At 40.8% G+C, this 144179-nt stretch overlaps 8 protein-coding genes across 20 annotated transcripts in view; 1 reads left to right on the top strand and 7 right to left on the bottom strand.

Moving 5' to 3' along the window:
- arhgap17b (Rho GTPase activating protein 17b) overlaps positions 1-20791 on the bottom strand; it is a 24366-nt gene extending 3575 nt beyond the window's left edge. For 3 of the 6 annotated variants that reach the window (XM_031312461.2, XM_031312460.2, XM_031312462.2), the window contains exons 1-18: positions 20392-20790; positions 15343-15382; positions 8057-8161; positions 7338-7414; positions 7012-7123; positions 6674-6750; positions 6407-6509; positions 5973-6041; positions 5724-5805; positions 4725-4852; positions 4193-4304; positions 4027-4108; positions 3771-3851; positions 2583-2696; positions 2387-2478; positions 1922-2060; positions 827-1111; positions 74-195 (exon numbers count right to left, since the gene is read on the bottom strand). In XM_031312461.2, the coding sequence (XP_031168321.1) occupies positions 74-195; positions 827-1111; positions 1922-2060; positions 2387-2478; positions 2583-2696; positions 3771-3851; positions 4027-4108; positions 4193-4304; positions 4725-4852; positions 5724-5805; positions 5973-6041; positions 6407-6509; positions 6674-6750; positions 7012-7123; positions 7338-7414; positions 8057-8161; positions 15343-15382; positions 20392-20444 (1873 nt within the window). In that variant the 5' untranslated portion in view covers positions 20445-20790. Of the gene's footprint in view, positions 1-73; positions 196-826; positions 1112-1921; positions 2061-2386; positions 2479-2582; positions 2697-3770; positions 3852-4026; positions 4109-4192; positions 4305-4724; positions 4853-5723; positions 5806-5972; positions 6042-6406; positions 6510-6673; positions 6751-7011; positions 7124-7337; positions 7415-8056; positions 8162-15342; positions 15383-20391 lie in introns of all 6 variants that reach the window. The other 3 variants (XR_004107307.2, XR_004107308.2, XM_031312463.2) reach the window with 2 other exon arrangements.
- Positions 20792-23357: 2566 nt separating this feature from the next.
- aqp8b (aquaporin 8b) lies at positions 23358-24883 on the top strand. The gene is made up of 5 exons (XM_031312826.1): positions 23358-23617; positions 23810-23936; positions 24036-24250; positions 24603-24737; positions 24841-24883. The coding sequence occupies exons 1-5, from the start codon at positions 23358-23360 to the stop codon at positions 24881-24883; spliced, it is 780 nt and encodes a 259-aa protein (XP_031168686.1).
- A 2635-nt stretch (positions 24884-27518) lies between these two features.
- On the bottom strand, positions 27519-33666 carry LOC116059750 (meteorin-like protein). Its single transcript, XM_031313009.2, has 4 exons — positions 33425-33666; positions 32519-32925; positions 29450-29509; positions 27519-28461 (listed from the first exon to the last, which is right to left on the bottom strand). Exons 1-4 carry the CDS (start codon positions 33508-33510, stop codon positions 28124-28126), a joined length of 891 nt encoding a protein of 296 aa, XP_031168869.1. The 5' UTR covers positions 33511-33666; the 3' UTR covers positions 27519-28123.
- A 2557-nt stretch (positions 33667-36223) lies between these two features.
- cbx8a (chromobox homolog 8a (Pc class homolog, Drosophila)) lies at positions 36224-39075 on the bottom strand. Of its 2 annotated transcripts, XM_031312475.2 has the most exons (5): positions 38797-39074; positions 38622-38665; positions 38146-38211; positions 37673-37739; positions 36224-37221 (listed from the first exon to the last, which is right to left on the bottom strand). In XM_031312475.2, the coding sequence occupies exons 1-5, from the start codon at positions 38863-38865 to the stop codon at positions 36382-36384; spliced, it is 1086 nt and encodes a 361-aa protein (XP_031168335.1). In that variant the 5' UTR covers positions 38866-39074; the 3' UTR covers positions 36224-36381. The 2 variants fall into 2 exon arrangements, with proteins under 2 accessions (XP_031168335.1, XP_031168336.1); XM_031312476.2 differs by lacking the exon at positions 38146-38211 and having other exon boundaries at positions 38797-39075.
- A 5432-nt stretch (positions 39076-44507) lies between these two features.
- Positions 44508-52037, bottom strand: cbx4 (chromobox homolog 4 (Pc class homolog, Drosophila)). The gene is made up of 5 exons (XM_031312474.2): positions 51662-52037; positions 51521-51564; positions 50770-50835; positions 48567-48633; positions 44508-47496 (listed from the first exon to the last, which is right to left on the bottom strand). Exons 1-5 carry the CDS (start codon positions 51989-51991, stop codon positions 46093-46095), a joined length of 1911 nt encoding a protein of 636 aa, XP_031168334.1. The 5' UTR covers positions 51992-52037; the 3' UTR covers positions 44508-46092.
- A 31174-nt stretch (positions 52038-83211) lies between these two features.
- Positions 83212-108299, bottom strand: tbc1d16 (TBC1 domain family, member 16). Of its 4 annotated transcripts, none has more exons than XM_031312579.2 (13): positions 107992-108299; positions 103877-104089; positions 101859-102021; positions 101059-101367; positions 95243-95437; positions 94872-95019; positions 94564-94728; positions 93826-93974; positions 89667-89801; positions 88535-88721; positions 88085-88264; positions 86577-86723; positions 83212-85924 (listed from the first exon to the last, which is right to left on the bottom strand). In XM_031312579.2, exons 2-13 carry the CDS (start codon positions 104055-104057, stop codon positions 85631-85633), a joined length of 2253 nt encoding a protein of 750 aa, XP_031168439.1. In that variant the 5' UTR covers positions 104058-104089; positions 107992-108299; the 3' UTR covers positions 83212-85630. The 4 variants fall into 4 exon arrangements, with proteins under 4 accessions (XP_031168439.1, XP_035852871.1, XP_031168440.1 ...); XM_035996978.1 differs by lacking the exon at positions 107992-108299 and adding an exon at positions 104969-105088; XM_031312580.2 differs by lacking the exon at positions 107992-108299 and adding an exon at positions 104280-104407.
- Positions 108300-111396: 3097 nt separating this feature from the next.
- On the bottom strand, positions 111397-120319 carry gaa (glucosidase, alpha; acid (Pompe disease, glycogen storage disease type II)). Of its 2 annotated transcripts, XM_035996976.1 has the most exons (21): positions 119997-120318; positions 119265-119624; positions 118419-118570; positions 117378-117543; positions 116886-116982; positions 116660-116779; positions 116362-116480; positions 115966-116097; positions 115626-115736; positions 115423-115536; positions 115154-115238; positions 114811-114928; positions 114213-114346; positions 113835-113986; positions 113431-113579; positions 113193-113334; positions 112958-113056; positions 112447-112611; positions 112099-112251; positions 111759-111866; positions 111397-111727 (listed from the first exon to the last, which is right to left on the bottom strand). In XM_035996976.1, exons 2-20 carry the CDS (start codon positions 119544-119546, stop codon positions 111801-111803), a joined length of 2556 nt encoding a protein of 851 aa, XP_035852869.1. In that variant the 5' UTR covers positions 119547-119624; positions 119997-120318; the 3' UTR covers positions 111397-111727; positions 111759-111800. The 2 variants fall into 2 exon arrangements, with proteins under 2 accessions (XP_035852869.1, XP_035852868.1); XM_035996975.1 differs by having other exon boundaries at positions 119265-120319.
- A 7466-nt stretch (positions 120320-127785) lies between these two features.
- samd9l (sterile alpha motif domain containing 9 like) lies at positions 127786-141573 on the bottom strand. Of its 3 annotated transcripts, none has more exons than XM_031312584.2 (4): positions 141427-141573; positions 140813-140876; positions 132000-134195; positions 127786-128076 (listed from the first exon to the last, which is right to left on the bottom strand). In XM_031312584.2, exons 2-4 carry the CDS (start codon positions 140814-140816, stop codon positions 127805-127807), a joined length of 2472 nt encoding a protein of 823 aa, XP_031168444.1. In that variant the 5' UTR covers positions 140817-140876; positions 141427-141573; the 3' UTR covers positions 127786-127804. The 3 variants fall into 3 exon arrangements, with proteins under 3 accessions (XP_031168444.1, XP_031168443.1, XP_031168442.1); XM_031312583.2 differs by lacking the exon at positions 127786-128076 and adding an exon at positions 129293-129486 and having other exon boundaries at positions 129524-134195; positions 141427-141572; XM_031312582.2 differs by lacking the exon at positions 127786-128076 and having other exon boundaries at positions 129293-134195; positions 141427-141572.
- Between the last annotated feature and the right edge of the window lie 2606 nt (positions 141574-144179).

Below are 144179 nucleotides of genomic sequence, written 5' to 3'. Positions count from 1 at the left end.
AAAACATAATTACATGATATTACCAATATTGATGGTATTCAAATAATTATTAGAGGAATGTACATTCTCTCACCTCTGCGAACCATGTGTGGACTAGGCCCCCTGGATCCACCCTGAGAGTGGGGGGTTCCTACTGTAAGCTGGACTGAACCATTCCTCTGGGGAGGAGGGGTGGACATGAGCTCACGGGCTGGGCTGTGGGAATACAATGAATCCAAATGTTAATCCATCAATATGTCATCTGTACTTTAACATATTTTAACAAAGAAGTGTTGGAAGAACTCATGCAAGCAATATATAAAACATACTTCCATTCAAAAGCTAATTACATTAGATGAAGGTTATCACACGTGGAATAACTCACAAAACAATGTAAAGACAAGTGTAGAGAAGAGGATGCAAAATCATAAAATCAGTTTGTTCAAAAGCACAGTAATGTGTTACATGCAAAATCAGACATTGCCACAAAGACGTCAAACACTCCAACAGACACGCAGGCAAGAATGGACTGGTCAATCATCACAACAAGCAGGGAGGATAAAAAGTTGCCTGTAATCAAAACATCACATGATTTGTGTTGCATTGCGTTCTTAATTTGTAAAAATGAAGTCAAATTAAAAGCTGAGGACGTAATAGACATTTGTTATTCTAATGATTTAATAGTTTAGGCCTTTTGACACGGGAACTAAAAAAACTCAAAAGACCAATCAAACACACGACAAACATAAAGGGCAGGTGAGCACAGGATTTGCTGATTTGCTGATTTGCTGATTGGCTGCGAGCAGGCGGTGGAGTATTGTTGCTACCTCAGCTCGCTCTTCCTTACCTGCTCTCCTCTGCGCTGAGCTGGGTTACAACCTGAGGTTGCACTGTGGCTACCTGGACCCCACCACCCAGACCACCACCAACACCACTACTAGCACCCCTCAAGCCAGGCTGCTCAGCCTCTGTAGCCGGGGACGGGAGCTGGGGCAGGGGCTCAGGCTGGGCAGGACCCCCGGCTTCCAGAGGGGGCAATGGGGGTTGGAAGGTGGGTGAGGTTAGCTGTGGCTGCTTTCTATTTACAGTGTTGGTTCTACGTGGAGTGGGCTCCGGCTGTTTGTTAACAGTGCTAGGGAGGGGGGAGAGGGGAGAGAGTTCAGGAGGGCAAACTACACGCCATCAGACAGAATGAAAGAGAAAGAGACCGAGACAGACAGAAAGAGAGAGATGGTGCAGGAGACAGAAAAAGACGCCACTTCCTGAGTTCAATGAAACCAGTTCAGAAGGAAGAACCCAAAAAGGACATAAAACCACATGACAGTGACCTTTTAAATAGAACTTTGAATAGCGACATCTCTGCAGGGACAGAAGAGACAGATGTCACACTATACAAACAAAATGCAACAGAGGAAGCCCACACAAAACATAAAACCAGCAACCTACAGTGTGACCCAAGCTTTAATTGGGAAACAAAGGAGATAACACAAAAGTACACAAGAGTAACACATGAGAATTATAGCTCTAGACAAAATGGTATCCCACTGAGACTGAAAAATGATCAAAATGGTTTGTGTTTTTTTTTTTTTTTTTTTAAGAGCTTTTTCATCACGTTTGGTACCAATCTTGAGGAAAACATAACTGATTAACTTGTGCTGAAATCACCTCAACATAACAAATGTGGTGCAAAAATCACAAGAAAAACATCATTCCCTTCTTTTACTGATCAATAACTGGATTAATGGGAGCTACATTAGACTGTGACACAGCTTTGAAGTCTGGACTGGGCAGATCTTCCGTGGGTGTTTCTGTGACTGTGATGGACTCGTTGGCCACTACATAGAGAGCCGACACGACCGGGCCCCGCGACTCCTGCCTGCTCAGTGTCTTGGGACGGGACGAGAGGGTGAGGGGCAGGCTGAGGTTGGGGCGAGGCAGGTACCTGTCTTTACGGGGGGTGTGACTGTCCCCGTCCTGCCCCACTAGGCTGCCTGGGCGTTTCCTATCCAGGACGGGATCGGGGTCTGGCGTGGCTGAGTGGGTGGGCATGGCAAACATGCCCGACACATTGAAGTCCACCTCTGGAGTGAAGAAGGTTGGAACCAAATTGAGAGACGAAAATTACAATGATGGTAAAGATGATCTTCTAATGCTTGTAATAATTTACAGTAGAAAATATCAAGACTATGAGATGAACAATAATTTGATACAGACATTTACGTTCTTCTCAGGATGATTACAGTAGTTTTGGCAGTTATCATTAGGAATTAGTACACCAACAAACAACATTCAAGGGACATTTCACCCCCTTAATCTCTCGTGTTGTGTTATCTTTTCTGTTCTGTTCTCTTTTAGGTAAGAGAGAGAAGAAGTACTTTTGCAAAAACAACAAACCGAGATGTTTTACCTTCAGGGAAGAACCAATCAGCATGCTGGATAATGGGCTCAATGATGGCAACCACATGGACAGATGTGGCTGCTGCCATCTCTGCCAGCGTCCTGAACACAACCAAAGACAGACAAGTACAGGAGGAAGCTTTATCAACCTCAGCTTCATTTTGTACTCGGAAAGGTAACATGACATAACAATACACAGTTCTTACCCCTCAGTCTTTGCCCATAGCAGGTTGGGCCCAAGGACTATGGCGATGTTGCTGGGAGTCATCTTATTAACCTCACTGTTCTGAGCCAGTTTAGCCAGAAATTTCACCAGATACCTGAAACAGAGACTCCAATTGCTTTAAAAACCTCTAAGCTACTGAAACCGTTTCTTCATTGCAAGCTAGTTGGCCAACTGGTATTCTAAGCCCCAAAGCAAAAGGATGGCCTTGGTGTGGATAGGAGTTGTAGCAGCTCAACCAGAGTAGTTTTTTTCTTAAATTGTTTGGGGATTTTGGCTTTGAAGGAGGTCTGTGGTAAAAGTGACCAGTATTTTACAATATAAACTACAATTACCACCTTGCGGTTGTATGCCTCAGCCAACCAGTCAACTTGCAGTTTACATCCATGTCTTTCCAGACTCATATAATATATGTAGTGAAGACTTTAAAGCAATTTAATAAAAGGTATAAAGTGTATTTTATCTTCAACCGGGCATCACAGAAGATCTATACAATCACCACTGTTTCAAGGTGGACACCCAAGATTAGTGTAAATTTAGTATCTTCAGTACCGTTGACAATCAAAATCTCACAAAATATCACTTCATCCTTAAGTCCAAGTGGATTTTTGTGCCAAATTTGAAGAAATTCTCTCCAGGGGCTCCTGAGATATCACGTTCACAAGAATGGGAGGGACGGACAACCCAAAACATAATGCCTCCAGCCACGGCTGTCACCCGGGCAGAGGCATAAAATATATATATATATATATATATATATATATATATATATATATATATAACATAAATTAGAGAGAACTTAGAAATATAAGGATCATTTTGTGTCACAGGAATAAGTTTTATCTTTATTTTTCATAACCACTTTTTTTAAACATCTTCAACCCTTCAAAATTTATCTTGGGACCCTGGGTTGAGAACCATTGTTATAAGCAGAAGCGAGTGCTCTATTGAGACGTCTAATAAGGCATCAACATGACTTACTGAAAGCCCCCTTTCTGACTTACTGAACTAGGTAGAATCTACAGAAACACTTATGAAAGTGAAAAACGGAACAGAAATTAACTCCATACATTCAGTTCTGTTGATTTACTTTTTGAAACTAAGCAAAAATGCAACAACGCGTTGTGGTGCATCATCTGAACGGATACAGAATAGCTAAAGATGCTCTTACCTGAGGTTTGCTTTGTGAGTCTTTGGCAAATGGTCACATGTCACCCACAAGGCCTGAAGCCTCTTGTCAGGGTCAGACACACTGAAACCACACACACACACACACACACACACACATTAGCTTGTTACATAAGTACCAGAATATCTAAAGCAACCTGGGAGTACACTGCTTCAGGTGTATGTGTTTAATTCTTATTAGCACAGAGTGAGCTTGTTTTACAGGATATTAAAAGAGCCATATCTGTGTGTCTTCTTACTTGGAGGCCTGTGTCCACTCATCGTACAGGCCAAAAGTCATTAGAGGTTCAGGAAGTTCCCTGAGGTAGGATTTCAGGGCTCCTGTGTATGAAGAGAAAAGCTATGAGAAAATGATCTAGGCCAGATGGTTTCATTTTTTTTGCGGATTTGTAGAAGAGGTTGTACCGGCGACGGCGTGGGGATCAGAGTAGAACTCCTCAAGCTGCGAGGTGGAGCAGTCCAGCGCCGCTTTGAGCTTCTTCAGTTTGGAAGCTCCGGCAGCTATTCTGAAGAGTCCCTGCCAGGAAAATGTAGAGAAAATGACTGATTAGTGCTTTTTCCGAAAGGTACAGGTGACCAGTTTCATCCTAAAATTAAAGAAGTGAGTCTGGGTTGGTATCAGTAAAGGAGAAGTAAAGCACACAAAGTGTACCATCTACCAAATGACTGAGAAAGTCAAGTTGAATTGTTTTTGTTAGCAATAGAGATGTGGCTCTTTCGGGATGAGTAGCAGACAGATGTACAGCAAGAGTTTTGTTTACTTTAATAAAACTGCCCTCCTTGGGGAGTCCAGTGATACGGTTACATTTTTAAGAGTGCAATAGTGATCATGCTAATGCATAACAGATGCCTGCACACACACAGTGCTTGTTCCCTCAGCCTGTGGCCTGTCAGGCAAATTGACCACAAGTTAGCCACAAATGTTTCCAGACTGTACCTCCTCCTTCATGCCGGTCTCCAGCAGCATCATGACGCAGGCCTCCAAAGGCAGAGCGATCTCACGGTTACTCCTCTTCAGGTGCTCCTCCAGAGCCATGCCGAATGCCGGCTTCTCCATCCAGCAGTCTGGGAGAGAAGTCAGTGTCTTTACACTCAGTGTAGACTAGTGTTTGACAGCATTTCTGTTCTTTGTCTGTCAATTATTCTTCTATAGTTATTTTATAGTTGCCAGTGAAGATGTAATACTGCTAGGTGTAATGATCTCTCCTTTCATCCCACTGCCTTGCTGTCACAGTGAAACTTTCCCTGTATGAAGTCTTTATCATGCACATGCATACATGTTAAAAGCCTAGAAATCCTCTTTCTCCAGGAGAAATCAAGCCAAGTACATCAAGTTTCTTCAATCACCAATTAAAGAATTTCTCATTAACATACTGCAGGAAGCTGATTGTAACCTGGTTACTTAAGTGCATGTAAACGCACTATGGAAACACAACTTAGGAGAGAAACTGAGATTTGATTTCTGAAAAATGACTATGCTCCTCTTTATTACCAGTCTGCTGTATGTCCACCTCTAAGCTGTTAGTACTTCATTAAACAGAACCAGAGAAAAAGCAGAAGTGGCATTAGATAAGTCTGAGACAATAGAGCTCTGTAAGTACTAAAACTTGCGTGGCGATTATTGACTATTGATATTACTGTGATTGTGCTCAAAGTCGATAAAAAAATACAAACACGGAGAAAGAGAGAGAAATTCTTTGCTTCCGTTGAGCTGACTTTGTATTGATTTATTTTATTTGCACGATCAAGGACAGGTGCAACCTAACAAGCCAGGCAACATTTCTAGAGTATAGAGCAGCTTGTGTGCTGTAGAATGTATTAACGAATACCAGCTCTAAAACTACATTGGGGTTTAACGATGAATGCATGCAAATGTTATGCTCTATTATATTGTTTGCAGATTTAATGAATGCATGTTTGATGTCGTTCTGTTCACCTTGCTGTAATTGGATAGTCGGTATAGCTGCCTCCAGAGCTGCCAAAGACCTCCTGTGGTAGTCTGCCTGCGCCTCTAATAACTGGTAGACATACACAAACAAACAAACAAAATCACAGTTCATATAAACAAACCTTTGGCATACAGTGAAGCAGGAATTCAACAAATAATACAGTTATAGTGGAATGGAACATATTTGCATCACATTTCCATTTTAGTTCAAGGTCTTTTACACTGAGGTGCACCCACCATGACAAAATAGCGTGCATGATCTCCCTCTTTGGAACCAAAGTTGTACAAATCTGCAGCGAGCTGGTCCTGTAGGATTAAAAAATATATATATTTCCATACATGGCAAAGCATTATGGCAACCTTAAACCTTCTGCTTTACTTTGCACAGAAACCTTTCATTAAGACGCAGATGAACTCCAGATGACAAAGCAATGACCTTTAATTATGTGGTCCTAATAATGTGCATAGCATGTTTGTTCCTGTTACAAGGCTTCCTTTGTTCAGGCAGTTCATAAGATATGATCCTAACCTGATGAAGAGACCCTGGCTGGAATGTACAGCCATCAGATTAAAAGTGTCTTGATTAAATACTGTGTATACAGCATACCGAAGTGAGCAAGTAATAAATTAGAAAACTGTGAATTGCGAGAGAGATATAAAACAAGATCTACCTTGCATATTTCTACTTTGTTGAGAGCCTCGTCCATCTCGTCTTTGAGCGAATCAGTCTTAGCTGCCATAGCCTGGTTGTTGGACTTTGTTGCCTGGTACCACCTGCAGGCCAAAACATTATTTAGACACTTGGTCTACTGTTAGCATGAGCATATTTGATTTGAAAAAGTTGCCTTTCTATCTATGCAAACTTTTGTTCATTTGCAATTAAAGTTAACATTTAATAATAATATATATAATAATAATAAGACTAAGAGCCAGTGTACCTCGTCTTGGCCGAGTCATAGTCCAGAACCAGTTTGGCGAGTTGTTTTCGCTGTTTTAGTATATTGGGAATCTCGACCTGTGAGAGAAACAGTGAGGATCATGAGTACACACGCATGTCATAGTCAACACTGAGGATAACACCTTTCCCGTGAGAACATTTTAGCAATATGAATCATGCAGAATGGTGATGTAACACACAAGATGCCAAAGGCCATGTTGAATTTGGCACAATCCGAAGATTGTACAGATCCTGTACAGGCTTTTTTACAATTTAAATACAGATCCATGCAGGTCATAAGGGATCACTACAGTATGAAGAGAGTTGCAGTGTTTTCACCTCAGCCAGCTGGTTGAGAGGATCCATGATGTCTCTCTCAATCTGGACTTCATAGTGCATCAGTTCAGCCGCTAGTCTGCTTTCAGCCTCCCCACACACATCCATCATCTTGCTGCTCACACACAGGAATGTATACAAATATGACTGTTATCACTACTTTTCTCACAGTGAGAAAAATGTTAATGTAAAAAAAAAACACTCAGACACACAAGAGGCCCCTTGTTAGATCCTTCACATTCCTTCCACTCAATCAATCACTTTCAATGTTTTATTATGGTTAATTGAGATTAATGGAATTTTATTTTTGAGATAGACAGGCATCTCACCCAATCAGACTCTCATCTCCCAGCTGACTGCCTCCCTCCTGCATGGCCTGGGACAGCATCGTCAGGGGAAGCTTTTTCTGCAAGCAGATCAGCAAATAATGTTTAGCCTACTTTAAGTATGTGGGGAACAAAAAGCCAAAAGATAACCCAATAACAAGCGTCTATGATTTAGGTAATTACTGCAAATAATCTTTAATTTTCAGCCATACATATCAAAAGCTATTGGGAGTTTTCCTCATTTAATAATTCTATCCTAAAATATAAAAGTACGACAAAGTAACATAACACTGATTTTTTTCAGTTTTATTATGTATGTGTGTGTGTGTGTGTGTGTGTGTGTGTGTGTGTCTGAGGTAGGTCTGTTATTCAGTGATAGTGAAGCTGGCAGGAGGCCAGTGCTGAATATTTTCCTCTTGAGTGTCTCTCATATCAATGTGTTGCATTAAGAGGAGATCCTGTTTTATAGCACAAGATAGCAGGTCCTTGTTAATACTGACAATGGTGTCACAATGATTCACCCTTATTTAATTTCTGTATGAGCTACAGAGTGACTGACAGCAAAGTGGAAAACTTTACATAGAGATCCTGACTATGTAGGGTGTTGCTAACATGCTGAGATAATAAGATGAGGTTATGATACGCCTGTTCAAAGTTGCAAGTGTCTACAAAGTGCAACTGCTGAATGAAAAAACAGTAAAGAGAAACTGAGCGCCACTTACATGTCTCTTCTCTGTGTCTGTGCCCAGCTGACCCTGCAGACAGGACACCAGCCTCTTGTGTGTGTTGTGCGACACCAAACGCACCAACTCCAACCGCCTCTCGATCTGTATGTGCACACAAAATGTTATAAAATCCGCACAAACAAAACAGGCCAACTGTGACTGTAGAGGATACATACACACATATTTTTCCTGTTTAACCGAAACAATCCAGGTGAGAGTTACAAATTAAAAACACAAGAAGCTGCACCAGCGCACATCCATCTCTAAAATTTCCATCCTGCTCTTGTTATTGAAAGATGATGGAGGATGTCAATGCTGTTTGTCTAGCTGTATTCTGTAGTGTGCAGTGTTGCAACAGGCAGCTCTGACAGCCAGATGGAAGGAATCATGGCAGATAAGTAAGATACTGATGTATTGTGGTCTTTACTGCTAACAGGGAAAGCTTCTTTGGACTCCATGCAGAGATATCAGGAAGAACAGATGAATCATTCTGACTGCAGGCCTGATCTACTGGTAATAGTTCATGAGCAGTAAAGTATCATATGTAGTTTTGCATGTTTTTACCCCTTATCTACAAATAATGTATGCTTTACCTTACCTTATGTATTCAGATCACTTTTCTACCTTCCAGACCAGTGGTTTAAGTTAATTTCACTGCCAATATTGAATACCCATTCAATACATTTTTCCCCAAATCTATACTCTGTTTAATGGTTACTTCACCGCAGGAACTCATTAGAAAAAATAAGACAATGCACACAAGGGATTGCTTTGACCAAATTAATGTAACTTACAGCAGAAACAGTGACTTTTATAATGTAACTGACACAGAAAATGTATTCAATGTGAAATGGTCATATATGGCCGAAGGTCGATACCCAACCTACTTCATAAGGTCAGTATCAATGCTGATTTGGATGCAAAGCATCAGTACGTTTTGGTAAGATAGTTAATCCTTCACAGTTACCATTTATAAATTCATTTCATTTGTGGAAGTTATATTTTCTTCATACAGTAATACAGCTAAAACTTGTGCATTAAAGAACAATCCATTAGGAGTGGGCGAAATGTATAAAGTTATCTATAACACATTTTCTGGAAAATCAGTTGAGAATATGAGAGTCTGTTTTGGACAATCCAGCAATATAAAAATCAGATCAAGTTACTTCATCACGTTGAAAAAGTCAAAATTATATAAAAATCCAATATAGCCATAAACACGTCCTATTAATTGATTTGCAACATTGCCCACAATGGCCTAATATAAAAAGATGTATTACTGCGGAAAAACACAGTATCCAAGAGCTCAAAAATCAATCCTAAAATACAAAAAACGCTGATGTTCTAAACATAAAAACCTGAATTTTGTACCACTGAAAGAAGTTGCCATTTCGCATCCAACTCTGTGAGCTCAGATGTCAGAGTGTTCTTGAATGCACCACGTGAGAGTTTTCAGCATAGATATAGAACAAATTACATACAGTCATTTGAAAAAATTAGGACACCCATGCTAAAGTTGACTAAAAAGAGGAATAAAAAATCATCTTTTGGAAACTGATCTTAATGCCTTAATTAAAAACGATTGGCATGGGGTACTTTCCATAAAATCATCTCTCAATGCAAATCAAACCAGCTATTAGTCCAACTGAAATAAAACCATGCCAATCTCTAGGTATGGTGAAGGGTATGTGATAATGTGTGGCTATTTTAATTCCAAAGGCCAAGAGAACTTTATCAGGATGCATAGTATCCTGGATCCATGAAATAACTGGCCTTTAAAAATAAAAATCTGCCTGCCTCTATGGGAATTTAACATAAGGGTGTACTTACTTATGCCCCCTGTATTTTAAGGAAGAACATTTATTTATTTACGATACATTATTCATTCATAAAGAAAATTGGTGTCCTTAAAGATTGGATTTTTCCTCATTTTTTTTAATTAAGGCATTAAGATCAATTTCCTAAAGATGATTTTTTTATTCCTCTTCTTAGTCAACCATAGCATGGGTGTCCTAATTTGTTCACGACTGTATATTGTTTTATATCTATGGTTTTCAGTCTCTGCTTGCAACTTTATGACCATGTGACAATAACGTTACTCTACTCTGAAGTCTCAGGTCTCTGCTTGTTGATTTTCATATGTTACTGAAATGAACTGGAGCCAGTGGCAGAATGGTTTAAATAGTCTAATAAATTAATAACTAAAAATGCAAATGGGAAATGCAGTAATGTCAAGTATTATAGTTAACCTGCTAAAGCGTGCAAAACACTAGTATAGTTTTTAAAGCCAATTCATGTAATCTAATGTGTTGCTCGTTTCAATACCATTTAAGTATCCACTTCCTTTTCCTGTCTGAGTGTAAACATCTAGCTGTCTCACTACATCCCCTTGTTTGTTGTCTGATCCCCATCTTGCTCTCACTCTTCTTCCTTTAATTTTATTCTCGCTAATTCCACTGTTCTCTTTACATGTCGTGCTCTCACTCACACACACTTTTCCTCCTCCCTCTCCCATTACTCTCGCCTCCCTCTTTCCTGCAGCTGTTGCTCCATGCCAGACCACAGCTGGATTTGGCTTCCTCGCCTGGACCCAATTGATTCGCTCACCATTCAGCTGATCCCCAGTTCTGATTAATGCATGGAAGTCTAGCTCCATCTGGTGACAGACCGATTGGATCCAGACCTCCAACACTCGGTGCCAAGATGGAAAGAAAGAGGCCTGAGTGACTTCAGTGTGGGCGCAGACTGGATACAATGGGTGATTGCATTGTCTCTGCCGAGTTTTTCATGAGTGTACAGAATTGCAGTCTGTTTTGCACCATTTACATCTGAAATGTCTCAAAGTTGAACTATCCTTCTCTGTTACTTGTCTGCTTCTTTTTACCTATGGCGTTATGATGCCGCGATGAAGTATTGGAATAGATTCAATAATGAAAAATACTCCTATAACCTCCTTTTAACATAACCAATTAAAAAGCAGTCTGTTAATCTTAACATTCAATTAGCCAGCTTCACGTCTCAATATCAGCCGACTTTACTCTGCTCACAAAAAGAGTTCTGGCCTCAGGGAGAAACTAAATTATGGAAACAGACTATTGCGACACACACTCTCTCACTCACACACACACACACACAAAGTCATAGAGTTGAGGAGGAAAAAAAAACGCAGGAAAACTCCCGGATCACAAGCACACACAATCCCTTAGGCCTGCCTCTCCAGTTATGGAGCTGTACAAAGGTTTACAGGATAGTTACTGCCATCTTTTTTTCCAGGCAGCAATGAAAATAGTGAACAGAGCTAGCTGACGACCTCTGACCTGCCACAGCAAAAAAATGTGGAACGTCTAGTGAGTCACAGAGGAACCCGGGAGGGTGGATACAGTTTTGTTTTCTGGCTTGGAGCTGCTTTGGCAGACTGGACAGCTGGTGAACTGATGGCTGATCTTGTTGGCAGGATGGCTGGTTAGCTGATGACAGAGCAGAAACAGGATCTCCAAATAGTCATGTCTGCTTAAAGAAATAGTTTGACTCGCTTATTCTCTTTCTAGTCTAGAGTTAGATGAGAAAAATAAAATATTCACAATATTTTTGACTAAATACACCGATGTCCATATTGCGGCAAATATTAGATGAACTGGATATTATATTATATATGAATCAAATATTACAACAGCTAGTAAGTCTGGTAAGTTTAGAAAATTAAATCACTTTACTGTAATGCAGCCTTTAAAACCAGGAAAAGATAACACGTGTCATATCACGATAATTAAAAGGGGAACTATGCAGTTTTTTTAGCTTAATTTACCTTAACTGAACAGCTTCGGAGTCATTGGAATGGTTATATGACTTTTTTCGGGTTGAATGGTGGTCGTCTTGCTTCCCCCTAGCGCCTGCAAGTGGAAAAACCACCCTTGCAACTTTTGGCTGGCATGCCACCGGCCTCAGCGTCAGGAAGTATCACGTGATATCAGGTCTCGCGATGTAACGAATTGCTTTATGCACTGCACACATACACGCCCCCATCCAGGAACCGGCTAGCAAGAACAAGGTAGCAATGGAGTTTTTCACACTATCATCATGGCTGAGCTGGCAAAAAAGAAGCAGAAAGCTAGGAAAGCATTGTCGGAGGAACAGAGAAAGAGGAAACGGCAGACTGACTGAGCGAGTTTTTACAGTGTTGCCAAATATCTATTCCGAAACTGTGGGGGGAGCTCTATAGAAAAACCTGCGAACAAAAAGCAAACAGCGAAGAAATTGCCAAAACTGCATAGCGCCCCTTTAAGTTACCTTCGGACAAGGCTAATCTAGCTGTTTCCCTATGTTTCCAGTCTTTGTGTGAATCTAAGCTAACCAATTCCAACATATGAGAGCAATATGGATCTTCTCATCTAAAACTCAGCAAGAAAGCTAATAAGCATGTTCCCAAAATGACAAACTCTTCCTTTTACAGAACGAGCTGGTGTTCTGACAACGACAAGGAAAACTAACACTGTAGTTATCTGTTGAGCTCACTCGCTGGTTAGCTGACAGATACCTGCTTAACATACAGTATCAGATATGAATATGCTCCAGTATCCACAACAGCAGCCCATTGTGTATCCCAGTCAAATACTAAGCTATGGGACCAGTTACAGCCTGACTCTCTACTGTAGGCTATGTGAGAGCCTCCTCAACCCTCCCACTGAGGCAGGACGTGTCCAAACAAGACAAATGCCTTGGCCAAAGGACTATGGAAAAAATGGAAAAGAAAAGACTATTACTACGACACCATGGAAATCATAGTGTCAAATTTCAAGTTGGACAGTTCATGGAAGGGGTTGTGGGAGCGTGTTGGGGAGGGGGAAAGGAAAAACTATTCTTTCTCTGCTCATGTTTGGAAAGAGGGAAAAACTTTCCCAACTAGTGTGATTCAATTTAAATGCTGACACTGATTCACAGCTCTAAGAATCAGTAAACTGTGAGCTACACATTTATTTATCAACATGACTGTAATCAGGGTACAGATTCTGACTTGGAGCTCAAGTTGTTATGCTAAAAGAAATCCAAGCCACTTCAACTATGCTGACCGCTTGACAATCACATTCCTCACTGAGAGCTGGAGCTAAAGGAATGTCTAACACAGCACAAAGCTCCTGTCGTTCAGGTCGAGGACCAAAGACGAGAGAAGCATTCTCTGGAAGGGTTGGGTCGGTTTGTGCTCTGTGCTTTTGGGACAATGGTGTATAACTAAATTTAACTATTACTGCTGTTAAAGCAAAAAACAAGCCTTAACTGTCTTGAGTACAGCAAAACAACTACATGTATTTTTGCTTAAAAAAATAAATCTGTTTGCTCACCACCAAGTGTTTGTGTTGTGTGTTACTGTGTGTGCAAACCACATGGGGTTCATAGTTCACTGCCATATGTCATAAAACATTGACTGCTATGATTGAATGAGAGGCTTGACCTTCACTTTTTCTTTCACAAAAGCTACTGTAAGCATGCTCTGCTTTTCTCAGCCTCTCTTGTATTTCTTTACACTCTTTTCCTAGCAGTGATCTCATATAGTTTCAGTAGTCAGAGTACTCCCATCCCCCAACACACACACACACACACACACACACACAAAGAGAGAGAGAACATTGCCAGGGTTTGCCTTGAGTGGAAAACCATGGGGCATTTTTCCTACAGTGCCCAAACCCCTGGGCTGGTGAGGTGTTACTGAATGAAAACCTCCCCAGTAATGTTTTAATGCCAGCAGTTGTACTCCAAGACTGCAGAGAAACTTGGCATCAACAAGCTGCTCAAGCATGATGGCTTTAACAGAGCCTGTGAGGAGAACTTGTAAGCCTTTTGATAACTTCCGCATTTTACTCTTCCAGAAAACAACTTCTTAAGGAGCAGTTTTTACACTGAGATACAGTGGTGTGTATCGCAATATTTTCCGTGGCAATACTGTAACAATACACAAACGCCAAGTATTGATCTATTGTTATGTATGTGTTGGTCAGTTTGTCTGCTTGACAATCCTATTTTGCAGCAATAAAATTGAAGTGAGATGAACAAAACAGAGAAATCTATATTTTTAGATAAAACAGATGTTGACAAAGTTTCCTTTTGGGGAAATTATTTGAAATTGGGAAAAATTTGAAGTTGGGAAAAAGGTAATAAATTGCAATATATCGCAAAATATTGGAATATGTTTCAAATCGCAATAATATCGTATCGTGACATAAGTATCGTGATGATATGGACATGCTACCGGCCAGTAAGCTACGCTGTGTCCGTTTGTTTTTTCTTAAAGCGTAACTCTCACCAAAATGCAACCTAGGGTCTTTTTGTGAATGTACCCGAGTCAAACTTTCGTTTAAAAGCATATTTAGGACGGAATCGCCACTTTTAAGATTTACCGTATTTTTGTTTTTCGGTCAAATGGCCTTTTGAATGGGAGTGCTAGGGGCACTTCTATGCTAGCCTCAAAATAGCTATTTTTAAAACACTAAGAAGGCTCGACACAACATGAAACTTTGCTCGAAGTATCACCAGGGGTTCTACACCTTAACGAAAGCATTGACAACATTGTTTGTGTACACAGAGTTTACTAAAAAGAAAGGTTTTGAACAACTCACCGTAGGTCTTGTTGTTTCCGGCCGCTACCACCTCGGCAGTCAAAATGAGTCGATATCCGAATGCGAATGAACGGACTCCATATGAGGCTCCTTTTTCAACTACGAGGTCAATATTGTTTTTCAATAACGACAAAACAAGAAATAATCAGTGCATTTATATGGAACTAAGCTTTAGGAGCTTTCCATCTTTACTCTCTTCCCTGTTATGTTGCATTCGGAAATCGATTGTTTTTGACTGATAAAATGGCTGCAGCCGGAAACAACAAGAGCTACGGTGAGTTGTTCAAAACCTTTTTTAGTAAGTCGGGTACATTCACAAAAAGACCCTAGGTTGCATTTTGGCGAGAGTTACGCTTTAAGACGTGCGCAAGTGGGCAGGGGGAGAGAGAAAAAAATATTGGGGGAATCGCCAATCCTGCTTTTGATTTCGATAGTCAAAACCGAAAGCCCATTTTGCACGATTTTCAATTCTTTAATCGTGACACCCCTACCCCTGACAGTTGAGCTCGATGGTGTTTTAAGCCCCCAACATCGACTTCAAGGCACCTAACCATTGCCTAATCCTAGTGCCTTCCAGGCAGCGCTGCCTGGAAGACGATGTTGGGGGCTTAAAACACTAAACACCAACAGTTGATGTATATGAACAGTGACAGAGAAGAAGAATGTCATATTCACCTGTAGGAGGTCATCCTTTAGCACCTCAGTTTTCTCAGCCCTGTTGATGGAAACACAAATATGAAGCCAAAAGGTTAAATACTGACAATATATTTTGAAATACAAACACAGGCAGAAAAACACACCTTTGACATACAGAGATAAGACACAATACCATCAACACCCAAACAATATAATGCAATTTAGAGGATGTGAGTTAGGGGCACACCTGTCCTATGGTAAGGAATTTGAATTAAATGCGTATTAAATGAGTATTTTGAACTTGTCTCACACTCTAATGGATCACAAGTTATATTTCAACAAAACAAGACCTAACTTGCTGTTTAAACTCAGATAAACTGATGAGCACACAGCAAACAAGACCATCAAACTAAAACAGAAGCGCACTTCCAGCCCAATCTGTCTGCAGTTTGTGCCTGCAGCAAAGTTACACAGCCCATACTATGCTTAAATCCACAATAAAATGTTGTCAACACGATAGACCTGCTAGCAATGTGAAATATCATTTCTGCACACATGCACAAGCCCATCACCACTTGTGCCCGTGGCTTTTTTCCATGATGGACCTGTCGGATTCCTCCCCCCTGCCCAAACACAAACTTCCTCTTGTGTCATCTTCACCTTATTTGTTATGGCAACAAGGAGAGGTGTGTGTATTTGTGTAGGAGTTGCCAAGTGGCTTGTTGATGTCTGAAACACACTGAACTCACTGCACATTGTAGCAGAGTCTGCAGAAAACAGGACAGAATCACTCCAAATTGCTCGGAAATGTTGAGAAAATGCCAAAATCACCTCTGAAATAAGATACCCATTTACTTCTTTATGTGACCTCAAACTCTCAAAAGAGATTTCCACCCATTTTTGAATTTTGCTGAGCTTGTGAGACCAGCCAACGAGCTCATCGCTCACCCTGTCGATATCTAACAAATACACCAACCACACAGGTATTACGTCTACACACGCAAATCCCTGAAGACCTGTCTCCCTGCTCTACCAGAGCAGGCCCACACTATAGATTTCAATCTCACAGGGATCAATTAACCCTCTCCCACACAAGAGCTATTACCTAATACTGCTGTAAGCTACACCCTACAGATACAGGATTACCTCACTAATGCCTGAAATATCCTCTACCATTTTTTGAAAAACGCCTTTGGCTGCACTCTGCTGTCGCCTGCTCATACAATGAGTAGAAATATTTTAACTGGTCAAAGATTCTTATTTTTTATGATTCTACGGACAGTTTTTCATTATATGTGATCAGTAATTTGCTGTTTAGCACGCAGTATAAGTACTGGCAATCATACTGGTCAGACAAAACAAGGAAGTCACATTTAGGTCTTGGGATCTTTTGATTGACAATTCTGCTCTTTTCGGACATTCTTCGGACCAAGCAATTTAACAAGAAAATCTATAGCAATATAGAAAATAATTGTTAGCTGCAGCCTTAGTTGGCATCAAACATCTGGTCAGATTCATAATCTTGTTCACTTATTCTTTCATCAGACATTTCCAAATTTCAATCAGAATTTTGCCAATTTTAGACTTTTTTTGAATACATTTAACATTTGTGAAATGTTTCTTGAATTGATGTCTTGACTCTTGATATATAACTAAACTGCTTTTTTTTCTGCTAATTTCTTCAACGTACACAGCATCATGTCCTGAGCAACAGAGCTTTCCAGGCAAAGAGGAAACTCATAAAATGTGTTTAAAACAGATTGTATATATAAAATGGCTACAAATAAATTACTTTCATGTAACACTAATGCAGGCAGCAAATATAGGCAGCAAATATATACATTCATACAAGAAAGTCACCGCTTGTTACTTTACTTTAACAGTTAAACAAAGGTTGAGATGTACTCATATATATATATATATATATATATATATATATATATATATATATATATAAAATAACGCGTTAAAAAAAATAATGCAGATTAATCCATTCCATATTGATGTTTGACCCGGAGCCGTTCTAACCACCACTGGACTGTTAAATGAAGGAGGGAGACGAGAATGTGCTGCCTGGATCATTGATTGGAACATTTACTTGTAAAAATCTTCTTCCTGAATAGGGTTGGCTACCGAAATCTGGTGCCACTGATATGTCTGCGCTTCTCTCTGATGCTCTGAAACAGACGATACAGGCAACACAAACACCGCTGCACGTGATGCTAGTTAACACTATACTCGACAGCAGCTATCGTTAGCCTACCGCTAGCTAGTAGCATACTGTCTATGATTAAAAACGGTTAAAATGCTGACAGCTAACACTAAAGTTTGACTGTGTTTTACTGTAGAGGATTCCAACACATGTAACAATCTGCAACTGCTGTTGTCGGAAAAACAACACAGACTGGTAAACTACAGCCTCGTGGTGCATTCGAAGTTATTGTTAAATGTCCTTTTCCCATCTGGTGGTTGTTTTTGTCGTTCAACAGCAATTTATTAGTGAAATAAGTTATTGTTATTATTATACATTATTATTAAATCATTTCATTTTGACCGTATGGCCTAGCCTTCTTTAATGTCGCCGACTGTTGTTTAGTACCCTTCTTGTTTTGTCTTGTTTTTTTTTTTTACTTTCTTAAAAAGTATCGGTCCAGGCACTGTTAATTATGTATGCGATTAATTTCGATTAATTAATCACAGAGTATGTAATTAATTAGATTACATTTTTTAATTGATTGACAGCCCTAATATATATATATATATATATATACATACATACACTGTATATATATACACTGTATATGAGGGCATTAGATACGATCTGCAGCCAGAATACCTACACACTGATCCACATGATCACATTACACATATGGCTTTACTGGCTCCTGAAGGAAAAAGCTACATGAGAAATCTTTAGATTCCTATCAATATTGAATCAGCATTGATTTGACTGGAGTGCAGCTTGGCTCTGGCCAGCAACTATTGTTCTAAGAATAGACTCCCACAATGCTGGAGCCCAGACCCTCAAAGAAAACTTTGAGCAAAACAGCACAGAGAGGCAGAAAAAGACAGACAAAACAGTAACTGTTCGTTGTGTAAAAAATACCTTTTGATTACTAAGCCAGTGAGAAAATTCATCAACCACAGAGTACTAACAGTAAAATCCTGTTTATATTCATGTATTATATTAGTTTTGTTAAAAGTGCTCTGTGTAAGCTTATCTCTCCAAAGTGCTCCAGGAGGTATGCAGGGAATCATATACAAGCTTAAACTACACTGCAACAACCACATGTAAATTAAACTGCTTCCTCTTTTATAAAAACACCCCTCTGTGGCTGTGTGACATCCCCAACCCTCCGCTGTGTCCTCGTCAACAACCATGGAAATGCTTACTCCACAAAAACCCTCCGTGCCTGTCCCTTCCTATGCCAAACAGAGAACCACATCATCACAAACCGTCATGGGGGACACAAATTCACTGGTTTGTGAAATATAGAAAAGGTCATCCGAGCGCTATTGTGGTAATCAAAAGTCTATAGTCAATAATGCTTTTATATGTGGAAAAAAAGATTACTTTTTATAGTGCACGGTTAACAGTGTCCTAAGAGGTGGAGGGGATGTGGTGGAGAATAAATTATTGTCACTTGTTATTATAATAATATTCAGTCAAAAGAAGGAGCTTTATGATGATGTAAATGTATACTTTTTCTTTAAGCTTGTGTAATTAAACTGATGTAGAGCTGCAACGATTTGTAGATTAATCGATTAGGTGTTCAACAGAAAAATAATCTACTATTTTGAAAATCGATTAATCGTTTCGGTCATAAAAACAAAACTGGAGTAGCCTATTTACTGCTTCTCTTTGTCAAATTTCAGTAAACTAAATATCTTTGGGTTTGTGACTTTTGGTCAAATAACTCTGAGAAAACCAAGGCCAGCGGCTACAGGCTTGGAAAGTCATTTTGACGACACATTACGAGGATCATCTGCAGACACCATTAATGCAGTAATAACTGGAGTCTCAGTGGTGGCTGCTGATAGAGAACAGGGCTGGAAACCCCTGTAGGGAAGAAGATGAAGGGAGAGGAGAGGAGGAGATGGTATAGATATTTTGTGTGTGTGTGTGTGTGTGTGTGTGTGTGTGTGTGTGTGTGTGTGTGTTTAAACTCAATGCCAGTATCACCAAACATCAGGAAACATGTGTTTGTGTATACACCCTTGCCTACAACTGCAGAAATAACTATGATCTTATATAGACCTCTACTGAAGTGAAAGCTGGATACATTACAGGGGCCCAAAGTGGATCAGAGCCTGCAGGGCTAAACAGTATTTCTTCTGCAAGCTCAGAATTGCTACCTCCAGATATACTGAGAGATATAGGAAATTAAATGAATCTTATTAGAACTCAAACTATTAGTCAACTGACAACTAATTGGAAACTATAATTATCAATTAATTCCCTTTGCAATTCCATCAAGCAACAATTACAAATATTTCCTAGTTCTAGCATCCAAATCGAGGGAATTTGCAGCTTTTCTCAGTTGTATGTAATTCTTAAAATATATATATATTTGTGTATGTTCATCTTGGGCTCACAGAACGTATGATTTCGTTAGATTACATTTTTCTACTTTCTTTATATTTCATAAAATGATTAATCAATAATGAAAATAATTATCTACAGCCCTAAATCTAAAGAAGTCACTGACTTATTACTATCACAGACACACTATAAGCCCCCACATAAATAGGAGGAGAATAGTAAAGCCTAATACTTAATTAAACGACATCTGGAAAACCATTCACCTTTTCAAACTCCTTGTTTTGTCCTAAAAAAAATCAAAGTTCATGTGACATGTGGACAGGTGTAGTTTCTTTTTGACATTACTCAACTTCAAACGGATGCTTTACTTTACTCAAACTTAAACTATATTACGCACAAAACGTAACCTAGCCCAGCCCTTCCGCCAAGACAGATGATAACACTAAATATTGCCAAACCAGGAGAAGCAACAGTGTTTACCTGCCAGAATGTAACCTATATGATATCAACTTGCAATAATGCATGTTGTTAAAACAAACACTCACCTTCCAACTGTCTGGTTGGCAAGTTGCTTCATACGATTAAACTGTTTCTTCATGTTTTTTCCTCCTCTGTGTCTCCTGCAAGTGTGTAAAAGTTAGCGGCACCTCGGAGCGCTGTCGTTCATCCACCGTGGATCTAAAAGTTGCGCTACGTCGCAGCCATTGTGGCTGAAAGGGCTGCGCTCCGACCACTTTTACGCACTACAACTGGATGGTTTTACTGATTGAACTCGGTAACATTTGGCTGTAGGAAGAAACGCAAAGAAGTTAGTTGAAACAACTCATGACAAGCTGCTGGATCTCCATTGACACGAGTATCCGACTTCCTATTAAACTGGTTTGGGCGCAACCAGTGTGGTTGGTAGGAAGGAGGAAGTGCCTTTACTTCCCTACTGTATGCTGCATGGCCCAATGGTGACATGTGATACCTTTGCAAGAAAAAAAAGAAAAAGGCATTGACTCAGCTATTGGTCTGTCGCGAAGTCAAGTTTTCAATAGAAAACATATTAAAGTGTTAAATTAGGCTGATTATTAAAAATAAATTGCTGAACTAATGGGACAAATTGGAGAAACCTTTTTTAAACTTTTTAACTTTTAAAATTAAACCGGCTACAATTTACCAAACAAAAAAGAAAAAAGTAGTTAATTAGTTAATTAATTAGTTGCATTTACTCCACTGGTCCAGTGGCAGTCTGGGTCACTTCAGACAATGGCGAAATACATCCGTGTAGTGTGTTTCTCCCTCCGGACTGATTGGAGATCAGTTAAATTCGATCATTAAACACCGCATCAGCACTCTGGTGTTCAGAGTCATCTGCTGCCACCTTGTGGCTGCTGCTCTGCCATGACAGACGCCTCTAAAATCTATTTCTTTTTTTCTTTTATCATATTATTATTTTACTTCTTTATTTGAACAGAATTACACTATAATGCATTTTATTATCAGAATAAAACGCCCAAAAGATATTTTGTCTGTTATTACTACTAGTATCTGAGATTTTGTGCCGTCACCCAAATAAAATCAGAATCAGAAAAGGTTTTATTGCCACAATAAGTACACTTATGTGGAATTCGCCTTGGTGAAAGGTGCATACATAAACAAACAAACAAACATATTAAACATGAATATGAAATGGAGGTGAATTGGATTTTTCTCATGATGCTCCAATTAGTCTTTCTGCATTACAGTAATGGTTAATTCCCTCTGTGGACCTTGTTATGGGGTTTATTACATTCAGGCTTATATAGCTCAAAAGCATGCCTTTTCAGACAAAGGGCACACCTTATCTGCTTAACATAGCCTATATTACGAGGGTCAATATTATATGGGACCTATGAACTGTTTGTCATGGGACTGATGGTGACTTTATGATCCCAATAAATGGAGGGAAACGTATGGTGTGTGTTCATAGAGTGGAGCAGTCTTAACTTTGCTGAAGGTACTATAACTCCTTTGTTGATGTTAAAGAACAACTAGTGGCAAAGTTTCACATTTCTCAAATCAAGTGAGAACTCAGAGCCACACAACACAGCTTTGAGAGAGAATATACATACATACATATGTACATATACATATATTGTCTCATGCTTATACATCCCTTAGTACATTCATGTGGATTTTTTATTTTATTTCATTTAGTATTTAGTATCTTTTATTTTATTGTCCATGCTATTCATGCGGATTTGCTTTTTTATCATCCTGTTTGTGATGTATGTGTATGTTGTGTGTGATGTCTTAAGCTACTGGGACCTTGATTTTCCCCTTGGGGATCAATAAAGTATCTATCTATCTATCTATCTATCTATCTATCTATACTCTCTTCTCTAGTGATTGAATTAGGCTTGATTAGTCCCTGTTTTCCTGGGTATATTGGGTATCCTGGTTAATAAACGTATCTGTCACATTGTACTTAGTACTAGTAGTAGTAGTTTGAATCCAGGTTTGTCAAGAAAAAGAAAAACAACACCTATAGCCATAATCAACTGTTATATAGCCTTCTCATTGACAGAGAAAGTAGGAGAGGCTCTTTAAATGAAAAAATAATCAATTTACTCCATGTGCACAGGTGATGCTGATGTGGTCCATTGACAAAATGTTCACTTTTTGTCACATTCTTTTCACATTGTGCCATATTTGCACATAAATTATTCTTGCATCTTCAGAACCTCTTTTACTTTTCCTGTCAGTGTGCAGGCAATATTTCTATGAGACATCCACAAGCTTGTATTCTCACAAGCTCCTGTGGGTTTAATTAGGTATATATAAACTTCATCAACCCAAAAGATCTTCCATGACCCTGAGGATTATTTTGTTTGATATCTCCGCCTACTGGTAGATCTCAACCACTGTGAAAAACTATAATTTTGTGGCCATAAGCAATTCTTCAGTTCTTTTTATTACTATAATTCCTATAAATATAAACACAAATCCAATAACAACAGCAAACAATTCAAAATTACAGTTTACTTTTGTGTTTCCTGCAAGTGATCTACCAAATAAAGATGTCTGGATGGCCATGGGAACTCTGCACCATTTCCTCCTTGATATATATAAATTATACAATTTGACTTAACTAATCTTTTTCCCAATTAAAAACAAGTCACAGACTTTGCTCTCTGGTAAACATTCAGCAATTGGTCTACAACTTATCTAATAAGAAGTCTTTGCATGCCATAGACACTGCTGTGTTGTGCTTGACCCTGCCATGGAAAAGCAGCATCCGAAAACATGTTTGTGTAACTTCACAGTAAATTACAGCTTCCAGTCACTGACATAAACTAGCTGATTTTTAAACAGTTCACAAACTTGTCAGCAAGTCATGGCAGGTCAGTGGAGCCACTCTACCCAAACTCTCTCTGTAGCACCAAAGTCCGTGTGATTAGCAGGCATAGAGATATTTGTATGCACACCTCAGCACACGCTCAGTGTTACATCCTCAGCTCGTACAACCAGACCTCCCTGAAGACTCATGGCTGATGAAAAGGTGGAGATGGGTGAAGTCGGGGCGTCTCTTATGTCTTCAGAGTCCAAACCACCACCAGCCAGGCCTCCTAACAAATTTGAGTGGTTATTTCAGACCTGTCTGGGCGAGCTGGTGGGAACTACTTTCTTTGTGTTTATTGGGTGTGTGTCGTTCATAGAGAATGTGGAGTCTGCAGTGAGGCTTCTGCCAGCTCTGGTGCACGGTCTGGCTGTAGCCGTCATGGTGGTCTGCATGGCTGAGATCAGGTGAGGATCACCTTCAATATTTTATGCAGTTTATTGTGCCATGAATAAAGAGTCTTATAGTTTTCTTAGTCATCATATAATTCTCTCCTGTTTAATGTATGGACAATAATTAATGACATACAAAACTTTCTTTTCTTTAGAAACAGGATTTTTAAAAGTTTTAATTTTTTCCTGGTGACATTTACTCCCATTTGGATCCCATTTCAACTCTCCATTCACCCTGGCCATCTATCTGTGTTGGGGGATGGAGATGATCATGGTGGCCCCACATCTCACATGTCAGTTGGTCGGAGGGGTGTTTGGAGCTGTTATGGTGAAAGTGAACATGTCTCATTTTTGTGTCATTAAAACATTCGTCTTTCCCTCTCTTCTATGTACATAAAATAGACCTGAGTTATGGCTGAATTGATGTCAACAGGCAATGACCTTGAGAGAAAACTTCGACAAAGCCCACGGGGCTGCGTTTGCTCTGCTGCAGTCAGACGGTGACATAGGAGGAGCTGTGTTTGGAGAGGTCACCATGACCTGCCTGGTCACCATGGTGTTGCTGCTGGGGGCCGTCAACGCCAAGATCAGAAGCCCCCTGGTGCCATTCATGGTGGGCTGCACTGTTATCATCAACATCTTGGCTGGGTGAGTAAAAATGAGAGGGGAGAAAAAGAATTGTGAATCTACAGATCATTTCTAATAAAGTGGAGTATGAGGGACAATTTGCAGTAAATGTGTATGACTTAATATCATGTAGAGATGCACTTGTGATATTTTACTGGTCTGTCGAAGTGAAATATCAAATATCACATCCAATTTGCATTTTTATAGCTAAATATCACATAGGACCCTAGTGTGTCATGTTAATGCTGCAGCAGTGATGGAACTAGGGCAGACATATACAATAAAGGTGGATTAACTCTACATAAATATGATTGTTTTCTACATAAATAATGGGAAACTCATCTGAATAGCTCATACCTGTTTGTGTTATCAGTGGAGATGTATCTGGCACCTGTCTGAACCCAACCAGAGCCTTTGGTCCAGCCATAGTGAGCAACTACTGGGTTAATCACTGGATCTACTGGGTGGGACCCATCGCAGGAGGTCTAATAGCAGCTGCACTGGTTCGGTATGGTACGGGCATTTAAAGGATCCTAACGTTACTGTATTTTGATTAAAGATTGATCACTGACTGAATAAATGACAAACTAACTGTTTTCCTGCATTTGCAGACTCCTCCTTGGAGACAGGAAGATTCGACTCATTCTGAAATGAACTTAAGTGACATAAATCACAAGATTGCTTTATCATCTACAGTTACAATATAATCCCCTTATGTTGTTCCACTAAGATGCTTGTGTATGATTATGCTTTCTTTGCTATGCAATAAAATTGGACTTTTTCACTTAATTATAGGTCATTATGATTGTTTTTTGGCCATGTTAAGTGTGTAACTTGACTCTTAATTCTCTAATAACAAGTGCTGAAGTTTGATGGTTATGAAACAAAGCTTGTACAGAATATTATGCTTAGCTTACAGGTTGATTTAATATGATAGTGGTTTCGCCACACTACTATGGGTAAAGTTAAAGTTAAACACAGTTGTAGATGATTAGTAAGCTTAGTAAACGTATCTCTCTAGTGCAGATAATTACATTTTGGTTTTGTCATTGTAGTGCCTTGACTGTGTGTTTTATTTAAGGACAACAAGGACATTAGGAAAATCTAGTTTTCAACCAGGTGCAGTGACTACAATTACAATGTGGACTTTAGAAAAACTGTCGAACTTATTACATTTTCAATTGAGAAGAACATTTAAAAAAAGCTTGAGCTAAAATTCAATTACTTCAGATTTTCAACCACAAATGCTGCCCACCATTAAAAGGAGACCAAATGGCAACCTTTTCAAAGCCAAAAGACATCCCTGCTTCAGCTTTGTGTCTCCGGTACCCTGTCCCTGGTCTCTATAGCCGGAGCAGTGAATGCCTGTTCGACACTGGAGGGTATCATGCTGTTTCCATATTGTACCCCTGGGCCTCCCCACAGCAGTGGCCCACATGGGAAAGCAGGCCAGGCGGTGGGATAAACCAATTACCACCAAAGTCTGGGTGGACTCCTGCCGGTGCACCACGCAGCAACTCTGGGCCGAGCCCTCCTGGGCTGGTTCCCCATGAGAGCCTGCTGGAATTCCCAGAGATGAGAATTGTGTGGTCTCAAAAGCCTGCACAGAGGTTATATTTTGCTTGGAAATTTGACATGGTGACCCCCCTGGGACAATACCCAGGGAGGAGACTTCAAACTGGGATTCAGCAGGATGAAAATAACGTTTGTGGAGAGCTTGAGTTTTGGGCAATATTTATTAAAATAAGATGTTTTGTCTTAAAGATACTTAAATATGTAAAAACACAGAAAACGTTTTTTTTTTCATATTGCCAGTGATTTCTTTTATCTAAAACTGTTTGTGCAAGAAATGTCATTTGTCTAATTTATGATGTGTAATAAAGCTATAAATTGCCTAAAAACACTCCCAGAAGTACATTTGAATGTTTAGTTAGTGGTTGAGATCTTAAACATATATGAAGCTTGTCTAAAATCAAGTTCTAACTGAAACTGAAAGACAAGACATACATACAAAAAGGAGCAATAGAGAGAAATATGAAAGAGCATATTAAGTCAAAATGTGGATGGAGTGAGAGTAAAAGGAACGGATCACCCCTTGTCTAGCTTCTTGGATTCACAAGCCCTGATGGTTTCTAGATGACAGCAGCCGTGACAATGGTCATTATGTCTGCCGGAGGCCTTGTCACTGAAGAGCCATTGTGTGGGCCCCATTCACCACACAGTCATTTACACTTTCATTGGCAGCTATTTAGTCCTCATAAAAAGTTCAACACACCAATTTGTGAGCCCTGCTCAGCCAAGGAGAAGTGTGGAATAGGCAAAGAAAGCAGTTGCTTTAAAAGTCAATTAATTGTTCCCCTCTTCTGGGAGGGGCCGAGGGGGAGGATCCCCAGGCTTTTGGGCCTCACATCTGTCCATTGGTCTTCTCAGGCCGTGATGCAGGGGCCACATGACTCAATAGAAAAGTCCAATTCAGTCTGCTCAGAGCTTTTCGCCATCTAAGGAGATTTTGGTATTTAATTTTATGGTAGGGCTATCCTATTATCATAAGAATCTGATTACAGGGGAAAAGATGGGATGCAGAAGGAAAAGGGTCAAAATAAGCTTGTACGATACTTCAGCTCTAAATCCCATTCTCCTCAGAAAAACAGAGATTATAAAGCATATGATGGGAAATGGGGGTGTTTGTTCATTTAAGCCTTTACCCAGGGGCTGGAGGGCTTCATGAAATTTAGATTTCTATGCACTGATCATGAGCTCTGTTCACTTTTAAACACTTCATCAGACACACAGCTATATGAATGAGAACCAGATTCTCTGTTAAAGGTAAAAAAGAAATCTGCAAATTACTGTGTTGGAAATTTTATTTTGTATTAATTGTGCTGCTAAAACAAACACAATATGACATGTATATTTTTATCTGATGATAAAAACCTTCTAGAAATGTTCTCTTTTGTATAGTTAATTAAAACAGTGTATGCTAAACTTGCTAAATCAAAATGGGGAAATGTTTGATTTGATGTTAATTTTGTCTTGCCAGCATGTGACAATTAAAATATTAAAATATCGAGTCTTACTGACAAAAAAACAGAGACTTGCAGACCTTTTCTGATTTATCATGTCCAGTCAAAGCTGAGCTTTTACCAAAAGTCTCAATTACTAAAAGATCTTAATTAGTCTCTGAGTTAAATTTGTAAAATATTACTACTGACACATCGAATGCCAGTATGGTAAGTGAACAGATCTAAGGGGAAATCAACAATGTAGCAAATGATCCTTTGAATAAATGCAAACAAATATGATTACTTATACAGTGGAGGATTTATTTTGCATTATAAACACAATAATCCTGAATTAGATGCAAAGATATTTAATTCAAAGAGTACAATAGACAAAACAAAGAGGATTTGAAACTTAAGATGAATCAGTATAAAAATAACTTCACAATCATATATGTAAAAGCCTATTCACTATGACAAACTGCCGATTATGAATGGCTGTGCTTTAGTCTTCCCTCCCACCTCAGTTAAGGGGGCAATTGTCACACAGAGCCAGCAAAGTGAACAACGGTTGATATAGGGAGAAGCACAAAGAGAGAGCAGCAACCCAACCCCTTCTCGGTCTCCCAGGACTGAGGGCAGTGATGGGAGGGAGACAAAGGCCGGTCCTCTCTGGGCCTCAGGGCAGGAGGCCCTGCTGTTTGCCTCTGCTCTGCTCCTCCAAATGTGTATTTTACCAGCAATTCAATAGCTTCGTCCATGCTGTTGATGCTGGATGCCACCTTGCTGTCACATGACAACATCACAGGGATCCCACAGTGCCAGTACAGGGGTGTGGATGCCTGTGGATAAAGACTGGCCGGCTTCAGTAGTAGGGCTAAAACAACACACTTCCTCAGACTAAAGGGAAGTCACAGGAATTCCGCCGTGCTGCCCAGGCAGTCTGGTAGACAAACAGGAAGTCTTTGTATCGTGGGGCACACCCTAACCAAGCTTCCCCAAAGTGTTCTGACCCTGTGAAGAGAAACTCTCCATCCCCAGGCTTCACGTGGCACTGCAGGAGTGTGTGGATGTGTCCACGCCAAGACGGGACGGACCGAGGTGACCCAGAGGCAGCTGCTTGTTGCTCAAACACTCCACTGCGCTGCCAGTACACCCTTGCTGCTGACACCTCCACCAGCGACGTCTGACGTTCAGAGTCATGGGAGACTTTCTTGATGAGGCCGCGGACCACTGAAAGAACAAAGAGGAAGACCATGTTTATACACTCCATGCACTGAGGAAATAAAGTGAAACATTTGTGAAAAACCAGTGTGCTTTGGATGTAGAAATCTTAGTAGTTTCCTACATGTTATTTTTTCTTTTCTGTCTTTGTTTTTCTCCATTTACACCTTAGCTGCTCAACTATCCCTTATCTTTAAACGAGCATGGCAGGTTTGTGAGATTGAGGCACGTAAATGAAGCCCAGTGGACAGATTACTTCTGCTCTAAAGCACAGGTCTCTCCTTTTCTGCAGCTCCTCCTGACATCTGTTTGACCTCCTCTGCACTGTCAGTTGAGCTGCTGCTTTTTGAGCACACACCAGACCATAAGAACAGCTTTTAAAAGTGTGTATAAAGTATAAAAGTGTGTGTCCATTCAACATTAACATGTAAGCAACATTTTAGTGTTGTAGCAACTTGTGGAGCTAATTTGATGTACTTTATATTGTATTGGTATTGCTATATTGTATGACACTAAATCATATTTTATAAAGTGATCTCAGGTTTTTTTTACATAAAATCTGTGGATAAACTAGTGAGTGTAAAACGTACAATATTTTGATACTACCTAAATAAATGTAGAGGAGTAGAAGTATAAAGTTGCATAAACATGTTGCATAAAGTGGTACATGCAAGTAAGTACATGCATGTTTATACTATGTACAATAATTGAATGAGTGTGTTAAATTACATTCAACAAATGAGATTTAATGTTCAGTTTTTCAGACTTCACTCTCATTTATGCCAATATACTTTATGCCATGCATCCGCCATTATATCACGCAAATCACATTCATATTCTTCAGGGGAGGGGGGTTACACTTTGGCTACTATACCTTACATTGTTTATATCTCCAATATATCTTAGTATGACTTTAATGGGGCTCTGTCAGTGTGTCTGTATAGTACAGTAAGTAACAGATCTTGGGTTTGTACAATAAGAAATATTATGTACCCACCAAAGTCACTGTTGCAGATAGCCATGAGGAGTTCTGTGTCATTGCAGGGTCGGCATGAAGCTGTGAGTAGAGAAAATCAGAACAGAAAATGACAGTTAAGATGATGAAAACCTGCATCAAATCTGTCAACCTTCTCCCAAACCATGCATAACTCAGCATAGCTCTATGACTGACTATGATTGATAGCTGGGTGTCAATTCTCCTCCCTTTCACTCCCCGGCATAAAATCTGACACACATACCGGCTTCATTCATCTCCCTCCTCACATCAAAGATTAAAGAAACCAGGGGTTCGATGAAGGAATGCGGCTCCTGTGTTTCTGCTCTGCCCACCACGCCGCCTCTCAATCAAAAAAACTCACAAGTCCTGACCCCGTGTTTGACTCCTATTGTGTCCACCTAATTGAATGACCCTGTGCCAATGCAGGAGACTGCAGGAGTTAAACACTTCTGCAAGACTGGCAATGCAGAAAAGATAAACCAGTAGCTGTCTATTATGGACAAAATGACATCACCACATTGGGACAGGCCCGCACACATGGATAAATGCTAATAAAGAGACAATAAAAAGGCATTTCTGGAATCTGCAAAGTATTTACGGTCTCGATTCATGCCCCTTGGCCTGGTGCCCTTCAGCTGCTCTGTGGTCTGCTCTGTCCTCGCTGCTTTGTCCCGCCGATGGAAACCAGACAAAACACACACTGACCAGCAGCTGCATGCTCCAGTCAGCAGGATTGGGGTCTATAATTAAATAACCACTATTTCTCCAAGGAATTAGGACTGGCCAGTCTATCACACTCCACAACAGTTAATGCAATAGAAGGCTTTAAGATTTTATTTGAATTTTTGGTGCCAATTTCTAACTAGAAAATGCATTTCCTGCAGAAAATGTTTGTGAATGCTGAAAAGCTAAATTGCTAAATCTAAACTGGATTGCTGGCATAATTGCGTAAGAAGAAGGTGAAGTAGTGAGAAAAGTTGGAAAAGTGGGAATGGTTTTAATTAGTATGAATTTAATTGAAATGTTGAATAATACCATCAATTTATTAAAAAAGGGGAATAGATTTTTTTTTAAAGAAAAGTCATAGTATAGCATGTCCAAAAGTCATATTATAGGTATGTCAAAAAAAGTGGTAAAAAGTAATGTTATAGTTTATCGAAAAAAAGGGTATAAAAGTCATAGTATATGTCTAAAACAAAGTAATTGTATGGTATGTCGAAAAAAGTCATTAAAGTAATAAAAAGTCTTTAAAGTAACAAAAAGTCATAGTATAGTATATAATAAAAAGTCATAGTTTAATATGTCGAAAAAAATCATAGTGTAGTATGTCGAAAAAATGTGATAAAAAGTAATAGTATAGTATGTCAGAAAAAGTTATAAAAAGTCATAGTATAGTATGTCGATAAAAGTCATAAAAAGTCATTGTATGGTTTGTCAAAGAAAGTCTGGAAAAACATAAACTCCACACAAAAATGCCAAGTCCTGACTGGGAATTGATCCAAGGGTCAACATCTACAGTGCCTACTTGCTGGTGCTATTTGCAGCATTGCTGACCACTGAGCCACCATGACAATGAATAAAGAAAAAGTTATAAAAAGTCATAGTATAGTAAGTCGAAAAAAGTGATAAAAAGTCATAGTATAGTATGTCGAAAAAGTGATTAAAAAAAAGTAATTGTATGGTTTGCCAAAGAAAGTCTGGAAAAACATGCAAACTCCACACAAAAAGGTCAAGTCCTGACTGGGAATCGATCCAAGGGTCAACATCTACAGTGCCTACTTGCTTGTGCAATTCGCAGCATTGCTGACCACTGAGCCATCATGACAATGAATTAAGAAAAAGCTATAAAAAGTCGAAAAAAGTGATAAAAAATCATAGGATAGTCTGAGAAAAATAGTCATGGTTTAGTATGTCAAAAAAAAGTGATGAAAGGTCATTGAATAGTATGTCGAAAAAAAGTAATAAATAAGTCATAGTATAGTATGTAGATAAAAGTCATAAAAAAATAATTGTATAGTATATGAAGAGAGTGATAAAAAAGTCATAGTATAGTATGTTGAAAAAAGTCATAAAAAGTCATTGTATAGTATATCAAAAAAATCATAGTATAGTGTGGCAAAAATAGTCATAGTATAGTACGTCGAAAAAAGTGATAAAAAGTCATAGTATAGTCTGAGAGAAATAGTCATACTGTAGTTTGTCAAATAAAGTGATAAAAAAGTCATATTAAAGTATGTCAAAAAAAGTCATAGTATAGTATGTCAAAAAAACGTGATATAAAAGTCATGGTATAGTATGTCAAAAATAGTCATAGTAGATAGTATGTTGAAATAAGTCATTAAAAAGTAATTGTATAGTATGTTTAAAAAAAAAGTCATAAAAAGTCAATTATAGTATGTCGACAAAAGTGATAAAAAATAGTCATAGTATAGTATGTCAAAAAATGTGAAATAAAACATAGTATAGTATATTGAAAAAAAGTCATACTATAGTATGTCGAATAAAGTGACGAACATGCAAACTCCACACAAAAAGTCTAAGCCCTGACTGGAAATCGATCCAAGGGTTAAAGTGTGGAGTGCCTACTTGTTGGTGCTAGTAGCAACACTGCTAACCACTGAGCCACCGTTACACTGAATAGTAGAAAAAGTGATTAAAAAAGTCAATATAGTATGTAGAAAAAAAATGATAAAAGAAAGTCATAGTATAGTATGTCATATTGTGTGAATCAGCATTCACACAATAGGTACCATTTATAAAGGGTTTATTAATTGTAACTAATGGCTTAATTGCATGTGCTAATGCTTAATAAAACAGTTATAAACCACTAATAAGAGCATATTATGGGTTAATAGGTTGTGAAAAAATTCTTTTTTACAACCTGGCAACCCAGGGGTTGGCCTCATTAAATGGTTTATAACTGACCTATGAAGCTTTAGTTAATGATTTATTAAATTAATAATGCCATTTGTTACACATTCTACAAAACCTTTTATAAGGGTCCAAATGTATAAATGCATATTTTTCAGATTGATCATCATAATGCAAAATTAGAGAGGGTTTACTCACCCTGAAGCCCGCTGTGGCCCACGTTGGGTGCAGCAGTCCTGTTGCCCAGCAGCTCATATCTGAAGCCCATCGTGCGTCTGCTCCAGGGTCCATCACTCTGCGGTCTGGACTGGAGGTAGATTGCGGGCCTGTGCGGACCATCTGCCCGGAAACAGAACACCTGCTGCTCGGGCCGCCCGTCCTCTGTCACCAGCAGCTCCAGCTCCCCGGCTCGTTCAATGAACACGCTGGCTCCATGGAAAGAGGGAGACGGTTTGATGCAGACAGTGGTGCTCTGGGAGGAGGACAGATTGGGCTCCAGGACCACCCGGAGAGCCTGGCCAGGGTATATCCACCTCACCGAGCCCTCTGTACAGCGCAACTGCACCTGGAGGACAATCCTGGAGTCCACACCAGCTGCAAAACCGCTGGATGAGCGGGAAAAAAAACGAGAAATTCACATAGGCCTAATTCAACAATGTGCTTTATAGATCAGTTATAAAGCCACTATAAAACGAACAAAACATCCAATTGGCGTTATCCTTATTGAGTTTATCCTCTCTTGATAATAATGCAACTTTAAATGCTAATATTTCATAAATAAATACTTATATGTTTATTACTATCTAATAAGCATCCACTCTGCAGTTATAGGCTAGATGTTAATAAGTCAATTACACAAGTTTTTTTATCATCAAGTCTGCAGTTAATGTTCAGATTGTATGCAGATACTTTCTGGACGTTTTCACAACACCGAGTAAGCCAAAAGTTGTTCTTGTTATTAATGGCTTTTAACAGATCTATAAAGCATAAGTTAACAAATTAGCGTTGTCTTTCAAAAGGCCAGTTTGGCCTTCAATATGTTATGTCCCTCTTTTTCCCTCTTCAAAATACAATAATATTGCAGAATTGAGAGAATTTGCTTACCTTCCAGTCCAGTTGCACAGATCAGCCGCACAGTGCTGTAACTGAAGACCCAGGATGCTCATCAAAATAATCACATTTGGCAACATCTCATCCACATGAAGATACAAATTCAGACTGAAGTGGACGGCAGTGCATGGCTAGAAAGTCTGTTAGTTATCGAGAGTAGGCTACTACACGCTCTGCTGCGACGCACACTGTGACTAGCTTCACGGGATTCTCTCTCTCTCTCTCTCTCTCTCTCTCTCTCTCTCTCTCTCTCTCTCTCTCTCTCTCTCTCTCTCTCTCTCTCTCTCTTTCTCTCTCTCCCTAATTAGGACTGATCCAGTTGTTGGGGAGACTGCTGGAGTCTGCAGGTCTTTGTCTTTGCTCTCTAAAGAGACACTCAGTTTGAAAACCTTCAGCCATCTGTTAACATCAGTGCGCCTTCATGCACAATAATTCATCCACTTCTAAGAAGCTGTCAGCGGTTTATTGTTTTATTTTTACTCAAGGGCTCAGTATACTTCGCATTTTATAGTCTACATTTATACAGGAAAATAGCAAAACTGAAATACAACAATTAAGTAAAAAATATCAAATTGAGTCTAATTTGACCGACCTTTATCCAAAAATAAACAAATCACGAGTTTTTATTACTGACTGTGCTACACCAGCAGCTAATCTTATTTCTGTGTTCGAGCTGCATCTAGTGGCGGGATGATGCAACACACAATGACCTCACACAACGAGGAGGAGGCTGTAACTCAACAGCCGCTAATATTGTAGATGAGTACCAGCTTTCACCAATAATCAATCCACTATGGATGAGTGATTTCACTTCATTTTAACTTTCAGGGTCTTTGTGCGAAAATAGTTTGGGACCGTTTCACGGTCTTGCTGGTGGCGACATCTTGTGGAAGTAAAGACTTTGGAGCGAAGAAGCGCCTCTCTCTAGGTTTGCATAAAGCTTGTATATAGGCTATATTTAGGCCCGCAGGCAGCATCAGATCAAAGGGTTGAGGTTCTTGATGGGTATGTTGTTGAGTAAATTACACTCATATGGAGATGTTGGCCAGATGTTGTCACAGCTGCAGAAAAAGCCTTTGCTGCTTGTGTCCCAAAACCTTGAAGTTTGGATATTGAACCTGTCACAACTTTGAAAATACACACATATTCACAAAACCTTGCGGACGAATGCAGAATATAACAGATTAGGCTATAATACACAGCAAAGTTGCCAATGTTGCAGTGTATTGTTTATTATTTTGCGTCAAAAAGCATTTCTAGAAAACTGCGCTTCGCCACTAAATTCAATTAAATCACATCACGAAATTATGATAATAGCCTAACAGCTTAGACAGTGATCATTGGCGAGCCAGAAACCAGACGGAGTTTACTCACAGGAGTAGGCCTACCGGATGGTCAGATTGGGTCATGTGTCCCAGAGACACAAAGCAAAGTCAAATGAATGGAGGCTTTGTGCCTAAAAGAAGTGGCCTCTTATTGGCGCAGTGCAGCCTGGATCCTTCACATAGGCTACTGTAAAGGTCTGATGGACCAAGGTGCTGAAAATTGGGTGCTGTCAGAAAACACAGTCAATGATGGAGAAAATCACGGCCCCTTAAAAAAATGACAGTTTAACGCATTAAAAAAAACTTCGCTCACTCAACTCGACACAGGGTCACAGTTTGGGACTTCCTGTGATTTTCTATGTTGTTGTGCATAAAGCAATCAAATGTCTCACAGATGTCAATAAGTAATCCTATTCAAAATTATGTACAGTGTTTTTAAAATTAAAACTGTTAAAACCAACTTACAGCTAGACTGTAAACTTTAAGGCCTAACTTGCCCTTGTAAATCTTCCCGTCTGTAATCTGACCACGTGCAATAAAAGACAGTGCTGATGATGAGTAAGAAGATAATGGTGCTGATAATGAAACAAGAAGAATATGCTTGTGCGTTGTATTTAGTAATCAGGTCCACCAAAGCTCCAGAGTTATGTGATATACAGTATTTTCATTCTCGCGAGATATGATTCATAGCTTTTTAACTGCTGCTAAAAAAAAAAGAAGGAGAAATTCAAGTAAACATCAAAACAGATTAATTGCAGGATTTCTTGAATTTAAGATCAGGCCCTCGTTGATTGAAGTGAACCGGTGGGGTCACAGGAACATATGTGACCAGAAACTCCTCACACAAAATTACAACAGCAAAACAACCTATTTTTAATAAATCCAAAAGAACACGTTATCTCTTGGATGTGCTAGAATAATTCGTAGTACAGAAGTAAAGCCTTTACAAAAATACTTTATTCCGCCGTCTAATCATTTTTAGATTAGGGGTTAGGGCCGCATGGGTAATTTATTTAGGTCTTCAATCGTTTAATTGTCCTGCAATCAAATATAACTAATTCTAAGTGAGATTGAGTATTTCGATTATGTGACTTGATCCTGCTGCCTACTAACATTATTAGTTTGGAAAAGGAAAAAAGTAGGCTGTATATTATAGCCTTCATTTCACAACCTTGTTAGACTCATGTGGCCTTACAGGGTGAAAGACGGGATTGGAGTGGGATTGGGATTATTTTCTTCCAGACTCACTTTGAAGCTAGGATGAAACTTTGTAACTTTGAATCATAATAGTCATAATCAATAGCTGGATGCGTTTTAGAAAATTCATGTTGTGGGATTATTCCACAAAGTAGCCTCTATGATAAGGTTGTTTATGATGACATGTTTGAACAGTTTCTAAAAAAACAAGACAAAAACAGATGACATGACATGAGATAATATTGAGTGTAAAAAACAGAAACTCACCATGTCACTTTCATTTTTTTTATTTTCAGCATATTAAATATCTGTATGCACACGTTTGGAAGTATAGAAAAAAATATAGTATTACAGTAGGCTTGTTAGTTAACTTCTTAAACAATTATGTACGCATATTATAGCCTCTTTTGACCTATATCCGAAGCATACTCATCTTTTCTCTCTGAAAAAGCCTTTCTCCGTTCTGCTCTCTCTCACGGTTACTGTCAAGAAGTTCATGGTGACATCTGTCACGGTCACAGTGTCCAGGTTGGTGTAACTGGGGGTCCAGGACGAGATTGGTCGCGTGGACTGATCATGGATGGACTCGGACTGTGTGGAGCTGACAGCCGGTTGTTCCCGGGGCAGACAGCACTCTTTCACCTGATGTCTGCGGTGTTCTGCAGAGCTGCTGGGCCGAGGAATAGACATCCTGCTCAAACATTTAGTCCTGTCTCCCCCCTGATCACTTTTCAGCACATCTGGACTGAATGCGCAGCTGTAAGACAACCCTGCGTGTCTCTGCTCGCTGCTGTGTTTGGGTGTTATCGTGGTCTTCTCCTGAAACCTCCTAGTCAGCTGGATGAGGCTGTGATCTGACGTCTCTCCGTGATGAAACAAGCGTCGGGACATGTTGGACAAACCGTGTGACACCGGCTCCTCCAGTGACCTGCTCCGTTTGGTGTCCGGCTCTGCTGAGCTGCCTTCATTATGTTTCTCATAATTTAACTGCAGCTTGGGTTTGCGCCCTCTCTTTTTGGGGAACCGGACGGCTTCTTGGACTGTCAGAGAAGCTGTTGGAGTCGGTCTGGGCCTCCTCTCTGGCTCTGGTGGTCGGACGTGGACACTTTCCCCTCTGTTGACCGCGCTCGGTGGGAAGATTGTGGGAACCACGGTGCGTAAACCCTCCCGGGCCCTCGGTGTTATGACAGGCTCCGGGATTGGATAGGAAACCTGGATCCCCCTGGGAGCCTCTCTTCTAAATTCATACGCCTTTTCTTTGGCTTTGGCCTGAGGACAGAGCAAATAACGTGTATGAGAGGAGGCTTTCCGGAGATGAAAATTTGAAGTCTCCTGAGGAAATGTAAAAGGTTTAAGTGAAGCAGCTGCAGATCTGTTTGGTTACACTGAGTGTCCACGGCCTCGTCCTAAAACTGCTTCGCTTTTTAAGGAATGCATGTCAGCTTCATAAAACTATATAATAGCCATATACACAGGATGTTTAAGCACTGTAGGCTATTCAACTTAACCTCATGAAAAGCACAGAGTGGGTAACTAAATGAAGGCTTATCTTTTGGGTTGCAATTGTCATTCCACCAGTTTGTGAATCACAGTCCAACAGTTTCAGAATGAATATGGATGTAGTTGTCATATGATGGAAATTACTCATCATCTGTATCGCCTCAGAAAGGTGAGAAGATGAAATGAAAACCATGAAATGCGCATCAAAAGATGCACCCACCTTTAAGAGAAATGTCTCAGGTTTGGGACCTCTCTTTTTCGGCCCGAACAGCTCCCTTTCGCGCTCCCTAATGAATAAAAATCATTAAAATATTCATCACAACAATTAACAAATATATTTAATTTAGTCTATTTTTGAAACGGAAAAATCTAATTTTCCAAGTGAGGGTAAAACTCTGCCAATGTAGTGAGGTGTTCCCAGTTTTTAAGACAGTTTTTTTTATTAGAAATAAGTTAAATAAAAATAAATCAGAATAAAGCAAATACGCTGTTTGTGATAAGAAAATCGGATCGCACATTTGCAACTATCTGAACTGCAAACAGAATCATCCCGGAATCACTTCCTTTCAAAACATATTTAAAGATTCAAAGGTAGACTAAATGTCTTATTTGATTGAGCATGTTTGTGGTACAGAAAACGCGGTGCCGTCTTGTTTCTGAGAGAGGCCTACTGCTGCGCTGTCAAACCCTCACCTCTCCTCGAAGGCAGCGAAGAGACGTGCATCCAGAATGTTTTCCTCCGGCTCCCAAGTGCTGTACCTGTGTCCCAACAACAAGGAGGAGAGGTGTTTGTTACCGCGAATCACCTATCAACACAAACACACACACACACGCGCGCGGTGTAATACTTTAATCAAAGCGATCGCGCTGCAATTCCAGACTAGCGGACAGTGACGCATGGTGAACCCAGCCATTGCTAAAGCTAGTGTGGACTTTAATGCATCCCAGCGGGCTGAAGCTCAGACATTTACAACCTCATGACTTGTGCACAATAGCCACCAGGCATACAGTGACCTGACACTGACCTACTGCACACAGAGCATGCAGATAAAATGATTAAAAAAAAAAAAACATCCACAAGCTGAATTACGACAGAGTCTGAGGTGGTGCAGTTGTACGAGCGGCCAGGATGTAGCGCTGTCCTTCGCAGCCTCGGTTACAATACTCACTTCTGAGACCAGCCCTTCCATTTCACGAGATATTCCCAGCGACCCTGCAAAACAGATCCGTAATAGATTCAGGTTATCAGAGGATTGCCTGTAGGCTCCGCACAAACAAATGGTTGCGTAATAGGTGTGGAGACACAGCCTGTGGGTAAAAAAAAGAAGAAGAAGAAGCGAATACCCGTCTGATCCGCCGTTTAATGATAGACTCGGCTGCGAAGACGCTCTCACCAACAGCCGAGAGCTCCATGATTCACCATGCACCTCGCTTATTTCTGTCTCTTTTATTATTTTTTGGCTTCCCCGTGTCCTCTTCGGGTTGTTTAATTCCGCACATCCCATAATACGCAATCTGGAGAGGACGTCATCACGTCTTTTTCTGTTGCCAGGCACCGCAGTCGGTAGGACGGATCGTGGTGGAGCACATTGGCTCGGTTGTTGCTACGTGCTCCGGGTTTCTGAGTGAAGGGGCGGAGTCCCGCTGCTCTGGCTGCTGTACAGGAATGTCTGGCACAGTGGGACAATCAAAGTCAGAGCGGTCCACGGACCCCCCTGAGATCCCCGAGGGGGTACATGAAGAAGAAAAAAATATTTTAATTTCACTTGTATTAAAAAATATATATATATATTTGAAATTAAATCAATGAGAGAGGAAATTGCCCGGTTTAATAAAATGTTTCCTCCTCACACGTGTACAACACATTTACAAAACATATTTGTAAATATTAGTCAATAGCCTACATGTAAAAGCAGGAATAATTCAATAATAACATTCAAATCAACGTCCTCATTGATATAAATGCCTACATAAAATTGTACCAAAAGGGAACATAAACGGTCAGATATGTCCCATATATGGTAAAAACTTTACAGTAACCACCAGACACACTTTGATTTGGATAAGTTAATGATTGCTTATTTAAAATAATGTGTTTAATACAATCTACACACAACAGTTTCGTTTACAATTTCAGCTTTTTTCAGGTGCTAAATAGCAACAGAAATTAGCCCACAAATCACAATTTAATGCCACACGATGCGTAATTGGACTTTTGCACATGAATATTTTACGCACGCTGTGTCTGTCCGTGAAGCAGCAAACAATCGTTCACCTTCTGCGCACATAATTCAGTTTGTAGCCCACAAACATTGCGTTTATAACACAATGGATTACCAAAAAAATAATAATAATAATAATAATAATGAAAGGGTCGTCGGTTTTTAATGATCCAGGGGCTATTTATTTTTGTTTAATCTATTGCACGTAAAAAGTAAAGGGACGTCAGTTGATTTAGAATCATTAGATTTTTATTAAACAAACCAAATTACATAATATGCAAATATGGTCCAAAACGAGCGTATTAATGTCGATTTCTTCACTCAAAAAATAAACGGAATATTCACAGCCTTTATAGTCAGCAGTTTTTATTCTAAAGGGCTAACTTTCATTATTATACTTTCTGAATGAGTTTTGAATCTCGTTAAGGTGTAACTGTATTTGGTAAACTGTTTGGTTGGAGTTAGTGTTAGTGAAGTTACGTTTTGGCTAAATTTATATTATTAAACCAGCTGAACTGTTTCTGGTTTATGTAAACAAAATATTGAGCGCCAACTTTATTTCTGTAATCAATGGAAGAATGTTTTGTGTATTCATAGACAACAAAGACGTCTTATATTATTCAATGTTCTTCATTCCTTCTTGTAGAAATATGGCCATGAGGGCCTGATGTTTCTATGATTTCGGTTAATCCTCAGTGACGGCAGTAAGGTTATTACTTTGGCAACATCATTGTAATAATACTAATAATTATTATTATTGTTAACATTATTTTTATTGTGTTTTTTTTATTTATTAGCTGTTTACTTCACAAATAAAACGAAGCACTTATAATGTATTTAAACATAAAATGTTTGTATTTCTGCAGTCAGTAGCAAATTATAATGTTATTATTATTAGGCTAGTATTATTATTATTATGGAGAAAAAAAGCCCAACAGCCAGCCTTTCTGGAATATATTGAACAACTAATATGGTGGTGATTTAAACATTCACTCGGATTAGTAATCACACAAATTAACCACAAATGCGAGTAAAGTGCGGAGCTTTAGCTTCATTTTCTGCAGACCTCATGTGCAATTCCCTACATTCATCAGCTACATTTTTTAAATGTAAAAATAGAATAAAAATAAATAAATGAGACATTTGGCTCAAATCTTAAATTTGGCAAAGAGAAACGTCAGCGTAACCTTGCAGTCCTTCTACCTGCCAAAGCCTCCAGGTCATCATTACCCTTTCAACTGAGCTGAAAGGTCAAATAGGTTACAATTTGAAAAACTAATTCAAATGAATTAAAATGCTCTGAATACAATAGACCATGGACACAATACTGGATTATTTTAATTTTCAGAATTTTTACTCCGTTTTTCTTTCTCTTCTCCAGTCTGTCTATTCAAAACGAATACGTGTGCAGTCAGGCTGTGAAACATGTGCAGGCCTGTGAGAGAGTATGTTCATTGAATGAATAAAGCAGGTCTAAAGTCCCCGCATCACGCATCTAACACCAAAGCCTTTTTGTTGATGCTGTGGGCCAGAAACTTCCGCTGACCGACAACAAATTATTTGGCCACTGAGGCCATATTAAAAGACGTCGCAGCTTTCACAGGCGGATGCAGATAAAAGGAGACATAATAACAGAAACCCTCACAGCTAATTGACACGAATTTACCAAAAATTCATAGTATAATTGAAAAGTATTGCCTACAAATGGATTTCTCTCCATTTCTTCTTGATCAGCGCTCTTTATTATAGGCTATGTTGTGAAATCCTGACTTAATAGTTACATTAAATGACGCGCATGAAAGTAAATAGGCATGGCTTTAATTAATTGTAATTATTTGTGAGGTTAATTAGATTTTGGATCATTTACTGCAGATGTGGGAAATGAAATCGCAACATAAGCAGGGAGGCGGTCTGTCGTCTGTCCGTCTTCATTCTCTAACAAGATACTGAATGATATATTTGCTGCTATCTGTTTAAATTCTCCCCGCTGTGGAACAGACAAAGGCGGGCGCGCCGCGGACAAAAGATGCGTTGTGGCTGCCGTTGAAATATGAACCACCATTTTGATAGTCATAGACCGACATTTCCTGTCGGTACTATAATGGCTAGAGCCTGCGCGGTTTGTGTTCAGAGAGAAAGGTGGCTGGTGCGTGCAGAGAGCAGGCATGCTTCACACAGACTGCTGCGGTTCTCCATATTTGGCTGTGAGTCGATGAAAAGTGAGTCTGCGGGAGCCGCAATGGCGACAGCCGTACATGAATAAACAGTGCTGGCTCTGTGAGAACATTATTGGCTCTCTGGTTTCTGGGCAACTGCTGCACACAGCTCGCTGTTCACTGTCCTACTTTACCGGGCGACATTTTCTGCTGAAGGTGCATGGCTCACACAACCACAAGCGAGAAACCTGCAGCTTTGCCATATTTCAGCGCATGCTTTGAATGAGAAAGCATCCTTTACAGCAGGCTGACAACACCACCTCTCTTTTCTCACACTATAACTATTTTAGGTTTTTAGGTTACAGCTATTTGTGTTTAACAGCTCTTTGTAGATAAAATGAAAGATCCACTCAGGAAACCTCAATTTTTTGTGTATTTGAAAAGAGAATACAGGTAATTCCGTAATTAATGGAAGCCCCTTTTATTTTTTTTTACTTTAAAATATTACCTCTTTATTTAGATCTATTGATGTTCTGTGAAACAGGCCTCCTCCAGGTCACACTGGGCTTTAAATTATCCAAACAATCCTGCTGCTAACATGATCATGTGAGGCTTCACTGTGCGGGGATGAAACCGACACTGTGCAGGCTGCTGGTGGGTAAGATGATAAAGGGGGAATGTGAAACATCACACTTGGTCTATAAATATGTTCCCCTGCTCAACGATGTTTCAGTTTCCTGATGCATGACTGACTCACATAGTTGGTTCAAAGCCATGAAGGACATATAGAGATAGCCTTGAGAGAGAGAGAGAGAGAGAGAGAGAGAGAGAGAGAGAGAGAGAGAGAGAGAGAGAGAGAGAGAGAGAAGCTGTGTGTGTTCATGACTTTTGAAATTCCGCTCATATCAACTGATATCGACTGAGTTTCGCAACTGAGAAAATGTGCTGTCATGCGTGTCTTTGGCAGATAGTTTTAGACAGTCCCCCGTGGGCCTGTTTGGAGTAATCGATTGTTTTTTTTTCACATTTTTGCTTTAAATAGACTTCAGGAGCTCACACAGCGCAAACAACAACGGAAATGTGTTCTTTATTTGTTAATTAATAGCTTTATTTGGATGTATAAAGTGGCCACTGACAGCGATGTTTGAACTTGAAGTTAATCAGGCCTAACTCTTAATGTGCACTTCGGCTGGTTTTAATAGGCCACTTCCAACGCGAGATCCCAGAGAGGGAGAGGAGATGAAATGTCTGTTTTTATGAGTGAAAATGGGTTTAGGATAAATGTACAGTTAACGTAAAGGTAATTCTTGTGAAATGGTAGCCCTATACTAACTGATAAACCGCCCGATACAGATCTATACAGATGACAGACACGTAAAGGTGTCAGGTAGCCTATGTGTCACCTTTAGTGTTTCACCCCATTTGAAAATAATTTTCTTTGGCTTCATGTGGATTTTATGCACTTGTAAGCTTCTTCTGTGAGAAATAAGGAGGATCAGAGAGAAAGTGTATTCATTTAAAAAAGAAATAGGTGGAAATGATGGAAAACTGGCATCCTTCGAGCATTTCGACATTTGTGTCACATTCGAAACACAACAAACACACAACACACACACACACACACACACACACACACACACACACACACACACACATTCCTGGGCCTTTCTATCATTCAAAACATTCAAGAGTTATTCTCTTTACAAGCTTGAGATTCCAGTATATAGCAACAACAATGTAATATAATTTTAGATCAGGCCTTTTAATGATCCTAAGTCAAGTCAATTTTGTTTATACAGCCCAATATCACAAATCACAAATGTTTCTCAATGGTCTTTACAATCTATACACCCACACCCTCTGTTCTTATACCTTCACTTTGGATAAGGAAACCTAACTCTCTCCCTGGACGGACAGATGTACAATAGATGTGTGTACATAATGACCAATATAAGACAATACTGACAAGACAAGACTGGGAGAGGCCTACACATTTGGCAATGTCATGAAAGGCCAGCTGAGATTTGTACAAATGTGTATCAGAAGCTTTGCATATCTGTGTATTTTTAGGTCCGAACTTGCCTCTATATTTTACTGTACATAGGTATGTATGTAATATAGGGAGAATTGGTGTCATAGTGAAACTGGCCCTTTACGAGACAACACAGCCCTTCATAACAACTTAGACCAATGATCTGGAAATGCCATGAAGCCTACTGTAGATACATTATTTTTAAATGTCATACTGACGGCCTTTTTGTGCTGGAAGAAACAGCCTTTCTTTTTGATAGAATCTAAGAATTAGACAACAGCCATTCCCTCCAGTAATGTTGTGATGTTTACATTCCTGCTTGGGGTCGAGCTGCAGTAGAAAAATAATGCATGGGTAAAGTTTTAATAATACAAGTGGCCGGTGCAGTTATGCAATACAGAGGCCCCTTTGTGCAGGATCATTTGTGATTATGCAACATGATCTGTTTTTCTATTCATGGTTCACAACCAAGTTAGTGTTTCTAGTGTTTATTGTTCCATTCTTTCTCTGTATGAGCAGAAAGGCTCCATAACAACTGCAGGGCATGAACAATGATAAAAAAAAAAAAATCCCTAGAAAAAATAATGAAGTTTGCCAATAGTATGCTCAATATAACAACCCACCAAATATCAGTGCAACAACATATCAGAGGTCATTTCTTTCTTTATTGTGAAACATACCATCCAGTAAGCTGTATCGACAGCATTAAGTCAACTCACTCTTGGTAGAACATACCATATCAATCATTTTGATTTTAAACCAAGTGCCAGAAAGAAACAAAGCAAAAGATCGAGGATAAAAATGAGCAAACAGACTCAAAATATGTTTTTAACTGTTCAAGTCGAGTCACCTGCAGCTTCTGATGCAGAGAGCATCTTTGTAACTGTTTTTGAACAACAAATTAAATGTCAATAAATATGCTTCATTTTTTATCATAGTATTTTAGCATTCTTACTGGTTTTGCATTAAATGAGCGTAGAAGGCAATTTAGACTCAAATGCAGGTTACATCCAACAGCTTTGACATTTGAATTTTCAGCAGCATAATCAAAACAGCTTGCACTCATTGGATCACATGTTACAGTATACAAAGGCAGCCTCCCGACACATTCAATCTGTGTAACATACTCATAACAGAAGCTTTTTCTAAAGCAAATAGAAGTCAACGTGTTTTTCAGATCATATACTGAGCTTCAAAAGCAAAATGAGATGAACATTGCTAACCTGTGTGACATTAGGGGACTCCTAATGAGACTAGCATATGTATTTTTAAAGTAACTCCAGCCATATCTGAGGTCAACAATAATAAATCCCGACCTAATTATGGTAAGAATCGATACGTCGTCTTAACGGGAAGTCACACATAAATGACACAATTTTCTTAATGATAACAAACCTTTGAGATGTCACATTTTCTTCCACAAATGTTTGCTAAAGCTGAAATGTGCAACATAGCAATAGATTGGGTTGCAAGGGCATATCCATTGACGGCTTTGTTGCTTCTCAATAGCAAGACAAAAACCTGACAAAAGAAGAAAAGACCAGGACATTTCTTTAAAGTTGTTGACACAGCCGAGCGCGTCCCACACTGTGTTTAGACTGTATTCAGACACGCCTGCTTTTAACATTTGCAAGTCATCATGGCTAATCATTTCTCAAACAAGCCACATACAAAACTTGTAACTAAATATGCCAATTCAGTCTGAGGGTACTTGTCTGGAGTAAAAAGTGAAATAAGACTTAAAGAGAACAGCTGTTTCTCCACTCGTAATGACACAAACCAACATATGAAAATGTTATTAAGTGCTTTCAATTTGATCTTTGATCACCATTACTCAACAACACCCTCTCTACTTTCTATCAGGACCAAAATAAGTGATATTATTCATACAAAATATGTATAAACCTTCATACATCTCAGGTTATAAGTTTGGTACAGATATGAAACAACAGCAAAAGTATCCCATTAAGCTCCATATGACAAATAAACATTTTTTTTTTTAAAGTGGAACACATCCACCTGAACGCATTCGCTCAAATCCTCGAGGGCACTTTCTTGGCTACGACGTCACAGAGGAGTTACGGTATAAAACAGTATAAGAAACATATTGAATTTGAATGATAAATTATAAATTTCCACATATACAAAATTCTGATGTTTTTACATTATGTACATATTAACAGGGTTTCATCCAATTGGTCACTGGTAGTCCCATTTTACAAACGGTTTATTAAAAAGAAACATATTCCTTGAAGGTGACAGTGAGACTGTTTGTTGTGATGTCAGTGATTATGATATTTCCCATAAAAGGGGAGTTTTTTTCAACAGGTGTTTCTTTAGATTTCTCTGTGGATTTCTGTGTGTCTTCTGTCACAGGAGGTGTGTTTGTGACAACAAGCTCAGGCTCCGGCTGTATTTCCAGCTCCACCTGCTTCTTAGTCTTTGGGCAGCTTAGGTCCATCGGCTCCTCTTGGCTGCCAGAGTCCACTACCTCATATGTACATGTACTGCTGCGGCGTGAGCCGCTACAGTGGAGGTCCATAGGTTTGTCCTGAGGTGGCATGACTACAGTGCTGGGGACACTGAAGCTTCTGGAAGTCAGGTAGGTTTCGGAGACACTCCTGTCTTCAACATGATCTGATAGCTTTCGCTTGCGGTCGTTGGGGAAAGAAGGGATCCTGATCTGGTCGACGGATGTAGGGGTCGCGATGTTGGTGTCAACAGCCCAGGACGTCAGGGGCGAGCTAGCGGTCAACTGAAGGGGTAGATCATCTGGTAAATCAGCCTGACCGCGAGCCACTTCGGTGTTGTATTCCTCTGCTGTGCTTGGCGAAGGTTTGGAGAAATGTCTGTCCTTTGGGGAACACTTTAAAGGATGCTCTGCGGCAGGCAGGGAGCTGCCGTTACAGAGCTCTTTGGGGATACCGTTCTCCGGGTGCTCCATCATTTTGGTTGTGTGTGCTGGATTGTTCTCTAGAGGTTTGGTGTTTTGGTGTTTCATTTCGCTTGATGATTCCCCGTGTTTACCCTTTGCTCCATGAACCTTGTTGCCATCCATATATTTGCTCATGACAATAACAATACGTCCATTCTTGTTTTTGTTCTTGATTATCTTCATTTTGCTGCTAATAGCGCTAGGCAAGGTTGCCTGCTTAGGATTGGGTTTAAGGGCTTGTTCACTGTTAGCGTCTTTAACAGCTGGTTTCCTCACCTCCACTGCCAACTCTTTGACTTTGCTCAAGCAGCCTGTGTCTTTGTCTCGAACCCATTTCTGCTGCAAGGCCAGCGGTAAGTTCCAGCCAGGATTTGCCGGTTTACTGTCCAGTTCCTGAACTTTGACCACTTCTTTGAGCCTGGAAGCCTGAGCATCATACATGTTCGGGTCCGGCTCATAGTGGTGGTGCTTCTTACTGTTGAGCTGGTAGATGAACTTCTTCTTGCCATTGGTTGGCTGGTCAGCGGGGACCTCCTGGCTGCTGGGCTGGTACTGATGGTGCTTCTTGCTGTTGAGCTGGTACTGTTGAGGCTGAGGACGCTGGACCGGGACGGGATCGGACTTGATGCTAACTTCTGCATCCTGAGATGATTCCTCAAAACCTGCAGGGATACAGGATCTTCTGGCAAATGAGGGTACCTTGAAGAAAGAGACAAGAGACCAAGTTGAACATTTCAACTGTTTTCATAAAAATCTTACTGTCAAGTCAGGAATATAACAGTCTGACTCCCCAATGTAGACTGTTGGTATAAAGCCTGCCATTGGCCGTGTTTTTCAGCCTGCATCCCAGAATAGATAAGCACTGCAGCTACATTTTAGGCCAATTTAGTATTGCACTTGTTGGGGGCTCAGATATCCTGATTTTTAGACCTTGAAGCTCACACGCAGGCCAAAATTCAGAGAAAATGAATCGGAAATTGAAATAAACTATCCAATCAGGTCTCAGGTTAAAACGACATCCCTCCCACCATCTTGTCCCCTCCCCCTCCTCCTGTACAGGCTGACCCTTCAGGCCGTCAGAGGGCCACTGCAGCGGAACACTCAAGACGCTTTGGCTGTGACCTCAGGTCAGAGAAGTGCCACCAGACATGTCACGCTTTATCCCTGATTGCTGGCCACGTGTGACTCTGGCAGAGTGGTATGCCTCTTAAGGAGTGACACTGCATAGCAATCAGCTCAGAGTCTCTCAAAATATATAATCACATTTGGCTCAGAATAAGGTCCTGTAAAGGCCTGAGCTAAGACAGTCATGGCATGACACAAGTGCTACTTTCAGACATTTATTTTTGTCTTTTGCAAACAGGGACATGAAAAAAATTCTCCTGATACAGATTGACTTTGTGCAAAAATACACTACAATAACACGCTCTCTTTAAAACTTGTGTTTTGCATATAAAGCTATTTAGCATAGAGAAATAATGAACATGAGTGCACTCAAGCAACGCTTGCATAACCTCAGGCAACAACCCGTTTCATGATGAGTGTGCAGACAAGTCCAGCTATAGAACCCCATCCTCTCTTTGCCTTTTATTCCATCTCTTTAAAATAAATCTATTAATAACCACGATCATAATGACTGCACCTGACAGGCCCTTTCCTCCTTTTTGGTTTCTCAGAGTCAAACTAACTGGAAGGCTTAAAAAAGCAGGACATTTCCACAGATACTATCATGTCTGCGATGACCTGTAGATGATGAAGAAGAAAATTACCTGGAGTAAAAGATGTTTTGGTTTTGGCCCCCGTTTACGATATCCCATCAGCTGCTCCTGACTCTCTCTGTGAAAACAAAAGATAATTACATTTCCTTCCACCATATTTACCTTCTATACACAACATCTCATTTGACTGACAGTGTTTTACCTTTCTGCATTAAACATCTAATTAGATCACATAGAAAATTACAGGTTTGACATTTGGAGTATTCGTTAATTCTTTTCTACCTATTCAAGGTCAAAAGAGGAATTTAGATTTGGAGGACTAATGAATGCCCACATGTGACCTGCTGCAAAGCATTATGGTCCTTATTTGCATTGCTCTCCATGGTAATCGGCTATTCCATATTCTCATTATCCCGGAGAAATTCAATTAAGGCTACAGCAGGGAAAATCTCTCCTTGTCTTTCAAACATCCTCCCTCCTCCAGCACGCCCTTCCTTCTACATTCAATCTCTAATTAGGGTCATGAGGTAGGGATGAAATTGGATAAATACAACATTGTGGAGTACTTCTGGGATACATGCTGCTGTTGAAAACATGCAAACCACCATGCCTTGTGCAACACAACGCCTACAATCTGACTAATAACAAACATGGAACTGTTTTTATAGAGGGAGGAGTGAGGAAAACGTGTTATTGTTGTAGTGATTAGACCAAGCACTTGGGTTGTCTATGAAATATTGCTCCCTGATATAAACCTTGACTCATCATTGGCTCATAAATAACCAGTGGTGGGTGAAGGCCGGCTGCACACAGGCTTCACCAGGCATGCGTAAACCCAGCCCATTGTTGGCCTCTTGCTACAGATGTTCAAACTATCAGAGCTGCCAGAAAATTGCCACAATAAACAGGCTACATTTTAATGCTATAATGTGTGCGATTTCAAACAGCGTCCAACGGGGTGACCCCTATTCACAGAAGATTTGGCAATTACAGCCTCCCTCGTCGGATCCCCTCCCCCATCCTCTGGGAGCAGAGAGGAATCCACACACACGGCGCAGAGGCAGCCCTCCATGACCATCAGCCCAGAGCCAGACACACACACACACACACACACACACACACACACACACAGACATAGCCAGCCAGGCAGGCAGGCTGCGGGGGAATATGAGAGCGGTACACTGGAAACGTTGGAGAGCACTGCGTGTCAATTAGCCTTTTCAGAAATGTGAATTCCTTTCCCCAGCCATCGTGTCTTTACGCCAATCCCACGAGCGACCTGGTGGCCTACAGAGAGAGTATATCTCACAGGCCTCATGGATCCAGCAAGCATGTTGTGCACGCGCCACAGGGCTAAAATGACAGCAGCATTTGTATTCATTAACATCTTAACCTCCGAGATTGACATTGATGTGTGTCTGATTATCTTACAGGCCTCTATTAAGACTCTTGACCCAAGATAGAAAGCAGGTTGACCATTTATGCATCCAAGGTGAGATATTCTGTGTCCACAACATTATATATCAAAATAAAGGTGGCAGTTGCATGAGATGTGTCAAAACTAGTGTTGTTGAACGGTTTTCTCTTCGGTGGAAAGGGCTGTACGAAATTTAGCCTGCAGAAGTAAAGCACAGCTCAGCCTGTTAGCAGATCTCAGACTAGTATGGTGATGAGGCAGCAGCTTGGCCTCCTCACATTAAACCTCAACAAACTGCTGTGCTTGTGCCCTGCACCCTAAATAAAAACAGTCAGGCTCTGGAGTGCAGCTGCTAATTTAGCACCTGTCCTGCTAAAGCGTTCCAGTTGCAAACTACTAAAAATACGATTATAAACAAATATATGTCGTTTGATCCACGCAGGGATTGCTTTTCCAATTTCATTGGTCCATCATGCACCTTCTGGCAAAAAAGGCACCTTATTCAGTTTTCTTTATGAAATTGGGTCATGGCATGCGTTGAGCCTTCAAATTCCTGACGCAAAATCACATAACAAGATGATAATTTGTTAGAATTTACATCTACATCCACGCATATTTCTGCGTGTCCGATCTTCCCATTAGTATGATTTAGGAATTCTCACTACCACATCCCCAGCCTTTTCCCCAGGAGACAGTCCTGTGGGGAGGAGGAGGAGGAGGAGGAGCAGGGGGGGTTCAGTGATAGAGTTACTAGAGCGCCCCTCCTCCCATGCCCATTTATGGTCATGGCTGAACTGGAGGCTGCGCGACCTCGTCCGAAGTCCACATCTCTCTCACCTGTGTTGAAACGCGACGAGGAGACGCGGGTCAAGGATGTTTTCCTCTGGTTCCCATGTGTTGTATCTGCAGAGAGGAGAGAGCAACTGTCAGAGAGCTGTCACGTTCAATCTTCCTTTTTCGAACTTACACACGTGCAGGTCTCAACCTCTGTCCGTCACCCACAAATACACATTCCCACATCTTCACTGTACAGTCAGTGTAGAGTGGACAGGTAAGGCAGGCCGCCAGTTTAACATCAGATTTGTTTTGTGTGCAACAACTGTGGCTATCAGTCACATTCCCGCTAAAGCAAATCCACCATGAGGACGCATGCATCTGCAGAGCCAAAATGTCAAACACAAATAAGTATGTGCTCTCCAAAGGGTCCTCCAGCACCAGCATACAGTCGGCCATTTTAGCACCACTGTCTCGTAAATTCGCTGGCGGAGCAGAAATAATTAAAACGGGATTACATGGCTGTGCCTACCCCCTTCCCTCGCATAAATTAGTGAAGGCATCCGCGGATACACTGAAACACATACCGACCGCGCTCTCCCAGCTTTCTCTTTCACTCACACACACACACACACACACACACACACACACACACACACACACACACACAACAACAACAACACACACTGTGCGCGCACGCCCTTGATGAATGGCATTTTTAAGTAACAACACTTGATTTTGTTGCAAAATAATAAAAAAAAAAAATGTCATTGCACATGTTAATTATTGGAGAAAATGTTGCATTAAGACTTACTTAGGAGACCAGCCTCGCCACTTGACCAGGTACTCGATCTTGCCCTGTGATGGTGGAGAAGGAACATTTGGTGAGGCTCATGTCAAACCCAATATTTCAACATCCTGAGCGCGTATGCAAACATGCTCCCTCTCACGTTACCTTGCGGATGCGCTTCTTTTCGATGCCCTCCACCGCAAAGACGTGCTCTCCGGCGGCAGGGAGCTCCATTCTCGCCTGAATCCGATCGCAGGGGACGGGGGGTAGGTAATGTTGGCTACGCACAGTCGATGTGCCTTCCGCTCGGTACGTGCAGTGCGCGCTTGGTAGTTTTCCAGTTGTATCCAAACTGTATTCCCTCCACCTCTCCTCCTCGCTCTCTCTCTCTCTCTCTCTCTCTCTCTCTCTCTCTCTCTCTCTCTCTCTCTCTCTCTCTCTCTCTCTCTCTCTCTCTCCCTCCTTTGCACACCACACAGTCCTGTCTATGAGCATACAGATATTCACAGTGCGGCTGCGAGCAGCTCTTTTCGTGCAATAGCTTCAGCTCGGTGCATGACGTCAGGAGGGGGGGTGGAGACCTTGCACAGAGGTTGGGGTTTGTCCCATGCGTACTTGACTGCGGGGGGATATCTGGAAATCCAAATCAATCACTACGTTACTGTTACAGCACAAAATCCACTTGTGCAGTTGTATTTTTTCTTTCGATAGCAAGGTCGTGGGAATACCTCCTCCAACAGCTGAGGTAGCCTATTCACATGAGAAAATACTTTAAGTTGAGAGTAAGAGTTTTATTCAAAAGTACATAACATGTGTGGATGTATATATGCATTTACAATAGATATGCCTACATATACGTCTATTAACATTCACATAACTGTTCTTTTATAACTGCATCAGACATTTTTTATGCAGCAACACTGCACCTGAGGGAGCTGAACTTGCCAGTTTTGTCAACCATCTCTACCTGCACCAGTAAAAGCAGTTTCATCATGACACTTGTATAATAATAGGCTAACACATATAGTCCTCTGTAGGTGACAGCACTGTGTCACTCAAAGCTTGTTTATCACTCGAATTGAGGCACTGATGTTCAGCAATGAAGTTCCCCTTTTTATTTCCGATCCCCTTAAAGCAGTACAGATGTGCAGACGGAGGCTTCGATCTGCTGACAGCGACCTGCAATTATAGGTCACACACACTCTGATCGTCAAACCAGTGCCATGTCCTTTGGGCTCAACTGCCATTAATTTGACACACAGCAGAGGGTTGCTGTGCAGCCTTCAGCCTACCTGTGGCAATTTTCTAATGGTACCAGAACGCTCAGCTTGTTTCCCCTAAAATCAGCATGACAGCCTGTTCTTGGTTGTAGGCTACTATTGGTTGTCCATCTGCATCTTGACAATTTAAATCCAGAAGCATAAACCACATCACCAGTGGGTATGTACGTTGTGCTGTAAATGTCATCCGCAGTAACTCACTGGATTTATGGGAACTTAATTGAAAACATGAGAGAAAACGCGCGTCCGTGCATTAAACGCATGTTTTTTTGTGCGTAAATTGCGATTTGTGCACATGGTTGTCATCAAAAAGGCGCAATTCGTTTGAGTATGTGGCACTGATTGCGTAAAAAGAGAAGGAAACAAGCTAAGACCCGATGCTTTTCTTGCTCCAAAAATAATTCAGCACCACAAGGGTTAAAATGAAGCCTCTAAGCAGAGCGGCAGCGGCCAGCCTATTAAATACAGGCACGATATATCTCTGCCCTGCCATATAAGGCAATGGAGAAAAAGCGCCGGAATATGGCATTTTACACTCATTAATTCCCGAGTTTCTGTCTTGAAATGTGTGCAGGAGGGGGTTAAGACTCAAACATCCCAAACTGCTCGATTAAAACTCAGTATTTTCGCCTTATTCCAGTTTTTTTTACTGTGCCCTTCAGCCGCGACTAGGGAGCGCATACGCCCTGCTTCCCTAGCAACAGCATGAAAGGAGAGAGAGACTGAAAAAAACAGACCGAGAGAGATACAGACAGAAACAGAATTTAAGTTTGTGACAAACAATCGAGCTCTTGATAAAATGGCACCGAAGAGCGACATGTCGTTTCCTTAAACATTATATTGTCTTTGAATAGATTTCATCGAATCGAAATGCATATTCAAAAGCACAGAGGTCTGAGAGCATTATAGAGCAAATTTGGGAGTTGGGAGGTATTCACCGTGAGCTCTTGTTTACTCACCAGGTACCCAAAATACAAATTATGTATCATTTTGTGTTTGCACTGACGGGAATGACGCCTGGAGTCTGCGTCAAGAGATAATCATTTAGGAAATCCTCTGACTCAGCCTGTCGGAGTCTGTGACCTCATTACAGCTCGATATAATATAAATATACTTGGTAATACTTCCAAAAAAAATCAATAGACTTTTATCAGAATGGGCTTCAGTCACCTGGCAGTAGCCTACTGTAAAGTTAAACAGCGTCAACATGCAAAATGACTTCTTAATTTACAGCGCTCAGGTTGCACATCGATTATGAAGGTTTGAGGAATTTGAAACCATTCGTTCTTTTATATATATATATATATATATATATATATATATATATATATATATATATATATATATATATATATATATATTTCGTCTATGTTAATGAGTTTGCGTGTGTTTTTTCTCTGTGACCGAGAGATCCATAAAGCTCGAAGCACCTTGCTGATAACTGATCATCTTGGGAAGTTACCATGACCAGACCAAATCCTTTGAACTTCGATATGTGTTGACCACAATCTTATCTTCTTCTTTATGAATGTGAATATTTATGCGTCGTTGATCCCCACGTCTGTACGCCCTCTCAGGAATGCGATCAGGTGATCCCGTGTCCCTTTTGCACGCGTTCACCTGTGACTCTGACATTCAAGATGTTGATAAAAGCCGCTGACTGGAAATTAACCAGAGTTTCGATTGCAGCTGAAAGCAAAATCCGCAGAATGACACAGAATGAAACTCGTATTTAACAGGGCCAAAATCAACCTGGTGCCGATTAGGTGATTTATTTAAGCACTGGTTGTGAAAACTCCTCAATCCCAAATTCAACAGCGCAGAGACGCTTCTGATGTTTCTCTCCATTTGTGTTCTCGGTGTGAACATTTCCCTAAATGAACGACAAACACAGATATTCAGATGACTTTGTGAATGTTCGTATCAAAGCTGTCCTTGTTGTGTTACCCTTTCTGGAATTTGTAGACTTGTTTTTTTAAATGCTCCATGAGTGCTTTTGTAAAAAAAAAAAAAAAAAAATCTTTTAACATTTTATTTTGTCCTTGCCTCGAGGTCAGATGAGCTGTTATCTAAAACTATGGATAAACTCAGGGTCAGTCGGTCTGTTTTTTATCTCTTGTTTGAAGGGACTCTTTTGAAACTACCGTATGGTGTCCTTGTATTTCAGTTTGTGTTCATGCTTTATATCATTACAGATTGGATGGATATTTTGTTTGAGACATGTAGAAGCAGGAAATATAGTTTAACATTACAACTTTTAACTTGTTCTGAGTTTAAAGGAGGTTGTCTGGTAGACATGAGAGTGGGAATTCTACAGAGGAAAAGTAGTGAAAACCTTGTGCATGTAATGTTTGTGGAGTGTATTTATGTGTGTATAAATGTGCCTGCAGGAGGGCCAGAGTCAGGTTAAGTCCTGATCTCTGTGCCAGTCTCAGCAGGAACCACGGGGAGCTCAGCCTTGTTTTTCCAATTTCTTTCGTCATTCTCCCTCTTTCTGTCTTTCACACACACTTTGCATGCACACAGCTGGCTCGCTAGAGAAGCAATCCACAAAATGGTGGGACATTGAGAAGCCAGGAGGCCTCCCCTCCTTGGCACCCAACCACCCACAATGCCAGGAGTGCCAACTGAGGGAATGGAGAAAGGAGGAGGAGGAGGAGGGAAAGGAAGGGGTGAAGCTGGGAAAGTGTGATTGATGCAGAGGGCAAGGAGAAGAAAAAGGTGTGGTGGGAAGAGGAAAAGAGGGACAAAAAGGAGACAGGAGAAAGAAAAGAAAGAAAGACCTCTGTGTCAGCCATAGCCAAGCATCCGCTTCATTCGTCCACAGCGACGAGGAAGAAAAGAGTTGATTGGTTTAAGGGACAGAATGCAAGGACAGGGTTTAGAGGAGGCAATGGAGGGGGGTATTACAAAAATGTTAAGAGGGCCCTACAGCCATTCTCACGGCGCTCAGCGGGCGGTCATTAAGCTCCACTATCAGACAGGCTGATGTAGCAAGGACATACAGATGAAACATGCACAGAAATGGCAAGAAGACAGAAGAATCAAGGTTCACTACTGTTGCTAAAAACAGAAGATGAAAACTCACTGACTGAATTACTGAAATAGAAGCTTTTTAATGTAAATATGCTGTATGATTACAATACACATTCAAGCTAATTATGCTGTAACAATAGCATTCCCTTTCCAGTACCTGCATCCCCTTCTGCTTCAGGTGCTAACACAGAAATCTCCGTTCCCTTTGTCTGCCCGTGACATATGTTTAATTATGATAATTGTAACAAATGAAAGCAATTAGGAAGCCATTCATCTTGGATTTTCAGATTTTAATGCACTATGAAGATGGGGTGGGGAAGTGTGTGTGTGTGTGTGTGTGTGTGTGTGTGCGTGCGTGTGTGTGTGTGCGTGCGTGTGTGTGTGTGTGTGTGTGTGGGGGGGGGGCTGAGGAAATTCCTCCTCCAGTGTCATTGTCACGGCCATTGTTGCACCGAGGCGACAGGTCTGCAGAGAGGGGTGCTCCTCTGCCAGGGTGGGCGCTCCTCCCTCCCTCCTCTTCCACTCTGTGCCCTACCGCCTGCTTGCCTGCAAGGCTGCCATCGTGTGGGGTTCACCCCCACCACCACCTCCTCCTCCACCACCACAACCAACAACATAAGCTCCCCCCATTGATCCCCCTCTACCCAGGAGCTCGAGCAGGGGGTGGGGGGGTGCATGGAGCCTGGGAGAGAGAGAAAAGAGGAAGGGGGGGGGGGGGGGGGGGAAGGGGTGAGGGCCGAGATCAGGGGCGGATGAAGGAGGTGGTGCAGTGGAATTCTGGCAGAATGCAGCTGAATACACGACTTGTCGATACGGTATTGAGCTGCAGCGAGGGGGATAGCGTGGATGTTTGACTGCTGAGAAAGTGTACAGCTGCCTCATTCTGTTCATACATGCAGCACAGTGCTACTGAATGTTGAACTGATTTATTCACTGCCATCAATGATGGATACTCCATGGTTTTGTGCAGGAAATCACAAATGTAAGCTTGTAGCACAAAGCACAATAGTAAGCACACAATAGGACGCCTCAGAGAACAATAGCTGAATAATTGTGTGGATTTTTCTCTGATCTAAGGCAGAAGTGATTCCCTCTGCACAGAATGGAGACCTCACAGATGCAGATGCAGCTCCTCCAAATGTGCCTGTGACCCAGTGTTCAGATTTAGCTCCCTTCAGTCTAATGCCATACTAATGTTGAGTGACGCAGGCCCTTATCCTGAGAACCCTTTCCTTGCTTTCCTCCCCTTCCTTCTCCCCTCCCCATCTCCCGGGAGGAGAATTAAAAACAGGCAAATAAGCCTGTTTTTAATTGCGTTTTAATTTACATGTAAGCCTGGAAGCACCATGATGAAGGAGCTGCTGCCTTTCTGTTTTTCCCCCCTCCTTCTTCTTCTTCGTTCCCCTTTTTTCCTTGCCACTAAGGAACCATGAACTGTAGCTTTTACAGGAGGAAGAAAATGCTAGATTGAGCAATAAGAACCTCAAGTGAACACAACAAACCGTGGCAGAAAAAAAAAAAAAAACAGGCACAGGTTCCTCTTTATGGGGTCAACACGGATTCAGAAACAATCAAGTGTCTGGGGTAGATAGGAACATGACACAGAGCGAGGGTTGGGAGGGGGAAAGGGGGTTTGCAAGTTGATAATGTAGATGAAGCGACCATCTCCCTGTCAAAATGTAATAAGAGGAAGGGTGGACAGTGAGCTCGCCGACAGACAACTTTAATGTGCTCGTCTATCTATATGGAAATTCAGCCACGCAGTCGTTCACCCCTCTGCTTCTTCTTCTTTTATCATAATTCACTTTTGGGTTTTGATTGGCTGCGTGGAGAGCAAAGAGAAGGAGCTTCAGAGGAGGAGCTGAGAGATAAAGCAAGCTTTCTTTACTTGAGCAAAGAGCACAACAGGGATTTAAGATTTGTATTAAATTTAGAGAGATAATCGAGCACAGTGTCTGACATTTTCTGCAAAAAGGTGACAATCATTCAGAAACTGCCATCCACAGCAGTTTTAAATCACAAAATAAACAAAGACTTTGCGGCTTAATATTATCTATTGTTTTCTAGCTCATGTTCTTATTCCTTCTTTGTCATTTTTTCTCTCTCAGGCATTCAAAAAAAGGAATCTACTGTCTCACTAACTCAGGCTGTTTACCCATCTTCTGTGCATTCAAAGATATCCTACATTATAGAAAACTTTTCAGACAATAAGCCTTAATACCCACATGGCTTTATCTTCACCTCTCACACTGATGGCCTATGGCAAGCCTGTCAGGACTCATTATAGAGGCAGAGCTGGCAGTGTGTGTGTGTGTGTGTGTGTGTGTGTGTGTGTGTGTGTGTGTGTGTGTGTATGTGTGTGTATGTGTGTGTCACTCATCGCCCTGCCACGTGCACCAGACATCATACACTCCACACAGGAACTCAGTGTGTGTCACAGGTACTGCAGCTCGCCACATCAGAGCGAAACAGGCCTCTTCCTGAACACAAAAGCACAAACAGCCCTTTGTCTGCTGCATGTCCTGTATTGTCCCCTTCTGCTCTCACTGCACTGTGTGTCAGTCATGTGATAGATAATGGTCTTACACTAATAACACAATTTTTTACATTAAATACATAGAGTTAGAGAGAATATTCTTACTCCCAATGATGGAAACATGTGAATCATCATATATAAGCTCACACATACACAAATATACAGTATGTTGTATCTGTCAGGGGAAAACAGGTGAAAAGTGCCACTGAAGAATTTAAAGACCCTGTTTTCTCAATCAGCCTCTTACTATGAGTTATGGTGTCATACATGATTAAAAAACACCCACACAGTGCTGATGAAGGTAACAAAAATTACAGTGACTAATAACTCTTTCAATGCACATATATAGGCATATCAGTATTGTTTTAAGACAGACTGGGAACCTTTCCTTTAACTATATTTCAGTGTGAAGCAGGTCCTAACCACACACTATTGAAACAACAGTTGTATGTAACCTGGACGTGTAAGAAATTTTCACTTTTGTAATTTCTATCTAAATTTAGCCAGCCAGCGTGATTACAACTCCATCTGAAAAAGATAGCCAGCACACTTTGTGTTAAGAATCTTTTTGTCAAACTACTATTTCCAAGGTCAAGAATGAACTTCAGCGCTTGAATTTAGCCCAGTTTGAAAGCAGACCACACGTCTCCATGCTTACTGGGTGATATGAATACATGTAGATTTATTGGAGGAGCCTCCATGTGAGGAGGAATCCCTCCCAACAACAACACACAAGATCAGGGTCTCTAGAAAAGCCTGATTCAGCAAAGCTTAACATAATTCACCAGCTTCATCTTTGTCAGACATAAGACACACAGAGAAGATTGCTTCGCTTACACCGGGCGTCCGTGCTCCAATTCGATATGGTTTCTCCATGATATATCTCTCTTGTCTTCATGTGATGGTTATTTAAAGGGAGAGCCATGGATTTTCTCCCACATACAACATAATGGCAAATCAATAACACAGGCCATACGGGGAGAGTCGGCATTTCATACAGCGGCCTAAACGATGGGAGGCCAAATTGAACTGGATTTCTGGCAAAAGGAATAGATAGATTTTCAAAATGCATTATATAAATAAATGTTTGATTGTTCTTGCCATTTATGGAGTTGAATGCAAAATTTCTCATAATCATTATGTCACACATCTCACTGCACACAGTGAGATTTGCCTTCTGAAATCAAGGTATAAATTCATTTCTTTGGTATATGTGTGTGTGCATATAGTGTGTGCTCGCACACACATGGACCATGAGGACATGTATGCTGATGTGCCTGAAGGGTCCCTTGTGTATGAGCACACACACACTTAAACACACTTATGCATGTTTTTCCCATGGCAAGACCTGTCAGCCAGCAGACGTCTGACATCATGCTCTGAGCGAGGAGGAGGTTTTCCACCGCTAGTGTCTGTGTGTGTGTGTGTGTGTGTGTGTGTGTGTGTGTGTGTGTGTGTGTGTGTGTGTGTGTGTGTGTGTGGGTAGGAGGAAGGAGGAAGACGGTTGTTATCATGACTTATGGATTGGACAGCAGTTTCCTACTGGGCAGAGAAGACAGGAATGGTTACACAGAGGAATGCTGTTTTTTTCAGAGCGGAGGGGTTTGCAGGAAGGAATGAGAGGATGACAAGAAAAAAGAACATGGAAATAAATCTCCACCAACCACAAGCAAAGGCAAAAACACAGGGAGAGAAGAGACAGATGTCAAGAGACAAGAAGCCTGGAGGTCCTCTGTGTTTACACTTTCCATTCTGTCAGTCAGTGCCTCCTCCGTCGTCTTTATCTCTGACACGGTTGGCAATCCCTCAATGACTCACCATTCTCTGAAGTGCTGCGAACTTCACTTTGCTGGAGGGGAGGGTTGAGAATCGACAGCAAATCTGCTTAATCATTCCCGCCACCGCCACAACCAATAGCCTTTAGGTATGAAAGGATGTGGATGCTGTGGGTGGGAAATAAGGGAGAGTAACACTTCAGATCCAGATATGGTGACAGCTGAAGTAACAGTTTGTGACTGTTCAGCTTTACCCACGCTCCCACACTGACAAAGAGAAGGTTGTCTTCCTTGTGTCCCAAGTTGGAAAGCCGTCATCAAGGCGAAGCTCTCGCCAAACTCCTTGGGTCGAGGCTTGTTTTTAAAGAGCTTCTTTTGTGTTCATGCAGCCTGAGAAGAGCGGATGATTAACAAGTTGTTAGTGTGATCCAGTTTTCTCAGTGTGAACACTGTCAGATCAAACCTTAGTGCCTCTTCTTCATGTTTTCATTGATCTCTGTGACTGGAAATGGATAAAAACAAAGCATTTTTGCACACGGACAATAAGCTGGAAATAAACCTCACCCTACTACAGTCATATGCACAAACAAACAACCATACTACCCAGATGAACCCCATTCAGTTGTTCACACAAACACACCACACACAGTGTAATTTTATAGGCAGCATTGTGTCACTTTTCACACCTTTGCAGAAACTGCACACATGCACCGTGTGTGTGTGTGTGTGTGTGTGTGTGTGTGTGTGTGTGTGTGTGTGTGTGTGTGTGTGTGTGAGTGAGTGTACACAGACTGACACACACACACACACACACACACACACACACACACGCTCAGTGGTGCTGTGGCTGAACGTGAATTATGGAAGACATCATCATAGGTTTTTCGTTTTTCCACAGTGCACACACACACACACACACACACACACACACACACACACACACACACACACACACACACATTACCCAGGTTGAGTCTATCAGAGCAGTGAATGAGCGGGGCCTGGAGGAGGGCTGGGATGTGTGATGTTAATCTAACACTTTTGAGTTTGAGAGTGAGCACAGTAGCTGAGCTCACTCTCACACATTTCTATCTTCCACTGAATCTGACTTATCACATACAGTATACAGGCACATACAGGCACAAAGTCATGCCCATAGAGGGTGGCTCGTAGTGTTTTTGTCGCTCTGGGTGTCATTAAAGGGATACTTCACCGATTTAGCATTAAGCTTTGAATCAGTAGAAACACGGTAGTATTTTCGATTTGACCGTGCTTCCCTCCCTCATGTCCCCCTGAGACGAGAGATCTCTGTTTTGTGGGTCTGGAAAAAACCTTCCGATGACGGAAAACGGCGATTTTTGCGTCATCGGAGGCATTTTTGCCCAGAGTCTGTGGACTACAGCAAGCTAGTTCCGCATGTTTTCAACCCGCCCATAGGGGGTTGGACTGTCTTTACATGAAGCTTGCCGAAGTAAACCGAGTGTCAGCCATCTTGAAGCTTCGCTAAACAGTCTTTTCAGCAGCAAACTTTTACAACAATTATGTGCATTCAAACTACCACATGTGTACCACCGGGATACACTGGTGCAGATCGGAGAATATGCAGGAAACTTTATTACAGACGGAATACTCGACACACTACGCGAGCTTCGCCTGCTACGGAGACCAGCACCTCAGCCTGCGGTGTCGCCCGATGCCGCTAGCTGGGGAAAGGGACAGCAGTGTGCAGGAGTTAGAGCTAAGTGGAAAGCTAACGCTAGCCAGCCACCTGTTTCATCCATCCTGCTTGCAAGTGTCCGCTCATTAGACAACAAACTGGACTACATCCAACTTCAACGAAACACCCAACGAGAGTTCAGAGACTGCTGTGTTTTTGTTGTTGTGGAAACATGGCTGAACAACAGTGTACCGGACTATCCAGCTACCAGGCCTGCTGCTCTGTCGCTGGGTAACACTAGTGGAGGTGGGCTGTGTTAACACAGACTGGTGCAGAAATGTATCCAACTAACTGCTAACTGCTGGTGGAGTTTGTGACTGTTGAATGCTGACCATTCTACATTCCACGCAAATTTAGCCCACCAAGCGCTAATCCTAGTATGCGTTAGCTGAACTTTACGGAGCTTATAATGTGTGTGCACTAAATGTAGCCTGTTTCGTATGTCGTTTTTATATATTTTAAATGTGTAACACCACTTGAGCCACGGTGAAAAGTTGTTTTGTGTATATGATTGAAATGACAATAAAACACACTTGAGTTGAATGCCTCACTGTCAGTCTGTAAACGATAGGCGTGGCTTGGGAGTGGAATCTAAAGCAGCGAAGCAAGTGCATTCTGGGATTTGGTGTCTTTCATCCACATGAGCCAAAAACACATTTTCTGGCTTTTCTCGGCCTAGAAAGCACCAATTTCTAAAACAAAAATCACATTTCTACTATATAAGTGACCCAATTTAAAGATATATTCATCTTTCCAATGGAGAAATATCCCTTTAATCACAAAGAATTGAAGCTACAGACAGTAGAAATGTCCATCCATCCATCCATGTTCATCCGCTTATCTGGATTCGGGTTGCAGAGGCAGCAGCTCCAGTAGGGGACCCTATACTTCTTTTTCCCGAGCCACATTAACCAGCTCTGACTGAGGGATCCCGAGGCGTTTCCAGGTCAGTGTGGAGATATAATCACTCCAACTAGTCCTGGGTCTTTCCTGAGGCCTCTTCCCAGCTGGACGTACCTGGAACCCCTCTCTAGGGAGGCGCCCCGGGGGCATCCTTCCCAGATGCCCAAACCACCTCAGCTGTCAACTTTCGACGCAATGAGCAGTGGACAACTGAGCTTCTCACCCTATCGCTAAGGGAGACACCAGCCACTCTCCTGAAAAAAAAAACATTTTGGCCGCTTGTACCCACAATCTAGTTCGGTCATGACCCAGCCTTTATGACCATAGGTGAGGGTAGGAACGAAAATTGACAGGTAGATCGAGAGCTTTCCCTTCTGGCTCAGCTCTCGTTTCGTCACAACAGTGTGGTAAAGCGAATGCAATACCGCCCCCGCTGCTCTGATTTTCCGGCCAATCTCCCTCTCCATTGTCCCCTCACTGGCGAACAAGACCCAGAGGTAGGCTACTTGAATACATTCACTTGGGTAAAGGACTCATTCCTTACCCGGAGTAGGCACTCCATCAGTTTCCTGCTCAGAACCATGGCCTCAGATTTAGAGGCGCTAATCCTCATCCCAGCTGCTTTACACTCGCTGCGAACCGATCCAGTGAGTGCTGAAAGTCATGGGCCGATGATGCCATCAGGACCACATCATCTGCAAAAAGCAGCGATGAGATCAATGTCAGTGAGGCAAAACATTCAATAGCTGGTTGAGACAAAAATATATAAAGTCCAATTTATGCAAAGAACGAGACAAGCTTCTTGTTGTATGTGGATGCAGCTAACTTTTGGATAGAGAGGTGTCTTGTTGTAAAAGAGGACAAAAACAACACTCATGGTCCAGGCAAAATCACACTGAACTACTTACACATCCTGCTGGACGGTGGATGCAGCTATCGAGACACAACCAAGCAGGCTATGTAATAAAAAGGCTTCATGCATGGAGTCCCCCACAAAACTGGTTGGGCCCCTAGGTGGGCCCTAGATCACTTATCCCACGAGCCAGCCCTGCAAACACACTACAGACACTAAACAATATTTCTGGGTGTCATGCATACAAGTGCAAACACAGACACTTGCTCTCACTAAACACACACACACTATCCTCTTCTATCATACTTGTCATCTGCTCTCTCATATTTCTGCAGAACTGCCAGATCGTGTTGTTTATACCAGCTCAGCTCAGCACACACACACCATGAGCTATGAGCTCATGTTTGAAGCTGAAAAGAGGAACAAGGCATACATAAAGTAAGTGTGCTCATTTTTTACAGTCGTCTATGAAAAGTCAAAGGCTTACAATCACCAAACCAATAGATGCTTCACACAGTTGCAAGGAAACAAAATGCTTTTGCACCCATTATAACTATTTCCACACCCTCTCTAGCCAAGTGTCAACATCTCAATGAAACAGCCTCCTCAAGACAACACCACACTGTAGATGTTTGAAGTCCCTTAAGGTTTTTCTACAGAAGAGCTACTTCAGAAAAATGATACTGTTAAGAGCATAAGAGGAAAAGTGCGCTTCTGGGCATGAAATTAGAAAAAGTAGAAAACTAACTGGGACGGAAGGATGGAAAATACAGCATGAGGAACTTAAAAATACACTGAAATGCAAAATTTTTGTGTAGAGTGTTAGTAGAGAATTAGTTTATTATATGAAACCAGGCCAATCAGTCCTCAAAAATCTTAAGTCAAATGCTCATTTGCTGAACCCATGAGAGTAGAAGACAGATGATTTGTCTTAAAATTGATATTCAAATCATCTTTAACTTAAAACGTAAAGCTCTGAAGAAAGCCTGTTGTTGTCAAAGTCGGTTCCTGCTTTTTATTTAACGCTATAGTGCGCGGAAGATTAAAAAAGCATGATGGACTCTTCAGAAAAGGTAATTATCTTCACTTGAGCTTCTGTGCGGGAAAGTCGCCAGACGACACAATTGTCTGAACATAGCCATATTGAGAAATACAGAGAGAGTTGTGTGGAGCTGATAGTCTTAATTAGCTTTGTAGCAACTCATTTGACAATGGCTTGAATGTAACCGACGTTCAATAATATCAAAAAGGTACGTACTAAAGCTTTAAGTTGTTCTACTAACATGTTTTCTGCTATCTTTAACTAAGTAAAACAGCTTTTCATTCATGCAAAATCGGAAGACTTTCACCCTTTTTCCAAAGCTACTAATGTTTGTGAAACACTCTTAGACAGAAAGTGCAGTCGCTACATAAAAACTAATGAATGGCCCATTTAACCAACAGATTGATATTAAATGGCTGCTGTTAAACTCCAGATAGTAAAATGAACGCATTAACAATGCCATAAACGGATGCAAAGCCCTTAGTGTTTGACTGCAGTTCCCTTGAAGGTATTGATTGAAATGGCAACATGAATGATTGCATCAGTTGGATTATTGATGGACACGTGGAGAAAGAATGTAATTAAACAGTCCCCCGTGTGTGCTCAGGTCACCCTGATGGCTTTCAGCAATAAACACAAGACGGACGGAGAGGGGACAGAGATCTATGTCTGAGTCTCAGATTTCAAAATGGGAAATCATGGCATGTGACATGTGTGTTCATGGAGAGTAAAGGTCTATTCTGGCACTTTTTTGTGTTAACTTGAATTCTGGGACGTTAATCCTAAAGCCTACAAATACTGTGCAACATTATCAAACGTGGCCAATTGTTTCTTCATGAAAACACATTTTCAGTCATGTTTTTTCATGTCACACATATGTCCAAATCTTTTTCCCTCCAGGCCTGTATGCAGTGACCTCTTCCATCATCTGCAGGGGAGAATGACTTTGATTCCTATTTCAGCACCTCATCTCATCCATCTCTCGCAGCTCTCCATTGTCTGAGGCTGCATTTAAATGACAGTGATACATAAGTCACATTACAAAGACAAAAAGGTCGACAAGGCCCTGTTTTTACACACATTAAAAACTGTGACAAAACCACGCCAAGGCCATGCATAAAAAATTCACAGGAGCTGGGAATTTATCGCCCCCGTCTTTACGGCAGCATCCAGAGACTTAGCCAGGCTGAGGTGTGTGCGAGGATCCCATTAAAATGCACTACAGAAAATGAGATTTGGGGGAACCCTGTGAAAAACCATGCATGTAATCATCTCTCTTACCCTCTTAGTTTATCTGCGAAGGATTTGGAAGAGGCTTTGGTTCCCCACCCTCTCTGACCCCCCCTCCCCATACCACACATTAATATTCATAGAGAAGATTCTCTCCTTGCTGTCTGTTGCTGCCTGTAGCCCACAGACTCAGCTTATTAGGGATCTAAAATAAGGCGAGCAAACTCTCATCTGCGAGAGGCTATTGTGATTTTCATAGACTGCCTGTGTGGTCTGATAATGTGAAGGCTACACATAGCATGAATCATGTTATGAATCCACCAGACTATCCGTGTTTGCAAATCTTTAGATTTAGTACAAATATATTTTTTGGCTAATTGGTCCATTGTGAATATGTTGCCTTGTGCTAAGCAATAGATGCATGGTTCAGTGCTGCAGCATGAGTTCACATACTGACTGGTTGATCTTGTGGCTTGTTTTGGTCAAAGCCACCGTGGTGGAGTGAGTCAATGTGAAACAGAGTGCTCCACTTTGCCTTTCCTGCTTTGGTTCATGATGAAGAAGAAGGTGACTCATGCCTCCCATGAACAAACTCAGTAATTACATGCTCAAAGTCATTAAGTCCACCTTGCAAATCTCTGAACAACAAGTGCTACAATGACTACATATGACAGCATTTCCTTTCCTCTCAGGGTCACCGCAATTTAGTTTTTTTCCCAACACACTAATTGTAAAATATAACTAATTTCCAAGTTTGATCTCTTTCCTCATTTCTCGTTCTCTCTTAGAGGATCAGGTGTGACAGGATGCCAGATGTTGGCCTACATGCAGTATGCAAAGCATCCACCTGTCCAACACTGACACGCACACACACGCACAGACACACACAGACACACAGACACACACACACACACACACACACACACACACAAATATTAATATCAAGAAGATCTAGAACTTTAAATATAAAGCAAATGGTTTATGTCCTTGTATATTCCCGTGAATGCAATTAATATTAATATAATATTTTTAATAGCCCTTATTTGACTCTGTCTTTGAAATAGACAGGAAACATGGCAAGAGAGCAGGATAATTCACATTCACATTTTACGCACACTATGGCTAGAGGATAGTAAAATTTATTTAATTGCATTAAAAGTCAAAAGTAAAACAGTAACTAGTGCATAAGCTGACAAGAGGTTTAATGTGATATACTGCTAACAAGTCAATAACACATACAGATATATGTAGATGGTCAAAATGTTGGTCAAAGCTTCTGCAAACATTTGCCTGCGCCTTATCTGACCCTCTTCCCCAAAATACACTGGAGTGAGTTGAGTGCAGAAGAGTGTAGTCTCTCGCTCTCTCTCTCTAACCACTCTCTCCTCTTTCACATGTAAATTAGTCTTTAATCTCTGCTGCTCTAATAGACAACCATGGCAACGGCGGCAGGCCTAATGAGGCAGAGGCGCAGGTTAAAATCTGCCTGCGTGCTACCACCATTCGCACAATCAACAGTTTAAATACTCACACACTCACTCACTTGTCCGTACATATTCCCACATGCACACACACATATGTATACATGGCACACATGCATATATGCACTCTTGCATCATAGCCCTGCACAAGAGAATTCCTGTTTAACATTTGTTAATGTTGTAGCTTGTGAATTGAGAAATAAAAGAGCAATGTAAACAAACAAGTTCAAATTTAAGGCTGGAGCCCTTACAAGCTATTTTTTTATGAAGCAGTTGTCTCAATAATCCATAAGCATAACTGACCCCCCCCCCACACACACACACACACACACACACACACCACTGATAAAGCCTTGAAAATAGTGTTAAAAGGCACTCAAGTAGTGCTCATTTCCATGTAAGTGGTACTGATGCTCCGGCACTCTGTTGACTGTAATTTACAACCATATTAAATCCATTAGACCAACATGTGTTTTCAGAATAGTTCTACCCACAGACAAGCTTTTCAGCGAGTTGCAGTCTCAAACCTCAAACACACAGACAGTCAATGAGTAAAAGAAGAACGTGGAGGGATGTGTGTGTGTGTGTGTGTGTGTGTGTGTGTTGCAGAAGAGCGACACTACAGCAGTGCGTTGAAAATATTTCATGAGAAGATCTGTATTGTTTTTACATTTTAAATCCTGTTTTATTGGTGAGACATTTTGCTTCTCAAAATTCCTGACTGTCACAAACTGCCTGCCTCCCTCCCTCTCACACACGCACGCACGCACACACGCACACACGCGCACACATATACACACACACACACACACACACACGTTTACAATACATTCTCTGGAATGAGAAACAATATGTTCTGTATGTGACAATGTCTCATTGTGCTGCAGCAACATGAGATATACTGATAGCGAAACTCACACTTGGTGTTTTCATCGCTTTCCATTTGTTTTTTTAACTCAAAATGTATTACTGACGTGTGTACACAAATGCGGTCATGGGTTTTTGCCAAACATTGCATTAGTTCAGTGATTCCTCCCACAAAAAAGTTCATTTACATTTCATTGGTTCACCATGACCTTTAAAGACCTGAAATTAAAAAACAAATGTGTAGTGCAGTTTACATTCAAATATACCGGTAGTCATTGTACAAGCTTCTATGTAAAGGAAGGAAAACTGTTTATATATAACAAGGTTGAAACAATGAAACATTCTCTCAGTTCTTGCTCTAAAATCTGTATATCAAGTTTGATAACCTTTGAAATATTTGCACAAATACCACTGTGCCAATAAGTACAACCTATCACATTTGTGAAGGCTCCTCTCCGTTTCTTTTCTTACAGCCACACAGGGAGCAGATGTTGACACACTCCTACAACACCTTCTTTTGTAATTATTCTGTGTACACCGACACAGTGCTATCACCTCACACAGGGGTCTGTTGCTAAACCGGCCTAATTAGCAATTAACAGTCAGATATAATCATGAAAACACTGTCTACTGGGATTCACTGGAGGACATAGGCTGTAAAGGAGAAAAGAAAGACAACTTGAACAAAAGAACAGTATAAATATTGTTTACATAATGTACATAATGAGTGAATCTTTTTATAATAATAAAGGAGATACAGTGTGTTTTATATTTGCGACATGATTGTGTCCTTTTGTCTTGATAGAGGGGCGTAGGCTGCTAAAAAACAGAACACTCTGTCCCTCTGTCTTTGGTGCAATGTTATTTTCGCCCTGAGGCCCAACACAATTAACACCCACTGCCAACTGGTAGGTTTTGTGTTTGTTTGTTTGTGTGTGTGTGTGTGTGTGTGTGTGTGTGTGTTGTGTTGTGCATGCCTGTGTGTTTACAAGCTTTAATGTGTCTGCTCCAGATACATAAACTGGTTTAATTTGTTTATTCATTTAGGCAAAAATTACAGTTATTTCCAACAAAATGTGTGTTTTGCCATAATTAGGAATGCATGTGCATGTCTTCAGATGCATCATGGGGGAAATTTCAGTTTGATTGATATAGATTTTCATCATTTCCGGCTTCTAATTAATTGCTCTTCAGAAGTTAATTTCTCAGTAAATGTAAAATAAACACGCAATAAAGCTGTGTTTAATTTGGCTCACAAAGAGGAAAATTACAGCAACACACACACACACACACACACACACACACACACAAACATGCTCCACTTGTCATACAGCATCTGTTAGTGCAAAAAAACCCACAAATCTCCCCAGATTGATCACTCAAAATCAAATCAATGGCATTTGGACATTTTGAAAAGTAACCTTAAATCAATTCAACCCCCTGCAACAAGAAACAATAAACCTTTCTTCAGAGGTAATAAAAGAGTACACCCCATTCCATTAATTTATTGCCTCCCCTGTGTGTGTGTGTGTGTGTGTGTGTGTGTGTGTGTGTGTGTGTGTGTGTGTGTGTGTGTGTGTGTGTGTGTGTGTGTGTGTGAAATATGAGTGGATAATCACAGGCCAGGAATTCTTCCAGCGGTCCGGCAGGCAGGTCGGTATGCGGAACCTGGAAAGTCAAAACAATGTTCGGTAATGGAATAAGGGGAAAAAATGACGAAGGGTGTGAGGAGGGTCCAGAAGGATAGGAGCGAGGGAGAGGAAAAAAGGAGTGGCCAAGAAGTGGGAGAGGAGAAGGAAAAGGAGGAATGAAGTGGGGAGGTTTTTTCATCAGGCTGGAATGAAAATATTCCCAACCTTTTTGTGGCATCCAAATCTGTCAAAGCAGTGGGAGAACTGAGTCCAGATCTAAGGCATAGCTTGAATTTAAAGACAAAAAAAATCCACCAGTGGATGTGCTTTTCAGTAACCAAAGAAGCACTCTGTTTAGGTGTTCTGTTTATTATGAAGCTCCAAAATCCCTCCATAAAGGGGGTTTACCACAATAATCACTCATATTCTCCACCTTCTCCCTGCCTCAAACCTCATTTATAGCCTCCCATGCCCCATCCAGAATCACTCTAAATCTGTGTAAATAAGGAAATGCTCCCATTTCGATGCACGCAGCAGTAGAAAAGATGCATGAAAAGATGCGTGAGCCCCGTAACACAATACAATTCAGAGGTGTGGAAATCTTCCCTCCTTAATCCAGAAATCAGTGCTGGGGAAAGAAGGATTTGGGGCTGTCACTGCTAAGCTCCTTGTCCCTGGTGTATTATTGGAGCTGTGGCATAGAGGAGAACATACTGGAAGGATGATGCCACAACTATTTGCATTGTAAACAGGTTTCAGTGTTTGAGAAATAAGCATCTTGCCACAACCAAATTTCCAGGAGCAACGTAGGAAGAATGGTGGCATTGACAGCAGCGGACGCTTATCTCTGCGCTGCATCTGCGTACATATGCAGGTCTGACTGCTGAGCTGCAATCTTTAGATGATTTACAAATTGGTGTCTGATGCAGGAAAGGGGTGAGTAAATGTGTGCAGAATGCAAATGAGTCTAACAATTTATTAGCAGTTTTGCATGTTTTATCATCTTTTTCAGCTCAAGAGAAGCAGACAGATGAAGCACCTGAGACACCCACATTCAGACAAGATGAACTGTCTGCTGTTAATGAACTCAGGGATGTGTTCACATTATTTGAGAACTGTGGTATATATAAATCTCTACAATATTCATATAATATTCACTAGGTGTTGTAGCAGAACTACAGCCGGGTAACTGTAGAAATCGGGCTTGAGGGATTCTGCATTCAGGAGCAATGCATAAGACATGAGCTATGGTAGGGGGGTGAGTGGGCCGCAGCTCCAACCATGTGCTATTCATAGACCCTGCCGATAACAGGTTGACTTCTTTGGGAAAGCATCAGGCAGGGAGAGGGGGGAGGGGAGGGTGGTAGGCGACAGACAAAGGAGGGAGGGTGCAGGAGAATTAACCTGTGGAAAGAAACTATCAGAGCTGAGAAAGAGAAGAGGATGTTTTGGGGCTGAAACCGAAAGGATCAAACGAAGGATAATGAGGAAGAGGAAACATCCTTCCATCCCACACATATGCAGTACCTGCAAGAAAAGACTGAAAAGGGGAAATTGGGAGAGTTTCCACACAAACAAACATCCACGTGTCAGTTGCATTTCAGTGTGGAGGAGGATCTTCCCTGCTCCATCTATCCTTAATGTATGACATTACACTTATGAGATGACGGCGAGGCAGACTCAGGACAATCACACCTCATTCTGCAGTGGCAGCAGTCATGTGGCCCCAGTGGGACTAACTACAGTCATGTCATCCCTGTGACTACACCCTGTGTGTCACTCTGCACAGGCAATTTCGCGCACATTCTCACACTCCAATTCTAGAGCTGAAGAAGTGGAAGAGAAAATAAAAAGACTAAAACTACAGAATAATATCTTTCCATCCTCACAAGCTACATCCCGGTCTTTTCTGCATCTACAATCCAAGCTGTCTTCCTTCCTGTTGGTCGGTTTCTGACAATACTTATGTACTACTTAATGTCTAACGATTTTGGCGTTAAGCTCTTACTGACAGAAGTTCCCGAATTTTATTGTCTTTCCAATTGGAGATTTTCATTGATGTAAATAACCCTTCTTCTTCTCCCTAAGATGTTTGTATTCTTCAGGTTTTGCGCCAACCGCATGATAGAAACGTGATCAACACACCTACTTGCTCGCTGTGAATTCTCCAGACAATGAGCTGCTCTATTTACACATGCAAACTTACTCTAGGGAGCTGTCAGGGTAAAGTCTATTTAATGTCCGGTCGAACTGAGATAGGTAAGTTCAAGGTTGTAGTACATGTGTGAAAGGGACTTTACTTTAGTAAATGATATGAGTGCTTCTTCCACCACTGGTCCATGTGTGCATCATCATTTATACCATTTCACCTGTAGTCAGGAAGTCTGGAAACCCATGTTGGAGAATAGGACTTTAACCAAATGTCTGCTGATTTTGCCCAATGTTTTGTTTTGGCTCCTTGACCTGTTTTACTCCATATCACAGTGTCAACGTTCTCCCCAATCCAGGAGCTCTGCCAATGTAGCCAAGCCCTCATGCCAATGGAAATGTGTGCCTCTAATTTAGCTGAACCGGCTGCATTCCTCGCCTAAAACAAAGCCATTGCTGTTCACCATATTAAGGCGATCTTGCAACAGATACCAGCTCCATGTTGAAACAGACTCTAATCCCTCTTTTCACGCTGGCCTCTTGGTCCTCATGCAGTTGTACTAGAATTGATGACTAAACTCCCTCGGGCATACGCACTTTAAATTTTTTGGGCCTTAATAATAATAGTGATAATAATGCATTTTATAAATAACACATGTTTCATTAAATGCAAATCTCAAAGGGGAAATAGGAGGATAGAGCCACACTGTAATTAAAAGCAGGTAAAACAACAGGGAAACAGCAAAATCTAAAGCAGTGGGATAGGAATTAGTGGTTGGCTTTTTAGTAACTTAGAAATACTGTGATAATTTAGTAAGAAACGTTAAAGGAATTCTTTAAATGAGTCCAGTGTCTGATGTGCCTTCAGGTGGTCGGGAAGTGTGTTCAACGAACAAAGCAGCTCTTCCGAAAGTCGAAACCCCCCTGTGGTTTATGTTAGACCCTGAGGTCTGGAGGATTAGACTGGACGCTAAACCTGATGGAGCAAAATGGAGGTTTTAGAAGTTGTTTTCTTCATGTTTACAGATCTGTCTAACTTCACTCTAATTTCTCTTATTTACACTCCTCATTTCCTTTCTCTCTATTTGCTCTCCCTCTTTCTCTCTTCCTCTCAGCCTCTCTCACACTCTCTCTGCCTGAGCCTGCCCTGACCCAGACGTCTGTTCCCTGTCTGAGCTCTTGCCAGATTCCTGCAAGGGGAGGAATGCAAGAGAGGGCCTCGCCGAGCCACAATTAACATTTCGTCGGTGCTACGCCCACACCTATGCAGGGTGCTTAATGATGGCATATTCATGAAAAGCAAATATTTGCACAGAAAAGCTGTCTCCCAGCAACTGGCGAGAAAAAAGGGAAGATAATTGAAAGGACCTTGCGGCACTTAAAAAAAAAAGCAAGAATGGGAGATAAAAAAGAAAGCTGAGATAAATGAAGGGCTGGGCTTTAAAGAGGCTGTTGTTAGCGAGAGGATACCCTGTGAGGAGTGTGTAGTGACAGGAGAAAACCCTCTCTGTTGGGGGCAGTGGCACATGCTGAGAGGGCACCAGCAACAGTAAAAAAATCCTGGTAAATCAGACGGAGAGAAGAGGGGAAAGCAGGGAAGGGAGACAGAGAGAGGGGGGAGGAGAGGGTGACAGGTAGAGTGAACTACTTTTTTTGCAGAAAAATTACATACAGTAAAACAGAGATATGTTTAAAAAACAAAAAAAAGAAATTCACTGTTGACAAAGGATAGAGAGAAGGAGAAATCCTACACAGTAGACGATAGACGGTTTTCCAAGAGGAGCAGACTGCATACCGTCCTCCATTTCCCCAAAGAACATCCCTCCCTATTGCTGCCCCCAGCTGGGAGGCACACACACACATACATACACACACACACACACACACACACACACACACACACACACACACACAGCCAGGCTGTCTGGTTGGGGGAGGGGAACACCGAAATGCAGGGAAACGGCGAGGGATAGTGATGGAGAAGGGAAAGAGAAGAGCAACACAGAGGGATGCAACAAGAAAAGGAGGAAGGGAAAGAAAGACTAAATTGGAGGACGTGGTGGAATGCAAGCAGAAAAACAAAATAAGAAGAAAAACATGATGTTACACATGGTGTGTCTGTGTGTGTGCACCTCCACCTGCACTGCAATGCTTACACTGTATAAATCACCCACCTGACTCAGCATCCCACTCTGTCAACACACACACACACACACACCTTTATTCATCATTCATGTTGTCCTGCCTGTGGCCACATACACACAAACTTTCAACAAAATCCCCCTGCAGAGAAGTAATTCAGGAGTCAGTCAATAATACAATATACATGCATCCTTGGAAAACACACACATACATGCACCATCCCCCCTTCAAACAAACACACACACACACACACACACACACACACACACACACACACATATATACACACACACACACACACATGTAGTCCTAAACGAGACAGCTGGAGCTATCAAACCAAAGCCTATGAGAGCCAGCTTTCTTCAGATGGATTTGAGATGTGGGCTTTACCGTATCATCTGCCAGCACGCTGCTGGGAATGAGACGTCACATTCATAACAGCCTACTGCCTTATAAGGCAGTTATCGCTCTCTCTCTCTCTCTCTCTCTCTCTCTCTCTCTCTCTCTCTCTCGCCTCTCTTTCTACCCTTCAGTGGGGGGAGGGATGAGTGGTTTCAATTATGTGCAACAAAGACCAAATTAGGCACCTGGCAATTTCAATATGGCCTCTTTCTCTGCATTAAGTTGATAGGATGTGGTTTTGATGGGGAGGTAATCTGGTTGCGTGCATCTCAGTCTCATGGATGAACACATGCATTTGTTTGCACGGTGATAAAAAAAAAATTGCTTTTGAATTTGTGGATAACAGGGAAAAAGATTACATTTCCTAACCTTGCAGAAAAATGTAATGTAACAATGGACACACATTTAAAAAAGAAAATGTTCTTTTGTTCTTTGTCAAGGAAAGCAAACACTGTACATTGCTGTGCACATTCCATTATGCCGGTCACACAAAGGCTCAGCAGCAGGCCCTGATTGATCCGTTCGCGGCAGCTTTGAGGGCACATTGAGACTATACTCTCATTGACTACTTTACAATCAATACTAGCTAATAACTGGCTGTAGAAACTAGCTGGGGGTATCTGACACTGCTCTGCTGCTGCAATCATGCACTTGGTTTCACACTCTGACCACAAAGAACACAAGATATATAAATGCAACCAGTTGCTGCTTTCAAATATTCTTTCTCTCTCCCCAACACAAACAAAAAACACACTGCACAATGCACAAGCGCACACCCACACAGACTGTAATGTCGATAATCTCTCTAATGAGGGAAGACAGGTAGCAGCTGTATGGGGATTTCATCTGTCGGACAGTACGGCCTGCACACGGGGCTGTGAGATATGGATTTCACTGCAGAAATAACTACAAATGTGTGAATGTGGTTTTTATTTAAATTTCTTTTTTCTATTTAGTGTAGCACCATCCACCCATAAAGCCCACCATTATCTCCTGACACCATATTTGAACACCCCAAGTCAAGAATGGAAAAATCAACTCTTCATCGTGTATGAGTGTGCACTCAACCATCCCCTTTTTTCCATCTCCATGTATGGTGCTGCAGAGTAGCTGCGAGGGGACCTTCCTCTCTGTCTCTGCACCTCGGCGGCTGCAGGGCTCTAATCCACTGAGCTGCTAAGGAAAGAGTGCTGACGGTGCCCTTTTCCACTGACTATCTCTTAATCCAGCTGGCTGCGGGTCTGGGAGAATAATCCTGGATTAGGGACTCTTCCCCATGGAGCAACGATAGGGTCCCTCGTGGGGGCCCCGTCACAGTCAGCTGTGCCTGAGGCGCCGTGCCTTTCACATTGTGAGAGAACATAACAGCCAATCCAAAAACAGGCAAACAGTGTCTGATTAGGATTGAATTGCATCAATCCTCGCCTTGTCGCCCTGAGGGAAGCTGCAGCGCTTATTGGAGAAGAATAATAGTAAAGAGGGATAATGGTGGATAGACACTTGATGTTACAAGTGCTTTTCATTTAAGGTGACAACGATTTGGAAGAATAGGAGGAATTGAGCCCCCAACGAAGCACTTTGTTAGCACAGGATACACTCTAATTGGTGTATTGTTGGAAATGACAGCTATTGTCTTAATGAGAACCCTGACATGTGTGTGTGTGTGTGTGTGTGTGTGTGTGTGTGTGTGTTTTCCCACTTTAACCTTCCTTAACACAAGGGTTATCAACAGTAAAGAAGACACAAGCAAGGAAAGAATGTGAAAAGCTACAAAGGTTCCATTGACTCTAAATGGCTTAAAAGCATCTGAAAGAACTCAGCTTATTTACACACATTTCAGTCATTGACATATTTCAGCCCTGAGTCAAATAACAAAATAGCTATTTCACAAACAAACAAGGTATAAAAACACATACAGCTGAGTTGTTTGTTCAAAACTGTTCACAGTTTGGGGTGACTACAAAGCGACCAAACTGTCTGCTGAGAAGCCACAAAGATTCTTCAGACATGAATAAGAGAATAAACACAATAGAGGTATCGGGATCTTCTGTCCAAGGTTAGATGTGTCAGAGCCACAGACTCATTTGGTGGCGTGAAGTAACAATAAGTCATCAAAAACACAGGCAGAGAGTAGAGATGTTGTTACACATTAAATAACAGGAGAGTTTCAATTTCTTAAAATTGATCAGTAATTACGGTGAAAGATTATTTTTATCATCTCCTATATTGAAATCAATGATGAGCATGGATGCAATTAAATAAAAGTAAATGATCCTGCTCGGAGGAGAATTTCCCAGCAGGTCAATACAGAATTTGTATTTTAGTCAACGTATTAAAGATTGATCCAGAGCTCATCTTGAGGCTGAGAGGCAGGACATGGAGCATTATTAGTGTGGCTAGACGATCGTAATCAACAGGCTTTTTCATCTGTGCACGTGATGTCCTCCCTCAGCACACAATCACCAGTTTATTTACCTGCATGGCTGCCCAAGAGAGACTGGAGCTTGCGTCAGTGCACATATCCCTCGGCCCCAGTGAAGCACAACGGGGGACAGCAGAGAGGTTTAATGCACCGAAGGTGTGTGGACACATCATAGCAACATCCGGTTGTCAAGATGACTTTTAGCTCCAGACTTTGAATTTCATCATCAATGGTTGATTGTAATTACAGGGGGAAGTTATTTGTCTTATTTCTTGTTATAATGCATATTGTAAAGCTTACATCAAATGGTAATTTTGTTTTTGATGAGTTCTGAGAAAAAGGACCAGACTGGTGTTATTCAATGCTGTTTCTTTTTGAAAAGATGAGACCAACAACATTTTAGTCCACCTCTCAATATTTTCTGAATTCCCAATGTTGTCTTCTTTACAGACACAAACCATAAAATGGCTCATAAATATATAGTTTCATTCTTTTAAAAAAAGGCCCATTTTCTAAAATAGCTGGGTGCTGTAGGTTTTAACAGACCTTACTTAAATAGGAGTAAATTCTGCATTTTTTTGGGCCGAAGCTTAAGAAGCAACAAGCAGAATTATTGCACATATTTCTCTTCACATTATGTTGAACAGCTCTACTTGTCTTTCTATTAGAGGACAAGACTGACATTCAATATTCTTGTTAATCAGCAGAGCTCATAAAAAGATCCAACCCATGTCCATCTCTCAATACTTTTGACATTTCTACCCTGTCTGTAACACTCAGCCACAAGCCAAATGGTTCTTAAAACAGCTGGGCACTGTAGTTTTTTTCTGCCAGTGCAGTGTGGCTAATTGATGGGGTTTAAATCATTTGAGTTCAATGAGTTCTATGGCACAGAGGCTTTGGACAAACAGGAAGTATTTGTTAGTGGATCGGTTAATTGTTGGTTTTGATCTTATCAAGCAATTTGTTGATAATTACAAAAATATAGAACATTGTCAGACTTGCCCTTTAACAACTCTGAACAAAAGCCTTAAAAGTATAAATACAGTATAATTTAAAAGCATGGGGTATTATTACAATATTTGATTGAAGCACTGTGTCGACCGCATTTGATTTCTTACTGTTAAAATATGCTTACAAATGATAAGTCACTGTTGGGGATAATGTTTTTTTGGCAGCAATTTAAAAGGCCATGTACATAAAAATAAAATATATTTCACAAGCTGAGTTTATATTTGCAAAAACACACACACACACACACACACACACACACACACACATTACCCAGGTTGAGTCTATCAGAGCAGTGGATGAGCGGGGCCTGGAGGAGGGCTGGGATGTGTGATGTTAATCTAACCTATCAAGTAGGAAGACCAATGGGACGAGGGAGTGGATCTGAAATATAGGCTACAAACAATAACACACACAGAAGTGTGTTTGCATTAACAAGCACACACACCTGCACCCTCTGTAAACCAATTGCAAAGTTAATGCGGCACATACCACGCTTTCCAATCCATCATAACACCTGTGGCATATCTCAGAAGCATTCAGCATGGCAAAGACTCAAAACAACACGTGAGCTCTAAAATACACAGAAAGTCAGAACATATATCTTCACCCCTGTCACCCATAATCCTCCAACTACCAGCCCCCCTCCCCCACCCCCCCATTTCTGCCTGCAGCTATTCTGAGAAATACCTCATTTTCATTTCAATCTTCTGTATGATATAGAGCATGGATGCCATAAGCTGACTCCTTCACCTAAACGCTGCTAACAGTTGAATAGAGCACAGACGAGACAGGCTTGAAAGAGTGACTATTGTCATGATAAGAGGCCAAGTCAATCTATTTGCATTCAAGGGTGAAAAGACAGATCTATTTTTGTTTTCTTACATGAACAGAAAGAGGAGAGTGGGAGATAAAAATGGCTGCGGCAGTGCATGTCATACTTCATCACTTAGTGTGTATAAAGATATCAGCACCTACAAAAAAATGACATGCTACAGTCGTTCAATGCTGCAGCATATTTGAATATATTGCACTTAATATTGCAAGGTCTGAAGCTTCAGCAGAGCGATGAGGCAATAATTCAGAAAGCATATTCCTTCTTGATTCCGTTACAAATCCTGGCAGTGGAGGGACATGGTTCTTATATTTGTTTAATGGGTCTTTCAGGGTAAATTCAATAGGTGATGACCCCACATTTCTCATCAGTAAACCTGCTCTGCACATCTTGAATTCACAGTAAATACAGTTAGAAGAAAAACAAAAAGACAGTACATATCCAAAGGCTTTTCGTTTCCTTAACTTCTAAAACAACATTTATATTTTCATCCATCTATACTGTGATGGTATGTGCACAGGGGTATACAACATGTTGGGTTTATGGTGCAGATAGCCTACCTATGGGAACCATTATTTATTTATTCAACCATTTTATAGATGCTTTTTAATTCGGTTTTTGGTGGTTGAATATGGTGATTTCATGTTTTTACCACTTGTTTTATGTCTACAGTGCTTTTTTGTCTTATGTGAGGTCACCAACACAATTCCCATCAGCTATAATGAAATGGCCATTAAGCACCAGACATGTTTTATCTTTTAGTCCCTAATATGGGTCAAGCTCCAAAAACACATCCATGTCTCCAGTTTGTAACACATGCTTTGTCTATAACAATTTGTACAATTTGACTCCGAGCCTAAGCTGAGATATTCATCGCTTCAGTGACTTTTCTGGACCTTACAAAGCACTTTGAGAGCCGCAGAAAACATTTTTATTGCAATCTGTTTCAGTAACATTACCAAATATCTCTGAATGATCACTTGAAATTCATGTCAGAGAGAAATGGAACATAAAATCTGTATATATAATGACAAATAATGACACAAATCAAAACTAGAAATAGGCATTGAAATCCCAACAGCAGTGCAGCATGTTATTAGACACTCTGATGGATCAGCCTGCTGACTGTACCCCTGAAAGGCCCATTAACACCTCCAGAGGGTAGAGCCCAGCCCCCTCCATAAACAGCCCAGCCAGAGGTCCATCCTATAATGGGCTAAACTCATTCCCAGCCTGGCCTGTTCCAGGTGTGGAAGCAGAGCCCTGTAATTGATAATTAGGGGGCAATAACCCACCGTTCAATGCAGGCCTCACGACAGGAGAGTGGCCAGGCCCCGCACTGTCAGTCAGGGGAAAACAAGAGAATTGAGGAGGAGGGCTGCAATTCAACAAGGGGAGTTATTGGAGGGTGGGGGGATTAAGGAAAGTAAGCGGTGGTTTCTTGGATAACACATGTACATCTAGGCAGGTTTTAATTTATAATGCACTTGTAACTGATTGATAGAGCAAAGAAGGAGTATTTAATTCAACACAAAGAGCCTCCACAGAGCTTGAGTTCTTTGCGTAGGTTACTGATAGTGTCTGTGGTGCTCATGTAGCATGAGGTTGAAGCACACCAGGTCGGGCAATTCATTCCACACACACATTTTTGTCTTACTGTTAAACCACAGATCTTATCAATCATAATGACATACAAAACATTCTCTAATCTAACGCCGTGTAGAAATAAGCAAAGTGCCTCCAACGAGCAGTAGACTTTACAACAGGGTACTGTAGTTTTTATGGTGTTCACTGGATCCACGTGTTGCTACATCATCCACATGTACGGTCATCGGTCATTTAGTTTTTTCTGTGGATAAAAACTGCATTAGTCACTCAAATGACGCACAGAGGCCAAATATTTGAGTAATGAGAAGTGGCATTTTATTCATTTATATATTTATTGTCATTTTCCTTTTATCTTGTTTTCTTCTAAAGCAATGCATTAGCTCTCAGTGAAGCTATCAATCAGGCACTAATGGGTTGTAATTGCAGGCAGGCAGGCAGGCAGGCAGGCCTCCACATCAGAGGCAGCGGGGTCTCTGGATAGCAGAATAATCACACGTACAGTAGAGAATTGCTTACAATGGATTAGGTCCCTGGGTGATCTCGGGGTACAGGTTAACATCATTTCCAACTAATTTTCCCATTGAAACCCACAATACTCATCCCAGCAATGTCTTGCATTAATAAACAAGGTTAATATAGTGAGGAGTTAAAACAAAGAGAAAAAAATTAAAGGGAATTTTAGATCAGTCACAATCAATACAGCCAATTGTTTAGTCACTGGATTCCAAAGAAATCCATTCATAACATGTTTGGGTCTAGCCAGAGAAAAATGGTTCAATTTTATTTTCCTGGAACTAATCATAGTGACTAAACCAGAATACCTGCGCTGCCAGAGCCATTCCCCAAAGACGACTGTCAGCCCAGAGTCTTCCTTTTGCTTTCCATGAACCAGGCACCTGATGACAGTGTCTGATGCTATCTCCACAGCTGTCCGTGACAGTCAGTTAATTGCTGTCAAATGCCTGAGCCATCACACACACGTGCGCATACACACACACACACACACACACACACTGTCAAACAGCCACAACAAACTGCAGAGGCTGATAAGCCTGTGGGTTAAACTCTGGGAAACACTCATCTGCTTTGCTGCTTTTTCTCATGGGAGGCCTTATATTGTTTGTCTGAAAACTGGAATGGAAATCCCCTGTGAGGAGCATGTACACCTTGTCTTTTTCATCTTTCAAAGATGAAGAGTCAAAGTAAGGCAGACTACAAACAACATCTTATTTTCTACTTCCTGCTTAGGGGAACTAAGTGTGTCAGTGCCTTGAATTTGAGGTAGCAGGCTGGTCAGGTGTTGTGTAGATGTCTGAAATTTGAGAAGTATCACATGTCACTACAACTAAAGTAAATCATAGGTAGGTAAAGGTATCTTACCTTTTAAAGCTACAAACAGATTATCTCTGTTTTCACACATGCAGCAGCTGAGAGCCCAAAATCTAAAAATGGCTAGCAAATTAGCCACTTAGCGGGTGAAACCAGATTATTTCCACAAACTGAGGTAACTGCTGCAGTAGATAGAAAATGCCATTGATGACAATGTGACATTTAAAAAAACATTTTTTATCAGTATTATAGCTGCTTTTAAGATGAGTCACAACTTCCTGCAGGAGAATTTGTAAAAAACAAATTGAGCTATGGGTACATTTTGTATCTGTTGCATGGTACCAGATTATTTCCACAAGCTAAGGTAACTGCCACGGTAGATAGAAAATGCCTTTGATGAAAATGTGACATTTAAAAAAAAATTTTTTTTATCAGCGTTACAGACGTTTTTAAGATGAGTCACAACTTCCTGCAGAGGAGAATTTGTAAAAAACAATTGAGCTATAGGTACATTTTGTATCTGTTGCATGGCAACAGTGGTTTTCTGCCGTAAAACCAAGTAAACAATTTTAGGAAGTTGGAAGTTTATCAGTGTTTTTTGCCCCCAACGGCTAGGATTAGGCACTGGTTATGGTTAGGGTTAGGGTTAAGGTTAAGGTTAAGGTTAGGGTTAGGTGCCTTGGAGGCAGCGGTCGCAGCGCTGCCTGGAAGGAGCCGTTGGGGCCAAAAAACACCATCGAGCAAGTTGGAAACTCTTGCAGCTTCTTTCCATACCTTCTAGTAAAACTGGTCTGCAGAGCAGGCAGTCAAATCGTATGTTGTTGTTGTCGCCGCCTTAATTTAAAGGGAAATTTCACCCTGCAATTGAATTGACATGTTACAGGATGGATGGATGGATGGATAGATACTTTATTCATCCTGAGGTAAGTCTCTTTATATGATGTCAGCAGCATACAAAACAAATCCTGCAGCTGCCCTATAACTTCCTGGTCTGAGATGTTTGAGATACTGACATGGAATATTTTTAATAGAAATTCTGGACCAGCTTTGAAAAGTGCTACCTAATAAGATCATCAAGTCTTTTTTTCTTTTTTTTTTAAAAATGGATGCACCCAGTAAACTGATGTCTCCAAAAACTGGAGAAAAACTGTGGAGATTATAACAGTATCTTTGTCCACAAAGCAGGGTAGAGCAAACTGATTGTCAAAGTATTAGTATTATTATTATTATTTGTTGCAAAAAAGGTATCAATACTATAAATACCTCTATCTTATATGTGCATATTCTTTTCATCATTTACAATACAATCGACCTAACCATTTGACACAATTTTATCATGATAGAGTCATCAATATTTCTTGGTATATAATGAATGCATTTCATTTAAATTACATAAATTACTTGGATTACTTTCTATATTAATCCTGATATCCATGTGTTTACTTCATAAATTACAAAACAAAACGCAGACTTTATGCTTTTATTCGAGCAGTGTTTAATGATAAAAAAACATTAGTGGTGGTTCTGTAAATCCCAGCAGTTTTACTTGGTATCCGATCACAATCACAAGTCATTTATTGTCAGAAAAGCATTTATAAATTGTATGCTTGGTACATTTTGTTCAGTAAAACATTTTTTAGAGATGTTTCTTGAAAGTATGCCTGTGTTTTTTTATTAATACCTAGAATAAGAATAGCCTCTTTTTTTCTCTGAGATGTGTACAGTAATACAGCAACATGTCATAGAGATCAACAGCAACATTGTACATTCAGTGATGACTGGTTAAAACCCCTTTGAATAGGAGTAGTCATTAATTAGGCTCGTGACTTACAGTGCCTGTGCAGACAATGTGATTTTAATGCACACACACACACACACACACACACACACACACACACACAGATTACTTTCCCATCGTGCATCTCTGACTTTGCTCATTTCAACGCAGCCACCCAATCTTCAAAACTCTGCAGGCTTTTCCAGCAAGCAGCTGCACATGATAACTAATGGGGAAAAGGAGCAGTTATGAATGTCATTTGCAGAGACTGCTTGCTGAGTGAGAGAGAGCGCGAGACCACAAGAGACAGAGCGAGAGAGGGGGGTGGGGGGTTGATTGAAGGTCTTAATGTTACATTTTAGCAGCAATTTGAAGATGTTTTCAGCCCCAGGAGTGTCACTCAAAAGCTCTCAGGGAAAAGCCTCAGAGCGGACACCACCTTACATCTGGGACTTGCAAATCACAGAGGCAAGATGCAGATCACTATATATCCCTGTGTGATGCTTAAATCGTCACTTTTCTCTCCATCTCTCCCATTTATTTTTTTTTCTCTGAGGAGACCAAACCGCCAGCTTTAGTTTTTTTTTTTTTTTTTTTTTTCGCTTTTTCTCCCTATGATGACTGCTATAATTAAAGAGACTGGTCAGGGGGGGAGGCCCTCCACGGCTGTTCTCCAACTCATTACCAGATGTTTAGAGGTCACTCCAGTTTACACACACACACACACACACACACACACACACACACACACACACACACACACACACTTAAAAAACAAACAGATACATTCATGTGGACTGATTCTTAGTGTTGATAGTGTGTTGTCATTAATTTTTAGGTGAAAGTGGAGAGAACGCTGGAGGTAAGAAAAAAAAAAAAAAACATTGTGCTGACGATATTTCACAACCCTGTCTAAAAACATGGTTCAACACAGATGACAAAATGTAAGAGAAAACACGAGGCTGTCAATTTTTTTGTCAGGATAAAAACATGATCTATGCTTTCTTTGGCAGCCAGCGCTGTCATATCCATCCCACACCTCAAACAGGAAATAATATCTTATGATGTTTAAATGATTATGCTCCTGTTGCTCGACAGGTACAATTTTTTGTTTGTGTCTGACTTTTATCAGAAGGAAACATATGCCTAGCTTTATCCTGCCTGTCGGGAAACAACATTATAACAGAGAAAAATTATGAGAATGTTTCTTTTCACAATCTGATGAGGAAATATGCAGAGCCCCATCATGTGATGATGTATTTGTACTCTGTGTGTTTGTCATGTAAACACATCCTTACCTCTGTTTTGGGCTTGAGTGTTTTCTAACAAACAAGTTGTGCCATCTATATGTCAAGAATCGCTCATGCAAGGATATAATATTGCTAAATATTTGTAACTGCTATTTTAAAACGCAAACATTCACTTGTTTGAAAATTAAATTAAAAAAGAAAAAAAATACCAGTAATTCGTTACAATCCTATTTGTAGGTTAATTGTTCTTTGTTAACACAGAGGGTTTGGATTTCATGTTAAAAACGTCCTGCTCAGACTTGAGATATGCACATGTAATTTGATATTCACACAAATATTCCATTGTGAGAACACTGCAACATTTTTAAAAGTTCAAGTTCAAGTCCTGTGAATGAATCTCCAGTTTCATTTGACCCTCGGTCAGAGTCTGCACGATTTCATGCCGGTTGCTTCAGACCCTGATGTGACCCCTGCCCACAAAGCCCATGAAAGTATGCCAAGCCAGCAGCAGACTCAAACCTGAAGTAGCTCCAGACCAACATAGCGCCTGGTGATTGTCTATTCTGCTCCAAGATGAAAGCAGCCTCTTGACTTCCGGCCCATTCAGTGGCAAACCGTCCTCATCTTGTATTTATGTGATGCTGAACATTGCAAATAACATTCTGGTAAGGCAGTGTTCCACTTGCACCACATGAAAAGATCAAGTGACAATAATCCTCAGTAAGATAGGGAAACTAGAGGCAGGGACTTCGGGAGAGGAGTCAAAGGGCGACAAACAGTTCAGGAATCCGGCAGATGGATCCAAACCTTTGCTGTACTAACATGAGCCAAGAACAGCAACGCTCCCATGGCCTCTGTCTCAGGACTGTTTCCGGAAGGTGAAAATATCCCGGGTTTTGGAGCCTTTCTTGCCCTGCATTGGAGGTGTGGGGGTGGAGTTTGGCGAAGGCGTGGATGACAGTGAGGGTGAGGAGGGCTGGGGGGTGGAGGTGCCACCATAGGGGCAGCTCTGTGAGTCAGGGTGTTCACCAGAACACTCCACAGTGGGGATGTAGCGGCTGTCCCACATCCCCGGGCCACACAGTTTGCAAAGGTCGTGTAGGCTGCATGGGATTCTGGGTAGCAGGCGGAACTGGTATAGAAGGCTGCGTGCCTGAAAGAGCAGGGCGAAAGTGGCAAGATGAACTAAAATATGTAAAAGAGTGAAAGGATCTTTGGATGGACAAGATACAAAGTCAGGGAATGCAAAACAGTGTGTTGCAGATATCAAACATAGTGGAGTAAAACATTAAAATAAATCAATAGCTTTGACTTTGGTAACAAAACAATGTCAAGGTCAGCATTGCGATGTGGTACCTAATGCCGGCGTGCATCGGATGCAAAATCTCTGGCAACAACAAAAGGAGTTACGCCAGCTGCATGCTAACATGAACACACTGCCTGTGGTTGCAGAAGCACTAACACAGCATCCATAAACATGAGGACGCAGGCACAGTAGCAGGGATGCAGATCATAAATCCTCTGCATGACATGGCAACATCCCATTTAGCTCCGCAAGGCCTCTGTGGGCAGGTTACAGTATGTCAGCGCTGCTTTGCTGCAGCATTGGGCAGGGCTACTTTAATGCAAACACAACATCGGTTTGAATTAAAAGTAATGCAGCAGTCTGTGGAAGAATGGTTATGAGCATGATCATAGACAGATTATTCTAATAGTTTAAGATAAATGGATAGCCATTTACTTTGGGTGTACTGTACACAGGTGACATAAAGGCAAGAATACCCAGAGCATTTACTGCAGCATACCTTGCGTAGCACCAGTTCCCCATTCATGTGCATAGAGAGGTTGCTGAAGTGGAGCAACATTTGGTCAGTGGCGAGCTGCTGTTCCGTCACATCCTCGCCATAGAGAACAATGATGGCCACACACAGGAACAGGTGGAAGTAGTCCATCTATAAAGAGAGAGAAAGAGGTTAGTGAGCAGGTCAACACTGGAAGACAAATGCAGGAATATCTGCAAATTAGCAGTTTTTTAAGGACCTAATGACAACATGGTCTTAGATCTCTGTATTTAGTTGTGCCTTTGCTGCAGGGTGCAATATGAAGGTTACCACAGAACAAGGAACAACAGATATGCACAAAATGGAAATTTACAGTGAAACCCTGTTCGAGGAAAATGCAAAGTATGAGGGTATAGTATTTGAAGACTTTGTACTTATGTAGTCAGGAAGACTGTGACACAAGATTACTTGAAAAATCATATATCCAGTCCTTCCAGTTTTTTTGTGATTGTTACGGGCAAAAATCCTTGATTATGCAGCATGTTTTCTTAAAAAATGCGATGGAATATGCGGGATATTTATGCAATTTTATGCAATGAAATTGCGGGAACTTGCAAAAATTGCGGGAACTTGCAAAAACTGCGGTTTCATCATGGCTTCATCGTGGGGTTTGCAGCTTTTCGATGATGTTCATGTCGCGTAATTACGTCACTTCATAACGTTCCCATGGCAACAGGGGAAAATGGCTGCTCTTGTGTGAAGTAAACGCAACATTTTTCAACTTTCTGCTAAGATATATGTGACTTTTTTGCAACGAAAATGCGGGGATTATGAAATCATGCAAGCCCCGCATATTTTGCGTGGAAATCGGCGAAAGTGCGGCGTATTTGAAAAAATGCAGCCCCCGCATAAATATGTGGACTTTGGCTGATTATGCATTGAATTATGCGATCGCATAATCACGTTTTTCTGGAGGGACTGTATATCAATCAGAAATTCTTGCTTCTGGTCCATCTGGTATGTGACATTCAACCGTCTAAACCAAGGTTTCACGGTGCTATCTCTCCTCTATCGGCACCTGTAGCTGAAGATCAGAACATCTAGCAGGGAGGTCTTTGAACTAGTGCACATGTAAGGCCTACGTGAGCTTAGTTACCGTTTTACAGTTCTCTTACTTCTTTACAGTTGTAATGCTTTTAGGAAGCATTGTTGAATTAAATCTTTACTGTACTTTACAGTAAGGATCACTAATCGCTCTTGAATTAAACCATTAAACTCCTTCAAAACCAAGATGTAATATAACATTTTATACACTAGGTATTTAGGAGGATTACAATAATATGGGGTGACAGGCTTTAAAAAGGATGACATGGACTCTTTTTATTGCAGACAATGTTAGCTGTGCATTTCTGCATGCTTCCTGAAAAACTATTCAAAATGTCATGCTCTATTGCGCCTCTGTGCACTCGTTTATGCAAAGTTTTTCTTACAAACTTGCGTATGCAAAGGAGCCGTTCCGGCTGTGCCCTGACCTGGTAGTGTGCCCAGCAGGCCTCCCACATGCGCAGAGCCTCGGTGTCGGGGAACTCTCGTTTGAAACAGAGCAGGATCCAGCGGTGGCAGAAGAGCAGCTGGAGGCCATCCTCCCCGAGCCTGGTCAGGTGCTGGTGGAAGCGGGGCAGCATGAGACGCAGCAGCTCCCGCAGATACATCTGGAGGCGGGCCAGAGAGGGTACACACTGTCTTACAAACACAATCAAACACTTTCTAGTGAGATTTGAGTATTATTAGGATGGCATTATGCTTCTCTGGGCTGCACGCAAGCAAACATACACAGGTGTTGTTTTGACATGTTTGTGTGTTTCTTTTCTACTTGTACAGATTGGGGGTGTAATGTATGTGTCCACGTCAAGAAAACCACACACAAATCAGGTACAACTTGACATTTGCCTAACTCAAAGATACACAAAGAAACATCCTACCAGCTGCCTCTCCATGTCTTCATCACGCGGTGAGCTGATGAAGATGGTGTTCTCCATGAGACCGACGAAGCACCAGAAGGTGTCGCTTTCGTCCTGGATCTCAGTGAGCAGGGGGGCCACCAGGTCAGACATGCCCTGGCAGTAGCCCATGTCTGGGTTAAACACTGCATAGTTGAGCAGAATCCGCCTGGGTCAAGGACAGCCATGATGATCACAACATGAACATCAAGCGCTTTTGTAACATCTCAGCAGGAAACAGTACATATAATACAATATAGCAATAGAGTGTCATAAACATTTCAGCGTTTTATTAAGGCTCTTGTATAGACATTTCTACGACCCTGCAGCAAAGCCAAACCACTGAGAGTATGGTCCCGCCCAAACACTGAATGATCCAACATGTGTTTCAGCATTGCTGCTAATGCCCAGAAAAACATGACAAGCCCTGCTTAAGCGGTTGCTATGCCAACTCCTCTGGTAACCAGGGAGCTAATTAATGATCTTTCTTGGTTTTTTTTTTGTATATGGGTACTACTTTGAAGTAAACTTCAACAAAGGGAAAACCCAGAGGACTTTGTTTCATTATTCAGTGAAATATTAACAGTAAAAATAGATGTCATTTGAAGGGATGCAGACTTTGCAGTGTTTGGAAAATGAAAGATAAAAATGATAAGAAGTATCTTCAGCTTGCTTGAATCGAACGACCCAGAGAGAGTTATCTGTGATCATATCAGTACAATAGATGTGAGATAACCGAGGAAGCATGAGATGCATCTGGGATCACCCTGCCCCAGACTCAGCATAAGACATAATACCTAGACAAACAGCAGGAGCCTCGATGAGAGTCACTAAACTAATATGCTATTTAAATCCTCTCGCTTCTCGTTTAGAAAGCCATTAGCTCTGAGTATGCATCAAAAGTGTTCAGACGGCTTAGTCAGAGTCAATAAAGCATGAAACTCATTTGCGGCTCCCCCAGGGTTCAGAATATGAAATTAATAGGTACGCCTGTGCGTTGGGCTGAGAATTGGCAATGATAAGGATGGGTTGAGGGAAGGTGAGGGCAAAGAGACAGAGATAGGGAGTGGGGGGAAAAAAGGAAGAAGGGGAAAATAAAGAGAAGTGGTCTGACCTCATGATCTCCACATTGGGGTTATTCTCTCCTCTGAAGAAGTGGTTGCTGCGGTCTGTTCTCACCACATCTTTATCCACTGTGAACTGGACCTTTCTCCAGAACTCGCTGTGCTCCTCCGGGCTCATGGACAATCTGAAACAATACGAAAGCAGTCGTTTCCTCATCAAGATGGGTTTCCAAATTCAGTTACGATAGATTAAAAAGACAAGAAGAAGAAGGTTTTTACTGCACAATCTCTAAGGAAATTAAGGGGAAAAAATATAGTTTAATCAAATAATCTTTCACTCAAATGTCACTCTGGTGTAAACACTTTTGGGTAGCTGCAAATGAACTACAAAATGTGGGGGTGGGCAAGCAGTGGACTAAAGGGCTATTTCACCATCAAGTGCTCTATTGAGGACAATACCACAACCATAAAACCCCCCCATCTATCCCTCTAAATGTAATGGACTAAATTAGCAATGTAATCTGTGTATAGCACAATCAATCCCTAACAAGCAGAGGGGATTTAATTAACACTGTTTGTTTTTTTCATGTGGCCCCACCAGGAATAATAAGTGTACACCTGATGCAACGCCACGCAACTGTTTAGTTTCAGTGTCGTGTGTTTGTGTGGTTGGACCCTCCCCGGCCACCTCTCTCTCTCTCTCTCTCTCTGGAGGATGCTTCTCAGGAGTTCAGTATATGTTTTCATCACTTTATATGTCTGAGGCCGGTATGGTTAAGCAAAAATATAGCTGCGTTTACATAGGAATATTAAATAGGAACATACTCGTTTTAGACACCACCACTGCCTTGGACTAACTTCTATTTATTTTAGTTCATGTTCATTCTTACAGGGACAAGTATATAGCATGGACCAATGCCACATTCCCCAGCATTTATAGTCTTAGTTAGTTTGCCCATCCTAGATGGGCCTTTAAAGTACACAAATCTCAACAAATCTCAAGGAAATACACACAATAGAGCACAAAGTACAAACAATGATTTTAAATGATTTTTTAACATAAAACTTCATTCACACGACTGATTCTTCTTTTAAAAGATGTTTAAACCTGAAACAATCAGTCGATGAAAAGAAAATTATGTTTTCTATGTTGGTCGGACAAATCTGAAGACATCGTCTTGGACATTTTTTCACTACAGACCAAATGGTTAATTGAATATTTGGGGGGGGGGAAAAAGCAATAATGAAAATCATTGTTTGCTGAAGCCACAAGGTGCTTTTATGAACAAAGAGAGTGTTACTGACAGAGAGAAGTGGACTTCCTCTTAACTTCCAGAAATCTGAACCAAAAAAAAAAAAGAGCTATTTTGAATGTTTGTCACGGGTGCACCAAAAATGAAATAAGCACTTCCTCTTCAAGCCAGTCAGAGAGGACATTTTCCTATATTAACCCTGCAATGTGTTAAATGACATATTGCAAATGTATTACTAAAAAAAACTTGACTTGCAAACAAACCAGAAATATGTGTTTGAGTGCAGAAAGATTATCTAAAGGCCAGAAAATATGTGTATTCCTCATGCATTAGCTGGAAAGAAGTTACCCAATAACTGTACTTTATGATGAAGAAATCCAGCTTATGTATGGCAGTATGAACTATATACAGTGAGGAAAATAAGTATTTGAACACCCTGCTATTTTGCAAGTTCTCCCACTTAGAAATCATGGAGGGGTCTGAAATTGTCATCGTAGGTGCATGTCCACTGTGAGAGACATAATCTAAAAAAAAAAAATCCAGAAATCACTGTATGATTTTTTAACTATTTATTTGTATGATACAGCTGCAAATAAGTATTTGAACATCTGTCTATCAGCTAGAATTCTGACCCTCAAAGACCTGTTAGTCTGCCTTTAAAATGTCCACCTCCACTCCATTTATTATCCTAAATTAGATGCACCTGTTTGAGGTCGTTAACTGCATAAAGACACCTGTCCACCCCATACAATCAGTAAGAATCCAACTACTAACATGGCCAAGACCAAAGAGCTGTCCAAAGACACTAGAGACTAAATTGTACACCTCCACAAGGCTGGAAAGGGCTACGGGGAAATTGCCAAGCAGCTTGGTGAAAAAAGGTCCACTGTTGGAGCAATCATTAGAAAATGGAAGAAGCTAAACATGACTGTCATTCTCCCTCGGACTGGGGCTCCATGCAAGATCTCACCTCGTGGGGGTCTCAATGATCCTAAGAAAGGTGAGAAATCAGCCCAGAACTACACGGGAGGAGCTGGTCAATGACCTGAAAAGAGCTGAGACCACCGTTTCCAAGGTTACTGTTGGTAATACACTAAGACGTCATGGTTTGAAATCATGCATGGCACGGAAGGTTCCCCTGCTTAAACCAGCACATGTCAAGGCCCGTCTTAAGTTCGCCAATGACCATTTGGATGATCCAGAGGAGTCATGGGAGAAAGTCATGTGGTCAGATGAGACCAAAATAGAACTTTTTGGTCGTAATTCCACTAACCGTGTTTGGAGGAAGAAGAATGATGAGTACCATCCCAAGAACACCATCCCTACTGTGAAGCATGGGGGTGGTAGCATCATGCTTTGGGGGTGGTTTTCTGCACATGGGACAGGGCGACTGCACTGTATTAAGGAGAGGATGACCGGGGCCATGTATTGCGAGATTTTGGGGAACAACCTCCTTCCCTCAGTTAGAGCATTGAAGATGGGTCGAGGCTGGGTCTTCCAACATGACAATGACCCGAAGCACACAGCCAGGATAACCAAGGAGTGGCTCTGTAAGAAGCATATCAAGGTTCTGGCGTGGCCTAGCCAGTCTCCAGACCTAAACCCAATAGAGAATCTTTGGAGGGAGCTCCAACTCCGTGTTTCTCAGCGACAGCCCAGAAACCTGACTGATCTAGAGAAGATCTGTGTGGAGGAGTGCGCCAAAATCCCTCCTGCAGTGTGTGCAAACCTGGTGAAAAACTACAGGAAACGTTTGACCTCTGTAATTGCAAACAAAGGCTACTGTACCAAATATTAACATTGATTTTCTCAGGTGTTCAAATACTTATTTTCAGCTGTATCATACAAATAAATAGTTAAAAAATCATACATTGTGATTTCTGGATTTTTTTTTTTTAGATTATGTCTCTCACAGTGGACATGCACCTACGATGACAATTTTAGACCCTCCATGATTTCTACGTGGGAGAACTTGCAAAATAGCAGGGTGTTCAAATACTTATTTTCCTCACTGTAGATGTTTTTTATGTTTTGTGTGTTTGTGTGTGTGTGTGTGTGTGTGTGTGTGTGTGTGTGTGTGTGTGTGTGTGTGTGTGTGTGTGTGTGTGTGTGTGTGTGTGTGTGTGTGTATCTAAAGGCTGTCATTCAGTGATTTTGTACCAGTTCTTTCACTTATTCCGTTCACTGTTTGCCTGTTGACCTACATCTGCAGTTGTTACAGCTGCATTGCATCCCTTTGCAGATGCGTCGTCTTCACGGCTAAGGGAAGGACATGAGTTTAGGAGACAAGGAACAAGACCACAGTCATGTATCCTTGCTCCTAATGATCAACCAGTGGCCCCGGAGGCTGCTCTAGTCAAATGGTCTTTAAAGGAAACCACATCAGAGTCAGAACAAGGGCTCTAATTACCTGACTTCGATAAGACCTACTGATGTACTCAAAATGTTAATAGGCCATACAGATGAAACCTGTCCAATTATCATATTCATTACAGACAGAGCAGCATAATGGTGTGAAAATATGTGCACACTCAACCTTTTGGTTGAGGGGTGAAGACAAATAAAGACGTTTAAGTGCTTGTGTGTTTGTGTGAGTGTCTGTGGTTTTTTCCTTCTGCCAAGAGTATGATCTGATAACCGCTGACATGTTTTCTCTCTAGAGACCTTTTATTTCACACCCGGCACCTCCCCTTAACACTTCCCTGATTGTGCCTATTGATTGCTCAGTGCCTGCAATGAGAAGCCACAACAGACTCACATGTGGTTTATTGTTTGACTGACTGCAGCCATGTGACAGTGTATCTGTTGTTTTCACAGTGTCAAGAACTTTGATCAGACTTTTTTTTTTTTTTTTTTTTTAAATGAATTGATTTTTGTATTGTACAGCCAGGAAATCTCCAGATTCCTGCACTATATAACAAACACGCATATATATTTCTTTCGGCCTGTTCCCCACCTCCTCTGCTGGATGTCATGATAGTGGGTGCGTTTTTGCAGTCTCCAGGCCTCCCTCTCCTGGGAGGTGGAGTCATAGCTGTAGTAGTGCAGCAGGAAGGGCCACACCTCGCCACGGATGGATGGGTCGATACCACCGAAGAAGATGGCCTGGTGGAGAGTGGTAAGTGAGCAAACACAGTGAGCACAAAAGGGCAAACAGGGACGCAGTGAGGGATCACTTCTAATATGAGAACATATTAAACGGTATGCAAACTAGATATGCAGACACCCAGCATTCAACCAGTATCTTACTGAACTACAGTAGATGGGTTATTTCATGAGTGTTGCAAAACGCTGTATAACCGAAACCCCTACACTGCATAATTTGCGATGTCCAGCGAAAACAGTGCTCTTCTGTTCCTGCATTTGTGTGTTACAGAGGAAATGTTCTTGGTCACAGTCTAACTGCCACTGAGTCATATGAGTAAGATGGTAAACCTTCACTTGAGTCAATCCCAGAGAACTCAAATGACTCACAGGGAGACATTGGCCAAGACCAACCCTCCAATTATTTACAGACGTGAGGTGCTGATTCAAAGTGAAAGTTATACACTGTGGGCTTTACCTTCAAAATGACTTTTAGTAACTAAGAAAAAAATGCAAGAAAATGTGAAGCTTGAGTGTGTGGATAGCAGCAGGTGAGACCTTTCAAAATGATCGCACAAGATCATAAAAACATGCGCACCCACAGACATACCTTGCGTAGCTTATACTCCTCCTCCACCTGCCCATTGTGGTTGAGGTGACGTAGCCAGGTAGTGACGTCCAGCCGGCGATAAAGCTTCTCCTCTGGGTGGGTCTCAGCCGACGGCAGGATGGGCCTCTGGATGGAAAACTGCATGCAGGATTTCTCATCTGACACCTAACGGAAGGAGAATCAATGGGCAAAAAATGTGGACGCAGGACCAAAATTTAAGTAGAAAACTGGGAAAAGAAAGGCTGAAAATGTCCTTGGTTTCTCACTAAAACGAGATGCCAAACCAGATTTTGTAATTGTAACCCGACCTGGTCTTTAAGTTGAGTTTCCCTGCAGCACTTCCACTGTTGGAAGACCTCAGCCAGCTTGTCCAGGCCAGCATGATGGAAGTGTAGGATCTTATATTGGCTCTCTCGGCTGGCAATCACCAGCTGGCCGCTGGTAGAAGCCTCATCACTACAACGATAAAGGACATTTGGAGGAATGTGTTTATTAAAGCAGTAACAATTTTAATATAATACTTATTATTATTTAACGTACCCAAAACTGATTTTCAACTAATTATCATAAAACAAACCGACATCGTCCTGAAACCTACAACAAATCATACATTTGCACAGTAGCGCGACATGGTGACCCCCTTTATGACCTCCCTGTGAGCTTTGCACTCCCCACTGACCTGAAGAAGAGTCTCAGCGACCTCATGTGACCCAGGTCCACCCTGAAAACGCCACACAACTGCTCCAGAACCATCACCTTCTGCTGCTCCTCCCAACGCATGCACTGCGACTGGCCGCCGCTCTCGGAGGGGGCGTGGCTGTCCAAGCTCGAGGCAAAGCTTGCAGAGTGGGTCATGGACTCCTCGCACAGTTCCCTGGCAAAAACAAAACAAAACTAATACGTTTTGTGAATGCATTTTTGGAGCTTGCTTGAGGGAACTGAGTGATGTTTTCCATGAAATCAAAGAAAGGAGACTTAAAAACATAAACAAATCTGTCTTTTCTTGCGCCTCACATTCAGAAACGGAGCCATTCTTCTCTGTGGAACATTAATAATAAATGTCATGTAGACAGTGGCCAGCGGTGTTTAGCCCAGAGACAATTGTGCAGACATATAGCTCAGTTCTGCCCTGTTGTTTTCTCAGTATAGTTCCACCAAGAGGCTGAGAATGGGAGGAATGCATAGAGGCTTCAGAGGACACACACGGAAATCTGTACACACACAAATCACACTGTCCAATTTCCCCTGTCATTCCCCCATGGCCAGCATGTTGTTCCCGGCACTGAAACATGAGCCGAGGGTTCCTGGAGGACACACACACACACACACACACACACACACACACACACACACACACACACACACACACACACACACACACACACACACACACACACACACACACACACACACACACACACAAAGCTGTGTAAGTGGCAACACAAATCCGCATCCTGCAAAAAACACACACACACATTCATGTACTGTACAGAGAAACATACACACATGCGACAACACAAAAAAAACAGACAAAGCTGTGTAAGTGGCAACACAAATCCGCATCCTGCAAAAAACACACACACACACACACCTAATGACCATGATGCGCTCTCAAACACGTCTCGAGGCATGCTAATGGTGAGAAACTGACCAACACAGAAATGTGTTAACCCTCTGACATTTGAGCAGTAGACGTCTACATGAAGTTATCTGCTTACTACTGACTTTCAAACACGCTTATAATTTATTTAAATAATTAAAACCCAAAGTTATTTAAAAAAAAAAAATAACAAAAATAAAACTTTAAATTATCTCTAATATAAAAAAAGAATGCTACAATAACTGTTTATCTCTTTTGTATGGATGGATGTGTGAATTTAAAGGTATCCTTTTGTAAGAAATTACAATTTTTCACTCACAAATTTACAGGTGAACACAAGTGGCATGTTGGTACATTGAAAAGATAAGGGAGGCCGGCCCAGTCTAATCTATTACACCCTGAATCAATCACGTCTGGCTAATCATTTCCCCGTAAGCAGATGGGAAAATAACAAGGCTGATCAATCCAAGCTGCACAGTTTCCTCTGCTATCTGGTGATTTAGTGCTCTCTGTCTCATGTATCACGGCACCAACCAGACTGCGGAATACAAGGTGACTGGGAGAGAGGCACAGACAGTTCTGGTAAGAGAGTGAAGCAATCTAAAACATATTTTAAAGAACTACTGTACTCGATTTTTCATAACTCAGATGACCGCCAAGCTCAGGGTGTTAACAAGGCCTATGAGGCCATTTACAGAAGACATTTTTCCATTCTTATTGCATGCCTAAAGTACATGTATAAATATACTTTTGCATATTTCTCCGTGCATAAATTAAAGTGCAAAAACCATGGAAAATGTGGTGAGAGACCACATGATTCTTGGCATTATAGCATTGATCCTCCGCTGTGCTGCATTTAAGCGGAAACTCAACGAGTGATTAACAATGGCTGTCAGTGTCAACAGCCTGACTCTGTCCATGTACTACAGGCAGCAGATGCAGGCTGCAGGCAAGCCATAAATTGTACATAGAGTACATTATGTAAACAAGCTGTTTTGATGGAGTCAGGCTGCTGCAACCAACATGTCCCACCAGGCCAGGGTGAGATCAAAACTGCCCTGAGGCCCTTCATAACACCTCGCTCCACATACACGAGGCTTTACCCTGGGGGAAGGTGCTGCCAGGTCACCCTGAGAACCAGGACCAAGTGCAACAGGCCTCCAGGGACTCCCAGGCCCTTCAGCTAATCCCTGGAGAAATGAGGGAGGGCTCGGGTGAAGGGGGTGGTGTGGGCTCTCTGCAGTGTGCACACTGGAAAGTGGTCAGTACAGTTGGGAGTTTGGAGAAAAACCTTTGATGTTTGCGGTCTTATTTATGAATCATATGGTATTCTAATAATCCCAGAACCAAAACAGCACACATCAGATCTTAGACTTTCTAAGTACTAGATAAATGTGAGGGGTCCTGAGATTAGTACAGTGCCTATAAAAAAGTAATCAAGTTTTATTTTTTTCCAACATTGATTCCAGATACCTACATTCAGTTCAAGCTCATTGACTACACAGAGGCGGTCTCCATTTAACTAATGTGGTATCTGTAAAGCATTTAGATCTACTTTCTGTTTTTAACTTTGAAATTAAAAAGGTCTTTTTCTGGGGCGCCTGGATAGCTCACCTGGTGGAGCGTGCGCCCCATGTACAGGCGCTCAGTCCTTACTGCAGCAGCTGTGGATTCAACTCTGACCTCCAGCCCTTTGCTGCATGTCATTCCTCCTCTCTCTCCCCTTTCACACCTTCAGCTGTCCTACATAATAAAGATTTAGTGCCAAAAAAATAATCTAAAAATCATTCAAATTTTCTGTTGATCAGTGTCAAAAAAAGCTAATTTGATTCAATGTTGTTAAATACATGAAAACTTCCAATAAATAATTCTAAAACTTACAATAAATAAATCCAATAAATAATAAAGGAGAATAAACTTTTCTGAGACCTAAATGTGTGTTTTAAATGATTTCTTGAGGTCTTCAAATGGGATACTTTTACCTCTTCTCTACTCTTAATATGATCTAAAAAAAAGAGTAAAACTGTGGTCAAAACCAGTGATAAGTGGTTGTTGCTTTCTTTTAAGGCATCATAAGCCACAAATATCAGAAACCACTTATCTGAGATCTGAGCAGTTTCATAAACTACTGTTAAACTTTGAGGGAACACATTGAGAAGCTCGACAGAGATTGCTGTGGATTGCTCTCCCACCACTCTCCTCTTTCTCCCCCCCTTTTCATCCGCTTTCGCTCTCTCTTTCTCTTTGAATGATTCCAAGTGACATGTTTCCAGTTCCTGGCCCCTTAACAGTGTCAATTAAAGCAAGAGAGAGAGAGAAAGAGAGATTGAGTGGGTTCCAGGGTTTTGGCTGCTGCTCTGCTCTCTTCAGTCCTCTAATCCGGAGAGCTGACATTCAGCCCAGCACAACAACCCCGGGAGCACTGGGAATCAAAGGGCTTCACACAGACTTTAGGGAAGGGGAGGGGGGGGAAGATATTTGAGAGGTGGACAACACCAAAAGAAACAATATTGAGAAAAACAGAGAGAATGAGCAAGTGGAAAGGATGCAAAATGAAGAGTGGAAGGAAGGGACAGATAGGGGATAGAGGAGAATCCAATACAAGGGGGAATTAAAAAAGGCAAATGAGAGGATGGATACGAGTGCCAGAGAGCTAAAGAGAGATGCTAACAGCGAGTAAAGCACAGAGGAATGGAGGAAGAGAAGGACAGAGTAAAGGTTAGAAGCTGTGAAGCAGAGAGCGCTGCCAAGTCACACACTGACTGCACTTACAGCAAGCTGGGGTCTGACAGTGGTTAAAAAGGCCTAAACACACACTCTCTCACTCTCCTTGACACACACTGACACAGGCTCACACATTCTGGGCAACATGTCAGGCCAAATAGCTGCGTGAGGAAACAACCACAGAGGGAATCATAAAGTCGAACGGCCCTGAGGTCCGAACAGCAACACAATCACTGTCCAGATGGCTCGCTTGATTAGAGAACAGTCTCTGGAAGCACTGTGGTTTTGGGTTTGTAGGATTTGGGGACTTATTTTGGGCCATCTGTGACATTATAAAACATTCAGAAAGGACCCATCTTGAACTTTGTTAACATTTCATGCCTTCTACTTGAAGTCATCTACCTGCTTTCACTCCCAAGGCACATTCAGCTATAGTGCAGTGAGCCACCTTGTGGCCTCCAAGGGTAAATTATCCTTCATGCAATCAATTCTTTTCTTTTTGGCTCCACCTTGTGGTAGTAAATGGTAACTGAAAAGACACACAATAAATGTAACTTGTAACAAATAACCATCTGAGTTACAATGCTACAATAGACAGCTAGTCATACTAGCCATTCATTCAAGTTTCCCAGATTTCAGACATTTTGTGTTGTGTGACGCAACTGTCCTCAGAGTGATGTAAATAAGTGATTAGAGCAGATGCAAATAGTAATTTATGACAGTATGGTAAAGTCCACATAGAAATCAAATATAACAAGCATATCAACTGAGAAATGTGTTTCTTTGTAGTATTTGAGTACATGTATAATATAATTGTAGGAACTGCAGCAATAACACACACACACACACACACACTCTAAAACACACAACCTTACATTATTTTACAGCACACTTAGATTTAGGGATTATGGAAGAAATATAAATCCTCTCTTTGCCAAAAATAACCCAGAACCTTTTTTGTGTTTGGTCTGTAAAATACATCCTACAAATCACAACATCAGTGCAGTCTTCACTAGAGACTACTACTCTGTAGCTTTGCACTGAAGCCATGTCCTCTGGGTAATTGTGTTTGTGTTTAAGCAACCTGGGGGGGGAGTTCACATAACAACTTACATGCAGGGAGTATTTTGTAGGCTGATTCCACGTTTTTCACCCAATATATTTAAATTCTATTGCTTTTAGACCAACAAAAGCAACTACAATATGCGTTAATAAATATAACACCTTAACAAGAGGCTTTTGAATGTCTGCTCAAATCTTACTGAGTGAGCTATTTATTTGACAATTCTCTGACCTTTAAATTCTGGTTTGAAAAGAGAAGCCTGGGAGGAGCTCATAAAGAAAATACATAAACTGTATCATTATCTCAAATTTATCTTTATAGTTAAAATGTAATTCATCTAATCCCACGTAGATCACCAATACAGGCCTGGAGATTAATTTAAAGAAAACTTGTAATATTGGTCAGCCCTCAAATCATTTTGCTCTTATACATAAAACATACAAAATAAAAAATAATAAAAATAATCCTTTTGGTGTTTGTTTAGAGGTGGAGGGGCATTGCATCTTAATATTTCTACATTTCTGGCTACGAGTCTGATTGCAGATTCAGTTTTCCCATTTGTCCTGATAACTTCTCAGGCTTTTTTAAAATCTGAATGCAATTAATTTACATAACTGCTCTTGCAAATATGATTCACTCACTTTCAACACACAATTAGGCCCTATTAAGTTGAACAGCAATCAGCGGCATGTTATCTTTAACAGAGGCCTGACAATGTCTGTTTTGATTTCTTTTAGAGACAATAACCAACATTAAACCACATGGAACTACTTAATGCAACAAATGCTTTTGTATTCGACAGAACTCTGCTCTGCTCAGTAATATGAAAAAGCACGGAATAAAAATCGCACTGGCAAAAAGGAATAGCAGTCACAAAAGTCAAAAAGGTAATATAGTATGCACCTTAACCACTCGGCTACCCGGGTGCCCTAAACATCCCAATCTTTGACAATATGTGGGACAGTAGTGGAGCTATAAGTGAGGTGGACAAGGGACCATAAAAATAGTTATTTTTCCACCGCTGAATGACAAAACAAAGGATAAACTTAACTCTGCCGTGTAAAGTACACAGATCATGAACGAAGCCCATTTCGACCCACTCACTGACCTGCTTTCACTGTCCAGGAAGACGGAGCCGCTGCTTTCACAGAGGGCCTCGCTGACGGGCGACAGGCAGAACGGGGAGGAGAAAGTGTCCGAGTCTGAACCCATGGTACTGTCCCGACTCACTTCGTCCGACAGCTCGCAGGAGCCTTCGTCGCCCTCCTCCCCCGCTGAGGGCAGCTGCTGCTGGTGTGAGGAGGGATCCGCCCCTGCCTCTTCGACCAGGCTGTGGCTCTCTGCCGAGGTGCTGCTGGTAATGTTCCTCTCCTCATCATCAACTTCCTCCTGGGCTGCTGGGTGACGGGAGTGGGGTCTGGAGGGGAAGGTTGGGTTAAAACACAATCATTGTCACATACTGTAAAATACTAATATAGGGCTGCACACTTCAACAAAAATGTTTTTAACCTCAGTGTAACTATGGTTTTCATAATGTAATTACATGCTTTTTTCAAATATTGAATATCTTAAAAGCTTTAGTGTGTAACTTTTTGATATTAATGAACGTCCGTTACATTCAAACAATTGCCAAATGAGTTGCTACAAAGCTAATTAAGACTAAGACTTAAGGGGGGCGGTGCGTGGTCACGGAAGGCTTGTATCATTGGGACGCCCCGACAGTTTTGTTGTCATTACTTAGAATTCCTCATGGGGGCGGCAGAAACTACGCACTATAGCTTCAAGGAGTGTTCCTTAAGAGATGTATAATTTATTATCATTATAATAACATACAGACACACTGTTTCTGTGCATCCAAGACATTTAATACACTTTGAGGATACACATTTTAAGAAATGACTTTCCTACCGTCGGCCTCGGCGGCGTGCGTTTCTGCGTACAGGGGAACTCTCTGGCGTGATGTAGCGTAACGCCTCCTCATCCTGCCTCTGGATGCGGGAGTTGGGCACCCAGGTCAGAATCAGGGTGGTGCCCAGGCTCTCATCCTTCTCCGTGTGCACACACAGGTAGCCTGTAGGGGGTAACATAAACCACGGTTAAATTAGGAATAATTATGTTGAGAGGAAAACGGGTAACGCATGAGGAACTGACAAAACTTTTTTTATTAGTAGCAGGCAGCTGCAACCCAAAGACAAACACGAAAGCTGAGAAGAGATAAACACACAAAGAGATGAGGACACACCCTGAGAGGTGAGCACACACACACGCGCGCGCACACACACACACACACACACACACACACACACACACACACACACACACACACTTATTTTATTTTGCTGTTTTAAACACTATATTTGTGTCTTTTTATTTTGCCTTGTGTTTTTTATATCTTGTCTTAGTGCCTTTTTATGTCTTATGTAAAGCAGTTTGAATTACCTTGTTGTTGAAAGGTACTATGCATTGTATAAACGTGCCTTGCTAGGTGCAATGCCATTTGCTAGTTGAAATGGATTAGTAATTCTGCATATAAAAAAATGGCTGGGACGCTGGTGATGGACTGTATCATTGTCACTGCACTAGGAATTTCAAATTCAGAACATCTGCCGATTTTTCAGCTTACTTCTTTCGTCTCATTACAGTTTCTTTCTGACACTATGGTACTATTCTCAAAAGTATGTGGTAATATTTCACTTGCTTAAGTACAAATAAACCAACAGATCATCAAAAAGTACCTCTTTTCACAACTCTAAGTACATCTGACATTGACTGTGTACAAAAAAAAAACATCTAGAAAGACCAGTTTCACATTGAAATACACTACGGTCATACAAAGTACATGCATAACTTTGGACAGGACTTTCTTCTCTATTGTTAAAATACTTTTTACTGACACTATGCTCATTATTCATAACTGATCAATGAAACATTTGCCTTATATACTGTATGTATGGTTGTTGTTTTTTGCCTGATATAGTCCAATGCAAAACTTCAGAATCACCACCCTAAGTTGTGAAATTTTGATGTGACCTTGGTGGGATTTGAACCCACAATCTTAGTGTTGGTAACTTACAGTAGTGCTCAAACCATAAGGGCCACAAAGGACCACTGCAATGATTACAGTGTGTGCAATACAACAGAGTGGATGAGGCTTGTGATGATATTACTGCTGACCAATGTCAGGCTTGGATTCGACATTCAAGAAAAATATTTCCAAGGCCAAATTCATGCAGGTTAGTGTAGTGTGTACTACTAAACACTTTTTTTTCAGTTCAGTTACAGTGGGTTTTTTTACAGTATTTGATTAGAAAAAAACCTTACAGTAATGTTGCAATACAGTAAAAGTTTGTTGCATCGATGATTGGGGAAGATGTCCTCATTGATCACACTTCTGATTATGGGATAGGTATTATGGAAATAGTTTGTTGTTGAATTTGATGGGTAATTTTGCCTACTGTAATGTGAAAACAGTGAAGCAAACAGATATCTTTAGCACTTCAAAGGGTCATTTTGAAACATGTTTCTTACATTGTTTGGTCTTGGACTGAGTGATTGTTACAATAACTTAACTGAAAGAATTGCACTATGATATGTTTAGGTGACTTAACAAATATACTCATATTTCACCAGAAACTTAGGGGTTGAAACATTGGTCTTGTATTGAAAGATGTTTACAAGCTAAATGAAAGGAGAATCAGTTGCTTTGAATGCAAGATTGAATGACTAACTAAGTATGATCAGTTGGGAGTCTTGTACTTAAGAGTTTTGAAACACTGCACCATACTATTGATAATAGTACCATAGCGACTAAAACAATTTATAACAAAGTTGAAAGGAAAAATGGATGAGCGGTTCTCTCCACATCTCCATTCACACCACACAGATAAACAGCCAGAAGGACACTTTCAACATCAGTCCAGCCTCACCTGGGTGGTGCTCTGCCAGGCCAGGCAGGGGCTCTGCGGGGTGCACACAAACATTGTTTTTGGAGAAGATGATCTCGCCATCCAGGCCCGGACGTGACGATGAGCCCCCCGCCCCTGGGTTAAAGGTCAGGAGGTCGGAGGCCTTGGAGGAGGCACGCCGCAGGAGCCGACCCAAAGACATCTCCTCAGACACCGGGACACTGGGCCCATCCTCTGAATATTTTGGAGTAGAAAAGGGAGGCACAGGAGGGGCGGTCAGTCCATGATAGTAATAGCATGGGAGCGTTAAAGACCAGGTAAAGCCAAGGGTGGACATAAGAGAAAAAAAGGAAACATGACAGCTACATATTTTAAAAGGACAGTGTGACACAGCTTGGCACTGTAGGATTGCACACATCCTCACCTACACGTCACCTCCTCTGTCACAGGTGTCCCTGTATTTACTGCAGTGTCCTCTCTGCAGCGCTCAACCCCGCAATCCCCTTACCCCTCCATACTTGTTCAGCATTTCCCTGTGCCACATATTCTTTGCCAACGCCTCTACCTACTAACACAAACCCATTCACAGGATCTGTGGATAGAACTGTAGTGTGTACCCAAACGGGTCCTACCTTCTGCAAACAACACACACACACACACACACACACACACACACACACACACACACACACACACACACACACACACACACACACACACACACACACACACACACACACACACACACACACACACACACACACACACACACACACACACACACACACACCTCACTCTATCCGTGTGAAATTCCAAGCAGTTATCAGTAGCAAACAGATGTCCTCCACTGCAGCACTGAACTGCAAGTCCAACCACCTGTGTTTAGACAAACATCGAGTCGAGCACAAAGAAACCTTTTTATGTTTCAGCACGGTGTGTTGCTGAGGGCTTTGTTCTTTGAAAAGACTTGAAGGGAATCATACTTTTCAGGCTCAAAAGAACACTAAACACAAATAAAGTCAAACTTTTTTCGCTCGATCACCTCACATAACTTCATTTTCTTTCTCTTTGCTTTGACATGTGTATCTGTATCTTTAGACCCACTTCATGTACCTTGTTTTCTTGTTGGCAGAACATTGACATGTACTCCCCACTCCAACTGAGGAATGTTTCCTCCTTTTTCCTCAGAGGGCATGTTTACCTCTGCTTGATTAAGCAGGCACCCAACTTCCTGATGCCAGACCCCAGAAAGGAAGTCTGCTGGCACGACAATCAGGCATGACATCGAAAAGGAGGCTTACTGTAGGCCATCATTTGGTTTACATTTATGTTAAAGTTTGGGTGTTGGTGTTTTACCATTTGGGCGGTACATCTGGTAAAAAAAAAAATTTAAAAAAAAATGGCATCTACCATGGCATCTACCGTTTCTTGCACATGTGAATAATCTCTGCCTTCTACTAAGTTGTATCATCTTTTTATCTCAATTACAGGTTAATCAATTTGTCTAAAAAAAAAAGTCTGAGGGCCCAAGGTGATGTTTTGAAATCTCCAAAATCCATACTGAATTCAAGATGATATAAACCAAACTAAATGTAAAACGTTGTCACATCCAAGAACCTGGAGCCAGCAAATGTTTGGCATTTTTACATGACAAATGACTGAAACAATTAATCTATCAAAATCCAATCAAAAATAAAAAAAAATAAAAAAAATTAGAAACACATTTCAGTCTCTCAACTAATAATTTTGTCTCTACAATATCCGCAAGTGATTTATAATGTAGAGAGAGCTCATTTTATATGCTTTAAGACCTTTTTATTTTTGGAAAAAAAGTCTGAAATCATAATAATCGAAAAACAAAAGGACAAAGTATTTGCTTGCCAACTCAACAATCCTCTATCCGCAAGCCACAATATTAGACTACCAGTACTGAATAAGCTGCTGCCTCTGGGCTATTTGCATGATAACTGCTTCAAATAGCACGACATTAATCCACTTGTAAATAAACCAGAAGAGCTTAACGCAGTGTACTACTTTGACTCTGGATTCCTGCAAGACACAAACTCCCAAAATATGCTACCTGAACATAATGACAGGCTGACAGGCAATCTTAAACATGACACACAGCTGTTTCCAATAGCCTCATAACAGCGATAACATAATTCACTGCTGTGCTGCTCCAGTGGTTATTTTGGTCTGTATGTGATTACAGGGCCACTCAGGTCAGTTTGATAGTGCTCGTTCAGTCTAGTCCTCTCACTTCCCTCTTCTCACTTCATCTTTTATGCTGTCAACACCTCAGTGTGCTCACACTTGGCCTCTCATCTCGGACCTTTCACTGTTTTATCAAATGATTCACATCCTTAACTTTAGTCTAGTCTGACTGACCTGCAGAATACTTCACATTGTTTTACAAACTTTTAACAGATTGCCTGCCGAAAAAACTTTTGAGAAGAACTTGAAACCTACACCATGGAAATATATCTGCGAGTATAGAAGCAGCTTGGGTTTCAGCTTCTCACCTCTGGGCAACATTTATTAAGTTGTCACGCTGACATTTGAATAAAGGAGCTGAGAACTCCTTTACATCTGCGCTGTTTACTGACGTGCCTGGGGCAACTGAAAGGAGACCAGGATCATAGAAGCCTGAAAAACAAGGTTCTTGTGGACTCTGCAATGGCTGGGTAAGTTATGAGGAAACTTTATGGGTGACTCAGTGGGAGTGTGGGAAGCATACAAAACATATTTTAGTAACATATAATAGAAAAGTCTTATAATGAAGCTTCATGTCATAAAGTAATACACTGTGCTGAACTGGTGGCATACTTAAAAAAAAAAGATGCCATTAAACATAACCCCTGCAACCGCACACTGGTATTAAGTGATGCAATTGCAAATTAAAATGAAAGAAAACAAAGGTGATTCATTATTTACTTCTGTTCTGGGAAAAGTGTTAAATTGTGCTTAGATGTGTTGCCTTAAATTGTTCTACAATCATAAAACTTACTAGAACCTAATGAATGAATAAACTGGGCGGATATATTAGTCAATATAGGCTTATCTCTTATATTGATATCAGCATATTAGTCAACTGATAAGCAACAACAAATTGCAGCACAGTAATGGCAAATATCCTTTAAGTAAACAGGAACGCCATAAATTAAATTGTCTACCAGAGCACTGACTAGTTTATTTTTCAACTATGAATGTCCTGCTCAGTACATGGATTGACATAATTTATGTGATCCTTCGGCAAATTGTTTGCTTATAGTTTTAAAGTAAAAAATAAAAGAATATCAGCCAAGAGAGCTTTTAAGACTCTCAAATATAAGTTTCTGTATCCACCTAGAATTAAATTTTCCTGAAATTTAAGCGTGATGCTGTTCTAGAATGCATTTCACTAAAAGGTGTTATTATAAAGTGTTATTATTAGTATTAAAAAGCATTGCAATCCGATGCAGAAAAACCACAAACTACAGCCTTACAAAATGACCAAAATTGGATCACCTCATGGATGGAAAATGTTTCACATAGGTAGTATTTATGATGTACTTAACTGCATTTCAATGTACAGGGGTTTACCTTTTACTGCTTAGTCAGTATTGTGAATTCAGGTTACAGTCGTTATCTCCATACAGTGGCTAAACTACCAAAATAAAAGGCTGGTTGAAGGTGGCCTCTCCCTGTCCTAACTGGGTTAAAAGCCTCAGTAGTACAGTAACAGCCTGTGTAGCAGAGGCGTGCCATGATGTCGGGGGCTCTATCAGCATCAACCTGACAGGAGGAGAGGGGAGGATGGGACAAGGCTTGTGCCACCACAGCACTATTTACACACAGGCCAACACTAATATACATGTGTTTTTGGCCCGAGCAGCTATCTGTACCATCTTGAGCATAAATATTTTAGCTGCCCACCGTTAGACCATGGGCGAAATCCTTTGCTAGTTACATTTCACGGTGTCCGCGTTTACAGGTAACTTTAAAGTTTGTTTATATGCTAACAGCAGCAAAAAAACAAGTGTTACATTATTTGCTCGTACCGGGAAAATGTGTCATTTTTGACTGATGGAATACACCTGTTCCAGAAGGATAAATGAATGAATAGCAGAAACGGGGCCAAGCGGCTGAGCTCTCACCTTCAGTCCCGCCGCAGAAGTCTACAGCCCATGTCGGACATCCATCTCACCGGGCAACCGGGGATCGAACGGCATGTACCAGCGTCGTTTCACCGCCTTTTTCCCGGATTTAGCTCAGCTGTTAGTCAGGAGTGTAGTCTTGTTTGTAGCCCTGTGTTTTCCGACAGTGACACTACACGTTTGACTGCTGCTTTTTCTACAGCAAAAATAACACTTCCGGTACACTTTCAAAGTAAAACCTCCCTGTTGGCGAACACGGTGCTGGCCCTTTCAGACAATGTAAGACACTTTTAATTTATGAGCTAAACCTGTCTTACTTCCTATGATAACTTGGCCATGTGTGTCTAACTTGACTTAACAGCTCCAGACGTCTATGCTCCAGACCAATCCCCCAAATTCCACCGCTTCCGTAATGTCAAAGCCTTTTTCTATCACACAAACCGCTAATTTTAGATTTCAGATTAAAAACACGGAGGGACATCAGGGCATGTCCTGTAAAATATATACAAATTTATTTTACATTAACCAAAGTCATCATCCGACCCAGCCTACTTTAAAAAGCTGACCCTTCTTTCATCACGTGACGTTTTAAAGGTCACTGGCAGAAGCTTGAATGTAGTTGGTGCATCATCAGGACCAGAGGTGGAGTCAGAGCATCTCTTTGCACAGCTGCTGGAGGCACCTGTCCGTTTAATTTTATTTCAGGCAATAAATAATTACGCTCTTGCTAAATTTATAATACACAATTTACTGCCTACAACCTTTAAATTGAGTTGTTTTTAATTTATTGTAAATTTGGCTTGGAGATTTAAAAAAAAAAAAAAGTAATTTTCCTATGAACATTACAATAAATCATTTATATATTCAATATCCTGTAAATCCTGTACAATGATGGTGGTACATGTAAATGCTATCCAGCTTCAACTAAAAACCATGTGATGAAACTGATGCTAATATAGCAGTAGTGTCCTTCGTACAAACAAATAATACATTTTGTATTATGTTGATAAAAAGTAATGACATAAGTTGGTATAATGGATCTCATCTCAGAGACAGCATAACATAGGATACGCAACATTTTAGGAGAATTATAGTAAACAATAAACAAATAACTTTTTTTGTGATCAAATTTTTATTTTATTTTAAAGAGACAGTACGTGCAGGTATGTATACGCCTCAAAAATAAAGCACAAAACATATATTCACATATCTGCCTATACATATACGCAGAAACGTGTAATTAGCAACTACGATAAGGAGGAAAAAAATATATATATATAAAAAATAAATAAATAAATAAATAAAAAAATAAATAAAATAAAATAATTAACTAAATAAAACCCCAGACATAACCCACCCACCCCCTGGATCCAGAACTTCAAATCTCGGTTACATATTAAACCTGAAGCCCGCGGAGGGTAGTTAAAAGAGAATGCCAAGCCTCTATTGCTGACTCTTTTGCTCCGTGGACTCTAGCTGTCGACAACTCCAAGTAAACAATATCCAAATATGTTAAAACCCAAACTCGAAAAGAGAGCGAATGTGGAGGTTTCCAACGTGTGGCAACTAGTTTTTTTGCAGCAGTAAGTCCAGCCAGCAATGCTTTTCTCTTATTCAGTGTCAAATCCTGCCTTGACAGATCATTCAAAATAAGTGTAGCAGGCGAGCAGGGCAATCTAATCTTAAACAACCTAGAGAGGTTAAAGGCAACCATCTTCCAAAAGTCGGCCACTGGGGCACACTCCCAAAACATGTGAAAATAACTGCCTATCACTTTGGAGGAACAGAAAGTGCACGTAGGATCGTCAATAACCTTCATCAAATGGAGCTTCCTAGGAGTTAAATATACCCTGTGTATATAATTGTAATGTATTTGCTGATGATCAGAGTTTCTGGATGCTAAGCCCACACTGATCCACACTTTATCCCAATCAAATGTAGGTTCCAAATCTGGAACATCTCTCCTCCACACCGTGTCCAACGCCAGAGGTCTGTAAGCATACCGCAGCAAGAACCAGTAGAGTCTCGACACAAAACCCCTTGTACTCCCAGCAGAGTGGAACAATTTTCGAAATGGGTGTGGTGTAAGAGGGGCCTGTAAAGGGGCACCATTGCTTTTCAAAGTCGATCTCAGCTGCAAATAAAAGAAAAAGGAGGTACGTGGTATACCATGTTTAATACATATGTTCTGAAAAGTAAGTAACCCTGCCTCCCCATAAATATCGCCGAGTGTGCAAATGTTTTTTTTTTCCCAATCAGGAAATCGAATAGGGCGACCACCAATTAACAATCTCTCATTGTTAAATATTGGAGAGTGTGGGTCCCAAACAGAAGAGCAACCAGCCAATTTCTCCACCCTCCTCCATATCAGTAGCAAATGTGAAATCATAGGACCAAATCTCAAACGGCAGTGATGGGGTGAGATTTTGGAATGCAGAATGTTAGTAAACGAGTATGGAGCTATCATCCGCTCCTCCAAAGCTCGCCAAGACACTTGAGCATCAGATTGAAACCAGGATAGGAGAGGTCTAAGTGTGAAGGCCCACTCATAGAACTTGAAGTTTGGGAGGGACAAGCCACCAGCTTGCCTTTCTCGCTGCATAGTGGTGAGCTTAATGCGAGATCGTTTGCCATGCCACAGAAATTTATTTATTGCTGATTGTAATTTGCTCCAATATTGAGGGGGCGGGGGAAGGGGGAGCATCGAGCTGACGAAATTGACTCTGGGCAGAATATTCATTTTAATTATGGCTACCCTGCCACGAAGTGAATTTGGCAGGTTAATCCACCTGTCCAAATCCGCCACAACTTTGTTAAGTGTGTTACAAAAATAGTTTTTAATGATAGTCTGTATGGAGGAAGAGATAGCTATCCCCAGATAAGTGAAGCTTTTAGTGACTGGAATAGATGCAGGGATGGGAGCATTACACATCGCCTGATTTAAAGGTAGCAAAGCTGATTTCTGCCAGTTTATTTTGAAACCAGAAAGTTTACCGTAATGTTCAAAGGTTGACAAAACATGTGGGATACATTGCACTGGGTTATTTATATACAATAAAACATCATCTGCATAAAGTGAGATGTGATGGCGTGTTCCCCTAATAGAAATTGGAGAGATTGTGGGTGAGCCACGGATGGCTTGCGCCAGTGGTTCAAGAGAGAGGGCGAATAACAGAGGGCTAAGAGGGCAGCCTTGTCTTGATCCTCTCGAGACAGCAAAGGGAGAAGAGCTAGTTTTGCCCCTAAGCACTACAGCTGTTGGGTTATTATATAGCACCTTAATCATATTAATGAACTGCAAGCCGACCCCCATGAACTCTAACACCGACCAACAATAAACAAATAACTGTAGCATAATAAACCTTGTAATCAGCACTCAAATGCAGTTCTGCACACAAATGTATCTTTTTTCACATTTTTTATTAATAATGCACTTCAGTAACAATGATATATAAACATGATTTAAAAAAAATACAAAGAGGTTTAGAAAGTATATACATTTACAAGACATTACATTGTCTTGCTTCAGTGTGGCAGTTAGCAGCAAAAATGACCTTGCAGGAAAACCTGATACATCAAGATGATGACTCCCTTGGTTTCACATTTTTATAAACCTGCTGCTTACAAAGTACTAATTTCCAATTTGGACAAAGGCAGAGCAAGCGGAAGGTGCATCTCGAGCTCTAGGATGGTTGGGATGGCTCAAGAAAATCCGCTGGTGTCAGTGCAGAAAAATGCAGCTGATCTTTTCAGCAGCAGTGAAAAATACAAAGACTCCCTAAGGTTCTTGGGCAATAAAGTTCAATGCATCAGAGAGCCCATTGGACTGTAAATACCGTTGACATGGGCAAGGCCAGGCTGGTCACTGTCAAAACCTGTGGCAAGAGAAAGACACAAACAGAATTTGACTTAATGGTTAGATTTTATGGCACAATGGCTCAAGACAGTAGACATGAGTAAAATGGGAGGACAAACTTGGCAAATAAATCAATACACAAGAGGAAACGTACCAACCATACCAGAACAACTTATATGCAGAATGGCATCATTATCTTTTTTGAGGAAGACAACACCAAAGGAAGTAGTGCTGAGTCACACAGAACTCACCTTGGTGTCACTGCGGTACGTGAAATCCCTGACTTTGTCCCCATTGGCTAATACATATAGGGGTGGTGAGGGCACCCCGAACACTTGCAGCCCTCCCAGCACCAGACCATCCAGAGCCCCATTCAGCCTAAGAGGATCACTCACCACCTGAGACTGAAGAAGACATTTTGTGACCATTTATTTTATTCTTTCATCTAAATATATCAGGACAAGGTAATGTCAAGGTCTTTACACATTTAGACAATTGTATCATTCAGTAAAGAGTCATTTGAATCAAGTAGAAGTGCAGTAAAATGCAAATGATTGCCTCATCAGCTCCAATGCAAATATCGCTCGTCTCTTCCCTACCTGTCCAGCAATGAAGATAACGTAACAATAATTTCTCATTTCGAAGGTTTCAAGACTGTCCCCGTCATCCCAGAACAAATCTCCCCAGGCCCAGCCGCCTTCTGACAGTGCCACGGTCAGGAAGAAAGGGTTTCTGCGCGAGGCTGCGGTTGTTAAAGCAGGTTCCTTCACAAGAAGAGGCAGATCAAAGAAAAACGATGAAAATGCACACTTCTCTCCAAAGTGTTTTGGTTGGTTTTCAGCTTTAAGATGTCAGTCAGCATGTCATGATAGAACACAGCCTGATACATCATTTGATCATACATACCATTGCCATTCAACTGAAAACCAAGATTACTGCTTAAATGAAGGTTTAACAAGTGTGTTTACAAAAATGTATTGTGGATGTTTCCCATCCTCAGACATTCTTCTAATAATATATGTACCCCATTGTGTCTCATACTAAACCAACAGGGATACCAAATGTGCTAAGATCAGCAAAATGAGCTGCATGTTGGCAGCAGACACCCACCTGCTGAGGGATAATATGTCCATCCCTCACATGAATGTTGATGGTGTCCAAAGGGGCTGGCAAGAGCAGGTACTGACCCTTACTGTAGAAAGGCTGACCCTAGAGAGCAAAACACAAATGAAACAGACCCCAAAGGCAAACAGGTGAACACTTCAGTCATGTGTTAGCACCGAAAGCCTCAAATATGGTGGCCTTTACCAGTAAACAAACACAAATTGATTGAAGTAAAGCTCACATTGTGTAGGCTGTACCAAATTCCAGGGGGCAGGTAAGCGGCCAGCTCTACTGCCCCTTGCTCTAAGACTGGGCTAATGAGAAGTGAACTCCCCCACAGGAACTGCCTGTCTATGGTCTGACAGTTAGGGTCAGTGGGAAACCTACGAGGGATGGATAGACGAGCAGAAGAAAAGATAATGGTCTTCGTTATTTCATTTACATAGGACTATAAAGGATAAACAGGAGAGGACACATACTCCATGAAGAGAGGCCTGGCCACAGTGTCAGCAGAAGTGTGTGCATGATGGAAGAGTGTGTAGAGGAAGGGGAGAAGGGAGTAACGCAGGTTCAATGCACTCCGCATGGCGGCCTGGGCCTTCTGCCCAAATACATAGGGCTCCTGGGGCTGAGGGACACATAGAAACACACAGACAATGAGAAGATATAGAGTTACCTCTATATTAATAATACATGTAACAGATGGATACTCTAGACGTAGTGGAAAACACATACAGGGCAGACTCCAATATCCTAAAAAACTAACGTAACTTGTAAAAGAAAAGTGCACTTAAATTAACTCAATGAATCACACAAGTTAGCAAACAGTTACAAACATACAGCAAGTACACAGGCAAACACACAAACAGTGTCTCTGTCTCACAGCGTTCGGCTTGTCATTGTGGTTTCTCATAAATGGGTAGAAGGCCCCGAGCTGCATCCATCGTACGCACAATTCCTCAGTGGTGTTCCCTCCAAAGCCACAGATGTCTGCCCCCACAAGGGGCACCCCGAACAAGCTGAACTGCAGCACAGCTGCGGGGGAACAGGTGCAAAAAGTCAGTCTAAAACCATCAAATGATCTGTGGTCACTTCAAAAAAGATTTTAAAAACAATTCTACCACATATAGAGCTGTCAAAAACTAGAGCTATCTCAAGACAACATCCCACAGGATAATCACATGCATTCAAACACATGTGAAAACATTTGAACATTATAACAACACAGTATTAGGACCTTACAAAAGCTACATCTCCTCACCAGGGATGGAGTATCGAAGCTGCTCCCAGTCACTTCTGACGTCTCCTGTCCACACTCCAGAGAAGTGTCCGATGCCAGGGAAGGAGGAGCGAGACAGGACAAAGGGTCTCTTCCCTCGTACCTTCATAAGAGCACTGAAGATGGGAACAAACCCCAGGATGGATAAAGTGTACAGAACAAATAACGAAAGCCAAGGAACAACTTAGTCCATGTATTCTGTGGAATCTGTGCTGTGGTCCTTTGGCCTCCAGTATACTCAATTCAAAATTGGCATGTTCTCAAAGAAAGTCTGTCTTTCTATTCTTTTTACAATTTTAAAATACCCAAATAACATACATTTAGGAGGAGCAATTCAAATTTCAGTGAGCTATACCACTACTCACACTAAGCTAATCTTTTAATCATGAGCTATATGACAAGAAGGTAAAACGTTTTTTTTATTTTTACAGTGTTATCACTGGCTTACATAAAATGGCCATTATTTTGCTTATTGCTGCTATTAACTTATTGCTTAATTTCACTCTGCTACTCACAGTGAAATAACCCGCTCCTGCAAAACTATCTCTGCAAACTGCATCTGATTGCTGCATGGTCTAACCTGTGTGTGGCATAGGCTTCTGTCAGTCCGTATATATTGTGCAGGTTGTAGTGAGTGGACAGTTTCTGCTGAGCCGACATACAAATAGTCCCCGAGTTCAACTGGCCTCCAACCACCCCTGTTTGTACACATGTTGACAGTCAGAGAGACACACAGGCTACAACTTAATGCAACATATGTAGCAATACACAGATCAGTTATGCATTTATAGTTATTTTAATGGTATCTTGTACAATATCTATGTACAATATATGTATGTGGTTTAATGTGTAAACTGACTATATAATGTAATAATGTTTGTATGCCTTTAAGTAACTGCTAGTAACTGGTCCAATACACTTACTGGGTGTGTAGGGCGGGTTCTCGAGATCACTGTCGGGACAGCCCTCCACTGAGCCCTGCACAAAACTGGCTGGTTCATTCATATCCTGGGTTGAGCATGGGAGAAAACAAACAGAGGATAAGTTATTTGCGGTTTGGTGCACACAAACTAAACATGAACCAGTCATGTACATGTCTCAGAACAGCAGACCTGGCATACATGATGTATAATGTCTTAGTGACAGTATCGTGGCTAAATAAACTGGCTAAATTGTGTGTATAAATACTCACAATCCATAGACCATCCACAGGAACTTTAGAATAAAAATCTCTAATGCAGTCCTCCCACCAGCATCTGGTCTCTGGGTTGGTGAAGTCGGGGAAGGCTGTTGGGCCTGGCCAAACCTCGATACACAATATCAAAAATATGAATGACATACACATATCACAATGGGACAGAAAACCATACATCCCCAGAAAAAAAGTCTTTATACCTTCCCTATCAGGATGCGTCCTGTAGCATTTTTAATGAAGACGTCTCGTTTCAGTCCATCATCAAAGGGCGAGTAAGTTCCAGGGGGGTTGGTGCTGCTGATCCCCGGGTCCTCATAGACAGAAACCAGAGCATGACTCAGTCACAAGTTAAGAAGGTTTTGCTGCCATATACTGGAAAAACAATGTAATCATAAATGATTACCTGTGCTCATTTAGAGAATTACACTCAAACCAATTTAAACTGATGCGTGTGTTTTTCCTTTTTCATAGTAAATGCTAAAGTATTTACTGATCAGCATCATCAGTTGGTGAAGTCTTATAAACTTAAAGATGTCACACCAGGATAAGGATGTACTTCATGCCCCTCTTATGGAACTCCTCCACCATCTCTGGGAGGTCCCCGAATCGCCAGGGGTCAAAAGTGAACACCCTGCGCTTATCTGCATAGTCCAGATCATTCCACTGCACATCCTGGTGATGACAAAAGCAAAATCTTCTCAGTTGAACGTCAGCAATGTGCAGTGCTGATGATAACTGAAAATATCTGAGAATGCCACACCAAATGTCTACCTGTTACTAAGTGTTGATTGGACTTGTGTTCAAATTAATACTGACATTCACAAAACCTCTCTTTGATCATGGTAAAATGTGTACAAAATAAATATGTAAGAAAAATGTTCTGGGAGATTTAATGTTTACCTCCATTTTATAGAGCTTTGTAAGTACTTTATTTACCATGGGAAATTTTGCATTGTGCATGCGTTGTGCCACATGCCGGGTTGTAATAGTGGTTGTGTAACCCCAGCGACACAGATGAAAGCCCAACGACCAATAGGGAGGCATCATAGGATATCCTGGGGATAGATAAATGGCAAGAGGAAAACACATATACCCATCCACTCTTTATTAGGTTGTCTCAGGGCTCCTTTGAACATACAGTAGACAAGCTTTTACAGGTTTTCAACTTAAACACAACACATTTCACTTGCTACCTAAAGATGTGTTACTGAATGACAACGCTGAAATGACATACCAATGACCTGAAGGTACTGTCGTATAACACTTTGAGGATCAGGACCCAAGAAAACGTACAGGTCCAGCACTCCACCAATAGCCACCCAGGTAAGAGCGGGGGTCGGCTGCAATATCACCTCTGCAGAGACGTTTGGAAAAATATTAATCAATAATAAATACCCTCATATGCCAGAAAAATGTATTCTGTATGGAAAGTAAGGACAAAGAATTACACAGCTCTGTACCGATTGCATTGCTGTTGAGTAGAAAAACTCCATGTGCCAAGCCGTCCTCCTCCTGTACTATGTAGAACGGGTGTGAGCCATAGAGGTTAACATCAGCCTGTAGAGAAAGACAAGTTTTAACATCTACAACTTGAACAAACGGCAGGAACGACAAAAGCTTACTAAGGACTGTTCTGCAGAGACAGCATGATTTAAAATATTTCAGGATGATCATGTCCTATAGACCAGGGGTTACTAACCATTAAAGTGATGCAATGACTACTTGCAACCCCTTGTTAAAGGTGATAAGTTGTGTTTAAGATAAGATTTTAAGCTTTGTTTTATGTAGGTTTTGAATTGTGGAAGAGGTTAAACTATCCATTACACCAAGATTACACATAATTTGTGTAGCACGAATATTTTTTTTTCTTCTTCCTGTTTTATATCTAGTTATTTATCTATGACCCTTCAGAGTTTTGGACCTCAGGTTGGGAGCCACTGCAATAGACTCACATGAGGTGCAATGTCTCTGTTCCAAAGAGTCAGAGAAGTCCAGTTAAGGTCCAGGAGGAGGGAGGTGTAATGCTCCCCGAGGCCAGACACAAGGGAAGAGGCCAGTGCGGTGGACAGCTGCAGGTACTGGTCAGCAAACAGCAGAGGCGCGACCGTGGTATTCATACTGGACAGGCAGGACACAGAGAACAAACAAACATGATCTACATGATGATCATGATTAAGAAAATCATCACATCACTGGTCATTTCATGCATTTTGTAGCCCAGATGATGATCAGATGCTGGCAAGCAACATTTGTATCCCTAAGTGAAGCTTATGGTATCACTATTGACGTGCATCCCATTGTTGCCTTGTTTGGTGTTAATGCAAATTGGCCATCCAATATTCACAGTGTGGTTGCATTCACAACACTTCTGGCGCGCCGCATCATTCTTTTAAACTGAAGGGGTCTAGACCTCCTTGTCACACTAGATGGCTAAGAGATGTATTGTTTCACTTAGATTGGTCAAAATAAAATACACTCTGCAGGGAAACAAGTCCAAGTTTTATGAGGTATGGGGTCCTTTTTTACGTTATTTTGATAACTTGAAAGAAATAAAAGACTGGGATGCCCAATCTTAGAAAATAGGTTACACCTCTGGTTTAGTACTGTCCTCTCTATCTGTGACAGGATGATGACTTTAGGTCTAGCTCTTTTTTTTTTGGATGGTGTACTGTATAATATCTGTCTATTTGTTTAATGGTTTAAAATTTAAGTTTTAAAATAATTTTTTCCTTTTTTGTAACCACAAGAGTATGTTAGGGAGCGTTGGTTGTGGGTTGGGTGGAGATCTGTTTTTTTGTTGTGTAACATCTGTTATATAACAATAAAAAAACCTTTAAAAAAAACACTTTATTAAAAATAAATTAAATATACACTGTATAAACATAAATATCAAACTAACTAAAGTAAACCATATGAAGGAGTGAACACCCTGCAAGTAGAAACACTAGAATGTCTTCTTCCTATATAGAATAAAACTGAATAGAACTACTCACATCACCCTTCCATTAGATTTTCGCCTCACTATGAAGCCAAATGGGTCAGACTGGTATTCAGTGGTATAGAGAGCATCTTGGGTATCAGTTTTGCTCTGAGGAACTCCAGCTGGGAGTTTAACTTCATATCGCTGAGATGATGGGTCCTTTAACTTGAGAGAACACAAATGTCAGTTCAGTTTTTTAACCCGCACATCCTAATAAACAGTGTGTATAGAATAAAAGAGGGTCTAATCTCTTGATCTCATACATGTTTTTTTTTAATTGAGTGATTCACATAACCATGCCAAGCCCACATTAGCTTACAACACACCACAAAATTCACATAAAACCAGATTAAGAGTGGCTGCATACACATTTACAACTATTTAAAAAAATCAACTCCAGCAACTTTCACAATCAGATCTTAAGACCTCTACCACAAGATTAAAAATCCTTGACACATGTACTACATAATGATGGAGAAATCCAAGGAAATATGAATTAAATAGTCCATCTTGCCTTCTTTTCCAGGCTTTTGAGACAAAGTTAGCAAAACAGATCAAAATTATTGACCATCTGTACACCATAATATTCCAGGGTTTTGTTGCACCATTTCATAGAAAGTGGGACTCACTTGCACTTCTCCCAAATCACACAGCTCATGCAATCTGTTTTACTCCTAAATGTTTTTATATCTGCCAACCTCAATGGCCACATGAAGATAAATTTTACTCTTGCAATAGACTACATTTTCCACTCAAACTACATTACAGTAACTTTTACATGCAAATCAACAGGGAACTCAGGTGGGCCCTCCTGCATTTCCTTCATCATGTCTTTTGAACATAAGTATTGGGTACTTACAGTGAGATGTAAGCAGCCTGCAGTCTCTTCTATGACTTCTAGCTGTAGAGTGGATATATCTCTGGGGAGATGTGAGGGGGTGGCACGGGTCAGGGTGGCAGCCTGGCCTCGCGTGGTGGGAGTGAGGGGACCCATTTTGTAGCCAGGGTACAAACTGGGGTAAAAGCACCAAGGGGGTCCATCAAAGTTATTCAGCGGGGCATAACAGCATCCCCTCTCTTCACACTCTCTCTGGCCGAGAAGCCTGTCCCTGGCACAGTCAAACCGGCTCTCTGGGGCCATGGTGCATTTATCATCTCTGGATATATCAGTCTCTTGGGAGCTTTTTGGGTGGACTCCCCTTGTTTCCACTGAATTGTTCTGTGGTTTTGCTGGCATATTATTACTATTACCAAGTCTTTCATGTGCTTTGGTTTTATTTTGCTTAGCATAGACTGATCTAACCAGCCTGTTCTGATGGATAGACGAGTTGTTAATGTCCAAACATACTGACAAAGCAAAGGCCAGGAGGAGCACAGCTGCAGTTAGGTTAGACAGCAGACCCCCCATACCCTCATCAGAGATGGTTTGCTAGGTTAATAAAGGCCACTTAAAGTGAGCTCTAAAATACACGTCTGCTTCATATGGTGAAAATATTCAATAGTAAAGTAATTTGTACCCATTTCAAAAATCCGTTTTGACCATATCGCTAATGGAAAATTACTTACACCACATGTAGTATCAATGACTCACAGTTTTGTTTACGTTGTGGACGTGAACCGTTTTTCATTGGCTTACTGTCAAAATGATTTGTTAGCCGTTAGCTAGCAATTAGCTATCGGTCAGTTCAGTGTCGCAGCTCGTATTTAGCATTTCTCTCCAACCAAATGACATGCGAGCAGTGGTAGATAAGCTGTGTTGCAAGGCAGCAGAACACGCAGAAATTCAGTGAAATAAGAATTCTACAATGAAATAGCATGGCTGTAAAAATCGATGCAAAGTGCACACTAACATCAAACTAGGGCAAGCATACTAGGACAAAAGTGATCAAAAACGTGCTGCTTGCTCGACTCTTTTGCTGCTGCTGCTGCTGCTGCTGCTGCTGCTTCTCCTTTCTCTTCATTTTTTTGTGAATAAACTAAAACAACGTAATTTCAGTTATTAAACAAACAAAAAAGTTTTAATCAAGGAAAAAAATATAGGCTTAAACAACAAATCAGTTATTTGAATCAAGATCTGTGATGTTTTAACCACACTAAATTATGTAGTCACATTTTCATCATTTCAGACGTTATATTTATCAAATGTGTCATGTGTTGTTGCATTAAACTTCTAAAGTGTGTTATACTTTAATCTGAATTATCTTTACTGATCAGCATGTCCTAATTCCAAAAAATGTAAATCTGATGATCACACACTAATTAAATTGGGGTTCATACACTGACAAAGAGAACTCCCTGATATGTTTAACCATTATTAAAACTGCATTAACTTGAGAAACATTTTTTGAGTCTTGTCTTAACATGTCCAAAAAGTTCTTCACTCCTTTTGTTATGAATTACAGAATTAGGTTGGCTATACTAATCTGCATTTGAGATGTATTAATCCCATCCCACATAGCAAAATTAGTCTGGCCCACCACAGGGCCACATCCTTGCTACAATTCTGGCCCAGTTCTGGCTGGGTCCCCGGCCCAAAACTGGTCCACACATGGAAAATAGACACAAAAACAGTCCCTCCGGCCCATATGAGGCCCACACCCTGTAAAATGATTTGTTTTGTTTATGTGGCCCAATTCTGGCCCAGACACTGTAAAGCAACTTTGTTTTATTTGGCCCAGTTCTGGCCCAGACACTGTAAAGTGACAGTGTTATGCGGCCCAGTTCTGGCCCAGACACTGTAAAGTGACAGTGTTATGTGGCCCAGTTCTGGCCCAGACACTGTAAGACAGATCTGGCTGAGACTCGGCTTGGTCCCCGGGCCAGATGTGGTCCAGAAACTACGACATTTTAGCAGGAAAACAAGAAAACACAAATTCAAACATTTAAAAAAGATTAAAGGCTTTTATTTTTTAACAATTTTATTTTAAACAATGATCAAATAAACTTTAAAATGAACATTTACATTATAACATAACATTAATATCATTAACAACTCATTTTAAACAATAATATTAACAACCCATTTTAAACAATGAAATATATTTATAATATAGGAAGGAAAAATAAACTCATTTTAAACAATAATGTTAACAACCCATTTTAAACAATAACAATAAAAATAACAATACAAATATATTTATAATAGAGGAAGAAAAAATAAACACAAATAATTCTCACATGCACGCGCACACACACACAAATAATTCTAATTTCTAACATTTCGTCTATCCATGACTTTGTAATGACCTGTTTGTTGCTGGTTCCAATGTTGACTCTGGAGGAAGAAATGACACACACACACACACACATCCATTAATGCCAAACCAAAACACTTTGAGTAAGCAAACTTTTATATATATATATATATATATATATATATATATATATATATATATATATATATATGTATTATGTGACCCATTGAATTATGTGACCATAGTATGTGCTAGTGACATAACCATAGAGGACATAACCCACCATGCCGTCACTACAGCACCTACCACTCACAGTTTTCACGTGACGTCACACCAATATAGAAACGCCCTCCTGGAGGGCAAAAGGCTTTCCTCCATGATTGCCCGTAATTTTTACCAGGTTAGTGCTAAGTAGGCTACTAATTAGTAGGACAATTATATTAAAATACCAAATTCAGTATAACTCATTGATTAAACATAGCCTACTGTACAGGAAAGCAGATAAACCCCGAATATAAACACAAAGTGTTTTTCCATAAAACCATTAGACCTACTATTTTGCGTTACGTTCATCACCTGCTTGCCTGCATAGTATCTTCAATCAGGTAAGTTATACTGAATTTGATCTTTTATAATCACTGTTATAAATTGAAGCACCTTTCGCACTGGGTGTTTTAGAATGTCATGCTGTTTTATTAGTTGAAATACTGCAGCAGCTAGGTGCTGGATATGTAATACTGGCATTTTATTAAAATGTTTTTGAGTTTCTTCTTTTGAAATGGAAAATTGACAGTTCCGTAATGTAGTAGCTACGTGTGCCCTCCGGGCCTCCGTGGTAGTCACGTAACTGTAACAGCTAACATAGGTCCAGCCTTATATACTGTCTATGGGTCCAGCCCTCCAGCAAGGTTGGCGGCCCACTGGCGTTTTGCTCATCGTTATTCCAGCGGACCACCAGCGATGCTTTCCCGACGGTGGTCCGCTACGGAGCAGCTGGTTCATAATAAGTGTTTTCTGGCAGACCGACGGCATTTTCAGATTGGTCGGGTTGCCGATCCGACCGTGTCAAGCCGCTGACTTTGTGCCGCCAAATAAACGCTGGTGGACCGCCAGGTCATTGTTAGCTGACAACAGAATTGGCTAGCTATGTAATTCAATGGGTCACAGAATGCTAGGCCTGATATAGCCCATTCATTCAACAGATGAATCAACGCTGGCGTTGAATGAGCTAACACTCAAAATAACTCCAAATCATTGGATTAGCTAGCTATAGTGCACTGGAGCAGTTATAATAATAAAACAAGATAATGTTAATTAAATTTACACAATGAGATCGCACTCATCTAGCCTGTGATAACATATCAGAATGTTTTCTGATATGTTATCACAAACGATCTAATTGTTATAAAGATATTAAAATACAATTCTTCTTGACATTTACAACATCTTCTAAATGTAATACAACACTGTAATGAACATTAAATTAAATTACTTGCCTTTTCTGCCGCTGAAAATGTTCCTCCCGAAAATGAAATCTTCTGCAGACTGCAAATCTCCGGCTGAGTCCTAGAATTTAACCGCCAAAACATTTTTTTTCAGGCGGCTGAGTTCCATAATTCTCGTTGTGGCCATAGACTGTATATATTAGTGGACAGCGCATCCGGTTCAGCAAAATGCGGCAAATGCGGAAGTGCCTTAAACCTGCATTCTATCTGAATTCCAGCAGGGGGCGAAACGTGCGGTTGCAAAAAGGAGGTCCGTTTCTATAGAAGTCTATGGCGAAATGACCCACTTCTCACTTGATTTATTACCTCAGTAAACATTTCAATTAAGAGTTTATATTCTCAATCGCTAGTTTTAAGTCTTCTGCAACACAGAATGATGTTCATTTTTTGAATTATGGTCTCGTTGATTTTAAAATCGGCGATAAAGCGGGGATGTTTTAGGGCGTGGCTATGATGTGATTGACAGTTCGCGGCCTGTCAATCATGACAGAGGTTTAGCAAAGCTTATCCATGGCACGTAAACTTCACTTTGGGGGTTGACCAGCTTTCGTCTTCGTGACTGTGACAGTTGGTCGCCTAATAATGTCTTGTTCAACGTTCGGTTGTACGACAAGACACTCAAAGGAGTCGGCAGTTCAGTTTTTCCGGTAAGTAACGTTACATTTTGTTTTAATACCGTTTTTCGTTAGCCAACGTTAGCATCCCAATGAATATCAGTTAGCTAGCTAGATTGCACCTTGCTAACCAAGCTAGCGGGCTAACTAATAACGTTATGCAGACCAGACCGTATAAACGGATTAAAATTAATATATTTAACGTTACAGTCGTATACAGTAGGTATGCACAACGGTCTCGCCGGTAATCTGTTTTTAACCATATGTGATGTTATTGCTAATCGATGCGCATATAATGGTAATGTTAGCTTAAAGTCAAAGCCTGATATAGCTAACGTTATAGTGCAAATTCATATAAACCCTATTCGCACGGGATTAGAATAATTTTGGGACCGCGTGTGATTTATAAAGTACCCCCTCACATCTGAGTTTTGTGTGGGGCATTCGCACGGGACAAGCGGAGATGCTTTTACTTGAATATACTGAAATATATGTACCCCGCCCGAGAGTTGGGCAACGTTACCCGGAGGCGCCCGAAGGACAGGCACAGACACCCACACAGCATCACCGTCACCCTCACCTCGGACAAAGCCGCGCTGGAGCGCGTCGACGGACGGGGCAGTAGGCCAGAATATCCGTTTTTGCAATAAAATGTCGCACATGAAAAAATATATATATTATTGTAAAGTTACATAAGTGTTCTATCTTCAAAAATCTTCAGTTCTGCAGCCAAATGTATTGTATAAAGCACCAGGTTCAATATTCTTTTCTCAAAATTCTAAATACATTATTTCAGACTGTTAATGTACCTAACAAGCATGCTGCAGGAGTTATTAACCACTGTTGCTGATGCTGTTACACTGAGGTCTTTCTTCCACTTACTGTAGTTGTGTCTGCTAATCTATTTGAAGACCTTCTGTCAGCACATAGTCTGTTTTAAGATGAGTCACATACATGTTACAATCTATATTTACAAATTCTGTTTATTACTAAAATGTACATATCACTAAAAAAGTGTTGCGTACAATACACATTGTCAAAGATAAATTTGACATGTAGGAGTATGTTTACTTAATACTGCATGTCCTCAACTGAAGCATGCCTTCATGTACAAGCTCATATAGTAATATAATTCATTGTGATCTACCATGCCTTAACTACATGTTTGTCTTTTACAAAGGTGTCCACACTGAAAACTGAATGACCAGAGCCAGAGAGAAGACCTGGTGTATAGAGCAGCGTATTTGGTGCCATTCATCTTGTTGTGGAAAACAGATTGCATTGACCACATCCAAAGTTCTCAAATGTGTTCTGATTATAACGATGCCAGAAAATCATTTTCGGTTCAGCTTCTTCTGCTGAAAGGACAGACCAACTTTTAGCATTTTAGCAGTCATTGGTATTTAGAGGTTCAAAATGTGAGTCCTGTAATAGATGTGTCCTCTTGTGTTACTGTTAGGCCTGCTGCTCCTAGGTAGCTTCTCTGTCTCTCCTCCCTCCCTCTCTCTGTCTGTCTGTCTCTCCTCCCTCCCTCTCTCTGTCTGTCTCTCCTCTCTCTGTCTGTCTCATATTGCAGGACTGGAGTCCAGAGTGTGGGAGTCTGGGTTCCAGCTGCCTCTCATCTACCACAATCAACCAACAATTTGTGATAATACTTTTGTTATAATGAATTTGCAATAACCTTACACAGATTAAACAGCACCTAGTGCATTTTCAATTACCTACTAAACACTTGACTATGTATGTCAAAATAAATATGTCTATAAATTAATCTAAAAGGATTTTGGTGAAGTGTTTTCATGGTGATTAAAATTGACAAGTACATAAAGACACACAAGAAAAACACAAACTACATTTCCCTGATCCTTCTTTGTCAACATTCAAGTATGGTAACATTTCAGAAATCATATTTTTGTTGATTAAAGCCAAAATAGACTTTTAATCAATTACAAATTTTATCAAATTACCAATGTCTTCTTGTATGACTACAATATTGTGTATGTTCCTATAGTTGCTTCAGAAAAACAAATGTAGCTTTAGAAAGACCTTTATTTCACATTGAAATGGGCATTAACTTCAAAAACTACATAAACCACAAATAACACTGGCAATATTTTTAAGATTATGTTAGGGTTAGGGGTTAAATTGATGAATTAAATAATGTAGTTCACCTTTTACAATCCGGTGTACATTCCACACATAAAACACTGCTGTGGGTCAAGGTAAGACATGTCTGCATATGAAAAAAGGGTAGTTGAATCACTAGTGTCACATTGTTAATTACAGTAGAAATGGTTGACATTACAAACCACAATATAAAAATATAGCTTAACATATAAAGCTTAAAACACTTGTGCAGCACTCTGTTCAGTCAAGTCCAAATGCCTGGGTAAAGAAATAAAAGCTGCCTTTACAATTAAAGTGAGCATAGTGTGACAGTCTGTTGGTTGTCTGTAATGCACAGTGGAAAAAAAAAACCTTGCGAGCCTTGTCGATCTTCCCCGGATTGTTAACAGCCCTCCACCTGCATCTCTGGGTGATGCCAGAGAAGATGGACTTACTTCTGAGGTATTGGGTGGGTGCACATGCCATCGTGTCTCTCCACACTCCTATTTCTGAAAGAAAGAGTCATCAATTTCTATTTGAGCCCCTCATAGTTAAATATATATGCACACTAGCATGTAACTGTACTTCATTAATTATCGGGGGAGAATACAGATGAATCAACAACAGTCTATTGTTCTTTAGTGTAACTTTAATTTAGTTAAATGAGCTTATTTCTGCTAACGTTAGCTCTTAAAAGCATGTAAAGGCTAAATGCGCCAACCATAGACTGATGGAGCAAACAGTAGCAAGACATTATCAGTGCATTATGGTTATTACAGTTAACCAAACGTTCTAAGAAACTTGGTTATACATCTGCTAATACTTAGTGTTAGATAATGATAAGCATTGACAATCCCCGTTTTGCATTTCGCTGACACTACGTTTAAATTAGGGCAACGTAAACTTCGATTTGCAGAAAATTAACGTTAGCATGTTTTACCAGTGGCTAGCTAACGTTACAGACAATTTACATGGTAACTTCAGATACATTTACTTTACAATGTGACTCATCTTATATGTAATATAACTATTGGACAAAGATATATTTAAAACCTAGCGAAGCTATATCTTACCTCGAATTATGTATGCTAGCTTTCAGCAGCAGTTGCATCCAGATTGCCAGTGAACGTGTGTAAGGTAACGTAGAGTGTCAGCAGCGTTGCCAACTCCAAAAAAAAAAAACAGTCAGACACCGCCCAATAGTCTATGGCTCCTCCCTCACTCCGCCCTCTCGTCTAAAAACGTCACATCCGCAACCAGGATGGCTGCGCCCATAAACGCAAACTCGACGACGGATAACTGATCTCCACAAACCAATGGGTGACGTCACTCATGCTCTGTCCATTAATATATACAGTCTATGGTTGTGGCCCGACTGTGACAAAACGAACTTGGGCCGACGGTAAATATACACAGCTACACCGAGTACGGAACTGACACTAGTACAACTGCTTTTGGCCGACACTGGCCCATTCATAAAACGCCGAATTTGAGCCAGCGCGAGTACAACCGCTTTTAGCCGACACTGGCCCATTCATAAAACGCTGTATATGAGCCAGCGCGAGTAAAACTGCTTTTAGCCGACACTGGGTCTTCATAAAAAGCCGTATGTCAGCCAGAAGTGTTGTGTACACAGTCGGCACGACTCTGGCCCATTATCTTTACTCCGATGCCGACACTGAGCCGACAGTAGCGCTTTTCAGCCGGAATCGGCCCAAATGTGCTTGCTATCTGGGATATTGGCTACCCTGATTAACTTGTCTCAGTCACCAAACATAGTATACTTGTCCAAAATGCTTCTACTAAATAAAACACCCAGCATTTTGGTTTTCAGGTCATTTTATAATTTCTAAAGCTGTGTGGTGGAGAGATGAACAGACAATGCTATTTTGACTGTTCTCATGTGTAAAATAAAGATAATCACACTGGCAAATATCTTTGGAACTTTACTGAAAAAAGATAAACATCCTATAATTTTACTTAAACATTCTGTAATGGAGACTCCTTGCATCTCTTCTCTGGATCATAGGACCGTCGGCAGCTCAACAGAATAAAACATGGAGATCCATACTGGATTCTTTTGGTGTGAATGGCAACCTCTAGTTCATTCCTGAGATCATCTAGATATTCTTTGTCTGAGTCTTCAATGAGGAGCAGCACAGGAAGACACCTCTGTGAATCTTTTTCTTCACATTCTCTTAATTCAACTGCATGCTGTGCAACAACAGCAGCTGAGTATGAAGGCTTCACAACTGGTGGTTAAGCTCAGTATCACAATGGAGAGATGAACAGACAATGCTACTTTGACTGTTCTCATGTGTAAAATAAAGATAATCACACTGGCAAATATCGCTCTTAATCAAATTGGAACTTTACTGAAAAAAGATAAACATCCTATAATTTTACTTAAACTGTAAACACTGCAGTGTTTTTCTTTCTTTCAGAAGTGTCCCATACGTGCATGCTCTTTGTAACTGTAGTAACAATATTAAAGTTCTTTGGACAGTGTTAAAATGAGTAGTTCAAAAGCTTGATCATGTCAATTTGTGTTCCTTTTTTTCAAGTATAGACCTAAGACTGTTTTATAAAGTCTGCAGTGGCTGTACTATAAATTAATATAAATTAATGAATATCTTCTGAAAAGACCATCACTATCAGTTGAACTTGAAATGTTGATGTAGTTTGTTCATTCATCAAACTAAAATTGAAGGTGAAAAAAGTTTATTGAGTTCAGTGGCATGTTTTACGTTTAAAAACACTGTTTACAGTCAATGAGTTCTTCATGTTACTATCAAAAACAGATCATTCAATATAAGTATTTAAAACAGAACATACAAATTATAGCAATAAAAGAAGTGGTATGCACTGTAGCCTTATAGTTTTTTTTTTATTTTAAGGACCAGTTAGTTTTTATTTGTGTAAAGTATATTTAATATCAATACAACCACTAAATTCTACACCACTTTACTACACATATTTTTTGCATATCAATATATATACATATTATTCCCCAACTGTACATAATGTTGCTATTTATCTCTGAAAACATTTATTGTTAAAACCATGATACAATTGCCATGAAAATAGGTGCTTTTAATTCTATTCCTGGAAAATATAGAAGAGTGAGTATAAGCATCACATTCTGGTTACCAAACAGCCACCACACATATGTTTTTTTTCTGTTAAGCAGTAGTCTCCAAAGAATGACATCAAGTGGGAGTCAGTTAGCAAAATCCAACCACAAATAGTCACTTAAGATGAATTTGAAATATATTTTGATGGTGTGAACTGCAGTCCACCCGAACTACAAACAATCTGAAATTGACAGGATACTAAATACTGGTCCAAACACGGACTTCAAGTTCCTATTTGAGAAGCATTGTGCTGTGAAGTAGCGGAATTAGTTTACATTGACATGACTCACTCTAGATTCCCCAAGTAATAACATAGTCCATGTTCACACACAAAAACAGTACAGTTTGAATGTATTTTGAAGAAAACTTTGTATATGTATACAGTAAATATCAAACTAACAATACTGATACCATACCATGTGCCTCAACATTTTTTGTTTTGTTTTTCAAATATTGCCTACTTGCCAGATGTTACAAAAAGGCTTGTGTGTTTGAATTGATCTTTTCGTAATCTGTTGCTCTTGGCAAAGAGGGGTTACCAGGCTACCATGCTTCAGCAAGTTGATGTACAGCCTGGGTGCAGGATCATTGTTCAAAGGCAAACTATTGTTTCACAATGATGTTGCAGGCAACAGGGCCTCTGAATGTGAAGCCCAGGTAGAATGTGATGTTTTCATTACTATGAGGCACTGAAGGTACATGAAGAGGCAGAATATTGAACTTCTTTTTCCGAGGGCCTTCAAGGTACACAACTCCATCTTCAGTCCATCCAGAAACACGTTTCAGCATTGCAGCAATCTCAGGCTTTTTCCATGCCTCACCCCTAAACCACTTCATGCGTTTCTCAGAGACAGAGAACACCTTTGTGACTCTTTCAAACTTTCTCTTGTGGACAAATTTATTCAATCCATTCCCATTGCCCAGGAAAAAATGGGTGTAAAGTCTTCTCTTCCGCTGAGGAATGTCCTTCATCTTCATCCGGTAGTCTTTTTCCAGATGTTCAACAGCTGCTTGCACAATTTCATATTTGGTTTCTTTCTCATGATCTACGTCATGATCCTCTGGCCAGAACAGCAAGGTAAGCAAGAACAGGGCGCTTGGTAAACATTTTCTTTTATCAGTTGGTAACTGATGACAAAGTGCCTGCAGATCTTGCAGAGTAGCTACCTTTTGAGGCTGTGGTGACAGGCAGTTCAGAGTAAGGTGGGCCGTTATGTAATTGATTATATCCCTTTGACCAAAATTGGCCTTTTTTGGATTGCTGGGGTAGAGAGAAACAATGGTTTCTAGAAGACGTACTGCATCCCTCTGGTCAGTTAGCTTGGAGAGAATGGATGTTATGTTACCCCCACCAAGATGATAGATGATCATTCGTTTTTGGAAAGGAGTTAGATTGCCTGGGATGAATTGCCCATGTTGTAGAAGTGCAGTAGAATCAACTTCACTGAAATACTTCCCATACTCTGAAGATTTTTTTGCCAACCATTTCAGTGGATGGCTTATCTTCTCTTCGGGACTTTCAGGGGTCTCTCCTTCATCAGCACCAATGTCTGTCTGGAAGTAACTAAGGTCTTCTGAAATCCATTCCAAGGCATCTTGCATTGTCTTGTGAAGTTTTTTCAAACGGTCATGAAATGGTTCCCAGGCATCTTCAACTTCCTTCGGAATGTAATCTGTTATCAGGTACTTCATACACTCTGAATGGCCATTGGCTCTGTTTTCAAACACTGACGATGATGAGATCAGTTTGATCAGGCTGCATCCAACCTCAACTTCAGAAAAATAACCTGAGCTGTTAACGTTTTCCATATCTGCATCAGCTGCTTTCTCACATTCTTGAAAACACTCCAGGGCTTTCAGTGCAGTTTCCACAGCATCTGCTATATTTTGGGCTGTCTTTGGTACATTGTCATTGTCAATAGCTTTGCATTTGGCTTGGAACCATTTCCTGTACACCTGCCCTTTTGTATCGAGTATGTATGAGTTGTTGGGCAGCTGTTTGGCTGCGGTCTCTGCCCAGTGTTTTGCCTCTTCAAACTTTTCATAAGTATAATGAAGACGAGCAAGTTGTTGTGCAAAGAATGGATCCAAATGGAAACGCTGGAACGCTTCCTTGAGTAGCTCAATTGCTTTGTCTGGGCTTTTCTCCTCTTCACACACATGCTCAATCAGAGGAGAGAACAAACTATCATATTCGTCTCCTTTGCTTATTCTGGCTCGCCTTATGAAAAGTGCTCTCAAAAACGACAGATATTCTTCCCTTCCAAATCTGTGCTCAAATAGCATGTTCTCACAGAGCAAACTCATAGCCAAACTGCTTTGGGTCTGTTGGTCCCCCAGAAGTTGTTGGAGAATTTCCATTGCAACAAGTGGGTGGATGATTTTGATTGATTTAATGTGCGTCTTGTCATCCCTAAGGTGCAAGAACACTAGTTGTGCCTGAGGGCTGAGTGATTTCTCAAACTCATGCTGGTGAAATCTTTCCAAGTGAAAGGTTAAGGCAAGCAAGGCTTCACAATGGGATTGAGAGATGAAAGAGTTTTGAACATAGGTGTTCAGCAGTGCTACATAGAGAATGAGGCGAGTGACAACAGATTGATGGTCAATACCTTGCAGCAAATGTTCCACAAACTGTTGAATGTAATTCTCATTGAATCCTTCACTCATCAAAACAAATGTCAGGATAAATTCAGGCTCATATCGTTCCTCAAGCACCTGTCGCTTTCCAGCAAACTTCCTCTTCTCTTGATCAGACAGTTTGTGAGTGACAGACACATTCTGTAATGGAGAATCCTTGCATCTCTTTTCTGGATTATGGGATCGTCTGCAGCTCAACAGAATAAAACATAGAGTTCCAAACTGGATTCTTTTGGTGTTAATGCCAACCTCTAGTTCATTCCTGAGATCATCTAGATATTCTTTGTCTGAGTCTTCAATGAGGAGCAGCACAGGAAGACACCTCTGTGGATCTTTTTCTTCATATTCTCTTAATTCAACTGCATGCTGTGCAACAACAGCAGCTGAGTATGAAGGCTTCACAACTGCACATCTTAGATCTTTCCTGTTGTTCCACAGCACGTGTCTTGCCACAGTGCTTCCACCACTTCCTGGATGATGGTAGATGTTTATACTGTTCACAGGAGTTTCATCTGTATTACATTTCAAAGCGTCATTGAGAAGTTTGGAAACATCGCGAAAGGCATCTCTTTCAATTACGTCTCCAAGATACTTGTGCTCAGCAAGCCAGAAATTTAACCAGTTCACTCTTCCACCACGGTAGAACTGCTGTTCAATGTTTTCTTTCTCCTCATTGATGAAGTCTTCGCTTGTTTCATCACAATGATCGACCATCAGAATTTCCAGAGAATACATCTGTTCCTCTATGTGTGTTTCAAGAAGACATATCCCCTTCACAAAGACTGGCAAGTGTTTGCTGGCACATGCTTTTACGGGTTGTATTTGCTGCAGAGTTGAATTAATGTGACTCATTTTCATCCCAACAATACTGGAATTGTTCACAGTTTCTGTTCCACATGAGCCCTCTGCAAAGCTTTGCCACTTCGGAAAGTTTTCCTGCAATTCACAGATGCAGATTATGTCTTCATGGCCTTCCATGTCTGTGAAAAACTCATTAAAGGTGTGCAAGAGTGGTTTCTCAACTGGTGATGTGAGAAGAAAAATGACCTGGAACGTCCCTTTTGGCAAGATTTGTTTACAGATCAAAGACACAGATTCCCGCAGGAAAGTCATTTTTGTCTTGATCCAAGTCATTTCATCACATGGGGTTTCATTTCCTTTGAAGTCAGTACGGCCATTACAAAAGATCCAGCTAGTTTGGTCGAACAGATGCAAGTGGGTTGTGAATTCTTTGATGCTCATGTCACCGGATATCCTATAGCTCTGCAGAGAATGCATGTTTGCAGCATGATGCTGAAGGTATTTACTGCAAAGACCTGAGATCTTTGAATCTGGGTCAAAGTCAAACACACAGAATATGTTCATGTTAAGCAGCCAGTCAATGTTGCAAAGGTCATCAGGGTTGAATTTGTTTGTGACAAATATGAACCATTTCTCCTTTTCCATGAATTTCTTCCCACTAGTCATTAGCATTGTGAGTTTCCTTCCGAGGTCTTGGCAGAAGTCTGGAGCACTGAGGAACTGACTTTTCTCTGCTTCTTCTCTTTGGGCATCCCGATCTTTGACTCGCTGGTAAAAATCACTTAGGTCTTTGTCTATCACTGGCTCTGTTTTTGAACCCACCCTCCGCAGAATTGTTTCTTTCTCAAATTCTACTTTGTTTGATGACTCTTTGAAGTTTGGCAGACGAACTGCATACACCTTGTTCTTAACAATACCCACTGAAGGCACGATGTCAACCTCTACCACATACCTCTTTTCTGAACTTTCTCGATCCATAACCTCAATGAACCTTGGTGGCCGCACACACTGGCGTACATGCTCCTTGTCAGAGGAGAAACTCCTTTCAATGTAGTCCAAAGCATCTACATAAATGTCTTTCTCTTGTATAGGGATACCAACTATCTCACCATGCACATATCCTGTATCCTCCTTGCTATCCATCACACCAAAGTGTATTGTGCCATTTGATCTGATATTCATACAGCCAGTTGCAAATTTAAGGACCTCTTTGGCAAACTTAGCTTGGAGTCTTGTGCGATCCAATGCAGCAGCTACAGAAAGAGACTTAAATTCATGGCATGGCGATGTCAGATTAAAAGCACCTGATTCAGGTTGCAGGACTCTGTGCTTTACATATATGAAATCAATCCCTTCTTGATCAAATGGTCGTGGTCTGCAATCTTCCTTTGAAGTCAACACACATCGTTCCTGAGCAGTTTGTCTGTCCTTCGGAACATCTTGATCTCTCTCCAGAGTCTGTGCTGGAGGACCTTCACTTGTTGCAGGAATACATTGAACTGTTTCTTGACTTTTCTGTTCCAACTCAGTTTTTTTGCCACCAGTCGGCTTTTTTTTCTCTTGAGACCTTTGCTTGGAGTTGATGAGCTCATCTCTCTTTTGAATAATCAAATGAGCAGGCCCTGATTTCATGCAAATATTTGTCTTCAAAAAGTCCTCATTCAGTGTAAGAAGGATTTGTCCATCTACTTCTTCCTCACAGAGCTTTTTTATGTACTGCTCCTTCACTCCAATGGATCTTAGCCAGGTGCTTACTTGAGATTCAGTCCAATTCTTGGGTGACTGCTCAAGTTCGTCAGCTGTGTAGTGAGAAAAGACAGAAAAAAACAATATGTTTGGTTACAAATAATTGGAGAAGCACAATAGTTTCCTTCCACACTTGCAAGATGCAGATGTTTAAAAGTAGCACATACTTTAAATGGGACATGGAACATTCTACATTTTGTCAACAAATCTACACAGATTACCTGTTACTATGTGTTTCAGATACCGCTTTATAGATAACTGCTCTGTCTCATTCAATCAATTGTCTGCCAAAGGCCCACTTCTACATATCAGACACTTTGTGTAGTCCGAAAATATCCTGCTTTCCCAAGGCACTTGACACCAATTTTATTGATCTTAGTTCTTACCTTCAATCCATCAACCAAAGGATCAGTATCAGCTCTCTTAATATCAGAGCTTCAAACACTGGCTGGCTGTTGCCACTCTTCTATATGCTACTACTACTGCTAAATGTGCAGTAGATGGAAAGAAGCTTCCCCACCCGCACATTATTATTTTTTTTGGGCTTTTCCGCCTTTTATTAATAGGACAGCTAGGTGAGAAAAGGGAGAGAGAGGGGGAAGACATGCAGGAAATCGTATCAGGTCGGACTCGAACCCTGTACCTCTGCGTCGAGGCATAACCCCCAATTTCCACCAACTGCGGAACGGCTGCGGATCCGCTCCGGAACGGCGCCGGAGTCAATAGGTTTCCATTAAAGTCAATGTGTGTATTTTCACTGACTGCGGAACGGCTGCGGAACGGCTGCGTTCCGACTCCGTCCACATGATCCACAGCCCTCCGGAGCAGATACGCAGAGCTTCTATTTTTGACGGCTGCCGGAGAGCTCCGCAGCAATTCAGCACAGGGCAGATTGTGCGGGACAGGAAGTCGAGCACAGAAACCAAATAAAACATTTGGTTAATTTTCAAAATAAAATACACCGTGCTCAGGGCAGATCATATTTCCATGCACTACACCTTGAAAACGTCATAATGGGTGGAGACAGGCCTGAAGTCAAGTTTGTGGTTCCGTTTATAGAAACTACATCCTGTTATATCACGCGATCATACGTGAATTCGCCAGATCTCGTGGATCCTTGTGACTTCAGCTGTCAGTCATTAGGTATTGAAGGACGGCGGAGCCCGGAGCCGACACGCAGCGGAGCCGATCCACAGCCGTTCTGCAGTTGGTGGAAATTGCGGGTAAGCCTCTAAGCATATGTGCGCCTGCTCTACCAACTGAGCCAACCCGGCCACGCACATTCTGAATAGCTTGAGAGCATGTCTTGTCTGAAGCAATCAAAAGACATATCACCTATGGTTAGCGAACAATTTACACATCCAGCAGATACAGAGTAATGTAGGGCCCTATGATTTCCGTGATGTGGAAAACGCGGACGTAATCACGGAATCTACACACGAAAACGGAATTATCTTATACACGCGGAATCGCACAGAATTTTATTAATAATTAAATAAACAATTTTTTTTACTTATTTTTCAGTTTAAAACAACAAGCGTAGAAAGGTCTCTACCTAAACCGTGGCCAAATGGCATTGTTAAACATGTTGCCTAGTAACCGATACGTCCTCACCGTTTGTTGCGTGGGGAAAAAAAAATGTTGTAGCTAGTGGCTCCTGATAAGCAAACGGTGGCAAAAAAATTAAGAAACTCTCAATTGACTGCTAAATACCGGGCTGAACAATACCACAACGACCACTATGAGTCTGGACAACAACTGTTTTGTAAATTTTGTCAACATACTGTTGACTGGACCCGCAAAGAAACATGTAATGACCATGTTACCATTGAGGCAACGACAAAATCAATAGATGCAAGGCGTGTGTTTGTGGAAGATTTTGTTGCAATGTGTGCTGAAGCTGACATACTGCTTGAGAAAATGAAGACGATACGTCCGTTTCTTGTTAAACATTGCAAGCAGGGAGGCGCACTCCCAAAAACGCCAGCAGCCTGAGGCAGACCCACCTGCCGCGGGTCTTTGACCAGCACAGTGCTGCAAGAGATCCGTGGAAAGAAAATCTTCGTTGTTGTCGACGAAACCTCTGACAACCGAGATCGCAGTGTCCTCAACATTGTTATAGGTGAGCATCCAAAGCTTTTATTTAGGTAATTTTTAATGTGCTTTGCTGAATATATTAACAGTTTAAATAAAAAAGCTGAATTGTGAGTTTGTGTCACTGAGTTTTTAAAGGTCAATACTGCTTAGAAGTGAAAAGAAAACAGGCAAATCTGAAAAATCCAAAAGGGCTAAAAATAAATCCGGTACGGAATTTGAAAAAAAAAAAAAACAGATTTCATAGGGCCCTAGTAATGTTAGCTAGAGCCCTGCACAGGCTAAAAATCTAGGCCCTAGCCCGGCCCTGGCCCAAGACACTCAGTATTACAATTAGGGATGTCACGAGAACCGCTACTTCGGTACCAAAATTCTGAAAAGGTGCCGGTACTCATTTTTCCAGGTACCGGGGGATGCAATCCTTCCGGACCTGACGGGGGCAGTATATACGCCTAACATTAAAAATGTTCTAGCCTGCCGCTAAATGCTGAAGAACACCGACCAGCACGGAAAAACAGCGTATAGCCCCTCATCTCCCTGGGGCTTGACTGCATTCAGCTTCTGGCTTTACCGTAGATCTACGGCGGCGGCTTTCACGACTTCACCTGGAACTCCCAAACCGCAAGTGAGTCTATTTCTCTCTGCCGTTGTCTATCACAACCTAACGTGTGCTCTGATAGGGCTTGTTTTAACGGACCTCTATAACATCAGTTAACTTTAACCAGCCCACGGTTCTTTGTTAAAAACAAACACGGCAGAGCGAAACAGAGGTAACTAAACATGCTTGCTGTCTGGGAGTTCCAGGTGAACTCATGAAAGACGGTACCGTATGCTGGCTGTGTGGTGATGCCAGGCTTCAAAGCAACGGGCTGTGGGGTCCAGAAGACTGACGTTGTTGTTTTTGTAAATCACGCTCTCCTTGCCGCCTCCACTCCACACCATAAGAGAAAGTTGAAACTAAAAGAAAACACTGAAAGAAAAGTGACATGACGATATTTAAATAAAGGAATTAATGTTTATTGTAATGCAAAATTTATTTTATTTTTTTTTTTTTTTTTACACACACACTGTGGTATTGACTTTAGTATCGAGTATCGTGTACTTTTGTACTCTTGTTGGTATCGGTACCGAATACTAGATTTTTGGTATCGTGACATCCCTAATTACAATAAAGTAAGTAAATGCCTTTTTGAAAAAGCTGAGGCAGGCTGCTGCTGCTCGGCGTGCGGAAAAACAAACAGACTATACAATCTAAACAAATCCACGCTACGCACACTCTTACAGAGCATCATAGAGAAAGAGCACAGCATACACAGTACGATACAATACAACTTTATTGTCAGCCAAGGCTGAAATTCTTTGTGCATCCCTGGGTAGCTCGTATAGAAAAAAAAAAGGACATACACATACATACATACAAACATACATGAGATTAATAACAACAGACATACATGAAACATTACCACAAATGACAAACTTCCAAGTAGGAAAAACAAAGAAAACATGTTTAACAACAGAAAATGAAAGTGGAAGGTTTTAGTCCAGTCCTCCTTTCTTCTTTAACTCTTCTAGCTGTGCTGAAAACACGCTCGCTGCTGCTGGTGGGGAACACAAACACAGTCGCGGTCTCGTGTTGTTTCCACCAGCGCAGCACATCTCATAGTTTCTTTTAATTTATTGGATGTCTAAAACATTAAAAGGTAGTAATGTTTCTCATTTGGAGTTATGTTTCTGGCTATTCTGCGCCTTGTTAGCTTGGTCTAGTCTTCTTCAGCTGCTAATTACTTCACTTTTGCTGCGTTCCAGACAATTTTTAGCCCGTAAGTTACAACTTCAAGTCACGACTCACAACTTGGTAGCGTTCCAGGCAAAGTCATGCATGTCATCATCCAGATAAACTGTGATTGAGTGAAAGTCGGTTTAGTTACGTTTATGTACAGCAGATTTGTGTGTCTGATGATAAAAATAATGACATTTGGCACACCGTCAAAGCTGGCTAGCTAAACATTGTGCCGTTGGCAGGGTTCAGGTTAGGCTACCTAACGTTAACGTTAGCTAGCAGCTACCTAACGTTGACGTTAGCTAGCGCTAGCTGATACTAGCAATTTCTAGTCAGCGACATATTTTGGGCTTCATTTAATAAACATGACCTGTAGTAGTACACAATTGTATGTGTATTGTTTTGATTACAATGTGCAATCATTTGACTCATTGCTAGTATAAAAATACTTATCAACGCAGCTTTAAAAAATGGGTCGCAAAAATAAAGTTTCATTTAAAAAAAAAAAGGTTTTGACCACTGACTCAGATTGTTATTAAGTGTGTTTTGCAACATTATGGGAAGGATCCCAAAAGATAGACCTTTTTGTTAAACAATAAAATCCTTTTTGTTTAACCAGAAACAATACTTTTAGCATGTATAGATCCAGCACATTTCCACATGTAAATCGGTAAATTATACTTTATTTCAACCAAACCAGAGTGCCGATTGTTGGAACAGTGGAAAGACTAACCAAGATGGCTTTTGATAGTTTTATTTTGTTTGTCAACTTTGAATGAAGTGTATTTTACAACAGTAAAATTACTGTTTATTTAAATGGAGTCTAGTGAGTTAGGGGATAGCAATTTTGGTGATGTTTTTATGTTAGAAAAAGGATCTTACTCTTCAAGAAAAAGGTTGACCTCTGTGTGGTCAGGTTGGGTCAGTGGGTAGAGCAGGCACAAATATACTTTATGCCTCGACGCAGAAGTCCAGGGTTCGAGTCCGACCTGTGACGATTTCCTGCATGTCTTCCCCCTCTCTCTCCCCTTTCTCACCTAACTGTCCTGTCGATTAAAGGCGGAAAAGCCCAAAAAATTATCTTTAAAAAAAAAAAAAAATCTGAACATTTCAGTGGCAAAACAAGCACTTTTGTGGACGTAAATTGAAGGTGCTCAATTGCCCAATAACTTACATTGTAGCTTGATTCGCCACTGCTGACTAGGGCTGGGTAACAAATTCAATACTTTTTAGGCCATGACCGAATTGCCTCTAAAGTATTGAGTATCAAAAATGCCTAGTCAGTCAATACCCAATTTCAATAGAGCTCAACAGTCCCGCCCACAGCGGGTTCCGGAAGTAAAAATACAATGCAATTTCTCCATTAACATTTGCAGTATAAGCCATAAAATCATAACTGTCGATGGTAGACTTAAAACCAGCTACGACATGACTCAGCGATTGTATATGCTCATATAGACGCCAAAAATCATGGGGCACCAACCTTATTTAGAGATAAATGTCTTTTATTCGCGATGTCTTGGATAAGCACTCCATTACCCACAATCCTGAACAATCCCACAATCCCACAGTGATGACTCTGATTGGTGGAACTCATGCTGGTGAGGAGGGGGGTGACAGTACCCGATCTCTGCTGCCTGCACGATCCGTCACGAGGATTTACGACACTGCACGAATCACAATCTGGGTGTCACGCTTCTGACGTTAGCCTCTGCTGGGAAGCTAACGTTAGTTTAGCTAACAGCTAATTCGGCTAACAGCTAGCTGACAGCTTGATTCAGTCTAAAATAATGTTAACTCAAACTTAACACTGGGTAAAGCCGTCTACAGCTGACGTAACAGCCGTTATATATGTTAACGGTTATTTTCAGGTTTATTTTGAAGGTCTTTTAAAGTTATTACATGCTGTCTCAGCTAGCGGTTAGCTGAATTAGCTTTTAGCTAAACTAACGTTAGCTTCCTTTGTTCAGTGGTGCGCGGTGGTTTATGGGATGAGTAGTTCCTTCACTCTGAGGTGACGATAGGTACACAGTCTTGTACCTTTGACTTTTGGGGGATTTTCTGTTCCTTTTTTTACTCTAAATGATACGTTGTATGCTTATGAGTCACGTCCCATCTGGTTAGCCTAAGGCATGGTCTAAAACTCTTTATATACGGATTTTCCCAGACGTCAATGGGAGAAATGAATGGGAAATTTACTTCCGGAACCCAAGGTCTCTCATGAGAGGGGCGGGACTGTTGAGCTCTATACCTAAGGAGGACATCTCATCTGTGTCATTGCGCCAATAAGCATGCAGCATGCTTCTCCCGAGATGTAATAATGTCTGTGATTGGCTGTCTAACGTTACACGTCGCAGAGGTAGGCAGGAAAAACTCTCTTTACGCATAGAGATGGACTCATGTAGGAGATGAAAATAGATCAAAGATTTGTACCGTAATGTGTAATGTAAATTTATTTTTGTTTTATAAAATTGGTATTAAAAAAAGTTTAGTTTAGGAACTGATATTGAAGTCACAGTACTGGTATCGGTATTGAATACTTTTGAACGATACCCAGCCCTACTGCTGACTGCAGCAATCTGGCTTAATACTGGACCAATTTTAGAAGATTGTTGTTCCCATCAGTCACTTAAACACAAAACGTGGGGGAAAAGGGTCCAATTTGAAGAAAATAAGTTACCTTTTAACACTTTAAAAGCAAAGAAAACAAAGAAATGTCCCTGCACACAGATCAAACTACACCTCCTTGTACTGAAAAAAGGCCCTCTCATAAAAACAAAACGTCACTCCACTCACCCATGATTTTCTTTCTCCTTCCGTCACATTATACACTTTGGTGTTCAATATTATCACCTTCCATCTGCAAAAGAAAACGGTATACAGTTACTTTCAGCCGATCGTGACATGAAACTGGCTCACAGGCAGATTTATCTAGTCAAACTTTGTGGTAAAAATAGTAATCACAGATATTTTCCCCCTTTGTAGCTTTTTTTTATTTTTATTTTGAACATTTTTCAGCGCCCATGGACGTGAACGTGGATTCAGCACACAAATTCAAAATAAATTCATAAATTCACTGCAAAATACATTATAGAGTTGGAGTTACCCCAGTGTCTGTTACTTTTTCAAAATACGCGACAATGATTTTGGTTGGATATTAATGCGGCTGCACAAAGCCTTTGTGACTTGCTCTAACGTTAGCTACCTACAAACAAAGGTTCTAAACCGTCTCTGCTACAAAGATCGACCCAGAAAGTATCATTCTAAAAACCTCTAAAATATCGTAGGCTAACGTTAATACACTCGCTGAAGATTACCCAAACAAATCGGGAGCCAGAGATCATTTCTTGTTGTACGTCAGCAGGCAAAAACCATTAATCTAGCAAACAAAAAAGGCGAACATGTCTTACCTCGGGCAAATCCTGAAAAGAAATCAACCTTTAAGCCTTTTCTGGTATGGATTTTTTTTTCAGACGACGTTCGGTTTAACGTCAACCACTGAGCGTCAAAAGCAGGACTGCTGTCACTTGACTCGATCTCAGGACTGCATCGGACTGTAGGCTACAGTCTAGGGCGGCGCCCATAGATATATATACTGCACCCACAATGACTCAGCAAGTTTCGTTTTTGAGGAAACACATTAGCAATTCACACACACACACACACACACGATTCAGCTGAGCCGAGCATACATGAATATATCATACATGTCAGTAACCTTTTACTGCTGCAGGCAAGCAACGTAGAAGCAAAAAGGCACAACGCTGCAACCATGTTAATACCGAAAGATACTGAAATACTAAATTGTGCAAAAATGCGGGGAAATCCAAAGGTTTCACTATATCTTTGCACTGTAGGCTACATGTTAAAGCTGTTGTAAATTTTGACCGAACCACTAACAGCGTTTACATTTAAATGTAGCCTAATACTTTTTAATAAATTAAAGTTCCACAATAAAGCCAGAGGACACATGCCTAGTGAGTCTGACAGTTGAATAGTGCACAATATGTAGGTAATTAAGCCAAGGATTTACCATTTGGATTGGAAGACAGAAAGTTATGAGAAGAAAAAAGGCAAGAATCACCTGTTTGACCTGAGCAGTGATTGTTCTCCACATTATATAACTTTGTTGAACCACGCCCAAACAAAGTTATGTAACATGGAGATAAATGGTGCGTGAGTTAATGCTTGCAAAGAAACTCCAGCACACTGTCCAAAATAAATGTAATAATTTATGTTTTAGACAGACAGACAGATAGACCGATAGATAGATAGAGAAACAGATAGATAGGTGTTCCTTTGTTACTTTCTGGCTAAATTGCATTTTGGTTTATTTCATCGGTTTACATCCAGGGGCCTGTTTCACAAAAGCAGAATATATAAATCCAGGATAACTGATAAAGTGAGGGTTGACCTAGTCTAATCTGTGCATCCTGGCTTGCTGCGTTTCACGAAGGCCAAGCCAGGCTGAGGAGGAGCGACTAGGTCGAGCCAGGCTGAACTAATTCAGATAGATGCGCGTCCACGGCTTTCCTCAAAAGACCGCGAGGTCGATCACAGATTTACTGATGCCAAAATGGAGAATACGCATTGTACATACTTTATACAGAGTGAGCAGCAGCAGCTTCTTGTGGAAGTATGATGACGTGTAGCACATTATTTGTATAAAAAGAAAAGAAACACGGCCGCTGTAATGAAACAGCGAGAGAAAGCGTAGCAGACGATCACGGACCGACTGAATGTGTAAGCAGCCTAAATATATACATTAACTGACTGCTCTGAATTGAAACCGTCATAATCATACCATTCAAGGATTAGGCTACTAATCATTTGCACAAATTAACAGTTGTACTCTTTGCCTTAAAAGTAAGCAGAAGATAATGTTACTCAGAAAATTTACCATGATCAATTTTCTACAACACTAGAATATAATGCATAAATATCTTTCACTCTGTTTCTCCCTCTCTCTCATGGGCTAAAATATAAATTTCCTAAGTCATATTAACTTCCACTGCTCGCTTTTAATGCAAAGTGTACAACTGTTCGTTTTTGCAGATGACAGTGACTCAGTGAATGGTTTCAGTTAAGAGCAGTAGTTCATAAATGTATATTTTTAGACTATCATTCAGTCTGTCCGCTATTATCTGCCACGCTTTTTCGTGTTTTTTTTTTATTTTTTATTGAGGACGAGTTTCCTTCTCTACATATATGCCTTGCTCCCTTGTATATATGAACATAAAAAATAAAGACACTGAAGAAATATGACTAATATCTAGAAACTATAAAGATAATTAAGTGATAAATTCCATGCACACTGTAAACATGAATGGAACAGAGTATATTCATCAGTTATTTTCCCCCCAGCAAAATATAAGGTCAAAAACCATTGAGGTGTCCTCTCCCTGTTGTTACATGAATGTACAGTAGCCTACATCACTAGATAGTTACTGGCCCAGTGAACTAAGACTATAATTTGGGAGGATTGTACAATTAGGATATGTTCTTTAAATTGTACAATCCTCCCAAATTATAGTCCCAGTTTACTGGACAACACAATTTGTGTGCTAAGAATGCCAAATACAATGCACATGGACGAGGAACAAACATGATCCTTATTGTTAAAGAATTAAAAAAAAAAAAATGAATCAACTAAAATAATTCAAGGTGCATTGGTCAACTATAGAAATGTACAGCGTTGTATGTATTGCCCTTAGTAACAGACTTCATTTAAAACAAATTTGAAATTTTATCAGCTTTTTCTAATTATCTCAACAACTGCCATAATATATTCATCAAACTTCTAACAACAATATGAACAGCAGTCTGCATAAAGCAATATAACAGTAACGATGACTGTCACATGAATAATTATTAAAAAAAAATAATGGTCACAACTTTAAATAATAACAGTATTTAAAGGAACAGCAATATGCACCTGTTGTATTTTAATCCAGGCTGATAACAACAGGGTAAAACCACTGCTGGGTGATCAGAAAAGGCTCCAGGATTAAATAAATCCTGGCTGTTAGCCTGGTCAGGAGCAGGCTAGCTGCACAGAATAAATCTCCATGGTGATTTATGTGCCTCCACTTTCGTGATAGCGAGTCAAGGCTTAAATCATCCAGGATAACTGATAAATCCCGGCTTAATCCCTTATCTTGGT

The sequence above is a fragment of the Sander lucioperca genome, chromosome 21, assembly GCF_008315115.2.
Source record: "Sander lucioperca isolate FBNREF2018 chromosome 21, SLUC_FBN_1.2, whole genome shotgun sequence".
Taxonomy (NCBI): domain Eukaryota; kingdom Metazoa; phylum Chordata; class Actinopteri; order Perciformes; family Percidae; genus Sander; species Sander lucioperca.
This window is presented reverse-complemented; position numbering and strand designations above follow the sequence as displayed.

Bases quoted from the DNA above. Each gene is read 5' to 3' on its own strand.
- aqp8b (XM_031312826.1), top strand. From the start codon at position 23,358: ATGGCTGATGAAAAGGTGGAGATGGGTGAAGTCGGGGCGTCTCTTATG. The intron at 24,251-24,602 runs GTGAGTAAAAAT...TTGTGTTATCAG, and splicing joins ATCATCAACATCTTGGCTGG to TGGAGATGTATCTGGCACCT. The intron at 24,738-24,840 runs GTATGGTACGGG...CTGCATTTGCAG, and splicing joins ATAGCAGCTGCACTGGTTCG to ACTCCTCCTTGGAGACAGGA.
- LOC116059750 (XM_031313009.2), bottom strand. From the start codon at position 33,510: ATGTTGCCAAATGTGATTATTTTGATGAGCATCCTGGGTCTTCAGTTA. The intron at 32,926-33,424 runs GTAAGCAAATTC...CCGCTCATCCAG, and splicing joins CTGTGCAACTGGACTGGAAG to CGGTTTTGCAGCTGGTGTGG. The intron at 29,510-32,518 runs GTGAGTAAACCC...CTCTACTCACAG, and splicing joins GGGCCACAGCGGGCTTCAGG to CTTCATGCCGACCCTGCAAT.
- cbx8a (XM_031312475.2), bottom strand. From the start codon at position 38,865: ATGGAGCTCTCGGCTGTTGGTGAGAGCGTCTTCGCAGCCGAGTCTATC. The intron at 38,212-38,621 runs GTGAGTATTGTA...GTTGGGACACAG, and splicing joins TGGAAGGGCTGGTCTCAGAA to GTACAGCACTTGGGAGCCGG. The intron at 37,740-38,145 runs GTGAGGGTTTGA...TTTATTCATTAG, and splicing joins TTCGCTGCCTTCGAGGAGAG to GGAGCGCGAAAGGGAGCTGT.
- cbx4 (XM_031312474.2), bottom strand. From the start codon at position 51,991: ATGCTCATAGACAGGACTGTGTGGTGTGCAAAGGAGGGAGAGAGAGAG. The intron at 48,634-50,769 runs GTGAGAGAGATG...TTGTTTTCACAG, and splicing joins CTCGTCGCGTTTCAACACAG to AGAGAGTCAGGAGCAGCTGA. The intron at 47,497-48,566 runs GTAATTTTCTTC...TCTTTCTTCAAG, and splicing joins CAAAACATCTTTTACTCCAG to GTACCCTCATTTGCCAGAAG.
- tbc1d16 (XM_035996978.1), bottom strand. From the start codon at position 105,050: ATGCCCTCTGAGGAAAAAGGAGGAAACATTCCTCAGTTGGAGTGGGGA. The intron at 104,090-104,968 runs GTACATGAAGTG...CAAAATATTCAG, and splicing joins TCTGCCAACAAGAAAACAAG to AGGATGGGCCCAGTGTCCCG. The intron at 94,729-94,871 runs GTCGGGTTACAA...TCCTTCCGTTAG, and splicing joins AAACTCAACTTAAAGACCAG to GTGTCAGATGAGAAATCCTG.
- gaa (XM_035996975.1), bottom strand. From the start codon at position 119,813: ATGGGGGGTCTGCTGTCTAACCTAACTGCAGCTGTGCTCCTCCTGGCC. The intron at 116,780-116,885 runs GTACAGAGCTGT...ACGTCTCTGCAG, and splicing joins ACTCAACAGCAATGCAATCG to AGGTGATATTGCAGCCGACC. The intron at 113,335-113,430 runs GTATGTGTCCTC...CATCCCTCGTAG, and splicing joins GCCAGGCCTCTCTTCATGGA to GTTTCCCACTGACCCTAACT.